Source organism: Idiotropiscis lumnitzeri, chromosome 11 (assembly GCF_059441095.1).
Source record: "Idiotropiscis lumnitzeri isolate Australia: NSW breed Sydney's pygmy pipehorse chromosome 11, RoL_Ilum_1.0, whole genome shotgun sequence".
NCBI lineage: Eukaryota > Metazoa > Chordata > Actinopteri > Syngnathiformes > Syngnathidae > Idiotropiscis > Idiotropiscis lumnitzeri.
This window is the reverse complement of record NC_142401.1, coordinates 729,226-870,753: the sequence shown is the minus strand read 5'-3', so window position 1 is coordinate 870,753 and position 141,528 is coordinate 729,226. Positions and strand designations below refer to the sequence as shown.

Here is a 141,528-nt window from a genome sequence, read left to right as displayed (position 1 = left end):
GGGACTCCAGTTTCCGCCCACATTCCAAAGAGATCCATGCTAGCTTAATCGAACACTGAAAATTGTCCCAAGGTTTGAAGATGAGAGCGGATGGTTGTTGCCCTGCGATTGACTCGCACTTTTATAATCGCAATCAAAACTGAAATTCATTCAATGAAGTGCCTGGAGAGTGTTTGTAGAAGTGAAATTATTCTAGTGACCACGACATTAAACGCTTCAAAGTGCTTGATGGCAATCGCTTGAGGCGTCTAAATATACGATGATGTCATCGCGGAGCATTTGTGCTCGCTCCCCCGGGGCGCAATCGGCCGGAGCTGGAGCTGGGCTATTTTTATGGAGGAGTGCAGATACGTATTATGCCGGTGACGCCTCACTTTGTCAGGAAAACACGTTGATTCATGTCGACAGCTACTTGCGCTGTCCGTGGTGCTGATTCACGAGCGCGGCCAGGAAATTGCCAGCCGGGAGAGGAGAGGGGGGGGGAACTTGATGCTTTACTTATTGTGGCGCCTTTTGGATTTTTGTCAGAAAAACATACAAATCTAAGTTGTAAGAAGATGCTGTAAGCCGAGCTTGCCACTGCGCGTGGCTTTTGCGTTTCATAGAGATTCCAAATAAATTCAAATTTCCAAAAAGGAAGAAAAATTAATCACAAGTAAATTTTACGGACGATGATGCAACATCGATAAGTTAAGCATGAAAGCATGTTACATAAAACTTTAAAGGTTATCCGATTGCCGGACAGGACCCGATTCACGTTACACTTTTACCTACCTTGACAGAATTGAAACAATAAGCGGCAAAATTGAAAAAAAAAAAAAAAGAGAGAAAATCGGTAGCAAGTAAACAATTTTCGGCACTTGCTGCGGGCTGAGACGATTTAACTTCAAACTCAGACGGCATTCTTAAGCAACGCTTCCAACGTCCCGTTTATAAAACGCACAAGACAATTTGTTGCATTTGACAAATGAATTCATAAATCTGAAATTAATATGGACAGTATGCCGTCAACGTCTGGGACGGAAAAAGTATTTTTCCATTTGTGGTTCGCTCACCTGATTTTAGGCGGGCAACCGAGGTTCTGGTGAATGCCAGTGGGAGTGATGTTTGTTCTTTGGGTTTTTTTTCTTTCTGTGCCCATGCTCGAGTCTGCAAAAGCAAAAGAAAACAAATGCATGGGTCAACCAAGTTGTTTCCACTTTCATTTCAAACGATGGACCGAGAAGTCCGGACGCAGAAAATTGGCGCGACGTCAGATGGACGTTTGCGAAATGAAGAACAAATAAATCGCACGAACCAAAAACGCTCTCAGCTGTTTATGACGTTGTTGACGTGACGAGCGAGAATGATGATAAAAATGTTCAAACCCGAAAAGTGAGTTCAGCTGGAATCCTGAAGCGGTTCGCAAGATCCCTTCATTAATATTTTTATTAACCACTCAAATCGACCACAACTGTTCAAAAACGCTTAAAAAAGACTCTCGCACTCCCCACCATGTTGGTCGAATTTTTAATGATTTTTTTATTTTGTGTTGTTTTTGTCGGCGGCCGAGCAGTCCTCCTTCCAGCGTCCAAGCTCCACATTTTCTCTTTTGCTTGTTCGCAGCACCCTGCCGATGGATGTCATCTCCACCGTCATTAAGCCTCGAGTCAGAAAACAACACTTCTTCCGTCCTATTTTGAGCTTGGTCAGAAAAAGAAAATCCAATTTGCGTGTGCGTGTGTTTGTGTCTCTGTCGTGCTGGACTCACAAACCCGGGAAGAGCGACACCTTCACACCTTTTCGAGCTCCAAATTTTGGACGTCTCCACAAAAAAACCATTTTTTTTCTTCACATTCTTCTCCTCCGAAAGATGCGCGTAAACATTTCCAAAGACATTTAAAATAAGGAGTTGGTGCGACAATGTGACGAACAGTAAAGGTTTGCCCATCCGTACTGGTTTGTAGCATAGCAACGGTTGTGTCGAACATGAAGCGCTTTAGGAAAAACTAAACATGCCGCTGCGTCACTAACGATCAAGAATTCGCCGTGCAAATTGCCAATGACATGCAAATTGTCAGACGAGATGAAGAAAGAACAAAACGTGAAGAGTTTCCACTTTGAGAAATTCAATCCATAAGCGACCCAGGTTGAATTTTCAGTTTTGGGTGGCGAAGAAGTGACCCGCTCACCACACCTGCAATGTAATTCAAGCGAAACAAGCTCCATCAATCAGCTGACATGACCCAGAGGAGCGAGCGAGCCAGAGAATGTCAACCAAACGGAGGAGGAGAAAGCTTCTGGCGAAACAACTAAAAGAAAGAAAGAAAGAGCAAAGAGACGACGCCGAATTTGGTCCAACGGTTCTGAAGGAGCCGCCTGGAGACTTTGGTGCTGTTGCCACGGGAAATAAAATGAAACAATCTGCTGAAATCTGGTTCCAAGTGGACGTCGTGATGACCCAAAGTGGACTGGCTCACCCAGAGAGATGTCCTTTTGGGGAGCGGACTTATGATACACCAATACACACACACACACACACACACACACACACACAGGAGCGCGCGCGCACACCAGACAACAACCGCATGTGAGGCCAAATGGCACAGACTTCTGATCCGAAATTCACTTTTTCATCGTCAGGTCAAATTTTGAATTGAAGAATGTGAGCAGTATCCTGGCCTGCCAGCAGTCCAAACTCGTGGAAGCACAAAATGACACGGCCGACTGTTGAGCAAAACTCAAGTCGTACGTCAAGCAAGCATGAGGAAGAAACACCGAAAAAGAATGTTGCGAAAAGGAAAAGGGAGCGTCACGTCGTCGAAAGACTTTTTGGGAAGGCATCAAGTTCTAACTGAGTAAATATTAATTAAAAAAAAAAAAGATCAGTTTGAACATCAAAAATCTTTTTAATGTATTCAATTGAAATAAAAAGATTTGCAAATGATTTTTCTGTTTGGATTGACATTTTCCGCAACGTTCCAACTTCTTTAACTCAGCTAGCCAACAAGTACTGCATCCGGATGACACAGTGCGGCCGGGATTTTTTTTTTTCTTTTTCCTAGGAAAGAGGTTGTTGTTGGACTTCTGACTTGAGGAAGATTGATGCGGCGCAACAACGTTGGCAGACAGTGACGCTCGGCTCTTGGGCCACTGACACTTTGCTGTAATGACCCTCTCGGCGGGGTGACGTTTCGGGTGGGAGCGGGAGCGCCGATGTGGGGGCGAGCGGCGGCGGCGACGACGGGTGACACGGACGAGGGAGGGCGAAGGATGCCGGCCCAAACCGTGGGAGGGGAATGAGCTCCTCGGCAGCCTCCGGGGGACGAACGCTCCGACGACATTACTGTCATATTGGAGTCCATTGTGGCCACACGTTGGCCCGTCAGCGACTTTGACTCCCCGCTGTCCGTTCAGTCAGCCAGTGACAAAAAAAAAAAAAAAAAATCAAAAGATGAGCAAACGCGAGCCCACAAAGTCCGAATCCATGTTGCGATTCATCTGAGCCGAAAATGCCATTTTGGATGATGCTTAGGTGGTTTGGCACCAGGGCACGGTCGAAGAGCGAGGAGAGAAAACGACAAAGACCAAGCAAGTGGGCAAGGAAGAGAAAATGAGCGCAACGGAGGAAAAAAAAAAGGAAGAGGAATCAATGGCGAAGTGGCTGACAAATGCCGTCGGTGGGGGTCGTTATCGGCCAATGGGCGTCTCTGGCACGGGGTAGCAGCAAATGTGACACATAATTAGGAGGAGGTGATTTACAGGCAGCAAGTCGATAGACACAAAAAAAAAAAAGCAATGCCAGCGTGCCGGGTGGACTTACGCAACACTAACTCCAGCACAGCGTGAGCGCTGTCGGATCGCGGGGGGGCTCCGGCGCCGTGCGAGTCGCTTTTGCATATGCATGTGAGACCCAATTGGTAACTCCACCTCTGGGCGTGCGTGCGTGGAAATGCCTGGCATTCATGACAAACAAAGCGTTTCAAGTACTCACAAAGACTGCTTTTGTTTAAAATGGCGCTCTGGTCATTTCAAAAACCATCTTTTTTGGATCGCATCTTCCCGAAGTCTAAAATTCGCAATACTCTTGCGTATGGAGCGCCTGAAGAGAGTCGAGATTTTTGGGAGGTGGTCACGCTTGACTGGCCGTCATTTCAGATCAAGCTCCTCCATATCTTCCCCGCTGCAGGTTTGGGATGTTTCACTCTCGCTCTCGCTCTCTCACTCTGCTTATCTGGCGACGTGACTGTGGGTCAGTTTGCTTATGCGTCCGTCCGTCCGTCCCTCAATCCAGCGCCAGCCTTCTGTCAAGCGATTAGCCAGGAAGCAGGCTCAAATTGATTTGAAGAGGCCTCAGCATCGGCGAGACGGACGCCTCGCATCAACGGCGACCACTTGAATAGGCTCCGCCTTCCCCGCGCTCGCCACCTTCTCGTCATCAACAGCACATCGCAGAAAGTAAATTCATAAAAAGGTGTACGTGTTCATCACGTCTTTCTTCTGTTATCAGCATCCTCATTAAATATATGAATTAAAATTAAAAAAAAAAAATAAAAAGCTTTTCAGCAAATTATTTTGCACCTGGTCGGCACTGTTGACACCATCCATCAAAATAAAGTTGAAAGTTAGAAATTCAATTCTGTATAATTAACGTCAATTAATAACGACTCTTGGAGGCGAAATGTTTGGATAAAACAAGGAGGGTTTTTTTTTTTTTGTCTCAACTCTGCACACACACAAAGTCGTGACAGGATGCAGCTAATCTCATTGTGATTAATGCTAAAGGAGGGAAAAAAAAAAAAAATGGGAGATCGCTGCTTTAGCACGATGCAATCAGTTCCACTCGGAAATGCGATTTGTGCCGAGGCTCCAATCTTTGTATCAATCATCTGGCCGTGAATACGCCAATCAGCGTGCCTTGTTTCAGTGCCAACTAATGCAAGTCAGTCAAATTACCGCCGATGAAATTTGACTTGGAAATGGAAAGCGAGAGGAAAAGAAACAAATGGGCAACAAATGTCACTTCTTCTTGATGAGGACGCTGATTGTGGCAATTTCCCCAACTTAATGCCGCCTGTCAAAAGTCAGATAAGAGGCTGCGAAATGGAACGGCGAGACGCTTTTGGTGGGAGCGTTTGAAGAGCACTTTGCGCTGACACGCCGCACGGTCGCCCCATTAGCCAAAGAAATGCCCTTCACTGAAACTTTGAAGATAATTAAACACATAATGGATATCACTGTCACTCGCCGACTTGTTTGCTCATTTGTCCAAGTGCGGCTGCTGCAATCCACGGCCTATTAAAAGCAAATAAATCGCCGGCTTACTAAGTCATTTTGCCTTCCACAAAATGTGTGCGTGAGCGTTCGTCTTCCTGTCTCATCATGACGACTTGGCCAACTCATCAACACTTGATTCATTTCCTTTCATCAAAAGTCGTTATTTGCAAAAGTTCCAAAATGACAATTAGCAAAACTGACGATGTGGCGCGCTTGACTTTTTTATTTTTCTAAACTCGTCGATTTCAATATTGGAGTACGCAGACAAATATATCGTGGACGCCTCTTGCATCGCAACTGTCATCAAAATGGATGTTGCTGCCTTATTTGTCGCTTTCATTCTTCTTTTTTGGGGCATTCGTTTGAGACGAGGAGTTTCACAAAAACCTTTCAAAGCTGGCTCACTCCAATGGAAAGAAAAAGAAAAAAAAAAGCACGTTTCCACGATCCAAAACGAGCGCAAGAATTGCAAATATCGTCATCAAAATTAGCGTCACATTTAAAAATAGACGCACAACTCGTAAAAAGCACATATGAGAAACAAACTTCCTTTTTTGGGGTTTGAGTTTTAATTTTCCAGACTCGTGTTTGCGTTTTCTTCCTTTCGTGCATTCATGTTGCTGCGCCGCAGTGCCGAGGCCTCGCAACGAGTGTTAGACCGATATGCTTTTTTCAGGAACGATTCAAAGTCATGAACCGATAACCGATATTTGACGCCGATATTCATTTGTTGGTAAAAGGGGAAAAATTGCAAAATGCCAAATATTGAACATGATCATCGGCCCAGTGATAACTCAGCGTCAAGCTCATCTTTCCTCACCTCTCACCTTTTTTGGCAGCGGACCGACTTGGGTCTCGGCCTTCCGCGCGCCTCGGAGCGGCACGAAGCGGCACGAGGCGGCCCGGCCTGCATGCGGCTGACTGATGACTGCAATTCATACACTTTAATTAGCTGCACAAACCATTAGCCACAATTAGTCGATTACAGAACGTCCCGTGGCAGCAGCTAGCAAGGAAATTAGCTTTATCGGCGCGGGGGAAGCGAACGCGACGATGGAGCAAGAGGGCAAAACGCATCACAGCGCCCGTTTGAGTTACAGCGAGTCAATTAAAACTATTTTGAAAGCAGCTAATTGTCGAGGAAGAATAAAGAAAAGTCGACTATGACAATTCCGTCCGTGTTGAAGCTGAACAGACTCGCATTCATTCGTTAAACAGAGACGTTGGCAGCCATCTTCTAAATCTTCAATATTTATTTTTGTTTGATTGACATGATCATGTGACAACACATGCACCGGAACATTTCCTCGTCATGAATCACCGGACCAATTGTGTCACGCTCGTCCCGCGAATGGCAAAGTGAGTTGGAGCAATGCGGCCATGCTTGCCATGTCAGTTGGATATGCAATATCACACCAAGCGTGTGTGTGTGTGTGTCGGAGCTGTGGCGAAGATTCTTCTGGGCTCAATGTTTGTCGCCCCTCAAATGTTTTTGAAAATGCTCAACCTTTTTCCAACTCCCGCGCCGCCCCGCTCCACTTTGAATGTTCCAGTTACGCCACCTTTCTATTGCTGTAAGTGAGGACACAATTGTCGCGGCGACGGCTAATGGCGCTAATGCCTCCAATAAAGTCGGCCATGCGAGGGGGGAAGCGGCCCTTCGGCACCGACGGCACGGCTCGCTGCCGCCACATTGTTTGCAAACGGCTGAATTTGACTCCAAATAAACCTTTTCGCATCCTACGGGAAGATAAAACTTCAAGACTTCAAAATAAAAATGACATTTTCTTTCTACTCTATAACGAGTTCCTCCCTAATGAGAATCAGCACGCCAAGCCATTTTTAACGGCCGAGCAACACGTGGGCGCCTTTATAAATGTTTGTCCGGCGTTTGGCGTGGTGTGTCGCGCTATCACAACTGTTGGCTTGAGTTTTCCAAGAGCCATCAGCAAAAGTCACTCCAACTTGCCCTGTTCTCACTTGGCTACACTGCAATTGCCTGCTCCACTGAAGCCTACGGCAGTGTGGGGAAAGGTCTTCTCTTTCATGGACACACGCGCACACACACACACACTCACTCACTTTTTGCATCTGGCTGATTCACTTTGCCAAAGCCGACAGACTGCATGATTTATCTGAACCAATGAGTTGCACCTTTCAGAATGTTGCAAACTCACCCCAGCACTTCGATCGGATCAGCCATTACTCTCGAAGCAAACAAAAGAGCAAAGTACAACTTTGGGTTGTTTTTTTTCCACCACGTAAAAAAAAAAAGGAAGCCGAGGCTTATGAACGCCGATCGGTCCTTAGTCTTGAAACTAGTGGTGTCAAAATTAAAGCGTTAATTTTTTTTTTTTAATTCTTGCAATTAAAAAATTTTAACTCAGTTTTATGTCCTTAAAAATGTAATTATCATATTTTCAAAGCCAAATTCATGCATAGCACGTCATGTCAGAAGAAGACATCGGGCTCAAGTTGCCTCTTGTCGACGTGTGGCGCTTACAACTAAATGTTCTGCGCAAGTTTGGAGAAATCGTTTCCAAGAAAATTTCCTTTGAAGATGACTCAGTCCATTCCGATCGCATTCAAGGATCAAAGAAAGCCATCAGAACATTGCGTGATTTAAAATACACTTCATATTTGGGGATCATTCCAAGTTACGAGTCAAGTAAATGCCTATTAAAAGCTTCTCAAAAAAAGTACAAGTAAAAAATGTGATTAATCGCAATTAATGGAATTTTGCGATTCATTTGTTTAAAAAAAAAAAAAATCGCTTGACAGCACAAACTTTAAACATGCGAGTTCTTTTCGAAGCCTGATGAGGACTCATTTGCATTTGGTGGATTTTTTTTTTTCCGAAAAGAAACATTTTGGGGCTTTCGTTTAAAGAAAACACGTCGTGGCAACAACCTCATCATACCGTACGGACAGACGTAAGGACGGACGGACGGAAAGAAACTTTCACCTCCTTCACCAGCGAGCTCTTCTCTGCTCCCGTTTTAGTTTTTTTTTTCTGAGCATCCACGTGAGAAGTGAGCCGAGCCGAGAAGAAGTAAGCCAAGAAGGCAGCCGTGCTTCGCAGCTGTCAACGACAATTGACGTCCGTTCCGTATCAGAAAACAAAATGCACGTCGAGTACCGTTTCAGGTCCCTTTTTTAGAAGCGCGCAACCTTCTTCAAGACGAGTCGAATGTTTACTTTGAGCGGAATTCACAGCTGACAGAACGTTTCTTTTCCAAATGGAATCGTCACTTTGATCCTTAGAAGAAACTCGGATGGCGGATCGAACGGGTCAGGATATCTCAACTTTGAAATGGTGCGACACGGTCGATCGTGTTTTTTTGGGGGGGTTCCCAATAATTTCCTTTTCGAAATCGAGCTGTCCATTAAATTCCGTTTTAGTCGTTTTCTGTTCCGGAAACGAGCGTTATTTCAATTCTTGCGCCATATCATAAACAATGCCGCCACCACCAAATTGGTGACCCTTCGCAAAACATTTCCTGAGGCGAGACGTGATTGGTGCTTGGGAAGAAAAAAAATTTGCGCTGCCTTTCATATTTGCATGCCCATGAAAGTGTCGGGCCTTCGACTAAACTTTTGTCTCCCCTTGACTTTGTTCTGGTTGGATATTTGGGGAGCTTAGCACACATTAAGCACAAGTTGTGAAGTCAACGGTGTCTTGCCACACATTAACGTTGCGGTCATTGGAAGGGCACATGCTACTGAAGGGGCGATCATTGGCGGGGAGTTGTCTGAAATGCATAATTACACACGACAAGACACTCCTACTTTTTTTTTTTTTTTCCTGCCGCCGCCGCTCTGCCTGGTTACAGGCTGATCGGAGCGACTCGCAAGCAGCTTTCATCTGCGTTTTTGATGCCATCCATTTGCGTCAACGTGCATCCCTCCGGTGCCGTCTCATCGGGCACACTTTGACCAGCCGCAGCACGTTCCATAGCGTGCCGATCCGCACGTGGGACGGCTGCACGCTCGGGGGGGGTTTCTCTCCCAAGTCAAACCTTTTCGTCATTTCTGAGCCACATCCTTTACGGACTCGTCGTCTTTGCAATACGGCTTCATTAAATCCCGTTTCATGCTATGAAATGAGCGGCAAACACAGAATCTGATCCGTCAAATGGTTCATCGAGCAAAGATTTTATTGGTGTCTAAAAATATGCGCGCGCAAATGATGGCGAGCCCGTTTGGAAAATGCAAATGAGTTGCAAATATGCAAATGGTTCTGCCCATTTATGATTTCTGGCAGCAAGAGGCCCGCGCGGGTTTGATGCAAGTCGTTTAATGTCATCCGATGTGGCCCTCGCACCGTGGCGCCTTGCCATCCGAGCCGCTCGGCGCTCCCGTAACAAGCGGCGGGAGTGCAATGAAGGAGATTTAGGAGAACTCCGGGTCATTTGGTGCGTTACGAGGGGTCTCAACAAGACGGACGGGACGACGCCGCCATAAAAAAGGGGGCTGGGGAAGAACGGCAACTATTTACATTTTCACGCGTTTAGCTAGAAAGGAACATATGAAAGATCGTTTTGTACCGACGCGTTCTCGTTGTCACAGTCAACTTTAAACGCGGCACAAAGTAGCGGCGTGTACAGTGAACGAAGCGCGCAACATACTTGGAAGGCTTTTGGCCAACCTCGGAACAGGGAGCCATTTCGCTCCCTCACCTCCCTTCGCTCTCCTCTCTCCATCTGCTCGAGGGCCGAGGCGGGCGAAGGAGTCTGGGAGGGCCGCGAGCTGGAACAAGTCTAGCGGCGGCAGCGCAGGAGCCGAGCCGAGCCGGCGGCACAATGAGAGCCTTTTTGCAGCGGCGGCGGGCCGAGTCCCGGCTTTGTCCAGTCGACCCTAATTTAAGAGACGATTCACATATTGTTGCTCGAGCTACAAAGACGAACGCTTTCAAAGAGGTCGGGCGAGCCGATCCGAATTGGATACTTTCTTGGTTGGACAAACGGGAAAAATCATTCACCAGAATGTGACATTTGCAACTCTACAGCTGATTGATTTTTTTTTTTAATTTGTTACTCTCATCACAAAGTTTTTATAGCATCAACTTGAAGAGAATTGGCCTGCCATTTAAAAGTCACAAAAATGATCTTGTGGTGAATCATGACTTTATTGTAAAGATGACAACTTCCATGATCCAAAATGTCTTCTTGCTCATCACCACCACTTGCGCAAATGTAAAAGTCCTTAATTGCTCTTCGGAGGCGGCGTGCGTACTGCGTCTCCCCCTAAAGACAATTTCATTCGCCTCGACTCCCCATCCGCGCTCTAATCGAAAATGATTGATGCCGAAAAGATCTTTCAGGTTTCTGCATCACGTGGCCAGCAAACAAAAGGCTCCAAGCGACCGAGGCATCAAGACGTCAACTAAGATCTGCCGGTCGGACTTTGGACATATTCGCCAAACGACACCATCGGAGGAATCATTTGGAACATTTTAGTGACGATTTGTGCTTTTCAATCAAGGGTTGCACTTTTTGGCCGTGGAGTTTATTCAAACAACAAAAATACATGCCTGGCATCATTATGTCATGTCGATCATAACTCTCTGACATTAATAAAGGGGCGGGGGAATCATACAAGAGCAGAAGAAGTGTAGTCTGAAAATAATCAAGTTCATTTGTATGTTTTCCTCCAAAGTTTTATAAAAGTCTGACGCAGCCAACAAGGCGAAGTCGGACGACTTTAAATGTCAAATGCAGTGCGGACGGCAAAGAGAGAGACATTCACTTGCAGTCTGAAGGCGCTCGTGCAGTTTAGAGGCAACAATTTCCTCAACTGCCACCTGCTTACGGAACGTTGCTCCACAATGCCACACACACACGGGAGGCTCAGGACAGGAGTGTCACGACTCCACATCTCTCGCAGCCCAAGTTCATGCTCTGTTGCTCCCACAAGCAAACTATCATCTCCAAACACCTTGCTCGCCGTGAGTGATTTATGGAGGACTCGGATTTTTACCGGCGGGATGTTTTGTTTCTATTTGAACAGTAAGATGGGACGGGCAAACATGGCGATCGGCCCGACGAGAGCAAATTGATCCACGCTCACATCGCATCGCGAGGCGTCAGACACGGAAGATCGCATGAAAATGCGCAAGCGGTCGGCGCCATCTGATGAAGTGAAAATCGTTGGAATCAATCATTTAGAGCGCACTTTTCATTCGTCCGCAACAGACGTGGAGCATTTATTCCATCGCCTTCCTTGCAATGACAAATTGTTTCATTTTTTCCAGCGGTTCGGGCATGAAAACAGCGATTACGCAGCAACAGCGCGAATGAGAAACGAGCGAGGCTGGTGACGAATACGGCAAATACCTTTTGTGTTTCTGTCTCTTGCTCCATCTCTCACCCAGCCGCGGCCTGAACTGCAGTTGAACCGAGTCTCGCGGGATTCTCGCTCGGCCAGATCGTTAGCCGGACGACCCACCGCCAACGAGAAAAGAAGTGAAGACTTAGACGGGTGAAATGCAGAGGAATAAAAGGAGTGGCTCCGTGGCGGGGGACACGAGGGCATTCCTATAGAACAGGACAGAAATCTGGGACCCACTCATGCATGCAGGCTGTGTCGGAATGAAAAAGAAAGAAAAATAACACTCAACTTGCTCACCGCACTTTTTCATGTAGCGGCTGTTCAGAAAAAAAAACATTTGGATCCACTCGACACGCCGGAGGGAAGACTGGCGGACTCCAAAATAAAGTGCATCCAGCAGAGATGTTATGAAGTCTTGTCGTGAAAGGAGAGGCTTTACTTTAGCAAGCTTCCGACAATTAGAAAAAAAAAATGGATTTGACAACGGCACCAATTTGCAGAAACAAAATCACGGACCAAAACCAAAACCCAGGTCTGAGACGCCAGCGGACCTGGTCAACAAGGTGGGATCGACACCAAAAATTCTCTTTCCTTGAGTACCATCCAGGCTTTGATTTTCTCCAGACAGGACAAAAGTGGCCTCATAGGAGTGTTTTGTTTTGGGTTTTTTTGCTTTGTGGGACAAAGCAGTGAAAGGAAATAGCTTCAATCCTTCAGATGGAACTCAGGTGCAGCAAATACATTGAAAACAGCAGGGGGGCCGACATTGAACCCTGTGGAACACCATGTGACAGTGGGACTTCATGTCTATCGAGACCAGTGTCACATTAGGACTCAGCCAGGAAAAAGAAGAAACAAAACGAGGAAGTACAAGTACGAGTACAATGAGGTTACTTTCATTTGAAAAAATAAATAAATAAATCAACTTCATTTGGTAACCAACATTTTTGTTCTCCCTTTTCTTTTTGGAGTGTTTTGACCCCAATCCGCTTCCCCCCTCCCCACGAATCTATTGGCAAAGTGCACAGGGAGCACAGCCTTCTTCTGTCAGGCCTCCACAGCCCTTCTTCCGCTTCACAGGTAATTGAATGGATTTCCTGTCTCGTCGTCGGCAAGAGAACATGACCCCGCACTCTGCCGGAGCGTGTCCAAAGGCACTCCGGGGCCGGCTCCCTCCACCATCTGCATCTCCGTGTCCGGGCGGAGCAGTGGCCCTAAACAAACACACTCCACCCTGGGGACGGCCTGACTGTGCACGCTCCAAAGATACAGTGAGCAGGAATGAACAATGAGGGGAGATGGAGTCGCAAATAGTAAACGGAAAAAAATAAATAAATAAATCAAGCGGTAGCGAAGGTGCTATGTGATCCGACGAAAAGTTATCATCTAAGTACGAAGAAGTGGAAGAGGCATTTTTCTGCATCAAAGCCGAGGATCATCCACTTTTGCAAGTCAAACGGACAGTATCAACTTTCATGAAAAAGCAAAAAGTCAAAGCCAAATGTCGTACGTAAATGCGTGCGCCAAGTTGGCGGATTCTAAGTCGCTAACGTCAATGCCGAGGATGTGTTTGATAAAGTTGACTTCCTTCATGTGAGCGAAATCGAGTCAGTTGGCGGAGGCCGCGATTCCAAAAGATGTTTGTCGTGGGAGAACCTCTTTGGCTCGGTTGCTTCACTTCAGCACATCTCGACGCGCAACTTAAAAAGCAAATTGCGCTTGACGGTCCACTTTCAGGTACGCGAGTGTACAAAAACTTCTGATCAACGTCGACTTGAAATGTTTCATGAGTGACACGAAGAGGACTTCCAACTGTCGTTTTAGAAATCAACGAGGCAAAACCAAATCATGTCAATTGTGGTGTTTAGATTGGTTGGCAGACAGACGGACGGACAGTCTTATGAGGAATCACAAATGGGTCGAAAAAAAAGAATAAACTCAATGAGAGCCTTCGAAAATCAAGAACAAAAGGTGAAAAGATTTCATAAAAAATAAACTAACCAGTTTTAATGAGTCAAGCCAGAAGAACAATTGCAATATTTGTCTTTGGCGTTGGAAAATATCTAAAACTGAAACAAATAAGAAAATTCAAAAATTAAACTTAAAAAAAGTACAAATCCAATGCATTCATCAAACATTTCAAAACAAATAATTGAATAGAGATTTTTCAATTCAAACCCCCAAAAATAAATAGTGAAAATTTGAAGGGATCAACACAAAGTTTGGTCACGGCAAAGCTAGGCTTGGTTTTAGGAATCCCAATGGAAGAGTCCTAAATTGAGCACCCCAAAAAAAAAATCCATCCATTTTCCATCGCAACGCATTTTGGGTGAGAGAGGGAGGACACCTGGGACGAGTCGTCAGCCAATCACAGGACATGTCCGCACGAGCGCACGTACGTAACCTTTGTGGCGCTCGCATCGTCAGTCCGTCGCAAACACTGCAAGTGAAGTTTGCTCTTTCCTGGCCAAGTGACGTGAACCAATAGAAAGCGCCGCCGGCGCTCACAATTCATTAAATGAAAGCGAGTGACGAGTCACAAGATGTGCAGTGAGGTGGCACAGGGCAGCGCCGCTCCACTTTCTTTTTTTTTTCCTCAGCGTGACCGCTGAACATAAATCAGACAACGAGACACCGTCATCAAGAAGGAGCGCGCCTGGAGTCTCGCTACCAGTCAGGAAGGAGTATGCAAATCAGGACCTTGACCCAAATCAAATTCTAGAGCCCGCTCGTTAATTGCAAATTATAGACCCCGGCACCCCAATCAACGGCCTTTTGAGGGAATGATTTCAGGCTCTTTTTTTTTTTTTGCAACTCTCGGGAAAATATTAAAGGGCAAGAAGTGGGTGCGCACGGCCGCATGGAGTGGAGTGGGTCCCTCTGCCAAAAATTGTCTGTCATGTTTGCGTGGGAGCAAAGGGAGTGCTGGACTTTTAATGACGGAACTGGCCATGATGGAAATGAAATAAAAATAAAAATAGCAGTTGTGGAGCTTTTGCAAAAATAAAAGAGCCAAAATCAAACCTCGGCGGATATCGTTATCTTATTAGCACGTTTCAAAACAACAATGACAGGCGAGGAGACACGAGTTTGTTAAATGCAAACCGCCCCTCCCCCCCCACGTGCTCTTCCATGTCTCCATTATTGTTTTGTCAAGTACCCTCCAGGCCCAAAGACGACAAATGAGTCGCAATGCCGACTTTATTTTCTATGTTGTCTTATCACTGCAGCTGTTTTCTAACAAAAATGCATTTACATATTCGCCATTAAAAAAAAAAAAAGGCAATCGGGTTGCGTGTGGTCGCTTAAATGAGGGCATTATTTTGCGAACGATATTGGAGTCTATGAAATCAGCCAGTTAATAACACGACATATGTGGCAAAAAAAAAACTTCCCGTGCGTGCACGCCTGCGTTGAAGCATCACCTTCTCGACAAATGCCTTTGCTTGCTCGCTTGCTTTTCTCATTCCAAAGTCCCAAACGCAAGCAGTCTCGCCCACACTCACGGCACCAAATCAGGCGGTCGTGGAGCTGTGAATGAAGCGATATTGTAACCTCCACCTGGATGGCGCGTCACCACTTTGGGTTCAGCCAACGAATTATCCCCTCCAATAAATCCTGTTTGGAGGATAATCCTTTTCCCATCTTCTGGACAGACACTTCCTGTAATGAAATGGCCCCAGGTCCTTCCATGTAACCTAGTCCCATCCTGGCCCTCTAAGTGCGTCCGTCTCGGGGGGGGGGGGGGGGGGGCTTACAGTTCGCCTCCAACCTCACTCAACCCTTGCTCAGCTCTAGCAACATTGTGACCGCATCGTACACATCCTCACGCCGCCAGCCAAGTGGTTTCCGTGCTCCAAGTGCAACTTCAGTTCCTGTCCAGCAAACACTTTGAGGGGGGGGGGGGGGGGGTCTCGCTAACATTCGGGCAAAGCAAAATGAATAATTAAGGAAAGGAACTATTTCACAGGACATTACGTGGTTCAACAACTTCCGACAATTCTATTAAGCACGCCAGTGACGGGCAAGTGGCGGCATGCTAATTAAGTTTTGAAAAGCAAAATGTTTACTCGAAAAGGAGCAGTTGCAATTACAGTGTTCACCGCTAGATGGCAGACGTTGCTCAAGAGCAACTGCAACTGCAAGACGGCACTTCTCCACTCGAGAAGCCAAAAGCCAATTAGGTCAAGAACCAAAATAAAAGGTAATAAAATTGTTTTGTGTGTGACAGGCCGGAGGCCGAAAGGAACGGTGGTCCCCCCAGCCCCCCCTCCTCGGCCCCGCTTGTCGGCATGGCAGCGCTTTGCACCCACTGATGCTTGCTGGAACGTTAGCTTCTCTGCAGTGCAGCGGCTGCAGATTGCTCTCAGCTCCACCGCTCGCTCCATACTTGCTTTTGTTTTCCCTCCCCCCTCTCTCGATTCATTTCGCCGTCCCTCCTCCTGTTCGGCAAACGACGGAGCCAAGCTCAAGCCATCCCTCCCGCGTCTGATGATCTAAGCCTCGGCAAACACCAGCAGGAAAAAAAAAAAACCTTCCACTGCTGTAATGAGATGTCGTGCTGCGTCACATTCACTGTCTTCATTTTGCAAGAAGACCATTTTGCTGGTGTGACGGGCGAGCGAGCGGGCGGGCGGGCAGCGGGGGGCGGGGGGTCTGTAGCGCACATTAAATAGCAGTAGGAAGCAACCTAAGTCAGGCGGGTTGGTGAAAGACGGTGGAGAGTTGAGGGCGAGCTCTCCGGAGCCCGAGATGGATGCAGGATGCAGTTGCGGGGCTCCGGGAAAATCAAGCCGGGATTTTGCTCCATAATTGGGCCGCTCGGAGCAGCTGGCAAGTCGGGCAACTCAAGACGGTAAACAATGCTGCACATTGCAACCTTGTCAGACTCCAGCGTTCTATATTTTTGTGCACACCGGTTCACAGAACCAATTAAACTTCCCACACGGCACACATTTTGGATCGTTTAAAAAGGGAATTTTGGAGGCTTTGTTTTTCCCAATTGACGAGGAGTGGTGACAATTTCAGGCATTGATTATATGCCTTTGATCATTTCAAGTATGGAGGCAATTGCGTATCATTTCTGTTCTTTCAGTTGTTATATTGTCGTAATTGATCGACGGCAAGGCGACTTCATGAATACCGAACACATTTCATACACGAGCTAAGTCAATGTGCTTCACGCAACCGAAAGCGAAAGTCGTCATGAAAAACGTGTCGGTGTGCGCGAGCCGAGACGAATGAGAGCAGACGTGTTCGTGCGCCACCAAAATGTGGGGCGGTGCGTGCGGCGCATGCGCAGCTGCGTGCTGTCCCGGTGGTGGGCGTGGCCAAACGAAAGATAGGTTGCACTTCATCGCAATGTTTTGAAAGACAGATGACATGTAGAAAAGGAAGGGACGTCCAAAATTAGGACGACGTCGGACAAACAACGACAATTTATGTACGTCACGTCATGTTTTTGTGAAAAAAAGGGGCGTTCACAAAATATTTTCATCACTGTTGACAAAAACAACGCTGGTGCGAAATAAATCAACGCTGTGGAGGGGGCGGTTATAGCCAGGTGTGTAAACTAAATAACATTTTAAATATGGTCAAAAAAAAGAAATTTAAAAATGGACATTTGCCTGCCTTTTTTTTTTAAATTATGCCTCCATATGTGCATAAGTCTGGAGAATAACACAGAAGGTCAATTTATTCGTCGCATAGCATCGTCTTGAATTTATTTGTGGGGAAGGCGCACCATGTCAAGTATCCGTCCGAGCCATTTGTCTCAACTTGTTCCATTCTGGTGTCAAATGGCGCATCCGCACTCATTTCACAGGTGTCATCAACGGAGCGGTTGTTCTGGGTGTCGCCGCAGCCCTCGGGCGATGCAGAGGAGGCTCCGCAGCGAGGAGCAGGAGGAGACGGAAGGAGCGTGACAGTAAATGTGACGTGAAAGCTCATCTCGCAAGGGAAGGGGAGCCATCGCGCTCATTCATGTCGGCATTGCTGCAAAATCCAGCGGAGAACGTGCATCATGCGGGCCAAATTTGCGGACATCTTTAATACGCCGCTCATTTCCCAGGGCAACGCTACCGAGGTCAGGGGTGACAAGTCTATTGCCAAGGGAAGGAGATGAGAAAAAAAAATCCATGCATGGCTCCTTTAAGTGGAGCGTTTGAAGAAGTTGCCAAGGCAATAAGCGGAAGGTTTCCAGTGAGGAGTTGGGAGGCAGCGTTTGAAAAGGTCAACAGAGTAGTCTTTAATGATTAGCCTATTAGCCGTTTTAAGGGCGGGGACGGCGCAACTCATTTATGCGGAAGAAAATGACGGGCCCGAAAAGGCGAAGACGCAACAACAGCAACAAATAATTCAAATGCCTCGCTTGAAACTTTGAGAACTCGACGTCGCTCAGCTCGCACGTTTTATTTTCCGGAAAATATACAAAAGCTTTAAGACGTAACTGTCGAAACTGACGGAAATGTCACGAGGACGGGAATGATACGTCAATGAGTTGAGAATGCACAAAGTCAAATTGGAGAAGTTGCCCGTTGATTTTTGTCCCTCGTGGATGAATTAACAAATTCCTTTAATCTCTTAATAAAAAAAAAATAAAAAAGATCTTTTCGTCCGTTTCATCTCGACGTTTCGACAATTCCCAGCCTGCCTGCGAATATTGACAATCCAGAAAACTTATTTCAGCGCATCACGTATGTAAAATTTCAGCGTTGATTAAACAAACTTGAAAGATTTTTCCGTTTCCAAGAAGATCTATCAGATGCGTGATCAAACATCACCGCGCTTCGCTGAGTCCTGAGTTGTTGCCATTTTTTTTTTATATTCTGTAAATCTAATTGAATAATTTATCATTTTTGGAGCTTCGGTGAAGTGTGCAGGGATGGCTGAGTGATTAGCAAACGACAGATGTTCCTCATCAATTTTTTTTTGCTTCTGCACGATTCAAAGTGGGCCGTTGTTATCGAGTCTGCCGTAATTTGCCATTTTCTCGGCAACGCCCCCGTTGGTCGCCTCACCAACCGCACATGCGTTATGACGACATTTTTGAATGAATCTCGTATCCTCGCCGACTTTTAGCGCTCTCTTGACGCCAATGTTGCTAATGTTCGCAATCTAATGCCGAGCACACTCAGTAATATTATTTGAAGTGTGTCAAGCATGAAGGGGCCAATAAAGCATCAAGAAGAAATTATTTGATCTGAGGTTCTGGATTGCTTTTATTCACTTGTATAAAAAAAGTGTTCTGGCGCCTTCTTAGCTTGGAGAGATATCATTTATTTGGTGTCATTTTTAATATTTAATGTCACTTAACTCTTCAGTTCTCTAATGATGCGCTTTGATTCCCGAGAACACCAACTGTTCCTACTCGTTTGCATTGGGCCCGTTCGTGGAGAAGAAGAATGAAGAAGAAGGAGACAAAGAAGACCATAATAAGGTAAGCAGATTTGGATGGTAAATGAGCCAGTTAATGATGTTTAAATCACGCTTTTTGGGGCACGCAGGGTTTCTCAAAGGTTTGAGTAAAAAAAGCAAAGGTTTTATTTGTGATTTAAACGCATTGACGCTCGGGGTTGACTTCACTTCTTATTCGATTTGCGTGGCGCATCTCGGCTAAATGCCGCTTCACCATGTTTACTTTGAGGGGCTTCACTTCTAAAGTTACCTCGGGGACAGTTTGTCAGGCGATTCGCTCTCTCGAGCTCAACAGTACATTTGAAGTCGGAGACGCTCTCACTTGCTGAAGATGACCGCTTAAGAGAAACTAAAAATCTCCCTCGCCAGATCCATTTCAGAAAGTCAAGAGAAGCAAAAAAGAAAAGCTCGCGAGCAAGGTCATCATTTGTATCAAAGGGGCTCCACTTTGTGAGGGTCGAAGATGGCAACGGATGCGCACACACGGCGCGGATGGCAAAGAGACGCCAAGCGGCAAGAAAGGCAGAAACGCAAGAATGGAGGAGCGAGAATCTCCTCGTCATTTATAACGCGTCTGCTGTGCTCGCTCCATCTCCCGAGGTGTGTGGCTCCTCTGCCGTGTGTATCGCCTCGAGGGCAACGGCAGACAAGGACAGAGCTGGCTTGGCTGCCAGAAGATACATCTTGCGACACAGCACGCTAAATGACAAAACGATATGTCGTCGGCGCACGTGCGGGGAAAGTCCCCAGGCGCCCCAACGTCTACACGCTTTCATGAAGCGCCACGCCGAGCGCAGCGCGAGCTTTCAAAAGCCAGCGCTGCCGAGTCGACGCGCGACGCGACGACTTGTCGGAGTCGCCCAGTCGTCACATCGAGCCAACGGTTTTAGAATTACACGGCACATACGTGTGGAGCCGCACGCAAATCAAGACGCACTTTGTTCATTATTGCTTTCAGAACGTGATTCATTCTGACGTGTGGAAAGCTTTGACTCGACTTGGAAGCGTTGCTCACCATACGGAGAGCGGTTTCGGAAAGTTCAATAAGAAAAGCAGAACATCGGAAGCACGGAATCCCGTCGGGGACAACATGAGCCGGGTTTACGTGGAGTCGTGTATTCCGATTAGAAAAACGATCCGAGTGACCAAACGGAATGAAAATGCCAAGTTGCCTTCCTTCTTGCATGTTCAACTGGGAGAAAGTCAAGAAGTCCGTTTAAAGTGGGGTTGTTGAAAAGTTGGATTGAAAGCGAGCAGAGCCCGTTTCATTGATTTCAATCAGATGCGGTCTTGCCACTTTTTGGGCAACTTGCGGCGACACACGTCGCAATGGAAAGACTCGATTGGTGGAAAAGTGGCTTTTCATGCAAAGTACATCTGTTAACGTGGATTTTGTATCAATCTCCGAATCATCAAAAAAGCCCCCAAAAAAAAGGAAAAAGAACAGCCTTTGCCTTTGAAAGTTGACTCGTGAGCTCATCATAAACCGTCGACTCGCCAGAACTGCAAAGTTTAAGCTGCCATGGTGGCGCTCCCGTTAAGATCCACAGAGCAACCGAGGCGAAGGCACTCAAGGGGCGGACAAAGCCCAAATAAAGCTTTTAATGCGCTAGCTATTGATCCCTTCACTGAAATCAACTCCCGAGTATTGGCAGGACCAGAATCCCACTTTGAAGGGACTCCATAATGAAGCCGCTCAATGCTAAGCTGTACGCAATCAATCGCCCACATAACAGTTAATTACAAAGGAGGCCGCCATCAAGGGGAAAAAAAATGAGGGGGGGGGGGCAGTGAGTGGGTGAGCTGCAATTGGTGGGGGGGGGCTCAAAAGAGGTCATATGAAAATGTTCAAATATATTCGTTGCTTGTATCTCAAGTCGTACGGAAACAACAAAAAGTTACCACTTCATATTTTCATTTCAACGCATAAATCTTGAGGGTTTACTTTCTAATCGCCGGCTTCCATGCGGGATGGAAATCGAAAAGGTCGAACAGAACGAAAAAAAAAGGTACAAAGCAACAAACTAAAACTGGTTCCAACTCATTTTCATTTCGAGAACACTTTGTCAAACCAAACACAGTGCAATCAAAACACAAAAGAATTGACAACGCCATCAGGATTCGAAAAAATGAATGAGATTTTTGAAGGCAAAACAACTGATTGTGTGAGTTCAAATGTCTTCTTGAAATCTGTTGTGCATTTTAAAAAGTCCGGCCGCAGAACTTTGTGGAGTCTGGACTGGACCTTTTTTTTTTTAAATTCAGACTGAATGGCGAACGTCAAACGTTTGTATCCAAGCCGCCTGCTTCGCTTCAGTGGCACGAAAGCGGGGATCCGAACACGCCCATCTTGCGTTTGTCTCGCAGGCTAATGGATTGAGTGGCGATGCTCTTGCGTGTTTATTAGCATGTGTAATTGAATGCAATGATGATCCGCGTTGTGTAATGTGATTTTAATGTGGCAGCAACGCTTACGTACAACGCCTAATGACTTTGCCTCCGAGGGAGAACGGCTCCCAATTTGGGAACAAATCCAAAGAAAAATGAGCAAAATACATCAGATGATGATTTTAATCTCTCTTTCTTCCTCTCGGCTCGTCAGAACACAAATATGAAATTGCACAAAATCGAGGAGGACTTTCTTCGCCCTTTTGAGTTTGACATTTGGCCCACCGTCTCGTTGGATGAGAGACATTTCTCCAGCATGACACGCCACGTCCAAACTCGGCAGCTTCCGCGTTTGATTTGCAATCTTTCCGCCTGCTAATGAGGGAACACTTTGCGTACAATATTTCTCCCTCTCTGGAATTATTTAAAGATTGCAGACTACTTTAAAAAAATCATGGCCTCCCTTTTCTTCTCAATCTCGTTGTTGTTAACGTTGAAGCCCATTCCCGCCAAGATTGATGACGTAACATTTGAGCGTTAACGTTGGTTGCAAGTGAATAAATGAGAGCCAACAGATGGAGACGCACCTGCGGGAGATTTTCTGCATTTCCTGCGGGGACTGCCAACCGAACCTGGCGCTGTATAAATAACGGTCATGTTTATTTGATGGGAGCATGTATATTTAACGGCGGTGGGTTACGTACGTGGCAACGACGAATGAATGCTGACAACAGCCCTTGACATGAGATGCACCGTTACTCATAAATTCTTGTGTGGAGTGTTTGAAACAAAACAAAAAATAAATAAATAAATAATTGAGGGAGTGTGAAGCAAGGTCAGAGCGATTGCATCCTCAAATCATTTGCTTCATACAAAAATTTTTGTGACGGAATATTTCCCGAGGAGACGGCAACTCGCATCGTTGCATTTAACTAAAGATCTTTTTCAAATGCTGGCAAACCATATTTGCTCCGTCTCGCGTTTGAGGACTTCCAGTGGACTGAAATGCGGCGGCCGTCGGCTCTGGTTGGGCGCCAGGACGACGGGCTTTTGGAGAAGAGTTCCCTGCCAGCTGCACAACAACGCTAATGGCGACTCTCCTCGCGTGTATTCAGCTCAGCTCTTGGCCGTTAAAACTTTACGGCAGCACGGTCATGGATGCAAACATGAACTGCGTTTATTCCCAACGAGGTCCCGATGGGCCAACCTTAAAGTCGCTCGCTGACTTCCACGGCAATCACTTTGCCGGCACTGGATGCCTTTTATAACACTCATAATCCCGTTGTTGCCAGCAAGCGAATTTTCTTCCTTATTTGGGGACAATCAAGCTCCTTTTTCCTTGCCGCTTCCGGCTCGCACTTTCTTCCAATTCCTTCTTGGTGGCGTTTCATACCGTGAAGATTAGAAGAGGCAGCTCGAGAAGCGCACGGGACCGGGCAGGATGGTGGAAGTGAGGACGGGCATTTATCTTGGGTTTGGTTTGTGCTTGTTGAGCGGTGGCGACCTCTGCTTTTCACTTTTGGTGGAGAAGACTATTCAAAGGCAAGAAAGACGTTTTCACGTGCACGCACGTTGACTCGGCATGTTCTCGTTTACCATCTGAACAGGAGACCATGAAATGGTCAATCATAAACGGAGTTTTATGAACTGTGAGATTTTCTGGGAATCCCAAAACACCTCAATTAAGTTGTTGTTTTGTTTTGGTTTTTTTCATTTTTCGTTGTTGTTAATGGTTCTGCTGTGGCTACCCGAGGCACTGAAATCACGGCCAATTAGGCACAAGTATCACAAAGCAAATGGCGCATTGTTTAGTCATGCTCACATCACGTGGTACAACTACAAAGCGTCGTAAAAAAAAAAACATCCCCTGCAATGAAAGGAGGACCAACTCCCAACAAATGTCCAAGAAGGAGCTTGATTGGGAGCCAAACGCGGGGCGGATTCACGTCGTGACCTTGGCGACGCTTCGGCTGTCTCGCACTGGCTCATTGACATTCCTCGAGCACCTCCAACAGCATACATATCAAATGTGATGAGAATGGAGAAATACACAATATCGATAGCCGCCACGCATCCATTTGTATGCGCAGCTCTCACTTTATTGGGTGGAGACTGAATTAATGGCGCTCGACTGCCGTAGCCGCGATAAACAACTCGTAATATTATGGGATACACTTCCTAAAAAAGACCTTGCAATAAAGCGGCAAGAAACTACATTTAATGTAGTCAAATATGCTCTCTTGCACTTCAAAGAGGATCGACTTTTGGAGTCGAGCAGCGTGACGTCGATTGATATTTTCAAATTTGATACTAATCTGTCATTTCAAATTTGAGATGAAAGGTCCGATCATGTCAAGTCGATGTGACGAAAACATGCCCAAAGTCTGCGGCAGCCAAAAGTTGCAAGGCTTCAAAACGAGATGGCCGTCGAGGCTCGCTCAAGTACGATAACTTGAGTTGCGACATTTTGCGACTCAAACGTTCCAAAGATTTTTGGCGTCGGGCAAAGCGGCGGCGGCTCTTGCAGATGAAGCCAGTGTCATTAACGCTCGTCGGATGGGCCACACGGTGAATCTTCCCCCGAGGAAATTGAACATTGTCATGGCCGGATTAGCTCGGTAATAGTGAGACACGTAGCTTGAATAGAGGTGGGCAGCGAAAATGTCAACGGAACGAGGAAAGGCCAAGCAAATGAAAGCAAATTCATTTCACAGTTCTTCTATGCAAAGTGAAGCCAAAACCCAAGCGACTTTGAAAGCACAAACGTGGTCACGTGACACCAACTCTCGTCAAGATTGAATTGAAACTTCACTGGATGGACTCGGCCAGCTGAGATGGCTTCAAGTGAGTCAGGAAAAGGAAGCGTTTCACTCGCGAGTAGTTCAGGTTGCCGACCGTCCGCTGGTCAAAGAAATTCATTTTGCGGAGCTAGTCAGAAGCATTAATCCCCGCAAAAATGGTGCAATAGTTTTAAAGTCCAGTTTGAGGCTCCACCCAACTCACGTTGCTGTAATTTACTTGAGCAACTTTTGTCGTATTATTTTGGCGTAGCTTCAGTGGTGCTAAGCAACATTTGATGTACAAGAAGCTTGAATTTAAGATGGATAGATTTTCCAAGCGACTCATTCATTTGCATACGTGCACCGACTACGGCAAGACGTGACTGACTTTCCTGAGTCTGTATAAAATGTGGCATTAAATTCAAATTGCAATTGACATTTAATGTGCAATCATGTGTAACATTGAACACGTTTTGCAGCTTTAGACACGAACGGCAGCGTCAATGTCAGACGTCGCTCGCAAGCCATTTAGTGGTCGCAAAAAGTTGACAGGTGAGCAACGGTAAATCTGCGCCAAAGTCCGTGCAAACGCATTCCACGTCCTTGAGTACGGTGCACCTTGAAAAGTAGTCATGCTTTTTATTAGGAAATATCAAATTGTCTGTGACAGCTTTGCCTTTCTCCAGCTGACCTTTATAAATTCAAATGATGGGAGGTAATATGAAAGCACACACAGCGTCATCGGGGATGATGAAAAGCCGTCGGCTTACAGTAAGAAGAAAAAAATAAAAAGGCTAAAATTCCCTTGATTTAGAAAAACACAACATTGCGTCGCTGCGTTGAATTGATTTTCATTTTTGTCAACCGCCCAAAAAAGACGTCATTTCTTGTTGATTGCTCAATATCGGTTTAATAGGGAACAATTGCGGATCTTTTGACACCTTTTGCCCCAGATTTACAAGACACAATTTATAGACGTTATACAATCAGTCAGTATTGCCACCTACCGACGAAAAATTACATTTTCTACTACGATATTCCATGAACGATTGATTCCTCGCAACGGAAAGGCCGATATCCTGAATTCGGAAGCCAAAAGGGCCTGCCGGTGTGTGCTTTCAATAATGTGCTGATAAATCACCGAGAAAAAAAAAAGGTGTTTTTTTTGAGGAGGCTACGGTACGGCATCCAAACGTTATGAAAATGAGCAGACAGTCGGTGGGAAACGCAAAAGCATTTGCGTCCATTCATTTACTGGCGAGTGCGATTTTCTGGCATGGTGGTCCGAGATAATGTTCATCTGCGTCAACGGCGCAACGGATCGGCATGATAACCGAAAAATAGTCGGAGGCGGACACCGTGGATTTATCTGTGCTGAGAAAAGTTTGCGAGTGGCAACGCGTGAAAGAACATTTCTCGTCTGCAACGCCGATTGTGTCGAATGGCAAATCTGACACAGAAAGCCGCGGACGCTTTATGGGACAACGCGTCAAGATCATTTGCCTTGAATCGTTCCTCCTCCTCGTCATTAACGGCTTCCTGGCGCGAATCAAGGACAAACGCGCATTTGTGAGCACGAACACGATGACAAGTGATGCGTCAAAGACGGGCCGCGATCAATAAAGGCCCCTCGGAGGCGTCCTCTTTTTTTTTTTGGTCTGTTCAGGACAGGAATCATTCAAGTTTCTAATTGACAACTCATCAGACCCCCTGCGACGATGACTTCATTATAAGCGCTCAGATAAAAAGGCATGAGGAGCGGACACGCCGGAGCGATGTGGCAAACTTGCCGTTCATTTACATTAAAGACGGAAACTCGCGTGGCCAGTCACGACTTTCATCTGCAACAACTTCTAATTTGTTGCTACTATTTTTTATGACCCGGTGTCTTTATTTATGACTTTAAGCTTCCCAAAATGTGCTTGATGAGCATTTATGTTTTCTCAATCTATGATTTGCTCCTTCCTGGACCAGGTAAGCAACGTCGCGTTCCAAACTCATCACTCCGCGACTTCCTTCTCCTTTGACAGGTCGACTTTTCATTACTGGAGTCAATCTGGACCCGGTGGACAGCTCCTTTGCAGCACAGTGCACCTCAATATAATCCCTTTAATTAAAGGCCTGCCCCCCCCCCTCTCACCACCCGCTGCCGCCTCTGCCCTTTCTCTCACATGGAGGCAGCCTTTTGTTCACCCAGGCACTCACCCGCTCGCTTCATGTCAAGCGACGCTCTCGCCATTTGAAAAGAGGAGACGTCACCTTTGTCTCTAACCTTTCATGTGGCTTTAATCTCTGGTGCAATATTGCAGACAGTGCGCGCGCGTGTGTGGGTGTGTGCGCGCGCATTTATGAGGTTCATCCAGTTTCGGGCTCATCAGGGTTAAATCAGTGTTGAAAAGCGCTTGATTGCCGATGATTGGGTGCTGATAAGAGGCCAAAGGGCGGGGTGACATTTAGGCTGATTCTTGTTATTGATTTGCCATTATCAAAGACCTTCCCACCTCTTATTCTTCTTGGGTGTTCTTTGAATAGACGACATCATTTCCAATCAACTTGATTCAGGTCACTTCTCACACTTTGCGCAATTCGTCTTTCGGCTGTCCTGCAAAAGAACAGAAAATACAGCAGGATTATTGTCGAGGTCGACAAACACCTTTGCATTGAAATAAAATGATGGATTCTTGTTGTCATAATGAAACACGCAAAACCAGTTCGAAGCGAGCAATATGCAACGTTTTCGTTTGCGGATTTTTGTTTTTTGTGCTGTCACTTCCTTTGTGCGGAGGAATTCAGTTGTTCGCGTGTGCACGCAGTGTTTCGCTTTTGTTCACTGAATGTCATCACAATGGCACGACAACAACAAAGAGTGACTTAAAAGTTCTGGTCTCAGCAGCGTTTAGGTTATCCGATCAGTTCAACCTAGAAAGCAAGTTGTTCAACTTTTCTTTTTTATTTTTATTCCGAACCACATTGTCAGACAATACAACAAAATCTTCGTGTGAATAATCGAAATAAGTCAACAAGCGCTGCTGCCATGGATGCATTCAAAAGGGAAAACGTGATCATTGTCACGAAATAATAAAAATATTATTTTATTCTCAATTGATGAGAGCAAAATAAATTTATAGATAAGATGTCACAGTCATGTAGAAAATCAAATTCATGTAAACATGCAGAAAACATTTTCCTCCGCCATTCATGTCATTTATTTCCTGACAGTAGCGCAGCCACGAGACGGTGGCCTTCGCGAGTCGCCAGTCCACTGAAATCAAGCCAATCTTGGTATACGGCGACGGAACTGGCCCGTGTCGGGATGCAGCCACTAAATTGGAAATTGGCACCTAAATCAGCCGTTTAAGTGGCGCCTTTTACGCCGCTCGTGTGCCGCTAACTAACAAACACTTTACTTTTTCTTTGTCCACTTTTGTAAAACCAAGTGCAAAGTGCTGCACAATATGAAAAGGGAAAACATATTTTAAACGCTATTTCATCCTTTTAAAGAGCGTTTTAATGGCACCGCGTCGGTTTTCGGCATATCGTTGCTAATCGTTGTCGTACGAGGTATATGGTTTTTGCAAAATGTAGCTTGTACCACCACAAAAGTGATATTTTAAAATGCCTTCTTCATATGCGACGGCTTGAAAAGGTAGTGCCGTGACGCCTTCCCGATAGGATACCCCTGAAGTAATCCTCGACCCGCACGTCATGTTCCTGCCGCCTCTCACCCGTTGGTCTTTATGCCGCGCTCGTCATTTGTTTCAAACGTTCCCGGCGCGGTTGTCGTCTTCTCGCATTCTTCTCATGACTCCGTGATTGATATGAAAACCTCCGCCGCCCACCCTTCGCCCAGCTTGCCCTTGACCCATCCGCAGCCACAATTCATCTGGCTTCTTAAAAGTCACACGGGCCGGCTTGGATGGGCCGCCGTTTTCAAGCAGGGGGCGTTATCAATCTCTCGGCAGGAAATCGCTCGGCTCCTCGGCCCCCCTCGACCCCGACCGAGCATTTTATGCATGCGTGCCGGCTTTCCAGAGTGAGTGCGCCCCGTCCCAAGTAGACAGGGCACTTATTCACTCAAGTCTCAAAGTGCGTCGCCAGTTGGAGACCATGGCTTTCAGAGTCTCGGCCTCTGTCCGTCTTCCGCCGCCATCGTTGACATTTTGCCAAGTTTGCAGGCGCAACGAGCAGCCCACGCTTTGGCCCTTTGACGGGACGGGACGGGACGGGCAGTCTGTGGGGAGTAAGATGAGCGAGAACGCAAGATGAGCAAGTCAAAGCGGCGTCCTTGAAGGGTCAAGTGGGTTTCCGGCACCGCCTCCCCGGGAATTGCGCTCTTGCGCCTCATGACCATGAACGGCTAAGAGGTGATGCAGCTGAGAGGACGTCGTCAGCCCGCCGCGCAAAATCAAAGACAAAATGACTGATATGGCGAGGGAGGGATCACGGCGACGTGCACGTGTTTTAAACACGCGTGACATTCACAAATCATGACGCACTCCCTCGCTTCCTTCCTTGTTGGGTCTCATTGTGCTGTGATCGATTGAAGGCGACAACCGGTTATTCACGAGCAACCAACACGGGTCAATATGATTCTCCCCGTCTGCCTTGGATGGAAGTCGGTTTTATGCTCTCATTAAATGGGATTCGCCGCCGCCGCCACCCTGTCGCCATTTAGTTTGCATCTCTCCATGACAACCAACGAATGTTCAGTACCCCCCCAAAGAAAAAAACAAAACGCTGGATTTGCCACGCGAAGGGTTAACTTCCTGTGGCCACATTTTCATTTCCTGTCGTGAGCCGTTCATATTGGTTGGAGGTGTTGATGTGCAACTCTTTTTCTGCGTTTATTACACTGCCAATGACAGATCGGGCGCCGCGACCCCTCTGGCTAGCTTTAAATAAAAGGAGTTGATTCCGATGCACGCGCGGTGCTCACCGTCGACCGCCGACATGAGTGCCAGGGAGGCAAAAGGCCAGTTAAAGGGAAATTATATTCCAAACAAGATTTGACAATAAACGCATGAGTGGGACAGATAAACAAAAGGTACGGAAGCTCCTCTTCTTGCTTTTCGGCAGTGCGGTGTCAGAAAAGATTCTGAGGGGATTCTGCATGTACTTCTGATTTCTGGTCCCGCAAAATATGATAACTCTCGATCGGCATATCTTTTTCACGACACGCATAACGGATGACCGACATGATAAACGTCCTTTGAGCTTTTTTGTAACTTTCTTCAACCGGGAATGAACGAGCATGCATGATTTTGGGCTAGCAAAGTGAACGTTCCGTTAGCAGCGGCGTCATGCAAGGAGGTTTTTTTTTTTTTATTTATGAATAAGGCCGCAGGGTCGAGGCCACAAGGCTACCTAGATCGCAGCCGGAGGGCCGGAGGGCGGGGGACTGACTGGCAAGAACGGAATCAAGTGCCCAGCTTTGTAGTTACGCGCACATACAACAGATATTTTGATGCCGCTAAAATAAACCACAGCCCAAAAAAGCGACTATTAGACTTTGGATAAGACAGAAAAAGGGACTCAAAGAAGGACGGGAAAGTTGGTTCCCCGTCAGGCACTTGTGATCATCCTCCACGCAGGCCAGCAGTCCATCGGGGGGCGTTGTTATCGCCACGCAAAGCCGTTTCACTCCCCCCCCCCAAAGAGGCAATGTTGCGTGCATGGGAAAGCGCCCTCGCCTCATTAAGCCATCGATCTTCTGCGATGCAGGCGCCCTGCCGAACGCCACACAGGGACAATCGTGCCAGCACAACACCAAACACAGAAAATGCTCCTCATACTTTGGGGGGGGGGCGACCCGTGTCCTACATGCCGACGGGTACTTTCTGATTGCTCTGGCGTGATTAGCGTGCTCCAAAGTGGACGCACTTGAAGGCGGGACTTGGCATGCGAGTCGCAACCTTGGGCGACGCCTCCGTTAGAAATACGCCGTTCTCATGGTGACTTTAGGATGTTGCCGGTGTGAGACGATCGCCCCCCTGGGAACACTTCCCCACAGCCCGTCTTCCTCCTCTACCTTCGCCTTCGCCCCAACTATAGTCTCCCATTTGCCCTCATTGAGAATTTACAGGCTGACTGTAGAAGTCGGGAGCTGTAAATTATTCTCCTCTCTCCTGAATTATTTATACGGTGGGCCTGTGACACAAGCAGTAGATGAGGACCCGGTTAAGGAGATAAAAGGCGGGGCTTAATTGCCCCTGTTGGCACGGTAATGGAGAAATATTTGGCCAATGTTTGGGTGGGTGGGCCACATGCAGGCCATTTTACAAGACGCACGAGTGCGTCAAGTATGTTTTTATTGTCTGGAATGGAGACTTACGACCGCGTTTGCGGGCACACATTTGCACATGCGGCACAGTTTTCGCGAGTGTCACGGGGCGACAGGTGAGTCAGCAGCATTGCCCATGAATCATTTGGCTCGTTTTACACGCCTCCAAACTAAGTTAAGCGCACAACGTCATAAAAAAATATGGAATTCAATTACGGAATTAATCAGCAACATCTCGCCGGGCGACATCTCTGTCTTATCAGCGATCTCTCGACGAATGTCACCACTTCCGACATATTGCACGCGTTGAAAGATAAACGGCGATAAGAGCGTCATTATACACTGCACTGGAAAAGGTCAAAGGGCACGGACAGACAACTCCATAGGCGTTTGATGATCGCCCGCTTTTTTTTGTCCTGCCGTCCTAATAGGTCGGCGGCTTCCATCAGGACGACAATATTTCTAAACTGTACGCACACTTTATTAACCTGTGACACGCCTTGATTGCGTCGACCCCAGGATGTGACCTTTCCCCTTCTGATGACCTCCAAGTTTCCTTACACCGAGCGCTCCCCGCTCACGACCAGGAGCCGCTTTAGGGGCAAGGGTGAGCTGCAGGGAGAGAGGAGTAAAGAGGAGGATATCCGCAACACTAATAGATGGTTATCTCGCCCCCCCCCCCCACCGTCGCCCTGGAAGAACACCGGGAGCAGCATGTCCACCGAGATAAATAAAAGAAGCCTCCAGATCGATCCGTCCACCCCTCTGGTTTTCAAGAGGCCTTACTGTGACCTTTCCACAAGATAAGGTATCTGCGAAGGTCACCCCCCCCCCGCGCTCCCCTCCCTGGTCCAACCCTCTAAGACGAGCAATCGGTGGAGGTGGTGAAGAATCCGAATGTTGGAATTTGTTCTAAGCGCATTCCACACAGCGGCCCGCCTCTGGAGGGTCCCGGTGGAAGACGGAGAAAATCACAAGAGCGGATTGATGAAACCTCGTCTGTCACGTTGACCTTTTCGGAAATGCATCAGGGGGTCAAAAAGATGGCATATTCGCCCACACGCCGGCGAGCCAAGTGACGCCGCATCCCAAGCGTCAGCGTCTTATTTGTGGCAAGTGACAGCAAGGGAGTAATGGAAGGGCGGCGCTGCCGCCGTGACGTCTCGGTTATTCCTCAGTTGAGAAAGGTTAGCGAAACAATCGGCGGCAATTTCCGAGCAACGTTCTGCCAGCACCAAACAAGTCCGTTTGTCCGAAGGAGAAAAGATGGAAGAGAGAAGAGTTGAGAGTAGTTGATACCTGATGGTTGGGCTGAACGATTTGAGGGGGGGGGGGGGAATTATCGCGATTTTTCGGACAGGGATTGCGATTTTGATTTCATTTTCAATCTTTCTTCTTTTTGGGCCGGTAGTTGAGAACCACTTCTCGAAAGGCTCAATATACACTTTTAAAGTATCATGCAGTCAAACATTACAAGAAACAACCACAATATATGGATTGCGATTTTGTCATACAAAGTATTAGAAAAAAAAATGTTGATTGACATTTTCGCCACGTTTCCGTTTTCCACAAAGTTGGCCCTTTTCATCGCAATGCTATCAATTGAATTTCCACTTCTGAGGAAATCCCAAAATTTCTGAGCTCCAGCTTGGCAGCCAAATGTCACATCAACATCAAGTGGACGTTTTGGAAAACATTAAAAGAAATTTCACAAAAATTGTTTGTAAAGCTTTGACGTAAAATAGAAATCCTCCCAAATTTTTATTTGCTTGTTTTTGTTTTTTTATCTCAATGTGGCCAAGTGTGATTGAAGGAGGACAGGATGTCCTGTGCCAGGCGAGCTTCTAACCTTGACTCAAATGAAGAAAGATAGAAGCAAGTCCCGATTAGGTCTTATCTTGAGTAAAGGTGCTGCGTGGTGTCAGGTGCAGGGAGTTGTTTTGTTGTTTTTTTTGAGACGGGAGAGGACACCTTTAATTCCTCGTGTGCCCCTGTGAAGAGCGCATCCCTCCAAAGTCTTATCTGGCCATCATCTCTTTTTTTTTTTTTTTTGCGGGTGCAAAGAGCCTCGACATAACTGCGAGATAGCTCTGCAGCTACACATCACGAGCTTGCAATTCTCATCAAATCAGCCCACTGGGATGACAAATTCAAAGAAAACGCTTTCCATTTTATTCTGCAATTGTGTGTGTGCGTGTGTATAACCGAGTATGCGTAACATTTAAGCTGCTCTCCAGGTTGCCCTTGATTAAAATCAAAGACGGCAACGTTGGCCACTCAAGACGGACTGCGGTGGACACAAACATGGTCGACATATCGCCGCTGTTCGCATTAGCTTCCTTCGAGCAACATGTGCAACCCGCAACTACTCAAACAACTCGTCAATAGAGGGCGCTCTGGCACCACCAGCTGAGTCACCATGAAAATTGAAAAAATTGTCATCAAATAATATAGAAGTACAGAAATAGATACTTCCAAATATTTCCATACGTAGATCACTTTTTTTTAGATGAGCGGTATAAATAGCTCGCTAGCCAATAGCGCTGAAAGGTTAACATTTAAGGTGCCGTTAAATGGTCGCAGTCGACGCCAAACATTTTTGGGTGAGGTGAAAATGTGTTGCCGCCGAGCATTCGCCTTCATTTTTGCTTTGATTTTTCACGCCGTTCATTCGCCGTCACCAAGTTGTCGTCGTTTGCATGTCTCGTCCGGTGGTGACTCTTCATATTGAAAATGCTCGGGAGCAAACTCGCCAGTTGTTTTGCACTTCTGTGACAACATTTTGCAATTTCCACTTGGAAGCAATTTTGTCCATCTAAAGAAAGGCGCTTGGCAAAAGTAAAAAAAAAAAGGCGAAAGGCGCTTGGCAGCAAGTGCAACTCGAGACGGGAGGGCATCAACTGTTACTTTTACAAGTTTGCAAATGTGATTTTCATTCGGCGCTTACTTTTGGCTTTTCAAAAATATTGAAATGCTCGACGGTGTATGAAATGATGACATGAAATCGTAATGTTTTGCTCCTCTTTGTGATTGGTGAGATGTCAGAGGCAATATAGGAGCGCTGGTATCTTCGGAACGGGTCATTTTTTGTTTCCTGCTGATGTGCACAAATTAGCGACAATGCTAACGTCCGCCTCCGCATGGTCATCCTGCCACGAAGCGTCAAACCAAGTTTTTGGGGAATTTGGGGTTTAGTTTTGATATTTTCCACTCACTTTACTTCTCGCCTCTCATTTTGTTTGAAAAGAAGTTTTGCTTGTTCCTACGTGGTCTGAGTGAGGTGATGAGCACAAGACGTGGAATTCAACAATGGTCATACATCGCATGAACTGGAACGTGTTTTCATCTGCACAAGGCATCAAATAAATGCCCCGACATTTCCACTTTATCTCCCACTTGTCAGCTGCTCGACTAGTTTAGAGGTTAAGACGGCAACTTAATTCCGCAATGAGACAAGCAACCTTTTTTTTGCCGTCAGTTGTCTTCGGGCGCAAAGTAATGGGATTCCCCCCTCGGTGCCCCCTGTCATGATTCATTGTGGATGTCAAGACGCGAGAGTTCAGGCTCTTCGGGAAGAGCTGTAAAATGTGTCCTTTTTCATCAATTTCAAGAAATGCCATGCCAAGGGTGCACTTTGTCGCCACAAAGTCAACTTCCTGTCCTTGGGAGCCCCCCCTCGAGACAAACAAACGCGATGCATGCCTGAGTTGCAAAAAACTTGCTATTGTTGAGCAACTTCCTGCGGTCCAACTCACGTTGCATTTTTTTTTTTTCATGTCGTTTGTCAACATTGCATCCCTACATCATACATTCCTTGTTGAACATCCCGTTAATTTACAGAGCTGGGTACTTGAGCCTTTCTTGCCGGGCAGTCCCGTGCCCTCTGGCCGCGATCTCGGGACGGTTCCGGCCTCGACCCTCCGGCCTTATTCCGAAAAATTGTCGGCACTTTTGACGCGCTCGGAGACCATTTTTGTAATTTGCCCATTTCGCCAGTAGTTTCATCACACAGACTAAAATCCACCTCCGGAATTTTTTCATCGAAATCTTTTTTTAAAATATGTCACAAGCCGCCCCGCCCCAACATTGGGCCTCCGTTCCACCCCGGGTACGGACTGCCCAGATCTGTCATTTTATTGGATACCGTATCTACTGGAAGAGTAACTCAGATATTATTCTGAAATCACGAGTTTTTGCCAACTGCCATTCAAGACCCGAAAACAACAATACCAGGAGAACATCACATGACCTTTAATTATAAAATGCGAACATTGGAATTGCCTCAAGGAAGATCATGAAATGCAACGATACAATAACGTGACTACGGTGATCATTTGAGCCCAAATCTGATTTTGTCCGGCGTGACGTGCAGGCGATGATTGTGTCTCAAGAACCGTTGCCTTCATTTCAGAAAAGCGAGGTCAGCCTTTTGCGTTCAAGTCACCTCCAACAGTGAAACGAGTCATCCAAAGATTGACATCAAGCGTTGCCAGACAATTTGAGAAATAAAAAAAAAAAGAGATGCAGATTGCAGTTGCTTTTGAGTCCACCGGCAGCCCGAGACGGCACACCGGCAGCGAGGTGGCATTTTGAAGAAGATGGAAGCGCGAGGTGAGAAATCAATATTTGGGAGCCATGCGGCCGCCGATGACAGCAAACATCATGAAAAGATACGGCGGCAGGGAAAGGGACGAAATGAAAAAGATAAGCCCAGAACAGTTAAGTCAATGACATTTCAAGCTATTTCCTCCAGCGTCCCGTCGCGCCTCGTGCAGAGACGCCGGGACTCAGTCCGGTTCGATTTCTATTAGCTCGGAAAGGAAATTTAAGAGGAAGACTTGAGCGGAGGCGCACACTTGCCCGATTGTCCGGTGAGTGAAGACGACAACCTAGAACAAGTCCGAAGGTTCACCCAAAATAGTTTGCGGCAACCTGCTTGAAAACATTTTGGAATAATTCATCGAGGAAAGATCAACTTTGCAGTAGTTTTGGCTTCACCGGTTCATCGTTTCACGTTTGTCTTTAGCTTGACGTGATCGTGCGCCATAAACGGGATTTTCTTAACTATTCCACCGCACGTCAAATGGTCTCCTTAAAAAGTTTGGATTTATGTGTGAGGTCGTTCATAAAGTCTGAAATGGTCAAGGTCATAAAAGCAGAGCATTATTCGATTGTGGAAACGAAAATGTCAATGAATCAAAATGTCATCTGAGTAGTTGCAATTGCTTTGTATTGTTTGGCATCGTTTCAATTTGGACGATTACGATTTGATTCCAATTCAAAATGAATCGCAATTTTCATTCTTAAACAAACAAAGAATTTTTAATCAAAAAACGCAGTTGGGTTATTTTGGTGAAGAAATTGTTGGGTTTTTTTTTTTTGCAATCATTTTTTTTTTCTTTTGGAGAACGTCAAGAAAATGCAATCCTGCGACAAGCATGCAACTGACCACCACATTTGTTTTCCTTGAAAAAGAATAAGAGTGAAAATGTGGCCAAGTTTGAGCGTTAACGTGCATAAAAGAAGAAGATTTGGATTGTTTACATTTCGCAACAGGAAATTCAATTCACATTTCCCCGCTAAAGAAAGCTGCCGCAACCCCCCGAAAACTTTCAATCAATCACACTTTCTGTGAAGATCAGTGGTTTATTTCACGCTGACATCATCCTTCCTTCCTTCCTCGCTTGCCCGTGCAAGCTCACAAGCAGCCACTTAGCGTCATCACAGGCCTCCGCTCGCTGACCCCAACTCAGCGGATGAGTAATAGTTCACCCTTTCGTCAACAGCGGTGCCGAGGGGATGCAAAAAAAAAAGAGGAGGAGCCTAAATCAACATCAACAGCAAAGCCCAATTATGGCCAATCAGATTTTTTTATTCACAGCTCAACTGCTCAACAAATTGAGGCTCACGTCGTTTGCCGCGGGTCACTCCGAAAGTCCTGACACGGTGACACACGCTTAAGCGCACGCACACACGTGACCTCACACCACGACTTCTCACCAGCAACGCCCCCCCTCCCTCCGCCCCCCACCTCGCGCTCTTAAACAAGACGGCGAGTTCGTCCGTGTCGCGTCGCGGCGCTCGTCATTTTATGGAACAAAATGGATACACCGGCAGCGATCTCGAGAGTGACTTGAGTGTGAGAGAAGGCCAATAAATATGGAATGGAAAAACGACTGAAAAGGTTACGCAATATTCCGTCCGAGTGTTTTCATCATGTTTGTACGTTGTTTAATTGACCTTTTGCGAATGAGGACGCGAAGGAAATGGCGTCAAAGAAAATGTTTTGCACATTTCACTTCATCTTTTATGCTTATTTGGTTGCCAAAAAATCTCACAAATGTTGCCCTTTTTGGCGACAATCGCTTTGGTTGCACTCGATCGCTTCACAAGCAATCCAAGAAAATCATTATTAGATCAGAAAATTGCAGGTAGCCGAAAATGATCATTTCAGCAAATTAAAGGAGCTGAAATTTAGCCCGAGGGCAAGTTTCTTTTTTTTTTTTTTTTTTAAGAATCTTCAGCATCCACATAATCTATTGCAATTTAGCGCAAGGTAGGAGTGAGGCCAATTGATCGGATTCATGTATATTTGTGCAAATCAACCACATGTGCCTTTGGGGCACTTTTTCTGCACAGCCTCGCCTCGCCTTACGTTGCCATCAAAAACTTTATCCTCTGCCGCCATGTGCAATAACATCAGTCACTGTCTGAAGAAAATGTCAGGCCCGCCGTATTCACAACATCAAAACCAAGAAGAAACGTGAGCTTGGCACGTCAATAATGGCACGTAGAGTCAAAAATTAAAAAAAAAAAAAAAAAAAGTGTAAATAACTTGATGAATATTAGCAGTGCACGCAAACGAAGGCTGTTTTTTTTTTTTTTTCTGAGCGTTGTGCTCAAAACGGTCGTTGAAGGAGAACTTCAGCAAAAATGGAGGCAACTGTAGAGGCAGTTGACAACTCCTCGCTGGTGTTCTTTCAAATTTCTCGGCATTAGCACGTCTCACGTGATGCGGTTGCTGCACGCTCGAACGACCACCAAGAAAATTGAGGGAAAAAAAAAAAAAAAAACACGTTGCCGGGGGAAACCAGCCACTGAGCCGCTTTTTAAACGGGACGACATAAAAGACAATTTAGGAGCTAAAACTCTGTCACATCATTGACATTAGTAAGTGAATATCTTTACCACGACACCAAGGCCTTTTTGTCGGAGCCAGGTGTTTGTTTGCTACTGAAAATTCAAAATAGGATGCAGTGCAGGAAGCTCAAAAAACTAAATGATGAAACTCGCCAGGCTGAGCCCGATGGCGAGCATAAACGCCACCGCGTCGGGAAGATGGCGTCCGCAGTCGACGAGCGGCGATGTGACGATGCAGCTTCCGAGCCCAAAGCAATCGAGCTCAACACATAGCGAGCTGCAGGCCCGTGCGGGAAACATTCCTTCCTTCCTTTTGGCTACTCTACCCACCTCTCATTCTGGGTTTGAGCATTTGTTCAAATTTGAAAACAAATCAAAATGTCTCCACATGCTCAGTGTGGTATAACATGAGCTTTCCCGATGACAATTCCTAACAAACTGTTGACCAGCGTCATTAGAAAGCAGATCCTCTTGTGCCGATGGTTCATCTTATGAGCCGACATGCAACGCAAGTGTGGCCGCACTCGCGCATCTCGCTAACTGCCGCCTGCGTTTGGTTAAATAATACTTTTCGGCTCATGAAAATGACTTGAGGGAACCTGAGCGCGCAGGACCGAGGTCATGTTTTTGATTGCATTTTATCAGCCGCAAAATAAATGAAGCAGAACAGTTTCGAGCTCCTCTTTCTCTTCTGCACATAAAAGACATTTTCCAGTAAATGCTTCCAAAGCGGACTCCACATCGGCTCGCGGATTTCCAATGTGACCAATAAAGTGAAAATGAAATTCCTTATTACTTGAACGATGCACACACACACACACACTGGAAAAGCACACCAGGAGTCGTTGTTGAGGTCAGTTTTGCATCAATTATTTTGCATTTTTCCGGTCACTTTGGGATTCTGATTCAATAATTAATTTTGCTGCTTTAAAGCGTCTCTTCACGTGAGCTTGCAGCCAGTACAAGGCTTCTTGTTGTCAGGGGGCAGGTGAGCCGTCTCGTAGCACACCGCCATCCGTGTGGAGGTAACTTTCATGCTCCGCTGGGCAAACATTTTCCAGGTCACATTTTTCAATTACACTGAGAGGCAGGTCCCACCGGCAAGCAACCCCCCCCAGCAAAAGCCACACGTGCACGTGCACGCGCACGCTCATAAACAGACTAACCTTGTCACCCTTCCCCCATCTTCATGCTGTTCCCACGCGCAATCCCATATTTAGCAGCACAGCATCTTCTCTTCAAGGAAATATCAAAAGCAGAACTTTGTCAAGTGCGGGCATGTGAAGACCTTGGCGACTTTTCTGGGATGAAGAAATAAATTGGGCTTGACTTGAATTGTTGTCTTTTCACTCAGGATGGACAAAGATATTCCGATTATCTGGAAACTAAAATGACAATTGGGTTGATGGAGTGAAAGGAAGATGGAAGCTCTTGATTTTGGGAAAGAGTCCACAACATGTTGTGAGTTTTGCATCTTTCTGTGCAGCGTTGGAGGTGGTCTGACGTGAAAAAATGCACACGGAGCGATGCAGCAAGTAGCAGACGTGGGAGACGTGTCATAAAAGCGCTACTTTGCTGAAGTGTAAAGCTTTTACGCTCATCTCCGCCTTACCTCGCAGGACAACAACATCTTGAGGGAGGACCAATAAATGTTAAGATCCAAAATGGGAAAAAAATAAATAAATAAATTCTATAAATGTGAGAGACAAAATGCAGCTCGGCAGCACTAAATGTTGCTAAAAGGTATTGCACAAACAATTTGTGAGCAAAATGCGGCGTATAAATTAAACATAACAGTCAGAACTGGGCGTTTTTCTTAGAATCTACAGACAAAAAAAAAAAGCATGCCTGAACTGCCTTTAAGACACGAACAGAACTCAAGAGAGCGAGAAAGTGGCGTGTGTGCGTGGGAATTTCAAAAATGGTGGCTGTGTTTCGTGAGAGCACGCGAGCTCAGAAGATGGAAGTGGAGGCGTGTTGGACGGCATCCAGGGACTCGGGGTCAGACGGGTCAGATCAGGCTGATTGACTGCTAAAAGCCGCTTTAACACTCCAGAAGGCGTATTTGCGATGCGGACTCTTTCACGGATGTCGTTTGGGTTGCCGTAATGTTACATCACAAATCTTTTGCTCAACTTGAATTAGCAGACAGGAGGCCTTGAGGTTTTTTTTCCGCATATTGTCTTGATAAGTTTGAAAATTCTTCTTTTTCTTGTAGACAGAAATGCGTCCAGGCCAGAAGTAGCAAAGCACTCCCAAAGCATGATGCACACCGGCCGTCATCCAAAAGCAACTTCAATCATGTTTTTGTGCGCTGTGCCTTTGACGTCGTGCGTTTTGTCCAGACGACTCGCTCGGCCTTTGTTTAATCTGCACACCGAATGATTTGCCAGGAGTGTTAAAGATTTTTTTTTTAATAGTTAATGTTTCCGCTTTAACACCTCCATTCTCGCATCATTGATTGGACTGGAGCTCGTCCGACTTCTGACTACGATTAGCATTTGGAGAAGCACTTAACCGACAGCTGACATCCATTTTGCACCCTGCGCTATAAATATTTGCACGGTGAAATTCCAATGGTGTGTTTTTAGTTTACGTTGACGGCTTTTATAGTATTGTTGTGAGCGAGATGATCGCAACACATTTGACGCGCGATTTTTGCCCCCAAAAAAAAAAAAAAAAGTAAATCCCCTCTTGCAACTCTGAATGAAATCCCAAACATTTTGTCATCCAGCAGACGTGATCATATACTTCCCGTCTGGCAGCGTGCTTCATTATGCATGCGGGCCCATCGACACCAGCGGCACCACTGTATCATACGGTCCTAAAACACCTGCTCCAACTCATCTTTACATGACAAGAAGAAGTGCTGAGTGTCTGGCTTTCGGAGCGATGCGTCAAACGTTGAGCGCGGGCTCTGCCCGTCCGAGGTTTGTGACGGGCCAGGTGTCTCCGCACAACCACGGCGGCATAAAGCGACACCAAGGAGTGTTAATTCCCGTCCGATGAATTTGTTGTGAGACGATCACGGCGAACGACTAAAACAGAAATTCCCAACAAAGTAAGCTTACTCTCGTCATCATTTTTTTCTGCTGTTGACACATGATGACAAATGATCTCGTCCCGCCAGATAATAATGTTTCAAAGTGATGGACTGATTTATTCTTCATCATGGTGGAGGTGGAATACTCTGGGGAGCAACGCGAGGACGTACTCGCTCATACTTTGCCTTGACAAGCAAGAAGTGCATGCTGCAAAACCTTCTATGGCAACCCAAAAGGCGTGAAAAGTAAAAAATCCAAATGCCAGCAATGCACTGGCGTCATTCCTTTATCAGGAGGGGGGGGGCTACTTATTGGAATGAAGAGGCTGGAGCAGGCCGCTTTGCAATGATCTCTAGCCCATATGTGATGGCTTTTCAAATTCCTCTTGGCCATCAAATTGAATCTATCAAGTCTTCAGCTCACCCTTTGCCCCTTCATTTCTCACTCCGAAACGCTCCTCCCTCCACTTTTATCATTTTGCACAATCTGAGTGCTCCTGTTCAGCTGGAGGATGGATAGATTATCCGAGGGAGAGATTTAGATCAAGAAAAAAAAAATGAAATCGGGCTTTACCTGAAATCACCTCAGCTCTTACCGGTTGACTTTTCCATCGAAAACAAGTGCAAGTGCTCAGATGATGTGCTGCCGGAGACCGGAGCTAGAAATGCCCTGTCTCGACATATCTGCTTTAGATCGCGCCGCAATCCATACCGGCTAATCCCTATTCATGCCCGAAGGTCAGTGCAAGGCTAAAAGCGCCTTTCGCGCGCACTACGGCCGAGGGGAAGAAAAAAAAAGAAAAAAAAAGTCCACCGTGCCGCATTTTTGCAAAACACCCTTTTCAGATGCTTCTTTGAAACAAATGTTTTGAAAGAGACGTGACCCCGTGACCCCGCGCGGGGAAGAGAGAGAGCTGAGACAGATAAAGAAGAGGCTTTGGATGGCATCTGCTCGCCAACGTCAGCACGCAAGTCAAATGTCATCGGCGAGTGCTTTTCTCGCAATAAACGCTAATTCATTTGATTGCGCTCCTTCTCACTCTTGTGCAGCAATTTGTCTTTGGAAAAAGCCATAAAGTGGGACTTTTTCTGCTAAGTCTTTATGATGAAAAGCGACCAGCAGTAACGTGAGAATCGGGAACTTGCAGAGAAGATTGTCGTTGAAAATGCGAAATTGGCAGGAGAACAATTTGGGAAATTGTTTGTCGCGGTCACAGCTCAAGTAGAAACTTTCTATCAACAAAGCTCAATGTCAACTTATCAACCAAGCACAAAAAGATCTCTCGATGGACCATTCAATCCATTCTATTGGTCGAAAAAAAAAATCTAATAAAAAAATAATCTTACAGTCAATAAATGAACTTGATGTCTTCAAGCACCAGAAATGTGTGAAGGATTTTCAAAGTTAAACGAGAGAACTGACCTCAACACGTCACTGCTGAGCCAATCGGAGCGCATGACAATAAAAGGAGTGGCCAAGCCTACTTCGCCATTAGTCAACATCACCGTCAAAGCATCATGACTTGCGCCGCCGATGGCACGGAGGGGTACTACATCTCACGCATTCGAAGAACGTCCGGACTCGGCGGCGTCTCCGTCGTCCTTTCTTCCGTCATTTTCCAGTCCGATGTGTCGACTTCGAGGCCGACGCGACACTTGGCAACGACGGCCGATTGCCAATCGGTGTGCAGAGGCCACGAGTTCGATGAGAAAGGACCTTCCCTAAAATTGTCCCAGCAGTCTTGCAATCATGAGCAACAAAAGGGCCCACATCGAAAACACTGACGAAAATTGCGCACGTCATCATTTTTGGTCCTCTCGACTCACAAGATAACGATTTACATTTGACGGCAAAGTGAACGATAATTCCTAGCGAGGCTGCAAATCATTCTAATTAGAAGGCGAGATGCTAATGTGCCAATGTTTGGAGGATTTGCCAGCTGTTGTCACGCAATCTACACGTGTGACAAGGTACATGTCGTCTTGGATGTTGAGGTGTGCCGGAAGTGGCGCCGAGGAGATTACGATCAGGAAGGATGGCAAACTGTCTCTCTCTCGCAATCTTCTATCCTGTCAACACTTGAAAAAGCCATGAAGAAGGTTTGCCACTTCGGCACCCACAAGCGCGTGTCGGCGGGCAAACGGTGACTGGGTTGGCGGCAGAAAACACGTTAGCAAAATCAGACGAGCAAGCGGATGATCAAATTAAGAGGACAAAAGTCCCAAAAATGTGGTCGTCTGGAGATGAAACGGACGAAAGGTGTCCCAGCAGGACACGCCTCGACTCGTCGCAGTCTCGTTCGTCAAAACGCTTCGCAACATAATTATCTCATCAAACACATTTCTCGTATCATTTGGCAGCTGTCTTGAGAGGCTCGTGGAAAGTTTCAAACAATCTTTGGTGCACGGCGTCGAGATGCGTTATGGATTCAACATATTGCATTATTGAGCTACTAAGCGCTAATATTTCCCTCAGGAGTAAGCGGAGACAAAAAGAAAAGCAAGAGGCTAAATTAAACTTACATTCGCAAGACGGCCATAAACCATTTTTGTCTCCCTGAAAGCAAAGTAAAAAAAAAAAGGAAAATGCTTTCAAAGGCATCTTTAGTTTGGGGCCGGATTTTGTACAAATGAGACAATAGAAATTTGCAAGCGAGAGCAAAATTCCGATTTGTGTTCTTGCAAAGGATCACAACAAACCTTCAAGGCTTCCAATGCCAGCAACTCAAGAAGAGAAATTAGCCACCTGCTTTAATCGAAATGTCGTTTCCCTTTCAGACGACGTTTGCAAAAATACATTTTCACATGGCCACTTCACTTCCTTCCAGAATTCCGGGATGATTTCAATTGCGCTTTTTTAATGGAAAAGGAAAATCTCTCTTTGAATGTTTTGGATTCTTCTTTCAATGTCAGTGTCGAGATCAAAAAACATTTCAGATTGAATAATCGGCACTCAGCAGATTCCTGACACAATTCATCAACAACACAAATTGCGCAAGAGCGCTCATCAAGAGCCACAATTCCAACACACTTGATTCAAATAAAGTTCGCCAAATCTTCATAAACATCCTGATGATTTGAGTCAAGCGGGATTGCAGCTAAAAACAGGTTGGACGCGCCATCTCCACGACCGCACTCGGTCACGCCGGCCCAAGAGAATCCTTTTTTTTTTTTTCTCTCTCATTCCCACTAAACTTCAGCGATTCCACACGCAAAGATTGGCCCAAAGCGACCGTCTTGGTCGACATTTTCAAATCAATAATTCACATTCAATGAGCGGTGTTGTTGCTCATGCATGTGCGCACGCAGATCCATATCGTCCCCATAGAACGCGCGGCTTTCCAACGATTTGCGCTATTAAGGACCCGTGAAGTTATTGCTTAAAAGCAGACAAAACTGGAAAAGGACGCCGGCGATAAAAGAAAGATGAACGGGATAAAGAGCATGTAGGCAAAGACATGAATCTTGTCAATACACAAGCAGGTGAGCCACTCATGTCATTACCCGAGCAAATAAGTGACGGGCCGTTTCCAAAACGGGCCTCGGCGCAGTGCTGCAGATAATCGCATCGTTTGCAAACTTAATTGCAAGTCGAAATCCAAGCGCACACACCGCCACATATGCACAACTTGCCAATTAATGCGGGATGACGACACGCACATGAGGAGGGTCAACCACGTCCATTTGAAATATCAAGCCAGCCGGCACATTTCGAGCCGTCGCTGCAAACCGCTCGAGCAAATTAACTCATCAAATGTTTCTTGCCTGCTACACGTCGTGAGAGCGTCACGTTTTCGGTTTTCGTTTTTGGACGCATGCAAAGAGCAACCGCTACGTCGACGTTTCACCCTGAGGCAATAGAATTCCGTGAGCATTTTGTCATTTGAGGCAAAAGGCTGGAGGAGCTCCCAGAACGTCTTCATGCAGAACGTAATGCGTTATCAATAAAGCGTTTTTCAAAATGGACCTTTGAAAGCAGGCTTACCGCTCGGAATTTCAGAAATAAACACAGCTCGGCGGCAAGAAAGTGGGAGGGGCATTGGAACTCAAACCCACTAAAAAGGCTTCATCCTAAATCTGCAGCGGTTAGAATTCAAATCACACGGATGCCGTATTGAGGTTGAAAAAGTTTCAAGATGAAGCAAATTTGGGAAAGGATGCGACACGGATCGGCTCACTCACGCTTTCATTCACAACTTGGCCGTTCGGGGAAGAAAATTCACCGTCGACTTCAACGGAAAGGTTCAAGAAAATCACAGCACAAAGTACAGAAATGCGGCATCGGGCTAAATTGCGAGCCAAAATCACATTTAGCGGATATTTTTATGACGGGCTGAACGTCGTAAATGAAAATCTGCAGACATCACCACCATTCGGAGCGCATTTTCAAATCATGTGGCACAATCGTGAGGCGCTATTAATTTGGAATGTGAATGATCACACAAAAAAAAAGAAAAATCAAAATTGAGCTTTACGGCCTGCAGTCTGAAGTAGCCTCAGAAACATCGGTAGAAATGACGTCACAACTAATGCGTTGAACTTCAGCAAATGTCAGTTTCATCTTCATAAGCACCATCGAACCTCGGAGTTGGGAGACGACCGCTCTACCACTGAGCCGCGCCGCCCCAGTGCAGTGGAGGCTGGTCAATAGATGGCGCTAGAGCGCTGCCTAGTCACGAGTATTACTTTCCTTGACAACAAAATAAGATTGAAAATGTAATTTTCATCAAATACAAATATTCGGAAATGTATTGATGCCATTTTTGAGGTGAGCATCATTTAGTTAATGATGAGTAAAGTTGCGTCGTCTGAAATCATGACACATTTCCGGTTGTGGCGTGCCGAAATATGTCCCGAGTTTACAAGTCGGGAAGCGAGTGCGCCGCGAATAACTTCAAATAGTTGCTTGTTGACACCTCAACAAACGCCTCGTGCACGTTCTGGGAATGCCGAACTCTGGCACGGTGAAAGAAACCACCGCCACCGCCATCGCCATCGCCACTCCAATGCTCAGTCGTGGGATGAGAGCACATCCGGCGAATTTCAAATGAAATCGTTCATTTCGATTAAAAAGGGAATTCGGTTAGATCCAAAAGTGGACAAACTGACTGTGGGGGTTCAGTCGCACAGCCCCAAGTTGGACATTTAAATGTGCATTGGTGTAAAAATCAATAAGACTGTAAAGAGGCCAGCCACAACACAAATGAAAGGTTTTCTTTATTGATTTACGAGGGCGCTTGCACGGAGAAAAAAAACCGAAAAGGCACTCGGTGTTTTTAACAAGAGGTGGTTTGCGCAGACGGGACTTGGAGTGGAATTCATGCTTTGAATTAAACAAGCGTACTTTTGTCCAAGACACACACCTCCAGCAAGCTCCACCTCTAACATTTGCCTCCCTCGTCGCTCGCAGCACAAAGCTTTGTGCAAATGTCATCTAAGAAAAGGAAAGAAGCGCCTGCCACACTTTGGGCACATTCTTTGCATTTGGAAGCGCACTCTGTCAAACATTCGAATTCTTATTTTATTTTTCATGCTGTTGCAAAAGACGGACAGCTGATGACGCCGGACCGCGGCGTCGGTCTCGACCCCGGCCGGTGGTCAGCTCTAATGACGACTGACAACAACCTGAGCCGACTGACAACAACCTGAGCCGGTTTCAACCTAATGCACTCTTGGAGAGAAAAAAAAAAAAATCAAAAAATAATGGAAAGCTTCCCAAATGAGCCACCCAAGCGTGCATGCGTGCAGCAATTTCACCTGAAATGCATTTGCTGCTTGTATTTGAGCTTCTTCTTTGGTTTCGCTCGCTCAATAGTTTGCATCTTCGCCATTTCAAACAATCTTCAAAGAGACACGCCGGTGCTTCTTTAAAGGCCTCGGCACTCAAGTGAATATGGACATTGTGTTAAGAGCTTATCGATCCAAACGGCGCTAATGACAGCACTTTGCCGCGGAACAACACGAAAAAGTTCCGCACACCTCCAAACGACGGCGTTGCATCAAACCGCTACACAATAAGCAACAAACGCTGAAAGCACCATCTCTCATTACCGGCAGCAAATTACAGCCGCAGGCCTTTCAAAAAAAAAAAACACCTAAAGATGCTTTTAATCACATGAACGCATGAAAATAAAGAGTTGTTAAAGGCTTCAATGTCTCGAAGGGACGCGAGGAAAAGGAAACCAATCAAGTCCCCATTAACTCCCCCAAACAAAACGCCTGACACAATTAATGTGCCATTTTCCGTCTTTCTTTTGGAACGACACCTCGGCAAATGGGGAAGGACGCCGACGCGGCTGCTTTGAATCATGAGGCCGACGCAGCGTCACGACGTTGGCCTGACTGCGTGGAAGCAGCAGCAGCTGGCGGCCATGGCACCGACAACATCTGAGGAACTCCTTTCTCGACACGAGAGATCAGACTTTGGCCTTTTCCGTGGCAAAGGGAAGTGAAGCCTTTCGGAGCGACATCATTAAAGCGGCGTCAGCCGGAGCACAAAGTTTGCCGTCTTTCTTTGCTCTCTGAAGTTGATCGCTTTTGGGCAAACTCGGGCTTGGTAAAGCACGCCCCCTTTTATCCTAATGATCAGAAGCCATAGCTAATAGAGCACCAAACGGTGCTGAAAATGACTCAAAAAGACGGCAGGAATATTTTGAGGAGCGGCGTCCCAAAGGCAGCGGTGACTTTCTGAGCGCTAATTATCACGATCACCATCGTTCTTAATGATCTCGGGGGACGGAAGGACACATGAGGATCACATACAAATTGGCTAATTATTGGCAAATAGTTTCAAATCTATGTACATCCTAATGGAAAAGTACGGCCGTCACTCTTTAAAATGGCCGCGTGGCTTTGAACAAGGTCGTACGAGAAGGACAAATGATTCGGTCGAACCTCCTCCATTTTTTTTTTTTTATGTCAATTAAATACACATGAAAAAAACGAGTGGAATTTTCACACTACAAGTTGAACTTTATTTCATAGTTTGGCTGCGATTGGCTGGCAACCAGTCCAGGTTTAACAGCGTTATATATTTTTATTTATTTAATGGCATCGTATTTTGGGATTGTTGTCACTGAAATAAAATTAGAAGATTACGCAAACGTGAGCTTGATTACAATCTTTGGTTTCCGTACACGCTTTGTCAAGCGAACACACTGACGAGGTGGGAGGAGAGTTATTGTTTCCGATTTTTCATTTCCCCGTTGCCTGGGACGGAAGTGATCCAGATGCAAATATTCTTTCATGAGTATTAATCTAATCAGCGCGTGATCAAAACAAGATCGTCGCCGCCCGCCGCCATCGCTACCGATCTGCGGCTATCTGCGGCATTTGCAAGCGTGGCATTTGCGCGCCAACATCGAAGCGCATTTTTGGAATCGGCTTTCCATTTTCCTTCATGAAGTCACCGTGCAACCAAACGTGTGAGTTTTGCGGCAAGCATTTAGCATTTTGTCCTTGACAAACCGCTTGGCTCTTGATGAGGTTTGCGCACAAAATCAAATGCGATTCAAAAGACGGCATTGTTTTCCTACACGAGAACAACGTCACTGCGAGACCAGCGAGCAAATGCGGCTTCTTGTTCACTCGCCTTTTTTCCGTCGACAAGCGTGAAAAATGACTCAGGTGTCTTGTTTACCTCGTTAGATTGAGAGGGTTACCTCCAAGGGCAAGAAGACATGAGTAATGCCTTCCACCTGCACCTGCGCCGCGCCTTTAATTACCTCAATTAGCATTAGGGAGATTGTTCGTAAGGATGCGTATCTCCAGTGATGGAGCATACGCTGGCAGGGGATGCGAAGGAATCGGAAAACACAAGCAAATTGTCTTCCCAAATAACCTTGTTGTGACTTCCAATCTACTTGGAATGAGTTCTGGCTTGTTGAGAGGAACGGCGCGATAAAGGCTCGGCACATGATCGAATGCCGTCCAACGGCACTTTTTCAGGCGGGCAGACGCGACGGCAACGTGAAGAAGAGCGTGCGAAGCGAGGAAAAGACGACGAAACATTGCGACACAAATGAAAGGCTTGAAATTCCAAGATGAGCGGATTGCGAGTCGGGTACGAGCCCTCCAAAATTTGCTTCCTTCTTTACGTCGTGATCTGCATCGCGTGATTTGTCCGCTTTCATTTCTATAATGGCTTTCCGTGCGCCCGCCTGAAAACGTATGGACAGCCTTCTCACTGGATAGGATTTGACTTGCGCTAATGGAGCCCAGATTGGATTGTGGCACTTCCGTGTGCCGAGGTGATTCCTCCTTTTTAGTTTTGGTCTCTTTTCGCCTCATCGTGTTAAAGCCGCATTGCGTTGCTGAGATCGCATTGATGAACACGAAAGTCAACGTTTGCCCCTCAAGAAGCACTTGCAAGATTCATCAATCGGTACGATCGGGATTTAATGACATGAATTGGGATTCATGGCGTTGTAATCTGATTACTGTCGCCATGAAGCGGCTTCATGGTCACTGCACCAAAAACGGCATGACCCATCAAGGCAACGTCGGAAATGCTCGCGGCGACGGTGTTGTTCCACCCCCCAAAAATGTGCACACACCGGAAGCGCTACGGTATCAAACAAACAACAAGAAACATAAACGGGAGCTCTTAACGGCATGCAATCAAATCCATGAAACAACTTGAGCCGTACGTGAGAAAATAAAGTTACAACAACAAAAAGACACTATTGTAAGAGTGACAGCAGTTACTTATGACGTGAAACGATCACGGCAACCGAAATAACGAGCAAACAAAACAACAATTCAAAATCCTGTCCCCGTTCCGGACAGCTGCTCGCAGCCGGAGAAAGACTCCGTTAGATTTCGTAACCCAAATTCTTGATCAGCAATGTTTTTCCTTTTCCTTTCACCCGTTTCCTCTGGAAACGCCTCCTTAAATTACGTAATGCGATGATTGCGGATCTACACTTCCTGAACGGACCGGAAAAGCACCAAAATAAAAGCGCATGGCATACAAATGACAACTTTGGATTTTGACAAGGGAAAACAAATGCACGGCAAAAGTCACAAACAACATTTGTGAGTTTGTTCCACTGTAGTTGAACTTATACTTGGCCTGAAAAAGTGCCACCGGTGCACCCTTCTCTTTAAATGCTGCTCAAAGTTCGACAGCTCGTTAACTTGCTCTCAATCGTGGTTTGGAAAGCGAGCGTCTCAAGTCCACAGAGCGCCTCGATGCCTTTTTTCAAACGAGTGCATGCCAACTGGATGACGGAGTGTTCCCACACGTTTCTGCCCTCGCCGGTTCTGACTCCATACTGCTTTGATTTGAGCGCGGTGATCCAGCTAAGACTCGGAGCAAATACACGGATTAGGCCGCAGCGGTGCAGATAACACTCTGATCAAAGTGGCCTTGCTTTTTTCGACAGGCACAGAGAAGAAAATATGTTAAAAGGGGAGGAACGGCACACACAGCCTGAGTCGTGGTTTTTTTTTTTTTTTTTATCTCCTCCAACAGACAGACAGGGTGAGATTGTCCTTCCTTATTTTCTCGTTTCCTTCCAAGCTCGCTGTCAATAGCCTGACAGAGAACTCACTCCAATCAGTCCGAGCTCGGCCACTCTCGAGGCTCACCCAGCAAAATAAATAAATGCTTTGACGCTTACACTCGCACGCACATTTTCGTCGGAAAAGACTTGATTTGGCAGTCGTAGCAAATACTAATTTATTTGTTGAAATATTAAAGTATAACAAATGTATTATCGGTAATATGACTACAATATTGATATGAGAAATAAAACAAACGTTTATTTTGTGATTTGAATGTTTTCATGCTTAGCACACTTGTGCCGCCGTCAATCTGGGATCTCCTCGAGTTAGTCATCAAACAATCGGAGATCGATTATTTATGTCTGGATGCCGTTGGAGCGTTTCCTCATTCTAGTTAAGTCTGCTGAGCAAACAACACACAACACTGTTGTGATTGTTTGGATTATTTCTCCCAAAAGGAAATTAAATCTTTTGTGCACTAAAACTGAAAAAATATCACGATGCTCTCGCAAAATTTAATTGCTATAAAAATCTTGTTTTTGTCTTGGATTTCATTTAAAAAGAGTCCCAAATTCTGTCACAAAGCGCCGATCCCTTTTGTAACATCCAATAAGAAAGTTGCTTTCACGCCTGCAAAGGTGAGGAAATGAAAGCTTGAAATTCGCTCCTTCCATCAGCGGCAACAGGAGCAGCGCATTACTTATCCACGAAGGACTGTTAAGCACACCGAGATGGAATCAGATCTTTTGACGACAATGCTTTTAATTACGAGTTAGGACACGTGTGCACGTGTTGGTCAGACAGACAGAGGGAAGACTGGATTACAGAAATTCGAAATAAAATGGGACAAAAAAAGACGACTAATTCCGTAATGTGTTTCATTACTGGTGTGACCCAAAACTAAAAAAAAAAAAGAAGACGAAGATTCATCCTCTATGCACGCACGCACAAAGTTGATGTAATTAACACCCGAATGGCCCACGTTCTTGAGATGTGCCTGTGCTGAGGTGGAAAATGAGAGGGGATTAACGGCCCCCCTCTCTTAACTCCACGGCCTGGTCCGACACGAGAGGACGACCACATCGGCAGTCAATCCGATGTATTTAATGGCGTGATTAATTCTTAAGTCTTCTTACCGCTCAAACCTCGCGGCCGGGGATTTGACAACAAATCTGCTCTTAACCCGCCAATTAAAAACACTCCTAATCTACTTGCATGTTTGGCGTCTTACGGTAAACGTTGTTTGGAACGAAGCTTTGCACATTTTTCCTTGTCATTATTTCACTGCAACGGTCAACAAAGAGCCGTAAACGTTGAAGATGCTGTACATGAATATCTTTGTCGTATTTTAGAGCCTGCATGGCCAAAATTGCACATGTCAAGAAGTCAAATTCTTGCTGCTCATTGAGGGAGCATCAAAATGGTCGAGTGGAGGGTTAAGAACAAGAAAGGTTTTGGGACTGGAGAGAACGAGAGAAAATGTGATTTCCTGTGCGACAGAGCCCCGCAGCAGACGGTCAGGGAACAGCAAGTAACGAGTCCACGAGGGGCTTGTGCAAAATGACACAATTGGACCGAATGATGTCATCTGATCCAAAAGTCAAAGTTGTGTTTTATTTTGTTTTTTTAATTACTATTATTTAAATAGACGCCAGGGAAGAAACTTGGGAGGCTGGGTTCCGACCCACTCTGCTGGGACCGGTGGAAGCCAAACTGATAAAAAAAATCAATTGGGAATGTCTTTGGGAATGCAGTTGTTAAAAACAGAAATATCTTTTTCAACAACTTTACCCTTTTCAGGATTTCCGCATTTGTGAAACAGTAGACGTGTATTTCTCTTTTGCTTTCATTGCGACTCTTTTCATATTGTGACAATTGCAAATGGATTTAAGTGAGGTCTTGGTGGTTGTCAAGTCCACAACACATTTCTGTGAGTGCGTCTTATTGGGACTGCCACCGATCGCAAAGGTTTTGGAAGCACAAATGCATTTTTTTTTTTCCAAACTTGGTCTCAGCTCAGAGTGAACATTTTTCAAAATGCTGCCCTTGCGTGTACGATAACATTCTTGGTGACTTCCTGAAGCAGCACTTCAGGCCTGGCATATCTACGACAGCGTTTCAGCATTTTTGCGCTGAAATGATTCTGTAATCACTAGAAAATTGCAAAATAAAAAAAAAATAAAAAAGTTGCCTTTAAACCTCTTGAATAGAACTATTTCAAGGGAACAAGTGAGCCACCTCCAAACTGTCCTCTGAAAATCAATCAATCACTGTCTAAAAGAGGAATTAAAATGGTGGTTTAATAATCGAATTAAGATATCTAATACGTATGTTGGAATGTCAAAAATGTCAACTTGAATTCTTGCCGCTGTGATTAAAGTGCAACGTCAATGCAAAAGCTTCAACGCTAATCAATGAAGCCGAAGAGCGGCGGGTGACGGCAGCAGGCCAGAACATAATGATCGACTTTTCATGGCTGGCGGCAAGCGGATGACCGTCTCTTCTCTTGCGAGTCTCCGGAAAATGTTCGCCCGCAGCGTACGGGTGGCAAAAACATTTCCCTTCGTACCTCCAAAAAAGAAAAGAACGAAAGCAGAATGTAAGAGGAAGACGACGTATGGTGTGGGTGCGTGTTCCGACTACGGCCGGAGGGTCGAGGACGGAACCGTGCCGACATCGCGGCTGGAGGGCGAGGGACTGACCGGCCGTCTCCGATCATCAGTATGTCAATTGTCAACAGAATTTAACGGCAAATTATCTCAAATAAGCCGTTGTCAAAAAACTTGCTTCTTGTCGTCATTGAGTTACCGTTCGGATTCAGTCACCGCATCCAAATCGCCATAAAAGTCAACAATGACAATTATATCGCTGAGTAAAATGTGCGATTTCGAGCTCCGAATTGACAGAACGAATGAGCATTTCAAGCCCAAAATTCAGATAGACGACGTATGCACGGAAGATGCGTGCAAAGCGCGACTGCTGTCGAGAAAGTGCTCGCAACGAAATGCGATGACGACACATTCCGTCAGTGGCATTGCTGGATCTGAATAATCAGCTGAATGAATGCAACTCTCAGGAAGCATTATTCGGATGCGGCCAAGCGCACAACAAACGCGCTCCTCAACAAACGAAAAAAAAAAAAAGTTTCTTTCAGGATGCTGGCGTGATAAGAGCGTGCGTATTTGCGCTCCCTTTATCACTTCCCAACGCAGACAATGGCTTGAATTTCAAAAGGCAATAAACAAGGGAGCTGTCCATTCTGCATGGCACTTATCACAAGTCGGCGTCCCACTCGCATTTGCCGCGCCCCCGCCTTCTCTTCCTTCCTTTTTCTCCAAAATGAGCGGGAACCGGGAGATGAAAATTAAAAGCGGGGGGAGAGTTGAGCGAGAAGAAAAGAAGCAGAGGCGATGAGACGCCTTCATGCTCCGTCTCTCCTTTCATACGACTGATAAAGGCGAGCATCAAGGCCAGGGGTGGATGTGGTTTTTTTTTTGCTTCTGTGAACTGAATAAGGCTTTCGAGGGTGATAGTGAGGAGCGGCTCCCCCGAGAGATGTTTGGAGGAACGGGGAGTGGCGAGCCAACATAATAAATATTCTTATCTGTTATTGTCATTGTAAGGAGGGGGAAGGGGGGGGGGGGCGTAGTGGATAGCGATGTCACTACCAAGGGACCCGACTGTGTTGACATGCAGACGAGAGAAAATGAAAGGCAAGATGGAAAGTGAGAAGGTGGGGGAGAGCCAGACAGATTTGAAGCCAGAGGGATTTTGCGTGTAATTATTGACGGGTCGTCGTGGAGCGAACGAGGATCAAAACAAGAAAAGGTAACAATGAGGCTTTTCTCCTGCAGCCTTTTGCTTTGCTCTATCACTCGCTGCAAGGTGTTCTCATCGCTGTTCACTTCACAGACCAATCACAAACGGCCACATTTTTTCACATGCGTGATGAACCTACTCACCAAAACTGCCTCCGAACACGACTTTTGCGCCACTACCAAGTGGCGGGGTGTAAAAATTGAAAACGAAAAGGTGAACATTCTTTAAATTTTCAGACTAGACTGATCTTGTTGCAGCAAAACCTTCGACAATCACAACGCTTTGCTTCTGACGGACGTCCAATGATGGCGTCATTTCCAAAATGGCTGACAGGAAATGGATACATTCAAACGGAATTTTTTTCCAGTTGATATTTCAACGAGCCGAGTTCCGAGCATTTCTCCATGCGCCCGTGCTAACCAATATGGATCAATTCCTCCTGCTGGAAAAGATCCCGTGATGGCCACCTAATGGAGAGTCACTCTGAACATTGCTATATTATAATCCAATATATTGATCCCGCGTCCATTGACAGCACGCTCCAAGACTCCCTTCTGCCCCCCCGATCCAGTTTAATGGCCAGCTGTGGCCATTGAAGGCTTCCACCTATTGGCTCGGCTCACTCTGATCTCCAATACTCAGCCGACAATTACATTGTCCACTTTTCAGCAATGTATTTTGCGCAAAATGGACCTATTGTAACAAATGGCTTGAGCCCTGGGACTTATCTATACGTTCTCTGAAACAAGTTCTTGTATATTCCATTTAAAGCACGCCCTAACTCTCGACTTTATAGACAAAGCGTCACTCGGCGGTTTTAAAACATGAAATAGTCTGTTTGCTGAATTTTCTTGTTAAAAGACGGATGCAAATTCCCACAATCCTAATAACACCAATTTTGCAGACTTGCTTGCATTGGGCACGTTCATGGCGAAGAGGAAGAAGGCGACAAATAAGACCGTCACGTGCACAGCTTTGTTAATTTCACAAAGGTATAACTCTGTTTAAAATAAAAAAAAACTTTAGGGAGGGGATAACGTGGTCACAGCTGAATTTTTTTAGAATAGAAATCCCTTTATTGTCATTGTACTCAAGTGTGCAACGAGATTAGAGAGATTCTAACGTGTCTGCGTGTGAGTGGTTTTGCGTTTCAGTAAAGAAGCGTCGTGTTGCATGCTGCGATGTGCTTCTTCTTTCTGGACATGAGAAGCATTCTCCCAAATTATTGGTTGTGATGCAAAGACAAACAAATCAGCAACACGTGCGAACAGGCGCACACGATAGCGTAGCGACTTGTAGACGCTAACGTCTTGTGTCTCACGCTTCTCCGTATATTTGGCTGCCAGGGTGAATGCTCCTTCTTATCAATTATTTAGACCACCACCGGCTCGCTGGCTCTTGGAAGGATTTATTGGGTCCAGTCGCTGAAAGTTTGGCACAATGAAAAACACGCACGGGAGAGAGTCGTCAGCCACGCGGCGCGCGCTGCCAAGTCGAGATCATTAGAAGTGTAACATCTGATTATAGCGGCAGCAAATGGGATGATATATGATATATCGTCTTCTCCAAAAAGGACAACATGCCGCTGGGAGAAACTTTGGCAAGTTGCGTGAAGGCTTTGAAATGGGCATGGGATTGAAAATGACATGACTAATCTCGGAAGCTGAGATGTATTCCTCTTAACGGCAAAGGCGAGAACAAAATGGTTTGCTGGAGCATTGCAGCCATTGGCATGGATGTACATTTGGCTCGGTATTTGCGTGTTTACATTTGTGTGTGTGTGCTCAGTGGCAGCCTGCAGCTGTAATGAACGGGGCCTGGGGATGGCTGAGAGGATGGGAGGTGGCAGATCATAAATAATCATTTATCCCAGCGTTTCCCCAGCTTCGCTGCCTGACACACCGCTGGGTCTCGCCAGCAGCGCGAGACGCAGCTGCACCGGCCGCAATGCACATGTCGCCTCAAAGCATGGAGGGGGCGGGGGGGATATTGTCTTCGCAGCGGGCTTATTTCGCTGATGTACCAGTGGGGGTAAAAAATGGGGAAGATGCATGATGATCCGGGAAAAAAAAAAAAAAAGGCCAAAGAACAGTGCGGCTAGAAAAGATGCGAAAACTCAAAAGCTGGCTTATGTGTTTTATTCGGCTGAAATCAATTGCAAGCTCGCTCGTTCGTTTTTAACGCGCACCTCTAATCGGAGCCGGAAATTAAACAGCGCTGAAGGAAATCAGCAGCTGCTAATAGCGCAGACTCAGGGGAGAAATTCACTCCTAAACACAAGTTGTCCATTCCTGCAGGAGGCAGCGTATTAGCTCGTCTGTGGCAAGAAAAAAAATGAAAATAAATAAATAAATCTGTGATAAACTGAAGATCTATGATGCACGTAAGACTATTGTGGAAAAGCTTAGTGCGATTAGTCAGGCAACATGAAGCAGTCGCCGTTGCTTTGAGTCGTTTGGCCGACGGAAGCGACGGCCGCCGCATGATTCCGATGAAAGAAGATATCGAACATCGCATTTGCAGCTTTTTAAATGAGGCGAAACGCCGGCAGACGAGCCGCTCGACGTGCTCTTTTGGCGGCTGCGATTGGAAGTCATTCCACTTCAGTTATGTAAGCTCGCCATATTCTTCAGGTCGCGAACCTCGCCTTTCAAAACAACAAACTTGATAGCAAAGCAGCCGGTTTGTTTCGAATGATGAGGTTTTTGACTTCTTAAGCTCAAAAAAAAAAAAAAAAATACACGTTTAAGATTTCGGAAGTACTTTGACTGCAAGTTTACAATTGTTCAAATAATTTCCGTTTGCGATGCGGAACGGGTCAGCAAGAAACTCCACAAATGAGACGACGCACTCGCTCCTGTGGTCGCAATCGTCAAATGGAAGGAGTAGGGATTGAAAAACACATTTTGCTTCTTAAACTTTTTTTTTCCGAGACAATCTTTCAACGCACGTTCGACTCGCCGAGTGAATAACGCAGATTTGATTGGCACATCCGTGTGACGTTAACGATTCCCAAGTTTGATTTTTAATTAGCAGAGGTTAGTATGCCAATACGCTCAATACCCGAGGAAGGATACGAAAGCCTCAAAAGTCATGGGCTCCGATCAGCGTGTTAGCGCCGTCATTCAGAGCGCCCCGTCGTTGTCATTAATTCCACGTCACAGCTTTATCTATTGTCCCTTATCTGGTGAGCACATTCGCAATGCGTCACTGGCAAAATAATTTGGCAAAATGTCCACGCTGCCAGAGTTGAAGAAGTGCTCCTCATAAAACTTCAGCGTTTCACAGCCAACGGTGGTTGGCCTCCTTTTTTTTTTTTTTTTTTTTTTTTGTGGTTCTATCACAGCAAAAGGTTTTGGAGCCATTCATTTCACATCGGACTCGGCCAACGGCGAAGCTCTCAGCGACGAGACATCTGCATCCATCACTTTTGTTTACTGTACGTCGTGCTTAAGCACTTGAAAGAAGGAGCGGGCATAATCACGCCTTCCAAAGTCGCCAGTTTACCATGAGCGCAACCTTCCTCTCATATGTCGCGCTGACACTGACAAACGGCTTGCGTTTGCTGCAAAGTGTGACAGCGGCGCCCTAACATAATAAACATTGTTGCCTTCACTTGCCTGCAGGAAATAACAGAGATTAAAGAGACGGGCTCGAAGACGAGGACAACGCAAGATCACAATGGCCAGTTAAACATTTCAAGATGGCGGATGGCGAGGAATGCCACTGAAATTTGGGGGAATGAACACGGTGGCCCAATTACGGGGAACAACATTTTCAAGACTTTCATGAAGTGTGAAAATGTGCGGTGTCAGACGTTGTGTTGGGATGACACACCAGGGAAAGCTTTTTTAGGCAATACCAAAAACAATATAATTAGATTAGATCATCATATAATCCCTCATATCTACGTACGATTACAGCAACATTCACAGTTTGTTCAGATTGGCAGATTAACAAAAAAAAAAAATAGCCAACAAGAGTGATTTCAAGATAGGTGAAGAAAGATGGGGGTGGGGGGGTGGGGGGGGTATATAGATGCGTGTGTTTATATGTACAAAGGAAAATATGAACTCTCAGAAATGAGCATGAATATGTCATCAGAAGGAACACATGACGATCATTTAATGAGTATTGTTTTGTTTGTCTAAAGTTCCGGTCCAAATTTCAATCCGTTGACCTCTAAATTGTATTCCGGCAAATTGGCAACAACATCCCTTGGTCGGGTCTGAGGCTGTTTGAGCGGACATTGAACATTTTATACACAACATATCGTAGCTGGGACCAGAAGCTCGAATCTCCATCCAAAGATTCTCCCTGAAGCCATTCGCTGTGAATGATGACTTCATGTCGAGTCTCCCACCTGCTCACACCTGCTCGCGCCTTCCATTGTGGCGCCCCCCCCCCCTCTCGTGGATTTACCTACACTCATCTTGTGGCTGCTTTTCTAAAAAAGGAGCTTTTTTTTTTTTTTTTTTAAACAACAAATCTGCTGAAAAACTTCTCAACACACACACACAGCACAGGCAAGTGATGAGAGAAGAAGGTGATGGCGCTCGGTTGTTGCTGACGTTCCGCAGCTCACAGGACTCGCCCGTAAATGAACTCATTTTTCATCCTGCCTCCCTCACGCCTCCCCCCTCGTCCCCCGCCCGTTAATGACTGGCACTTTCCTCATACAGAGCGCCGGCCCTCTGAAGAGCCTGGCGACTGACAGCACACTATTCATCTACTTGCGATGGTGGAAGGTGGTGTTTGGTCGAAGCAGGAGCAAGAGCAAGAATATGAAGGTAGCAGGTAAAAATGAAAAAAAATAAAAAGTAGCATGTGTACCATCATGTGGCACGAATGAAGAACGCGGCGACTCTGAAAGAGTTGCAGCGTGCCAAACACACCGAGTGACAGATGTTCAGTCTTAGAGATTTTCATTTTTGTTGGATCGAATGTTGACGGATAAAAAGACGCCGCTCGGTCCTGTGAGCTTGGCTGCGTACATTTTCATGAGTCACGTGACATCCGGAGTGCTACATGAGGATTGGCTGAAAATCGTCACGGTATATCGTACAGGTGTGCGATTGGTCCGAGGATGCCATAATGACATGATTGACAGACACGCAAACAAATGACCCAATAATGTGAATCTAATGCCCCCTGGAGCCATTTTGGTGTACTGCAGCGGCAAGTGAATTTCAACGAGTGGCACAATAATATGAAACTATATCAATTCCGATAGGCCCTGGACTTCCTTAGGCCCCCGGGCACAAAGCCACATAAGCCCGTTCACAAAGGCCGCCTTGTCTAGAGACTGTCGGCACGAATATGTTTTGCAAAGTGTGTCAAAGTTTCAGAAAAGGAACAACATTTCACCAGTCCAACATGGTGGTGGTAGTTTTCCAAGCTGGGGCTGCTTTGCTAATTCAGAACCTGGATGACTTTCTGTGATTGAATGTCCATCCGTCCGTCCGTTCGTGATCTCAAGATGATTCTGCAGCAGGACAACGATCCAAAACACACCAGCAAGTGAACTTCTGAATGACTTAAAAAAAAAAAAAAAAAAAAAAAAAAGGAAAATGGCGATTCTGGCCTTTTGAAATTCTCGCTTGAATCTTCCTCGTTGCACATTGAGTGGAATGACAATAAAGGGCTTTCTGATTCTGTTTGAAATGTTGTAGCATGACCTTAAAAGGTCGTCCATCCTCAGAAATCGGTCAGTGTTGTGGAATTAAATCAACTCTGCAAGGAACCGTGGCTCCAAATATCTCTACAGAGATTAATATTTTTGGAGAAGGACCAACATGTTTGCTTCCATTTTCATCTCCAAATTACCGTACACAATTTTGGGTGCATTCAACTTTGCTGGTGCCAGTGTAATCTCTGTGCAAGTTTCAAGAATTTTCCAGCAAAGCACACAAACTACTGCATCATTTGCATTTCCTGTCGACAAGCTTGGAAGCGATGTGTCACGGCGAGATGAAGGCGTCCTCTCAGCGTTACATAAAGTCAAATAAAGTATCAAGATTTATGAACGGATGATTAGTCTTGTGATGTTTTCGGCTCGACCTTTCGCACCGACGCAGACTGAGGAAGTTCAAAAGCAGGCTGGTGTTTTGCTTCCGAAATAGAACTGTGATTAAATATCCAAGCATGCGGTGAAGAAAAACACGCCCCACTGTTCAACAGCAATCTAATTGCGCCGCCTGTTTGCTCGGCGATCATATTACCTGTTGGTGGGATGACGGATCGCAAAGTCCAAAGAATGCTATTAGGATAGGAAGGCCGCTATTCTGATTCCAATTTTGGCCTCGCAGGTAAACAACATTACAGCTCTTCACAATGATTAATTGTGATTAGAGTCGAATGAGCATAAAACAACAATGCGATTAAAACATTTCGGAGAGCACACTTGCGTTGACGCATCGCTCTCCTCCAGAATGATGAACGAACGGGACGTATTTAACTTGTTTCAACTAAAAGCAGAGCAGTATAAAATACAATAAAAATACAAAATGTGTTGTCGCACATGGAACTCAAAACGATGTGTTAAATTGGAACGCTCCAATGAGTCAATGCATTTAAGTTGTTTTCATAAGTGGCCGACACAGCACATGTGCGACACGGACTACAGCCGCCGTATTTTTTGACATGACCGTGCTTGAAGAGAGGAGGAAACAGTTTTGGATTTTTTTTTTTTTTCACCCGCCGGCTGAGTGTGGCAGATGGAGTCAGGCTCAAAGTGACACGGCTATAAAGCAACACCTGGTGGAGATGAGCTGGTCGAGGCTACATCTGTAGCCATGAGGACCGTGTGCACGTGTGTGTGTGTGTGTGTGTGTGTGTGTGGGTGTGTCCTTCGGTCAGCAGTAGCAGAAATGTTGGCACAGTGTGGCGAGTGTGGCTTTGGGTGCCAACTTGAATTCTCTGTGAGCTGCGCCAAAAATGCTGCAAAACACATCAGCTTGAGGATGAAAAAGAAGGCGATCGACAGCGGTGGAAATATTTGCTGTCTAGCATGTCAAACTTCAAGTTCATATTGACTCCAAATGACGTCAACGCAACAGCTCAGAATGAAATAAGAGAGTGCAGCAACATTTTTCGTTTTTCTGATTTGGTTATTTGTACGTACACGAGGAAAACAAACATTGTGAGTTTGTTCTACAAGCAATCGATTTACACAAATGGGAACACCCACATCTCAAACACCAGAGCTGGGCGCTTGACCCTTTTTTGACGCTCAGTCAATCTCAAAACTCGATACAGTGGCCTTATTCCTAAAAATTGCTGGCCCCCGTTTTGGCTTCATGCTGCACGCCACAGTCATTGGAAGCCTGAAACCCGCCCACAAACGGCGATCGCGTCCGTTTTGACACACAAAAAAGCTGCTGTCAAAACAATACAACAATCTTAGCCAACTGTCTTGGGCTTTGCGTCGCGACATTCCTTTCTCGTTTCTGATCCATTTCAAGTGACAACTTTGCAACTAATGTTGGCTCATTTTACTGAAGTGGAAGGCAATCTCCGTCCGCCCCCCCCCCCCCAACGTGTCCTTTGCTCACATTGCCCCAAAGTTAACCATTGGCGAGGCCGATCGTGTTCCCGCAGCCCACAACCTCGCCAGTCAGAAGTCATTACACCCGCTATTAACTCCTGCTCAGCTTCATTAGGCATGCAAATTGAGGAGGGACAAAGACCTGAAAAACTTTACTCAGTCTGACGCACTCCACGTCCCCCACACTGCACCCCCACACACACACACACCCTCTCACGCTCCCTTTGAGACAAAAGTCCAATCTGTGCTCAATTATGCCTGAATTTGTATTGAGCGGGCTAATGTTGAAACTCGGCTAAGCGATCACCTCACAAACCATTCAGACCTTAAAAATAGAAAAGAAAAATAAATAGAAAAAAGAATCTAGCTTGGTAATGACTGCATTGGCCAACAATGTCCGGTAACAACAACGTGCACACGTACACTCACAATCCAAATTTGAGTGGGCACCCGCCGCCTCATTAGTTGAGCTATGTCAACATTTGCTACACCACCACTTGGTAGGCGATGAAACTTTGTTGAAAAGGCAAACCAGCAGCAACTTCATCACACATTCATAAAGATCAGCGAGGTAACGCAAAGTGTTCAAATTAAATTTCATTGGGTCATTATGTCGACTCGTGCAGGTGTGAAAATGAACATGGACATTGAAGGCTGTCATCATTTTAAATGGAGGGGTTTTTTTTTTTTTCTCGCCTAACTCTGCGACCTCCATCTCTGTCTTTAGTCACCCTCTGCTTTTCCCTGCTGTCCAAAGCCACTAACATCAGAAGTGCGGCCAACATGGGTCAGAGCCAATCCTTTGCTCTGACGGAGCGCAAATGTATCACTGGCATGCATCGCTACCAAAGGATAAGGTGGCGTGTCACGCCGTGCCATTGTGCAAGGCACAACGGGTTCAAACTGCTGGAAAATGTATTCAGAGAAGAATTGGAAAAAAAAAAGCAGCGTTTGAACAAGGTACATTCTCCGGATACAACAATTGGACGCATGGAGATCCAATTTTTACCATTATGCAAACAAGAACGCCCGGCGAATCGTACGACGTTGAAGACTGTCAGTGTCGTGGTGCTTCTCATCTTGTCACGTTAATGTATTTCCAGCTGTTGCTCGACAGTCCACGACCGCGGCCGACACATTTGGAATGCGTTAAGACGGCTGATATTGTCATCGACTCCGGTCATTTGAGAGCGGCGCCGCAGTCAGCAAAGCTGCAAAGCCATTCGGTAGTAAACAGTGCCTTCCGCTGATTTCGACAAGAACTACAATGGCATCGCCACGCTCCAAGTCAGAGTTTGCCAAGACACACACTTGACATCCAACAAAGAAAAAAAAAACGGCTCAAAAAGAGGAGACGCAGCTTCGTGAGGTCCCTTTGCTTTGGAGCAGAAAAGTCTTGCAGAATTTTGCCTGTCACACTTTACAAAATCAATCATTCTCCGCGTGCTGAGATAAAAAGAAATGCTTGATGAGCAAAGCGTGAGTACGTACGACAATTGGTAAAGAACCACCGAAAGAAATACAAAATCAAACCTATTAAAAACAACTTTTTTCATTCAATTTATATATTAGTGCTGTCAGGCGAGCACATTTTTAAGCTAATTACTCCCCCAAAATTATTAATTATAAACATTTTCCAACTCTTTTTGTGAAGCTTGGAACAGGTTTTTACTTGAATAATATCTCATAATTAATTTCAAATCATCATTCTTTGATCCTTGATTGCGATCTTGTGTGATTGTTGCGTCATGAGGCCACGCAATGAAGAACCACACCTCACTCCTTTCGTCTTTGGGGAGACACTTCAGACAGTGGCGATCTTCAGCCAGGTGAAGATGGTCCTGTTCTTATGTGGTAAATAACTTCTTGAACCGCAAAACATGGATTGGATCATCATCTGAAGGCTCCATAAGTGAACAAGTGACATGAGACCGGCAATACTACTTTAAAGGAGACAAACTGCTCCCCTCCCAGCAGTTCTGTCACACAGCTGCAATATGAACCACGTGATTTTGTCTTGATTACGTCCGTTTTAATTTCTACAGAACACAGAAAAAAACACTCGTGTCACCACTTTCCTGTTTTTGTCCGCACACTCGAAGCTTAGTGGAGCAAAAATGCACAAACACAAAAGTCAAGTCGTCAAAGTAACGAGACAAAAAGAAAAAAAATGCTACGCATGACACGCACGCGGAAAATGAAACAAAAAGGAAAGAACTTACTTGCAGGGTTCAGGTGGTTCTTGTAGCGTTTGCAATTTGGACCGCTCCTGCAACCTTTTACGCTTCTGCTGTGCCAGTTTAGTTTGTCGAGGCGATTTGTTTCTCCGGATCCGCTTTACCATCTCGAAGGTGGACTTCTATCTTGTTGGAACGTCCTGCGCCAGCGTCCGTGCGCAACTTGCTGTTCGTTTTACTCCTGGGCATTTGATGGATTGTGCTTGACGTGGCCGGCAATCTTGTGACACTTGGCCAAAACACTTTCAAATCCGCTGTCGTTCAGGCAAACCGTCACAGTTCGTTGCAGACTGTGCAGGACAGGTGTTGAAATGGGAAAAGTCTCGTGGCTGCAACCAAGTTACGGGCACGAGCAGCGCAAAGAGTGCTTAACTTCTCCTTTAGGTCCCATTTGTATGCAATATCCACAAAATGGTCAGCGCATGCCTCAGCGTAGTTCTGATATTTAAATTCAGCTTTACGCAGTGAGCAAACTACTGTAGATTTCAACAACGAGCCTTCGAGCAACTTTTTAAAGTAAAACTTTCCACCTAAAAGTCCGTCTTTGTCCATCTTGGCGTCAGGGAATCGCTTCAAAGTTTGGCTGCACCACGTGAACAGAGGTAAAAGGTCAGCCCCCACCGGAAGTATTTTTTTAACGCGTTGTATTTTTTATTAATCTCAAGCGTTAACGCGATAATTTTTGACAGCACTTATACACACACAATATGTCTTACAATAATACACAAAATGTTTGATTTTCAAATAAATTCACTTTTTCTGGCACATTGGTGACCTCTCAAGGCAGGAAATGACTGGTCTAAGTAAATAGTCCTGTCTAACCAAAATGTCGCCTGATCATCTTTTTGTTGAGGTTTCCCAAATAATTGCTTTTCTCTCAAGTTTTCCACCATGAACAAACAAATATAATGCGTTCCACAGTGATGAAGCACATCTCAGCGAAAACGCGACTGTGACGTGAATGACCCGGAGGCCAAGGGCCAGTCGGGGGACAGGTGGCAAGCTAATCATGTGGAAAATGAGAGCTTGGAAGGCAAGTGTCGGGGTGGGCAACGGGGGCTCTTGATTTTGCTCACAGGTCCCGGCTCAGCTGGGAACAAGAGCGGCGCCGTGTTCCGCCATGTTGTGCCAGCAAGACCCCTCCCCCGAAAGCTCACAACTCTCTTCCGTATTTTGTCACACCCACTGGGGAAGGCCGGCCAAGCGGAGTCTCCACAACCTCATTTAGCACTTTCTCAAGACACTAATTCATGAAGTCATTACGGCGATATAAAGAGGATAAATGATATTCTGACCTACCTGTCTGGTCAACGTAATCTCGTATTCCCCATTTGTCAATTATGTAACGCGCTTGGAATTCTACTGTACAAAGGCAAGGCGGCAGCCTACAAAGGTGGCAGAGTGATCAACGGCACGGAGCTTTCAACGTCACATTGCAGCTAATTACTTCCAAACTTGCAGCTTTGTCACTGTCACATAAAAAGCAGATATGATCGAGTGATTTATTGCAACGACATGCAAAGTGTGGCTACACTAGAGGCAATGGCGGGCTAATATGAAGTCACACATTCCAAAGTTTGCGCTCCAAAATCAGTTTCATTTGGTCGGTCGTTGCCGCCAACAACCGACGATGAAACATTTCGCGCTTCAAAGATGCATCTTCACAAAGGAGCTCAAATCCAAGAAAATCATCCTTGTGATTTCTGCAACCATCTCCGATTCAAAACGTGTCGCAAAAGTGCAAGCGGCCTTTGATGCCGTGGTAACCGAGTCGCTGTTTGGAGCCATAAAAGCCGGCTCGCCCGTCTTTGGGAAAATAAGAAGCGCCGCAGGGCGAGGAAAACACGTCAATACGGCAGCGTTCTTCAGGCACGACTTTTGCTGTCCGTTTGTTTGAATGAAACTCCAAGAGGACTTATTGATCAACATTTCAGCATGAAAGAAAAAAGGCCCTCGCTGACCCGAAAGGGTCCCTCAATTTCAATTTCAGCTCCCAATGGCGTCTTATCATTTCGAGAGAGAAAGCTGCGAAGGTGAACGCGATCATTTCTTCTTCATTTGCACTTGACGACGTTTTCATGAAATGGAAGTGGATACAAGTTGGGATTGAGAAGAATTAACCTCAAATAAATAAATAATAAATAGCCCTCATTTGTGTCCTAATCTTGGTCCTCATTCAAGTCGGATCATTTGCATGATCAATACCAGACATTTTGTTCAAATTGATGCGGGAGGCGGCATCATTGACTCCGTCTCATCTGCTGACAAAAATTATTATTTGAGGTGACCCTGACTTGAGAAAGCGGAACAAAATGAAATCTGTAAAATACCAGCGGGTTTTTTTTTCTTTTATTAATGCAGGGCCCAAATTAGAAATTTAGTCTCTCATCCTGGGATAGTGACTCATTAATATTTATTGGTACTTTTACTTTGTAGGAGCACACTAAAAGCGGAGCCGTGACCCAATTTGGGGATCTGAAACACAGTTTAAGAATACATATGCACATTCTCAGATCAGAGAGAAACATCAGACGCCTCGCCCAAAATTAAACGTGAAAATAATTAAGTAGCCCGCTAATGTCTCTCTGAGGATGTGAAAAGAGGCACAGCGCAGATGAGCATCAAAAGTGAAGCTCAGAGACAGCGATGTGGTTAACTTATCAAGACGCCAGAAGGGAAATCAGCACGCAGGCCGGCCCGGCCACATGTTCCGAAGGTGATGTTGCATGATTGGCTGCCGCTAAAAAAAAGATAGATCGTGAGACAGATGTGAACATCGTTTGTGCTCTCCAAAGAATATTGGGTGTCATTTGTGCAAGTCGATTTGGAATGACTGGCGTGTGAGCCGCTCCTCGTCTGTCAAACAACAATCAGCGGGCAAAAGCAGAGGCAGAAAAAGAAAAAAGCCATTTTGTCCCCGTGGCCCGATTAATTTGAAGAGAACTAGGAAATGCCGGCAGGATTAAATGTGTTCCTCCCCCCCACCCCCCTTTTCTTTTTCCTTTCTCTCTCCAAGTTCAAATGAAAGGACGGGGTGGAGCGCCGAGGTGGGCGCAGCGATGATGCTGGAAGAGGAGAAGAAAGGTGTTAATTGCTTGCCAATCGATAATTCTATAATTACTTTGTGACAAATGGCTGTCTTGTGCTGCTCGGGTAGCTCGGGAGGAGGGTGCGAAGGGGCGACGGTGTTAAAAGGGAATGGCCGTGATCAGAAACAGAAATATTTGCTTTTGTGCCTGCAGGCCTGGTTGCCCCGGGGATTTGTGACAGGGAATTTACGTCAGGTTTAAACACGAGGGCCGGCCTCCCGGCGGCTACTTTGCCGGTTGGGAGGAAGGGCAAGTGCACGTAGGAAGAGCCACGTGCACATCATGACAGTCGTAACGCACGCTTTGCCTGATATTTGTTCTCAGTGACTTAGAGCAGGGGTGGGCAAACCTTTCGATGCGTGGGCCACAGTGGGTACTAAAACTTGATAGAGGGGCCGGACCGGGAGCCGATGGATGGGGTGTTTTGGTAACGTCACCTCATTGGAGGAAAAAATACATTCAGTATATTGCAAAAATATTTTTCATATTTATCATTTCAAATGAAAATCAACAAAAGCATTACTTAGAGTGCGCCTCCTAGTGGGCACACATCAGAATTACAGAAAAAAATAAAACATTAACAAGGTTTATTCATTGAATTTTTTTCCAGATTAAAACGTTTAATGGGCCGCGTGTGGCCCCCGGGCCGTAGTTTGCCCACGGCTGACTTTGAGGATTCCGTACAGTAGAACAGTCGCGACGTGTTTTAGAGCTCGGCTGGCAGATCGTCCTTTGCGCACCATTAAATTGTCAGGCCATTTCAAAAGCCCAAAAAAAAAAAAAAAAGCTGCTGTGTGATTTTGGCAGAGCGAATTTGGGTCTAGTGGCGCCTGTCACAGTTCACTATCTTCCAATCACAGTTTGATGACGGCAGCCGAGCATGAAGCGATGGCGTCTCCTCTCCTTTGGCCATCGGCGACGCTTTGGGCTGTCTGGAGCGCGGTCCAGGTCAGGGCACTGTGACACACGTTCCCCCCCCCCCCCCGCCCCCCCCTCTCGAGCTGCTACGGATGGGCGGGGGGGGAGGGTCAGACAGGCCAACGTGAGATGGATGGAGCGCCAATCACCTGTCAGCACACCCCTGGCACCGAATCCATTTTGTTCCAAGCCACCATTAACCTTGGACCACTTGGATTCGTTTCCTTCCTCTCCGGACGAGGCCTTTGCCGCCTTTGTCGACTTCAGCTGCCGAGCTAGTTAGTTACCCGCCTCAACTTTTGTTGTGTTTGGTGAACTTCGGGCCGCACAGGCGACTTTTAAGAACTCAATGAGGAAACGGTCGCGTCATCTTTGGTGCGCTTTCAGGGAGCAAAAACGAGATTTTAAAGCTGGACAAACAAAATGCAAATGAAGTCCTCTTCAAGCCTAATTCCGTTGAGAATTGAGTGACATCATGAATCCAGTTGAAGTGATGCAGAAAACTAAAGTGCAACCAAACGACACAAAATGAAAACGAAAGAGCGATCGCTGCGTTTTATGTGCAGTAATAGATGAAGTGAATTTGGAATTTTCAAATTTTCTCTTCACTGCCCCACAAATTCCACTTTTGCTGAGCAGCGAGCATCCATTTTCTCACGCTTTCTTGCATTCATCAATCGACGTAGCGAGTCCTTCCTTTTTAGAGAATGCATGTAAAATAAAAAATAAACAAATAAATAAATAAAATGCAACCTCAAACGGCGCTGCAGTAGCTTCCGCTTTGGGACTTTTACAAGTCCGTTGTTGATCAGCGTAATGAATATGACCTGTCGAACGGGCCGTCGTAAACAACGGCGGCGGCGGCGGCGGCGTCGGCGTCTCACTTCAAACTTTGAGCTGAACACGCTTTTGTCATTTATCCCAAATGATGTATGAAGTATATGTTTCAAACATGTATACATGCGGCCCGGTTCTGAGCAGATGTTTGATCATTTCACAAGCCCATAAAAGGACGATTGGCCTGCCAGTGGCTGCTGTAATCGTGATTGATGTCGGGCGGGTGGGGGCCGCCGCGCTGCCCTCAGACACACTCGGTTTATTTATACAGTCTGCCGTCTGCCCACCGTACCACCACTGGGCTACTTTGACTGAATTTACAGTCGGCAGGCGAGGGACGCCAAAAAAAAAAAATGCTAATAATGCAGCACATCTCAGAGGAGAAGCAAAAGCCTTTTTGGATCCAAACTTTCCACGGTCATTTCAGTTTTTTTTATCAGGCAGAATCTTTGTCGCATTCACTGGCGGCAATTTTGCTCTCCTTGGTCGTTGCTGCTCTGCCTCCTGGGGCGTCCGCAAATTGGAGATGCCGCAATGATTGTCTTTGCATATTTTGGTCCTGATTTTCAAAAATGTATTTTTGTTGTGCCCACTTAAATGGCGCCGTCAAGGAACAAAGAAAACATGCAAAGGGAGTGCCGGGTTGTTACGAAGCAATGTTGCGCTTTAAATGCAATGATGGCCTGAAAGTTGCAAATACACGAACGCGATTTACACCGTTCATTTCTGGTCAATTTGGATCCACTTTTCATGGAAAGTAGTTGAAAAGAACTCCGATTGTGCCACGACTTCGGCACTGTGAGGCCGTCCTGCTCACCTGTCGGCCATTGTTTTTATTCATTGATTTATAATTTACAATTCCGTTTGTCAACAAACTCGACATTTCAAAAATGTCCATTGGTTGTTTTTGGGATAAAAGCACACAAGCAAAAAGGCCAACATGTAAAATAGCGACAAAGCGTTGCCGCACCATCCTATTTGTTTGATCCAGACGCGAATTTAAAATGCAAGTGCAGTTCACGTTCACATTTTGCAGTGCAGGCAGAAGAAGAAAAAAGTCAACTCACCGTTGAGGTGCTGAATAGTGAAGGCCATGAAGTTATGTTCCAATTTTGGATGCTTTGAAGCGGTCAATTGTTGGATGGGGCAGGTGGGGGGGGTCGGCCTTGCAGAGCATGCAGTCTGTTCCAAGGGATCGGCTCATGTCGCTGACAGGAATGTGTCAGCGAGTGTTGGCCTGTCCACCGAAGAGAGCCGCGAGCGTCAGATCTATTCTTTATGGCCGTGTCGCTGAGTGGCCGGCTCTCCGCTGCGCAGCCCTCCAGATGGATGCTCGCACAGCGGAGGCCACCGGGCTGAAAATCCCATCAAGGACCAGTTCCAGGCCCTTGCACTGAGAAGATGAAGCACACCGCCATGCCAGGGGACACAGGCCAAACCTTGCTGCAACCCCGTCGTCCTCCCTCACAAGCCTTTTTCCTTACTTGGACAGAAAACCACAACGAGCTCAACCAGCCAGAAGATGGCGGGGGACCTTTGGGGTCGCGTGCTCCTCGCTTGTTAAATAAAGGAGCCGAGCGGCCGCTTGACTGACCCTCGCCGGTGCCTGCACCTCACATGTTCCCAATGTGCTGTGTGCTTTTCTTTTGGGGGGGGGGATTCAGCCCTTGTTGAGCAGACCCGCGTTAGCGTCTCTGAAATGCAGTGTTTGATGGATGACACCAATTTTCTGTGGAAAGCAGATGAGAAACCCCGCGCGCATCCGCCCCCTCCCATGGCTTCTCCTCAGGTGAGCACTGCAAGCGTCAAGGAACAAGAGTTAGCCAAAATGGCATCAATCAAAAATGGAGTGTTTCCGATGTGACATCTTGCCCCCCCCCCCTCAAAAAGGGTCTTTCTACTTTAGTCTTCGCATTACAGTGTCAGGACCTCAGAGCCGACCATCCATTAGCTAGTTAAAAAGAAATGGAAAAAAATCGAACCAATCTGATGAGAAGACGGGCCAATCGAGTCGATCAGTTTCAACAACTTTGTTTCCTGTACAGTGGCCCTCCGCTATTCGCAGCCTGGCCCACAAAACTCCCATATAATTAAAAAAAAAAAACATCTTTCTGTGTTGCTACATGTTAACAACAATTTCAAATTCTTCTTTTATTGCCATTCAGTGATATGTGACAGAAAAAGGATATTTGAAAGTACTACCGAGACAGCGGCTCAAGTGCGGCACTCTTTCGCAGATGGACACACAGGTGGGGAAAGAAGGGGGGGCATGGGGGGCTTCGAGTGCCCTGCCAGTTTTGTTTGCTCATGCATTACTTGTGTAGCGTGTAGTGTGTGAGTCATCTCGCAACATCTCCACAAACAAGTCGGAGAAGGAGCTCATCGATGAAGCTACACTGCCCCCTTGTGGATGTTTGCAGCACCACATGGAGGAAAAAAGAACAAAAGACGAAAATAAACTGTACGGTTTCCCTATTTGAGAAGATTCAGACACAACTTCAAAATTGTTTTGTTCTCTTCTCCCAAATACACAAATGAGGGGCCTCACAGACTTTGAAGCCCAGACGGAATTCTTGCCCAACAGCGCTCGCATAAATTCTCTCCGCACTCAGAAGGAAACAATGTGATTGCAGAAAGCAAAGCAACAAATATTATTGATTCCTGCTAGACAACTAATCAATAGATGCATATCCTCCCCACACTGAGCTTTGTGACCAGATCAATTTGAAGAACGACGAGGCAAGTCAAATAGTTGAGGATCAAATCTCCATGTTGCGTCATCAAAAACATTTTAAAAACAAATCAAATTCTCAAGGTAGCCGGAAGAAATTTAACGTGCGTCCGAAAGGTGAAAGGTCACTTGTGACATTTTTTTTTCTCATCTCACTTTTTACTCTGTGGCCTCACACAATGGACCATCAGATGATTTATTGATCTGAACCATTTTCAAGAAGGTGGATAATTGTTTCATCGCATCGCCATTATCACTCCGCGATGAGTGGAGAATCAGAAAGTTTCAAAAGTCCCTCAAGGGCAAATTTTTCAACACGATATCGAAAGAAATTATTTTTCATTCATTGCTCACTTTTAAAAGTATTTTGATTGACCTGAATTTTTTTTCTTTTCAGTCTGTTAAAAATACCAACCGTGGAGGGAAATGACTTCATGAAATTGCATGTGAAGATGCGCAGTAATTAATGACAAACTTTGCGCGACAGAGGACAGTTCAAAACTGTTTTATTGCATTCAACAAATTGCAAGGACTCACGAGCGGTCGCCACGCGTTCAAAATGCAAACAAGACAAGCAAACGTTGAATCCGAGGCACTTTTGTCAGAAGGCAGGAGAGTCTGTGGCAGAAATTGCAACTGAGTGACAACTGCTATTTATAGGCAGCAGCGTAAGCATGCACACGCATGCACGCCACAGAGGTTAATGTGTAAGCGACATGTTAAAGTTCACATTCTGCGTGTGACCAAGGCAGACATTGTCAAAATAAAAACAAGAATAACAGGAAGAATGCAAGACGCATTTGTGGAGGTAGCCTTGTGCAACTTCACTTCTAAAGTTTAAAGGAAAAAACAATTCCTTTGAAGGAAGCGAAACATCACAACTGAAGTTCAACATCACTGCATGCAGTACACAACATGAATATTCATAAATTACGAAATAGAAGTTTTAAAGAGGTGAATGTTTAGACATTGTGTGGAAAATATTAGCTTCGTCTTTTGAGCCGAGCAACACAAAATGAAAAACAGTTCAAATTAGGACACGCCACTTCAAGAGATCGCCGCTTCAATTTTGCAATCCCACAAATTAAAAACTTTATATGCAAATACTAACTTACTTTATTTTTTTATATTGTTTCTTCAGCCCGATCTTAAAATGAAATCAATTACAAGATATACTTTCACTCAGAGAAATAAAACCATTCCCTCCCTCAAAAAAAAAAAAGAATTCAGAAAAAAAACCCACATCAATCGCTTGAAACTAAGCCTGAGCAAAGACTTACCTGAGAAAACGTATCACAAGCTTAGTACCACAAAAGTAACTTTGGAGACTTGCATCGTTTTACTTTATGCATCGTACGGGTAACGATTTGGAAACTATTAAGAAGATCAAAGCAACACAAAAACTTTCACTTCCATTTACAGTCAAATGATTTGTCGCCAGTTTGAAAATACATTTTTCAAACGGAGAAATATTCAATTGCGACACATTTCTTGAAATTTGTGGCTGCACATTTTTAAACCATACTAATAAATCAAATGTGCTGTTGGGTTAATCATGTTCTGGTCAACAAGTAACAAAAAGAGGAATATGACACAATCTTCAAATGCATCGTCGCAGAGTTTCGCTTGGCTTCACAGTTTTATCATTTTTCTTTTTGAAGACAAGTCGGCTGAGCATGCATACTCGTTTCTTGCCGTCTTTCACGAGAAAAAGTGAAAATCTCCTTCAAAGAATTTTGGCTCTTGGGTGAGATTTTGGAGGCTCCCTGGGAGACGATTTCAATTTCAATTTCAATTGAGACCCGTTTTCCCACAAACCTGAAGACGTGACGTCTCGACGATCGGAAGCAAGCTCTTAAATCTACACCCAAAGAAAATAAGCAATTTCGTCCAGATCGACCGGATAATCCGTCAGGTGCAGCGGCTCTTTGATATCGAACCTCTCGCCTTTATAGCTTTTCCAGCGTCCAGCCGGGAGGTAAATATCTCGCTCTTGCTTCCCAGGCTCTAAAACCGGCGCCACCATGAGATCATCGCCAATCAGAAACTGGGAGTCGATTTTGTAGGCGGTCTCGTCGCCCGTGGCGATCCACCAAAGCGGCCGTATAATCGGGTCTCCGGTGTCCAGCACCTCTCCGGCCAGCTCCAAGACCCGCGGCGCCACGATACTCTGGTGGAGGGCGGTGTACTTGCGAGCGATTTCCACAACCTCGCTGTCGTACGCCCAAGGCGGGATGGAAAACTGCATGGAGGGCATGAACGCCGACAGCTCCAGCCAGCGGATGTAGAGCTCTCGGTCCGGTAACGGCCGATGGCCATCGGTGCGATTGAGGTAGGCGTTCCCGCCGATCATGTCAGGGAGGATGAACTGATAGCCGAGAATGCTGATGGTGAGCACGGTGGGGATTAGGGATTTGAGCCCCAACTCGTAGCCCCAGACGGAGTCCCGATCGATGGGCCGGAAGAAACAGGAAATGTTCTGCGATTGGTAGCCACTGCGCAGTTCTGCTCGGTCGTTGTAAGGAATGGCCATCTCGGTGTAGCGCCGCGTGAAAAAACTGGGATCCCGAATGGGAGTTCTGGTGCTAAACTTCCACGGCAGGTAGTTGGTCTCGCCGGCGTCAAACTTGAACGAAGACACCCCGTAGCGGGAGCGAAGGGAACGGAGCTGCGAGGCAAACCAATCGCGAGCTTCCGGGTTTGTGAAGTCCACAATTCCGCCGATGCCGTTCCACCAGCGCACCAACGCCGGCAGCCGGCCGGTGGGCTCGCGCACAAACAGGCCCCGCTCCACGCACGTGCGGAAGTTCTCCGAGTCGTAGTTGACGAAAGGGTGGATCCACAGCGACACCAGGAAGCCATCGGACTTGAGCTTGTGGAACATGCTTGAGGCATTGGGGAACTTTCTCGGGTCAAACTCAAATTCTCCGTAGCGGGGCGTGTAGCGATCGTCCAGCTCCAGGTGGCTGCAGTTAAAGTTGTGCTTGCGGATGTTGGCGGCGTACGTCAGAAGTTTCTCCTGATTGATGTCCGTCTTGTGCAGGGCCCACGTGGACCAGACGGGATGCTGAAACATGGCTTGGGCGGGAACTTTGTTGGGTTTGTTGAAGTAGCGACGAACCATGTACTTGTGGATGGACGTCACGTCCGAGCCCACGCACACTCGGTAGCTAAGCTCGGCACGCGGCGCCTCTCCGGGGTCGGGCTTGAAGGGACTGTCGTCGTAGCGCGCTTGGAAGTACATGGTCTTCTCCGTGTCATTCCAGCCCAAGTGGAACGGCACCGAATTATTTATTTTGATGGCCGTGGCATTGGACGAAAGCCAATAGCTCTCCAAGATTCCGCCAAACTCGTTGCGATTGGAGTAGATGTCGCTCGTGACGAAAGGTTTGGGCGACTGTTGTCCCGAGATGGAAACGGGCCAGTGCTGAATGGCCGACACCGCACCGCCGTACCAATGCGCAAACTTGTACGTCATGGCGTGGGCCACAGAAATGTCGGGAACCAGCTCCTCCCAGCGCACGCGGTAGCACTGCACCGTGTCTTTGGGACGCACCGTCTCGATGAAGAAGTTGAGGCGTCGATCGGTCGTGCGTCCGCAGCTCAGAAGCTCTCCTTCTTTGGTGCAAGAGTCCAAATCCAAAGTCCCCGACCTGCCAACATGGAAACCAATTTGACCTGTAAGCCTCACGCAAGAAGGTTGGAGCCGGAATGGAACCCACGACCTCTGAACTGTGAGGCGGACGTGCTAAGCAGTCATCCGCCGTGCCGCCAATGTCGCATGCATTCCGTTATATTCGTTTGAAAATTGAGAAGTGGCAACTTTGCGTCGACCATCAATGGACAGCAACGGGTTTATTTCATTTCATCATTCAAGCAAATGTAAAAGGTCCTTGGAAAAAAATATTGGATGTTGATGAACGTCACCTATTACAGTAGAAATGCAAAAAAATAAATAAATATGTACATACACATATACATATATATATTTATATATTTTAATAAAAAAAATTTCATTAAAATTATTATATTAAATTATTCTTTCCACACTGACGCTGGTTTTCACTACCTTTGCTTATTCTGTTTTGTTGTTCTTTTTTTCAATTAAGACGGTTTTGAAGTTCCATCCTGATGTTCATAAAATTCCCTTGAACTCAAACGGCGGCTCGAATCCAAAGTCAGCCAGAAGCCACTCACCTAAAATCCATTCTGAACACGATGGCTCCTCCCTGGTTGCGGATAATGTAACCATCTTTATTTAGATCCAGCAGCTGAGTCTTGAGCAGCTCGGCTTTTCGTAGCGAAGCGATGTAATAAGACCACGCCGTCACCGCCGCAATGACGAGCACCAGGCCGAGCACGCCGGCTCCGACTAAAGGTCGGGTGTCCCGGCTGTGTTTCTGCTTGGGGATAGCGTCTGTTATTGTGCCGCCAGCCCCCCCGGGTACAACCTGGTACATGACTTGTGCGGGCCACTCAATAGATGATGGAATTGTTCTCGCTTTGTCGCTCTCCGGTCGTGCGGTCTGTCTGTCATAAGAAATTCAAAACATTCAGCTCACTCAATTCACCTTGGGAACAATTTGAAACTAAATTTCACTTTGGCCAAAAATTCAACCCGCCCCCCCCCCTAAAAAAAAAAAAAAAAAAATCCCACCCAAAGTCAAGAAAACAGATTCATATGCCGTTCTTGTTTGTAGTGCAAACATTAAGCACATTTATGCCAACACCCCTCAATTTTTAAAAAAATCTCCATTCATTCATCATGATTCCACGACATGCGCATCCCAATTTTGTCACTCAGCATTCAGATGGAGTTTCTTCCGAAATGTCAAATTATTAAATGCATTCAACATTAAGTGTCATTTTATTTTTTTTTTGCGACCCGTTTCTTTATTTAGTGTGTGTACTCCATTTGTCAGCACAAAGCCTCTGTTCCATTGCCAACACCGTCTCGCATCATTTTTATTGATACTGCAACTTATTTGACGGCACAGCAACAACGTCAACTTAAAAGGAACCTTTGAGATTTCAACAACAAATCGACTCCGGATGACCCACAAGAGGATCAAGGTAGACTTTCCCTGCTGAATTTTAAACAAACAACTTCAACTTAAGTCATTTGTATGTGAAGAAGTAGAGGCAGAAGGGGGGGGGGTTGTTGGCCTTAAGAACCGTTTCAGTCGAAGGAGGCAGAGCAAAGCATACTAAACCTTTTGCTTCATCAAGCACAACAAATCCAAGCTGCAAGTAAACAAACTGCTTTTGGCCAATTTAAAACCTTGGAAAAAAATAAATAAAAATACAGAAGAAAAGGCAGACAGAGAGAGACACGTGTGCATTTTGCATGCCTATTTCCTAACACCGACACAGAAAGTATTAACGGCGGATTAGAATGCACATCAGATAAAAGCTAAGCCAGTGCTCTCGAATTCCCTTTACTGGTAATTACCAATTCAATTGACCGATTCTGTGTTCAAGCGCCCTCCGGATGGATTTTCCCCAAGCAACACGACTGATAAGATAAAACCATCATTAATTAACCCAACCTCGTGCAGAAAGCTGGTTCCTCTCCGGATGCCAAATAAAATGGGACAAACCGTTTTTTTGCAGGTGTCAGGAGTTTCGATTGGTGCTCAGATCACATTTCCCACCTGTGTCTCTTTTAAACGTTTACGTGTTGTGCTCACCTGCACCGCCCGCATGGCAACATGCAAAAAACGCAGATGCCAACATTGAGCAGCGGCAACACACAAGTACAATAAAAATTCAATCGGAAAAACACAATTTTGGATTCATATTACAGTCAGACATCGCCGGAGAGGAAAAGTCACATCATGCGGATACCCGAGTGACGCCGCATATGAGAAATATTAAAACAAAAAAAAGAAGAAGCGACGGTCACTGAAATCATTTGAAACTGACTTCTGCGAGAATGTCGAAAATAAAAAATCAAATACACAATGTCAACTGTGAAACACAAACGAGGCTTGCTTAAGTTCACGGGCTGTTTTGCTAAATTTACCCCACGACTTCTTGAATCTGTGCAGGGGATAATGAAATCTCAAAACGTTCAAGACATTCTGGAGCAAAATAAGCCGTCGAGTGTCAGAAAGCTCGTCTTGGTTGCTGGCCTACCACGAGATGACGACCGCTAAACAAAACGTCAAACGTTTCTGAAATCGCATGAAATGACTCCGATTGTCGCTGATATGTGAAATCTTCAAACCTGAGATAGGTCCAGTTTACTCAACGCGTCAGCCAAAAAGTGCACCAGGTTCAATGACGTTGAATTGTCTCAAAAGGTTGATGTTGCACAACCTTTCGCCTGTTTAAGTTATTTCGGTGACGATTGCGTTGTTGTTCTTTTTCTAACAGGAGCAAAGCAACGATTTGGAATATGTCATTTGGTCATTAAGACACATGACACATGACACTCTAAAAATGCTTTTGATAAGACCCGGCAGGACAAGTAGTTTGGACGCATGAGTGGAGCGTTCAGGTGTCTAAAATGTCATTGGCAATTACAGTCGTGGCATGCATGCATCAGAATATTTGACGATGTGGATTGTGGAACGGTTTGGTAAACATTTTAGTTGTTGCATCATTGCACACACAGTTGGCATTTTAGGCTTTCATTGATTATGCATTGTTCACTATAATACAATTTTCTCAACACTATCTATCATTGCTCAGCCGGCGAACATCCCAAAATGATTCAATCGCTCAAACGTAGTCACGTGTCAAAATTTGCTTTGAGGCCTCTGAAATGAAATGAAATGAAATGAACGTACATATCAACGTCATCTTTGCGTGAGCCGTTTTTATTTTGCACAGAAAACACTCGAATTCTTCATTTTGTTGTTGCTTTATTTGCTGGCGCTCTGTTAAGTCGTTGACATTGATTTGTCCTCTGTTTTGTAAGTTTGGCGACGTGAGAAAGATCAACATCTCGATTCCCATCGATTGTGTCAGTGACAAACAAAAACATGCTGATGGAGCCACAACGCAAAGAACTGGACGTGCACGATAACGTTACGTCATCGCCATAATGAATTTAAAAAACACTAAAAGACACAGATAATGAGCAACGCGATAAATTGCATTCGGGACTTTATCACAAAAATGTTCTTCGAGTGTGCGTAATTTGACGGCAACGTGCCAAACTTAACGGAGGCATGAAAATCGTTTTCAAACTGGTCTAAGTAGTTAGCGACAATTTGCAGCGTATTCACGAGCTTTTAAAAAAGATACAATTAAAATGTTTTCTTACCGAACTATGCAGAAAAGAACCGCGGTTGACTTGTTGTGCCAAACAACTCCAAGTCACGGAGAGAAAGAAGAAAAGAAAACAGAAAAGTTTCAAGACATGTTGCGAATCCGCCTTGTCGACGCGCCTTGTCGACGCGCACTGAATCATGGGAGATGGAGTCCAACATATTATTGCCCTAGATACTAGAGGGGAAAAAAATACATTTTGGGGGAAATTAAACTATTGCTTCATTTAAATAATAGCTTACTTAATTCAAGCAAATAGTTTCAAGTATTGTGGCATTTGTTTTGGTAATAAGAATCCAATATAAAGCTGAATTCTTTTTAAATAATAAAAATGCCTGATTGAATAAAAAATGAAAATAATAAAAGACTCCTTTCGGATGCAAATTTAGAACACAAGTATAAACTTAGAATCATCGGGCACAGTAAAACGAGTCAATATAACAGCTGAACATGCTCATTTGGATAAAAAATTCAATTAGATTCAGCTTGTGCACCAAACATGGCCACCCAGATAGCAAAATATGGGTGACTCAACGTTAAAATATGATTCGGCTTAAATGTGGAATCTATGTTTAAACTAAAAATTGAGCTTTCAAATGTTTTATTTCAACCCAAATATAATGTAGATTCAACAGCATATTTAAATCACAAACTTCAATGTTGACAAAATGTTGTTTGACCATCAGTCTTCAACTAAAACCAAAAACAAAATTCAACATTGATTTAACATCTTTTGCGATCCAGGCAGCGAGTGGAGCATTCACCTACTTCTACATTTTGCTTTTAAGAATGGGAAGCCTTCGAACCTAAAGTGCAAATTGAGCTCCCATTTTGCCGGAGAGCGTCTTTCTGCCTTCATAGAGTTGCTTTCACGCCCCGTTTACAGTCGTTTGGAGTCGTAGCACCAAGCCAATTCCTCTTCTCACTTGTCAGCATCATCAATAATCACCAAGGAGCCTGCTCCACATCCAGGCCTTGTGAAAAATCACTTTGGTCCTCACCACTTGAAGGCTGCAAATGAAATATCGTATTTTCTCGAGCTCCTGTTCGTTGCAGTCAGTGAGAATGTTTGATGAAAGTCCTCTTGTAGGAATTTCCATTCTTCAAAGGCACTTCTTGATTGAAAATTTCAACCTTACCTTTTTTTCTTGTCTTCTGCTTGGACTGTGAAGCGCTCTTTTTTTTTTTCGTCCAAGAAAACTTTTGCCGTCCTTCACTTGATTTCTGTTTCCTCTCGTGATAGATTTGTGCTTTTTGTTTTTTTTTCAGCCACATTCTGGCTTCAACATTACATTTGGAGCTCGTTTCTTGCTAACCTCATACAGGTCACGCCAGTCCAGGAATAGCCCGCAAATACCAACGTTTGCTGTCCATCCCAGACTTTGATCTGCCGTCAACTTTTGCAATCCAAATGTCAACTGATCAATTGACCAAATAATTGTGTTCAAAGCAGATATTTGGTGAAAATTCTCCTCAGAATATTTATTTTCTGTGCTGCTTAACCATAAATCTATGAAGCTTCCTTTAAAAAAGAAAAGAAAAGAAAAAAAAACGCGATATCATCACAAGCATGACCTAACGACCATTAAACACAAACCCAAAATTTCACATGAAATTTGGTCCGCACAAGCAAAATGCGCTCTTCTGGAATCTTCACTCCATCCGTGGTCATTTTTGTCTTCTGTCAGCATGCATCAATCTTCTGCAAAGCCTCCAAGTGGATTCATGTCGACACTCCTGCTGAGTTATGCGTGACAGGAAGTAGTTCCTCAAAATCTCTACAATGTCCGAGCGTTCGTTTGACACGCGTCCTCATCTTAGTCAAACGCACATCAACGGAAGCAGATGAGGATTTTTCCACTTTGAATGGCATGAAATATAAGGCTTGCCCTTCATTTACCTGCGGCATTGATCCGTACAGCAGACCATAAAACAGTTCAAACAATTTTCCAAAAATGACGGAAACATTTCAGCAAATTCAAGTCGAAAACCGATCGCCAAACATTTTTAGTGGTGCTTGGGTTTTGCCGCTGCCTTTAGTTTTGTGTAGATGTAGTCAAAGTTCTGCAAGAAAAAGACAAAGAAAAATACCAGGCTACGCGAGACGTATACCTTCACATCTGCACAAACATTGAACCGTATCGAAAATTCAATGACTTTGAAGTTATCAATATTCACATTTCATTGGAATTGTCAAACAGCAAGCAATGAAAAGAAATACGCTTGGCACTTGGAATGGCAAAAGCCGTAGTACAGGTCAAGAATCTCGTGAAATCGTGGACAGTGAGTGTATTACGCAATGTTTTTGCATCCACATCACATGACTGCGGAACAAAAACGTCAACCTACCTGTATTGCATAGTACACAATGCCCAAATACGCCGTGATGCAGCCACCCAGGAACAGATCGAAAGCAGCGGGTTTCACCCTGCGACAAACAAGTAACACATTCTTTCGTTGGTTTTTCATTAAAAAATAAATACAATAAAATCCACATGTACCTGTACATCACAACTGACTGGCTCATTTGATCAAAAAAGGTCACATCAGGGTCCCTGTGTGGAAAAAAAGAAAAAAAGGAGGGGGGCGGGGTCACTTTTCAGTGCAGCTTAGCCCTCAAGAGTTTGTTTTGACACTCATGTCACCTCTTGTCCTGTCTGAAAGTGTGCCTGTGGACTTGCTGCAAGTATTGCTTGAATTGATGCTCCAGCGAGTTGACGAGCAGGATGTGAGCCGGCTCTTTATCCATCAGCTGCGTGGCACGCGGGACCGAAGTCAGGAAGGACATGAGGCTGGATATTCGACTGTCGTGGAAGTCCTGCAGTCACAAAATCAATTAAAATAGTAAAAAAAAAAAAAATCATGTCATGGCGGTACTTGAACACCAGAGGGGAGCAATGTATTCATATTTTCAATGAGCTTGCTTACCAACAGGCCTTTGAAGAGCTGAACATCTTGCGGCGAACTCTTCAGAGAAGACAAATACGATATGACATCAGGGGATTATTTGTTTTGGTGGTGTGTTTTTTTTTCATGGCCACTGGATAATGAGTGCAAAGTAAACCTGTTGTTTACTTGATAACCAATTTAAGTTGCTTGTACGAGTACACGCTCAAGAATACAATTCACACGGAAATGATTGTGTGTTAGTCGTAGCTTATTTTTCCACGAAAACCAATTTTGGTCGATTAGAAAATCACGCATGAAACTAAAGCTTCCAAATAAACGACTGTGCAGCACAAGTTCGGCTCAATAAGTGGCCAAATACTACACACTCATAGCACCACAATGCACGTTTGTACTTTTGTACTATGCCAGTTGCCCGACTAGTGTCCAGAAACTGGTATTAATAAATTCATGAAGCTCAAGCTGGATATCAAATAAACACTCAAACAGTTCTTTTGTGCTCACCTTGTCAGACAAATGGTACATGAATCGTGCCAGCGCTTCTGCTACGATGACACCATTGCGCTTCATTTTCCGGAAGTCCACTTGGGAACTGTTGGCAAAAACACAAATAGAATGTGAGACACTTGATGAGAATTTTTTAGAATAACATGTGACAGGTGAGCTGATTTGGGGCAGGAGGCGGAGCAAGAGCTGAACTGCTCGCCGCCCAATTGCAGGGCACATCGAAACAAAAACACGCGTTCGCGTTCACGTTCACACCAACGGAGAGAAGACGATCTTCAATTAACTTTTGGAGAGAACATTTAAATTCCACATGGGAAGTTTGGAACTCAGATTAGAAACCAGAACCTCGGAACGGTGAGGCAGAATTCATTCGTGTGCACCACGTACTGCTTTTTAAAATCTGTTTTTAAAGGGGAAATCAAGTCCAAAAAATGTTCTAAAGACCCCCTTGCGTGAAAACACAATCTTCTGATCGTCGAATATGAATTAAACAAAACAATGCAATCTCAGGCGGCGGCGGCCATTTTGCCAACTGCTGTCAACTGAAAATGACGTCAGCATGCCGAAGGGCTCAGTTTGCCAACATCACGTGACCAAGCCCAGAAAACATATCAGCCATGATGCTCGTAACCTGAGCCCTGAAGCATTGGGACAAAATGGCCGCCGCCTGAGCTTGATAAAAACGGGTGGATGTTTCATCTTCATTCATTTGCAAAAATCAAAATGCTGTCTTTAGACGAGCGGTACAAACATTTTTGACTTAACTTTTACACTCACAGGAGTCTTCTGCTGCCATGATTTAAAAATGTTGCCTTCAACACGTTGAACGTTAGCTTAGCAGGTTTAAAGGGCGAAATTTGACGTTTTTTCTTTGCTGGGCCTCGTCTGACGTACGTCTTATAATAATAATAATGCCTTTATTAGTCCCACAATGGGGAAATTCGAGATTCGAACCCAGGCCTCCTGGGGAGACTGGGTCCTGAACGCGGCGCCTTAGACCACTCGGCCATCCTGGCAGCTTCTGACGAACGCAAATGGACTCCATCGGTCCAATTGTCGATGGCGCAATGTGTGAGCTGCTCAAAATGAAGACCAAGAGAAGTGCGAACGTACAGCGTGTCGAGCAAGGAGCCCCGGAGCTCACTTTTGGGATCTTCCAGGTGAGACAGCGTGAATGCGGGAATCCTGCGCAGGCTGTAGCGCTCGTGCTCCCAGGCCACCGTTGACTCCACGAGGTTGATCTTCTTGTGGACCACTTCGGTCTTCATCTGCGGGAATCTGGAGGAAACCACCTGGGAAAACGCAAACATTGTTATATCATTTTACATTTTGGAAAAGAAATCATCTTTGGTTGAGCGCCAACCACTTAAATTCCTTCCACCTCCTTCAGCCAAAAATCTATTTTAAAAGAGCAACACGACGAATGCTCGTCTTTCTTTTTTTTTTTTTGGTTACCTCATTTAAACTTTGCATGAACGCAAACATGGGCGTGTCCGATTTCGGCGGACGGGACACGTGCATGAAGAGCGCATCGCCGGCGGCCAGCGTGTCCAAACACAGCACGAAGGCCACGTTGTCGTGAAGGAGGCTCGATTCTGCTCAGGAACAAAAATTGCAAAGCAAACGAATGACGTTTGTGGAGCGGAGACGGCTTTCGTGGCTTCAAAGTTCACCACAACTCACCAGCGTGGTCCAAATTCTCTTCAATCCACTTCTTGGTGCCCAGGAAATTTTGTTTTCCTCCTCCGGTCAGGGAGAACATTAAATGATATCTAAATGACAAGCATGCGTCGTCAAGGTTGCGTTCCACCTTTTTGAAGTGTGACTTCTCACCGTGGCCTCGTTCTTGGACTGCGATAAAGCATCTGGAAGAGGCGCGCCAACTCCAGCAAGATGGCGACGCCGCTTCCGTTGGAGTCGGCTCCAAAAGACAACCACTGCGTTGTACAAACACACGGCGGCATTGCGTCATTTTCTTGACGCAAGTGTCGTCTTCACACATTCGACAACGTCGCCGCCTAATTTTGCTGCACTTTCTTCACGTTTAGCCCGACATGTAAAAGAATGCGAGGCAGACAATGTGACCTGGACTCAATTTGTTACAAATTTTGTTCATTTCAACTGCGTATGTAAAAGAAATTCTTTGTGCTGCTGACTATTTTTGCCGTTGCTTTTATTTCGCTTACATTATGAAAAATAACAACAAAAAAAAGGATTTCGTTCCCGTCTGCATTTATAATTCTTACGACATATTTTTGCTGCTGTTCATTGCTTGATTTTGTCCATATTTGCGTTCGATAACTCACTGGCGCCAGTCCATATGAATCGTAGTGGGCCGTGATCACAACGGTGGGGATGTCCTCGCCGGCTCCAGGAAGCACGCCCTGAACACGCAAATGCCGAAATGTTAGTCTTTTACCATCTATGCGATGAAGAGAGAGATAAAAAGTAAATCAATGTGCACTCACTTCCAGTGTAACCAGTGCCGTGTCTGGAATGGCCTTAATTGGGACGTTGTTGCTCAGCAAGATCTGAAAGGCCGTCGCTGTCACCATACTTCGAAAGACTGTCGCCGAGGAAAAGGAAACCGTTGAAAATAGGACGGCCGACGGTTTTATTGTCGGTATGTTGCGCTTTGTCCGCCACCTCGAATGAATATCGACGAGCTCCGCGCACACGCCGCCTTCTTCACCTCGTCGTACATGTGGAGAAGCCGTTCATCCTCGGGCGCCACATAAACCGGCAGGAGCGTCTCCGTCATCAAGGCGTGACTCTCGCTCATCATGAACGACTGCAAGACGCAAAATGAGAACGCTCGACTCAACGAGGAGGCAAAGAGAACAAATATCGTCCACGTTCCGCTGTCGGGTCAAAGGTCGGCTGAACTTCAAATGCATCGCAACCTCTACAGGTCAACTTAATTGAACCTTTTTGAAATCTCGGAATATTCGTGTCCAACCGTTGGGCGTCGAAGAGCACCGAGGCGTCCGCTTCTCTACCTTTCTGTGACTCTTCTCGTCTCGCTGTTGCGACCCGCTCGTGACGTGCAAAAGTCGAAGCTCAGAGAACATTTTGCACTTTTTTTTTTTCCGGTCTCAACTCAACTCAGCTGTGATGTCGTTCTAAACGGCCACTTCCCGTGTTCGCGACCGGTTCGGGTTGTCGTTTGCCTTTCGCCTGACGTCGGCGGGGAAAAGCGGAGAGAAGCTCAAATGTATTTTTCCTGTAAAAGTTGCAGTCCATTTGAAATGCGTCCAGAATTTTGACCCGCAAGTCAATCCTTCCAAATTGCCGTGAGCCGTCAAAGCGCTACCTGAATTTCTTGGGGCGAAATGGTCGACATGTTTCCGGGCAGAAGAATGAGAACGGCGGCGGCATTTTGTCTCTGCGCCTCCGTGAATGTTTTGGCGGTGAAGTCCACAACCTTCATGACGACACAACGGCGGGTCAGCACCGGCTCATCGGCGGCTCGGGCCTCGGCCACCACCGCGGCGCCTCGGCAACCTAAACATCCACCGAGGTTAATGGCCATCAATGAACTCTCCGGCATTCCACTTTCTATGCGGCTGATCCTTTTTCGCTTTGCGGGTGAGCCGGAGCCTGAATTGGGCGAGAGGCGGGACACATCCTCATCGCCAGCTAATTGCAGGACACACACACACACACGCACAAGCTCGCGTTCACACTTTTGCACAATTCATTCTCAATGAAATGAAATTTGGAGTGCAAAACCTTCAGACATCATCACAGTCGATGAAAGAAAATGTGACTTGTAGTCCCAAAAATATGAAAGTTGACGTCAATAGCGGAAAGACAGTCGTTGTCATGCCCAAATCATTCTACTCGCGTGCTGAATTGTCTGACAAGTCAATACAAAGAAAATGCAAGGACCACATGGAGCGCCGCCGATCCACAATAAATGCCATCTTTCCAAATGGAAAGTTTTTCATCTGAATGAAGAGCTGAGGCGACAAGCAAGAGTGGCGTGACATCATCATCATCATCATCATCATGATGACCTTACCATGATTCCGTTTCGCCAGGTTGTAATGTTGCATCCGGTAGGCCGTGAACTCGTAGGAGGACGCGGCAAAGAGAACGGAGCCATGCAGTTGACAGGTGACACAGAGAAGGAGCGTCACAACGGCAAAGCGCCAATCGGCCAGGTGCATGACGCCTCGTGTCGTGCAGGTGCGCTACAAAAAAGATACACACGCATACTCGAAACTTTCTTGGCCTGCTGGGATTACAGTATGTGGCAAATGAATTTGGAATCTTAAAAAAAAAAAAAAGAAACGACAATACAATGGACAGCATCACAAAATATCTTTGTGTCATAACTCGACATTAAGCATGCCTTGCTCTCATTTCAAGATGCAACAAAAAAAAACATCACTCACCTCGCTCATGAAATTGTTCAACTCTTCCGCGTCGTCCCGCTCGCGACAAACTATGCGCTCGGAGTCGTCCACAAGTGGAGGTAAGCCACAGTTGGCCATCTGCTCGCAAGGGATGAGCTGCAGGCTAATCACAAAACGCTTCCCAACATGGACACGCACTTTTCATCCATGGCGGGAGGGCCAAGCCCAACAAGATTGTTGGATGGATGCACAAAAAAATGACAAAATGGGCCGAAATTGGTTGAAACAAAGACAAAAGACCTCCAAAGTGCCCTATTTCAAATTTTGCCTTCACGGAGAGGGGGGGGGCGTCTCGAACTCGGCTGCATGCAAACTCAAGGATGTTTTGACCTTTTTGAAGGAAAACATGTAGAAAGTGACAAAACGCTGTCGCGGGCATTTTCATCATGACACCAATCCATGTTTCCGATTATTTATTTTTCAGGAGATATTTTGCACCTTACACACAACTTGAACACGCTTTAGTCTAAATTTTACAGTCATCATAATAAGCGTCCGACAAATAAAACAAAACTTTTGGTGAATGAAAAGAATGGATTACACATGAGTGGAAAATCATTTTTGCAAATAAATGTGTTAGAATGCATCGCTACGGACAAAACAGAAAGTTTCACGTTCGAGACGTGTGCCATCTTCGGCACAGTCGCAATGTTGGCTGACGACAGAAGTTTGAAGTAACAAAAGTGACTTTAACTTAACGTCAATATTGGCACCTTGCCAGGGAGATTTTCGTCAAATTTTATTCCAGAATGGACTGACAGGATCGTGTCAGCTTTGCTTCGGTCCATTCCCTCAGTACAATAAGTCCAATTTGTCGAAATACAATCGGACCTCCCGCGCACGACTTGAACGGCAAAAAACATTTTGTTAGACCGCATGTCTCAACGTGACACATTTTGAAGCGAATGTGTGAACGTACAACATGAGAACCGAGTTACGGAAAAGGAACACAATTATTGTTTGGTGTGAAAAGAACAATTACCTTCAAGTGGAACAATTTGGCGTACATGAAGTGTTGTGTATGCACGCAAGTGCACGTGCACGTGCACGTGCACGTGCCATCCATTTGTGAGTTCAGCTAACTGGTCACTGTTGGCACACAGCAAGTGGAACAAAAACTAAATTGAGATTGGAAGCGTTGCTCTTTCTGGGTCAGAACAAGTTCAGACAACGATGCGAGCACAGACGACCTCAACTGAGTGCAGGAAGTGAAATAAAAAGAAAGCGAGCGAGCAGGTGGGGGGAAAAAAGGTCATTGGCAGTGAGAACACATAACTGTCGCAAGTGTGACGGATGTTTCTTTGTCCAAAATATACAGTCAAACTCGTTGGATATGTACAAAAACAACAAAATCACACTTGAAATAAAATGGAGTATTTCACACTTTCTTTAAAAAGGAAGCTGAAATAAAAAAAAGACATAAAAATGTGGCCACTCAAGTCCCGTTTTTAAATTAGAAGTCAAAATTCACAACAAATTGCACGTAGAACACGTTCGCGAGAAATGAGAAGGATTTGGTACAAAAAGTCATGCGCGGCAAACCAGGAAGAATTGGATGCTCAGATTCGCCAGCGAAAATAAAAAGTCATCATCCATCTCGGCTTTCGAATTGTAACATTCTTTGAGCAGAAAATGTGGCGCGTCTTTTGTGAGCGTTATTGCGTGCATGCATGTTTCGGAGATGAACATTTTGTACCATTTCCTGCAAACAAAACGTATGCATGGCTAGTCATTAGCTGCTGTCCTTTCTCAAGAAGAGCTCCTAAAAAAAAAATAAAAAATGACAGTGAATTACACGTGGCAGTATGACAACAGGATCAATAAAAGTGAGCAATAATCTGCACAAGTTGGCTGTTTGGCAGTTTAAGCAGGCAAACATGCAAAACGTCACTTTAGTTTGTTTAATTGCAATGTTGAAACGGACAAAGATTTCAACTACTTGAAGTGTTTTATGGTGACAAGTTGAATGCGGGAGCGCTACTTCTCTGGCTATATTGTACATACTCACACCGTCTTTATGTTGGACACGAACGGACATGAAAACAAAGCAGACGGGCGGAGTGAAACTGTACAAATTACATTTTTTTTTTTTTTTTACCAGACGAAGAAATATTTCCGATGACTCCTTATCTCCAGAAGAGGCGTTTCTTTCCTCTTTCGTCCAATCGACAGGCCTGAACAGTCCGTGCGAGCAAAAACCAAAGAATCGCCGTGACGATCAAGTCAAACGTTTTCCTCCAAGCTGACGTTTGTGTCATCGTTGCCGTGCGAGTTCAGCATCCGAGGCCGAAGGTGCACACATCCAACCATAGGAGGAACGTGCACAAGATGTTCCCGCCCTCCGTTGCTGACATTGACTTTGTGTGGGGGTGCGCAAACTGTTGAAGCCTCCGTCTGTTTTTTTCTTTCTTTGTTGTTGTTGTGATGTCAAGAGGAGGGCGGCGCTACTGGATCTGACACGCCGTGGAGGGAGCGGCCTGACAGCACATGCAGGTGGGGTTGACCGCTTTGGGCGGGATCAGATCCAGATCCTCGTCATCCGGAATCTCATCCAGCCGGTAGCCGTCCTTCAGGAGCTGGATGTTGAGGTCCTGGTTGATTTGCTGCAGGGGACACAAGTCGGCCTTGAAGCGCGCTTAGCAAAGAGCTCGAAAGCAAGTTGGTGCGTGAACACGGAAAAGCGCCGCGTGAACGTCACGACGTGCGGTCAGAGGGATCGAAACTCGAAAAGGAACGGCGATCGGGACGCAACGGGTCGGGTCGGCTCGGCGAATCTGATCAAGGGCTGAAGAGATGATGGCATTGGATGACCGGGTGGGGATGTTTGTCGTTTGGCTAACAGGGTGACACTACGTGAACGTCAATAAAACGTGCGGATAGATACCTGGTCCCTCAGACATCTCACCTCGGCTGAGGAGTATCCTGATGACGAGTACCGGGACATGTCAAAGTCGTCGTCACTGCAAAGCGCAGACAAACACAATTTAGAACACGACGCTTTCCACGAGGTCATTCCGACGCGCGCTTGCGCTTGGCCAATAAAAATTTCCCATTTGGATCTTAATTTGTCATTTCGTCGTCCAGATAAAAAATATTTCAATGAGGTTCTGTATCCCACGGCAGATAGTAAATGCTTTACGTTACGATTTAACTTGAGTTAAGGTCAAATCCAGATCGTCTCAATCCTGTTCCTGGAAGGCCGCCGTCCGCTGGCGGTTTTCCATCACAACACACCTGATTGAAATGATCACCATCGTTCTCTAGCTTCGGCAGAACTTTCTGATTATCGGATCATTTGAGCGTTCCAGGACTGCGGCCCCCGAGGAACAGGATTGAAGACCCCTCCATCACCCAGGCGGATATTGGTGTCGTAAAAATGCATTTCATTTCATTTCATCAAATAAAAGATGATGCAAATTTTAAGATTCAGAAGATAAAATTAAAAACTGCTCTCAATATAACCACTTTGAAGTTACAGCTAAATATCGGTTTGTTTCGGTTTTGGTTTTTTTTTTTGGCAAATGGAGAGCATTCTCAGCCGATGGACGGATTTATGATCATATATGGCCGGAACGGCATTGAAGACAGCAAAGATCGCCAACATGGCATAAATTGCATCACACAGTGTTGTGTTTTTGGTCATCAGTTGAGCTCCAGATGGTCACCAAAATGTTTCCTGCCCATTTTGCCATGGTAAAATCTCTGTCAATTTTTCTTTTCTTGTCCCGACTACTTCTGTGAACACGATCAATAAAGCAACCAAAGCTGGTTGGCTCAAGCGGGCCATCGAGGTTGAATGGTTCTGAAAACGTGTCCAACCCAAAGCAGTGCGGTCCAGAGCGGAAGCCGGCGCAGGCTCCCTCTGAGCTGCTTTTCCGTCGTCTCTAATCCTCAGCCCACCATTGGCTAATCCTGCACCCTCGGAGGGCCTTTGCCCCATTTTGGCATCCCGACCGTCTCTCAAGTGGCTTCTTGGATTAATGCAACATGGTGAGACCGGCAACACTCTAAATCCGCCACTCCCCTCTTAGGTCAGCCATTTTGTAAGTGGAAGTGCAAAATGAAGTCAAAGAAGGTGACAAGAGTAAATAATGGGCACATACCTGTCGGTGTCCAGCGCTACAAGAGGCTTCTCGTCTGGGCTCTGGTCTAAAGAGGAGTAGCCTTTATTTGGCACAACCAACCTGCACACAAGCAAAGAACACATTCAGGACATTCAAGGCCACTTTTAACAATACAACGCAACTTTATTTCTCGAGCGCATTTCACAACAGCTGGAGCTGGAACGAGGCGCTTTCCAAATGGTGTCAACGAAATTAGAAGACATGAAGACACACGCAGAATAGATACCAGAAGAACAGCAGAACAGTGACGGTCGAAAGCTCAAGAATAAAAATGTGTCTTCAAAGGAGCTTTAAAAATGGACAGACAGGGGGCGGGGCTTGCCAAACATTTAGTGGGAGCTCATTCTAGAGGGAAGGACCGGCAACAGAAAAAGGCACGACCCCCCCCCCTGAGGCTGCGCTTCGTCCTCGGCACCTCCGGCAGCAAAAGGTGGAGGAGCTCAGAGAGGTACGCTGGGGCGAGGCCAATTTAAGATTTGGAGACGGACAGAAGTATCTTAAAGCAAACTCGAAAGTGCACTGGCAGCCAGTGAAGAGAGGCCAAGATTGAGGTGATGAGATCCGTCTTCCGAGCGCCAGTTAAAAGGCGAGCGGCAGCCTTTTGCACCAGTTGGAGAGAATTGCGGGAGGACTGGCTGACTCCAAAGTCAAATGCATGATGTAACCAAGGCATGGATTACCGTTTCGAAATGGCGCTAGGAAAGAAAGGGCTTCGCTTGAGCCGGCTGCCTAAAATGAAAGAACGACAGCACTCAATTTTGAATCACGGTCCAGACTGTTGGCTTTCGATAAGATGTCAGGTGGCCAAGGTCAACAAGGTTGAAAGTAGAAGGCCATTTATGCATGGATCCTGTGGTTGCGCAATAGATGAGGAATTGAGCAAACGTCTGGATGTTCAAAACGTTTGCTTTTCAATGCCACGGTGGATAATGCAACGCAAAGACGACATGCTCAGAAAGTCAGAGAGCCATCCTAAATACAATTTGCATGCCATAAAGGAGAGGAAGACAACAAAAGATGACACGGCATCTTGTATTTCCTAACAGGTGTGCAAGAATGTTCATTTTGCTTGAGATCCACAAAAGAAGGGAAGCGTGAGGTCCATCTGAGCGCAATCCTCACAATGCACGACGTGAAGATGATCAGTCGGCCTCGGAGCCACTCGCTCGCCTTTCGTATATTCCCACTAATCCACCGGCGAGCGGGATTAGACGGAGCCACTTGCCGATAGGGCGGGTTACAGCAGCTTTACGCGCCGACTCGGAGCTCGCCATTTACTCGCACACAACACAAACAAAGCCGCGTCTTTGTCGGAAGGAGCATTACCAAGTCTGACGGCATCCCTCAAACGGCTGCATGCAAATCTATTTTGCGTTTGTGCGCTTTCGGTCCTGAAGCGAGCTCAACACGGCGATGGAAAGGAACTCGTTACCTTGTCCGAGCATTCTTCTTAGGTTGTTGATTGACAGGACTAGCCACGGTGCCGTTCTTCGCCGATCCCTTTCTGGCAAGGTCCCTCTGTTTCTCTGGGCAACCGCACAATGTGAGCTCATCAGTAAACGTGACAATTAACGACAACAACATCACTTGCAATTCATGACTTCATGCTTAGTTTTTTTCCGGCATGACAAGGAAAACACTTTTGGCAGCTTTTTAATCCAATTAAATTGGCTTTTTATTCTTTTCAAAAAACAAATAATTAAAAAAATGTCATGAATGGCCCCAACCGATTAATCAATCGAGATCAGGACTTTTCAAAATAAGAATTTTGCCGATTCAACGGCGATGTAAACTTACTTAATCATGAAACAGTAAAAGCTGTTCAGTGGGTCGTAAAGGACAAGCATGGCTGACAAAATGATATTTAGTATTGTGAATTACATCCCACATCTGCTCATGAAGACGCAATGTCGCAAAGTACAGCAGTACTTCAAGATAAAATCCGAAATTGTAACACAAAAAGTTTGTACATTGAGGTAACATTTCCCATTGAAATGAATGGAAATGCCACTAATCCGTTCCAGCCCCCAAATGATGTTATATTGACATTTTATAAGATGCAGACGGTATATTTTCTCAAATTTTAATTAGAGTGTGGTTGAAACTGGCAACACAATACAAAGCAAATTATTAAAAAAATAAATGAAAATAATGATGAAGAAATGGGCTAAAACAATCAATTGATATTTCTATCGTAGAAGCGTTAAGGGCAACCGTCGTGACAAAAAGATGTTCACATAATGAATGGATTGAAAGATTTATTTTTTTTTAAAAAACCTGTTAATTAATCTGTGAATTTTTTGCCAAATATTATAATAAAAAAAATCTGTATAGGTCGGGCCCTAGTAATGATTTGACGTTGTGATTTGCACGGCGTAGTTGGTGATACCTATTTGGACTTGCAGCGGTGACGGCTTGTAGTTTATAGCCACCGTCTCTCCTTTGGCATCAGCGTCAGCTTCCGAGTTGGAGGAGGCTGCCGGATCCTAGAAAAGGAGGCGAGAGTCAAGTATTCGGCTTTACTGCATCAGCACACACAATTTCGTATCAAGTACATTCTGATGGACCTTTCCGCGAACACAAACACTGACAGAATGACGTCAAGCTTGCAAAATCAGCTCCCTTTAGACGCGATTCGTGTTCAACGCCCCAGCACTAATTGCCCGGGGACATCTATGGCCGCGTGGTGTGCACCATCAACCGCAGCGTATTCACTCCGGGCTCGCATGGTTCTTTCTGTGTCGAGCGCCGACGGCATGGAGAGGAGGCCGTGGGAGAACAGAGGGGGCTCCTGTTGCGGCAACACATTGAGAGAGGGGAAGCGGGTCATGCTTGGCCTGCCCTGCTCACAGACGTGCACATTATGCTCATTCTAAAGCGCGCCACTGTTGCAACGAGGAGGAGCGCCGCAGAGCACACGGGTGAGGTCGACCAACAGGCGCTTGGCAAGAAGTAGCCAACATTGACCATGATGATCGATGGATGCGCCGAGGAATGAAATTGCGTGACTTTAATGTGGACCAAATGAACAAAATGTTGGGAGATTCCGATCATGGCCGACCAGTTAGGGATGCAGTCTTTCATTGAGTACATCTGCATAATCCCTTAAGATCCGATAAAAACGCAAAGGAGTGGAACAACAACAAATGTATCAGTGCTGTGGTTCATTAAAAGTACTTTGTAGTGGCATCACACACGTGCGCAACAAAATAACGGAAAGCATTTGAATGGCACCAATAAAAATGTATTTAAGACCAATGACATTCAAGACAAGACAGTGCTTTTTTACATACATTGATGGTATCAAAAATAAAACAGGCCTGCTCCCACGCCTCTCTCATAAATTATAGTTCATATATTGACGCCTCGCACTTGGAAACCGAAATGACATAATCTCCCAATGAATCCGTTTCATTAGCCTGATCTTCCCTGATGATGCCAGGCTGCTGACACAGCACCAAGTGCTCAGAGATTGAAGGAGGATTACACGTCACGGCTTCATCCACCGGCAGCCAATAGCAGCGCGGCCTGACGGATCACGTGACCACGAATGACAATAGCAACTGTTCTACATGATGCCGCAACAGTCAACGCAGCTCTCTGTCATCATTGGAATGCAAGTCAAGCAATGTGGTTATTCCCATCCATGCACTCTCGCTGACTTTGGAAAATGCACATTTCTTTTTAATATGCTTTTCTTTAAAAAACATTTGTTTGAATTTGATCTTATTTGAAAGGTAGTGGCAATCATAGTTAAAAATGCTTTAGTTCATGCAGAAATAAAAGTGTCCTCTGTAGCACTTCATTGATTTCATAAATGCAACACAAAATAGTTATTGGATACATATAGGCAAAAAAATAAATAAATACCACAGATATATGCGGTGTCAAAAGGATTTTGTGGCTCCCAGTGTTTTTTTTCCTCATGTTGCCAACCCCTGTGCTAGAGCATGGTCGCCCCACAAACAAGCTTAAAACCCAAGAGAATAGACTAGGCGGGTGTGTGTGTGTGTGTGTGTGTGAGTGTGTCGAGCGTGTGCGTGCACGTGCGTGCACGCAGCAGATGGGAAGCTGATTCATTCGGAATGACAATGAAGTGTTTAGCATTACAAAGGCCTTGCCATATGTACAACTAACACCATCAGATAGCGCTGAAATGTAAAGTGAACGACTGCACCAATAAACTGATCAAAAAATAAACAAAACCTTGATGAGCTACAGCTAACGTGAAATTATCCAATATTCCAAGATTGCCACAATCGATGTTAATGGCCCGTCACAAACAGGGAAAATGTGCAACCCGACAACTGGCAAAAAGGGTTGCCACAAGATGGTGGCAAAGGACTACTTTTGTCTTAGCTCACTTCAAATTGTTACCAAAATAGTGAATATGTGACGTATACAGCTAATATCAGAGAATAGGTTTCAAAAATGTACACAAAATAGTCAAATGCCAAACCACAAGTAGTCTATGCAAGTGTTCACAATATTATTAAACTGCAGCTTGTGTTTGTACACAACACGTGTGTGTTAAATGCAGTGCTCTATTCCGTTTCACTAAATTGGTCATTTCCATTTACTCAAAATGAAATAAAATATATTTGTCGATCTATCTAGTGACGTACACTGGCAGACAGAAGAAGGAACAGAAGTGATCAATATCTGCAACATTTTGTGGAGTTATTTTGACTTGGAAAAAAATACTTTGCTACAAAAGATTCTTGTGACTTCTTGTTAGTAAGTGAGATATTTCAGACGACATGTTTAAAATAAAAAATGGAACCGTGAAGAAACAGCTCCTCTTCATCATCATCATGTGGGGTTGCACCCAAATAACACGTCACCAAATGACGAAATGTGCTGCGCTAAATGTCAACACTGATATCGTGGCGTTGTTTTAAAAGATGTCATTTGTGGCACGTTTGAGAATGAGCAAGGATGGCTTGTTTACGAGCTCGTTTTTCCTCCTCCTCCGAGGGGCGATGCTCTTATTCGTTTAGCAATCTGACGTGATCGCTTCTCCCATCCCGAATGCAAGCAGAGATTTGATGCAATCACGTTCGCGGTCGCATCGAAAGTGGAAGGTGGAAATAGACGTAAGAAGGCACAAAGTGGACGAGATGTTTTCGAAGCGCGTTCAGTGGGCCGATTAGCATAAAGATGAGCGCTTGCTTGCTTACCAAAGGTTGCGTCTCTCCGTTGACTGGAGGCACTTGGAACCTGTCGATTTCTTCCATCATTTTTGCCAAAGCCTTCTTGTTACGGTTCGATATTAACGATAAACTATAGTTTGTGTCGAAGTGTCCCGATTTGAGATGCTCCGTTGCGGCATTATAGCGGCTCGTTTTCCTCCATCGCGACAGAGGTGACTCGACAGCAAAACAGCAGCACCGCCTCACTTCCGGGTTGATAACATATTCATGAGCTGGCCATCCAATCAGGGACAACATTAACTGCAAGGGCGCGGTCAAGCCTCGCTTCATATTTACATGTCTAATTGGTTTGCATTATACGATTTATTTTCGATAATATTCACATCCACGCAAAGTGGGACACTCGTGGAAGACGAACATTAAAAAATGTAAATAGAGATTTGCATAAGATAATTAAACAACATTGCTATAACAGATTAGATGAAATAGAAACCCATTTTCTTAGACCTCAAAACTTCGTGTTGAATAAAAATACTTTGTGTCAGATACTTGTGTGAAATACCGTTTTAGATTGTTTCAATGTTGATGCATATATTATTGTACAAGCACTTAGAAATTTATTGTACCTTATTTTTGGGTCGGTTATTGTTACATTAATTCGTATATGTCCATTTATACTGACCAGTTTGCGAAAGATTTTTTTTTCAATTTAATTCATATCCATATTCAATGAGGGCAACTGTCCTTCTATTTATATGGTACCATATGAAAAGCGCTTTGTCACAGCTCCAGCTGTTGTGAAATGCGCTATTTAATTACAATTGTATTGTATTGTATAAGTGAAGTCTTTCGATTAGTTTTGGTCGCGTGTGTACATGTACGGAAGCGTATTGCTGCAACACCAGTAAAAAAAAATGTAACTTATCATCTTTGATTTTTTTTCCTGGTGTGGCAGCAATACGCTTACGAATACATGTATGCTCGGTGTGTTTGCAACTGAGATAATTGAGCTAATGTGGTGCATTAATCCATGCACGATGGAAGCATGTTTATTTTGAGGATAACTTAAAAGTGGGTCAAGCAGATGTTTTGCCACGCGTGGCAGTAATGCACACCGAGAGTTGTTTGCGAGCTGAAAGAAGAACAATCGAGGAAGCGCCATTGAGACTTGCGGTTGTCATGGCAACTGATACACAACAGGGCAGCCAAGCCCGCTATCGTCTGCTGGAACTTTCCTTTGTAGTTGTGTGCAAAGTTAAATCTTTTGAGGATGCCGGCCAATCATATTGCAGGACCAGGAAAAAAGGTAAAAGTGAGCTGCGCACTTGACATACAATTAGGTTGACAAATAATTGTGCTTGAGTAAATGAGCACACTGTAATATTGTTTGGGATTCTATCGAAATATACATGTGCGTATTTTGACTGCAAATGTAAGATTTGCAATCGTATTGTTGTTTTTCATGTGACACATTTGACCAGAAAGTGACCGGTGCAAAGTCACAAAAGGCTACCAATAAGAGAAAGGTGAGTCACAGTTCTTGGAATAATTCTTATACAAAAGAAAAGGATGGGGGAAAAAAACAATGCAACTGCATGCAACATTGCAGGATGAAGAAGATGACTGTGCTGATTATGTCTGGGAAGAAAAAACTCATGGCAGACTTCTGAAACCTGCTGATCAACTGGACCTCACTGATGTTGTAAGAGAGAGATGACACCAAAATAAAATGTGAACATGAGTCACCCTGATCGTTGTATTACTCGGTGTGGCACGATGTTCTCTCTCTTTATTTCTCTCTTAATTCAAATAGGAGCTGAAAGAGGAAGTCACAAGGATTCTGACAGCAAAAAATCCACACGCGCCGCAAAACATCATCCGATACAGCTTCAAGGTAAGAACATGACAGCACTCTTGGAAATATCTATAGCAAATTATTATTTTTAGTTTATACCCAAATGAATGCCAAAAAAAGAAATGTTTAACACCGAAACTTAATGTCAGAATTGGAAAGAATTTTTTCATCAAATGCTATATACCAAAGTGGCTTATTGTGTCACATCATAAAAATACAAATAAAGAAAATCACCTGAAGCCCTAGAGCACATCGAAGCCGATCGAATCCCAATTTGCAATCCTTTCCAGGACGCTGCGTTCAAGCTGACCAGTGCTGTCGATCAATTGGCTGTCCACTTTGTCCTTGATGGTTTTCTCATACATCAGGACTCGGATGAGGCTCGCCGGCTGGCTGCCAGCGAAGAGTTGCCCGAAGGTCCTCATTAACACCTGCAACATGTTCTTACATGAAGAAGACAAAAAAGGAGTGATTTGGATGTAACTTCGGTTGACAGAATTCTTGTTTAGTTCATACTTGGAGCCAGCAGGTGTCGCTCTTAACGTGTTATGATGTGTCAAGAAAAACAGATTTGGTTGATTGTGTTTAGAGAAAGCAACAGTTGATGCTGGAGCAGAAGTTGACGAGGAGAAACGAGAAACATTGGTAAATTGGGCTTGTTGAAATATATGTATTTATATTGTATTGCTTATTTTTAACTTCTGTAAATAATTTGTCTCAAAGTTGAACCATAACATTTCAGTTCTGTTCATTTTAGAATCCATAAGCCATGCCTTTTTTTTTTTTTTTTAGGATGCAGGCGGGGACGGAGGTGAGGAGGAAGATGCCGGAGAAGACGACAGACCAGACAGCGTTGCCTCCAAAACGAATGATCAGGACCCCAAATGTACCAACCAGTTCAATTTCATCGAAAGAGCCTCCCAAACACTCAATAATGCACCGCGGGTCGGAATAAAAACATTTCTGTCCTCCCTTCCGATGTCTACGGCAATTTGTCAAGACTTCAAGTTGTGTTTCCGTGCAGGAGAGAAGCTGCCAGACTGTCCCGCCTCCACGCTGCAACTATTCGGCCACTGCGAATCAGGTCGTGAATTGTCTGACTTCAATACTGTTTACAAATGCTTTACTGTTTTTTGTTTTTTTGTGTGTGTGCGTGTGTGTGTATGTTCAGTGGGAGATATATGATGCGTACACGGAGGAGCTACAGAAACAAGAAATGAAAAAAGACAAGCAGAGATCCTTCCAACCAAAGAAAGATGGTGACCAAAACAAAAAGAAGATCCGAAATGACCCTCCGGTAACGTTCAATCATGAATATGAAAGAGGAGACAGACTTTTTCTTTTTCTGTTTGTGCATCGGTCGGGCTTCTTTTGTCTGCAGAGCGACGACATCGCCCAAATGGCCACGGCAGTCACGCTGATGGAACGAATGGCCAATCAGAATTCTTGTCATGACGTAGCACAAGGTGACGATTCTTCTTTTCCCGTCAGGTGACATTCCAAATGAGGAGACGTGGCAGTCTGTCACACGTCTTCTGACCTCGTTTCCGCTTTCCTTGTCCGCCCTTCCAGATTTCAAATACTTTGAGGATGCGGCAGACGAATTTCGGGAGCAAGAAGGTACTCTTCTCCCCTTGTGGAAGTTCCAGTACGACAAAGCCAAAATGATGTGTGTGACGGCGCTCTGCTGGTTGGTTTGCTCACCAAAACACGTCCGGCGCAAACGGAAACGACAAGATGGATAATGAAAGCATCTCATTGGGCAGGAATGAGAAATATCCCGATCTTTTTGGAGTGGGATTGGGATCTTGTAAGTCGTCGGCGTCAACGATTCAATTGTTGGACTAGAGTCGGAGTGTCGAAACGTCGGGTCTCTCCTCGCCCACCTGGCAGATGACTTCAGCAAGCAGGGCCGCGGGATGCTTCTCTTCTACACGTTGAAGAACGCCACCTTCCCCGAGTACATCTTTCCCACAAGTTCTGGCGTCATGAGCCTCGACGTGCATAAGCGCCGTTCCTATCTGGTGGCGGTCGGTTTCTACGACGGCTGCGTGTGCGTGTACGACTTGAAGTCCAAGCGACCGGAACCCGAATACAAGAGCAACGCCAAAACCGGCAAGCACACTGACCCGGTCTGGCAGGTGGGCGCTCGGGTGTGACCTGCGACCTCGTGGAGCCGATTGAAATATTTTCATTGGCACGAAATGCTTGATGACTTTTTCAATTCAGGTACGATGGCAGAATGACGACATGGACGACAACCGCAGTTTTGTTTCCGTTTCTTCGGATGGCCGTGTTGTTTCTTGGACACTCGTTAAGGTTGGAGAATTTTACATTATGTTTAGATAGTTCAAGCCAAGGTTTCTTGTCGTTTCAATCGATCGGAATGAGTAAAATGGCTTCGATATCTGAAGATAAACGGAAACATTTGACTTGCTCCTTTTCTGCGCTTTACAATTTTCAACGAGTTTTTGGGGGTTTTCTCACAACAGCGTATATGCTGAACAGTGTACAAAGGATCTAAAATAAATCATTTGAATATCTATTTTTTTCACCACACTAAATTATAATTACCGTTTCTATTAATTAATTGAATCATGAATTCTCTTACGGGAAACTGTAAAAAAAACAAAACAAATACAAGCACATTATTAGTTCTTGATTGAGATTGTGTCGAATTCCAGATTGTAATTCTTTAAAGAAAAAAAGTTGTCAATGTCGCCGAGTGTGCCGCTCCAAATTCAATCGGTCCAAAATGCCAAAATGTGGTCGAAATGGAGCGAGTTGGCTTTGAAGCAGTTGATGACAAGTGATCTCATCAACGCGTTTGCATGTGAGCAGAACGAGCTGCTCTTCACCGACACCATCAAACTTGGAGTGGCAGAGACGGAGAATCGTCCCGAGGGCCTTCACGGGCGAAGCGCTGGTGACCTTTCACTTTTTTGATGCCGCGTCACAAACTGAACTCCAAATTGTGCAGAAGACTTTTTTTTTGTTGTCTTCAGTGGGAGCGACATCTTTTGACTTCCACAAACAGACGGAGTGTCTTTTCGTGGTTGGCACCGAGGAGGGCAAAATACACAAGGTATGTTGAACAAATTCCTTCCCCCCTCCCAAATTTGGCTGTCAACGAAATGTCAGCGGCTTGAAATACAGCAGCTATGCCCACAGGCCATCAAGTTGATTTCGTCTGAGACGGGCCACTTTTTTTGTCAGCGTACTCAGACCTGAAATCCAAACTGGGAAGTTGAGCAAATGAGCCTTTCCAAAACTTCCACCACAACAGATTGCATTTTTATTCTTAAAAAGTTTGATCATTGGGTTTTGCGCAAGAGTAAGACTAACACGTTCCATCTTTGGTTTCATTGTATTCTTTTTACCGCTTTCAATATTTGACAATTTCAGTCGAGAATATTTGAACTGTTGAGAGCGCTTTGGTTTGCGCTCCGTTTTGTCATCGTCGTCGTTCCTTTTAGTGCTCCAAGAATTACTCAAGTCGGTTTCTGGAGACTTACGTCGCTCACAGCATGGCCGTGGACGCGGTCAAGTGGAATCCGTCCCACCCCAAGGTTTTCATCTCTTGCAGCTCGGACTGGACCGTCAAGATGTGGGACCATACTGTCAAGTAAGGCCAATCAAAGATTGAAAAAAAAAAAAAATCACTTCTCCATGCGTGCTTTTGCCAGCCGGTACTTTTTGTCACTGACCTCACTCATGCAAATCGTACAACGCAAGAAATTGTCACTCACGTATTCCGATTCCACTTCTCATGGTTGCTTGAGCACATTTCCACCACAAAGACAGATTATGTTGACATTGCTCGCGTCAAATGTTTTCCCAGCACGCCCATGCTGACGTTTGAGCTGAACGCGCCAGTTGCCGACGTGGCCTGGGCGCCGTACTCCTCCACCGTCTTTGCCGCCGTCACCACCGAAGGTTTGGTAAGAATCAATTTGGGAGGAGCGCGACTCTTGACCATTTATTTGCCGGACATTTCCAAAAGTAGCCAAAGCAAACACTTGGCACGGAATGACGAAAAAGGCGGCTCAGCTTGCCAACGTCACAAGATCAAACTCACAAAAGAGCTTTTGCTAAAGACGGCATTTCAACTTTTCAATTGGACCTCATTAGGTTGTGCTCCGCTCAGCAAGCGTCCTGCTCCAAATTTTCCAGGTGCATGTTTTTGACCTGAGCGTCAACAAGTATCAGGCCATCTGCCGGCAAGCGGTGGCGGCAAAAAACAAGACCAAAGTGACTCACATCCAGTTCAATCCTGTGCATCCCATCGTCATCGTGGGAGATGAGCGAGGCTCGGTTATCAGCCTCAAACTGTCGCCGAACCTCCGCAAGAAGCCCAAGGTGAGCGTCTTCTTTGCATTTTTGGCCCGACGCGTTTCGACGCTCACCTGTTTTGCATTTACGGTTTTCCTTCCAACAGCTGCTCCTCTGCTCACAATCGGCCCCACCAATCCATTGGCTCCTTCTTGCCTTTTTTACTTTTTCAGGCCAGCCAGCAAAAATATCCACCCTGAATGCTTTGAAGAAATTATCTTGTCTTGAGATATCACCAGAGGCAAAAGTGACGACCTAACTCGTCTTACGTCAAAAATGACAACAGCTATCCTACGACTCGTTCGTTCTACTCGCCTTCGGACCTCCCGACGGTTCCGACCTTCAATGAATTGAATGTAATAAAGCGAAGACTGCCGAAGATTTAAATATTTAAATGATTTACGATTTTCATTAAGGACGTCAAACATTTTAAATATGCATCGGAATACAACTTATGTTGGCAACAAAAAATAAATCATGCAAAAGGGAAGAAGAATATGTATGTCCATTCGAATCTAAAGTAGATGTGGACTCACTTCTAGAGGACACGTACGACTGAAAACTAAAAGCAATCCAATTGAATTTGTCATTGTTAGTCGCCGTTAAGGCCTTCATCAACTTCCATCTCGATGGGGCATCTTTATGAAAGGTTCAAATGGAATGATTGGAATGTGTTAGACGTTTTTTTTCTTCCGATACTCATCCCTTAAACACCAAGAATAAACACACACAAAAGACGAAAGTCCTTGAGAGTACATTTGGGACATAATTATAAAGTTCAGCAGCGCAAAGACTGGCAAATAGTCATCAGACACAAGCACCCACTGTCAATATTTTCAACAATATGCAAAAAACATTGACAGAGGCACTCCCAAAATGAGCACCAACACAAAACGGCAAATCGAGCTGCACACAAGCAAATTTCAGCATCTCATGGGAAATGTCCAATACACAAAGTGTGTAATTCACACGCTATTATTTGAGTTTTACAAGGAGAGGCCATCAATGAAAAGTTTGCAATGTCTCATTTATTGATCTGAGCTGGAGGGCTGCGCTCGTTGCAGCTCAACGTGTACACAATTTAGTCATGTTGTTCACATTCAAGCGTGCTGGCGACTGGCGTGCTCGCAATAATAAGAGTGTGCGTGCGTGCGCGCGTGTGTGTGTGTGTGTGTGTACATGTTTGTTTTGATGAAGGCAAGCCAGACAAATAAGTATTAATCAATATTTCACAAAGTGGTTGTGGTTAAGCGGCCATCGCCAACTGTGCAAGTAATCTTGTTTACTCAGCAAAGGTCAAGTAAATCCTGTGCGTGTGCGTGTGTGTGTGCGTGCGCATGGTGTTTGTAGGGCAAGAAAGGTCAAGAGCTGCCCGAAGGTCCTGAAGTGGAAATGGCCAAGATGGAGAAGCTTCTCAATTTCCTGAGGGACTCTGAGCCAAATCGTAGGAAGTGACACTCCTGGTTTCCTCGTCGAGGTTTATTCAGCGAGTGCAAAAAAAGAAAACGACGGATGTCAAATTGTTTGGAAAACAATTTGTGTGTCAAAGTCAACTATGCTAGAAATGTTTTGAAGACAAACTAAGATGAGCCATTGTAAGTAGATTTTCTTTTGTAATTTACAGTGAGTTTTTGGCATTTTTCTGCTTGGAATCATTTGTAATAATGATGCTGCTCATATTCTATCACGTTCCCATTAAGATCATGAAAGCAAACATCCAAAAATGCAGATATGAAATTGATCTTATTTCCCGTTGCGGTGAGATTATTCCCACTCTTAGTTCGTTTAAACGCCTTTTTTTTTAATTACACGCTGCACTCCTTCCTCGCCACCCTGCTTGCTTGCGCTTGGCTCATCCACGTCAACCACCACCTCACAAATTCAACCGTGACAAATGCAAATGACAGAGAAAGAAATAGATTGGAGGACGTTCCTGACTATTCTTATCAAAGAAATCACTCCCATTCAATTATAAAATGCATTTATTTCGGAATTGCAGCACTCAAACGGGGCAACATTAAGACTGCCGTGCACTTGAGCACTAATTCACAAATTTTGTGTGAACCAAGTGGAGTGTAGGAGAAGATTTTTCTCAATGACCAGCAAAAACAAAAGCCAATTAGTCTGATTGATGAGACATCTTCAGAGCACAAGCAGACAAACGATCTTTAGTGACTTGCACGAGCAGTCCTGGGCAGCATTCCAGCGACGAGCCACGAGTCTTCGGACTTTGGGGCATCGCACATGCAGGAAAAGCTCTGCTGTGAGCCACGACGCCTGCGATGTGATGTTCTTGTTCGGTCAAGTGCCACTCAACGTCCGCCTGACATGCCGCATTCTTTGAGATTTGTGAGTTTGCTCAGCTCGTCACTTTAGTTGGAGTGGGCGGCTCGTCTGACACGGTGCCGTCTGTCATGTTTTGTTTGTTTGACCGCGGCCTCATTGCCACACGTGGCCATTACACTTTCAGCGAGGAAAAGGAATCAGCCAAATGTCCTCCACGTGAGTCAGTGGGACGTCGTGCACGGAAGGAGCAGATGTCAGGGCTCGGCTTAAATGAGTGCAGCCCAACTCATTTCTTACATTTCACTTTGTATTCTAAATTTTAAAATATATTTTTCCAGAGCGGGGTCAGGGGCCGACAATTTTTATGAATAAGGCCAGAGGCTTGAAGCCGGATGGGTATCGAGACGACCGGAGGGCGAGGGACTGCCCAGCAAAAAAAGCTCAAGTGTCCAAAAAAATGTTAACGTGTACCAAAAACAAAATCAGATAAATGAGTCTATCATTAGCTAAAAAAAAGGAATAAAGCTCCCAGTAATGAGATTTTGAAAATAGTTTTTGTACTCACTGAAATCCCATTTTTACACGGCGGCATTCTAATTTATGTTGAACAGTGTACATTGAAGTGGACGGCGATATATATACCGAGGCCTCTTACGTAACAGCGCCTGTAAAGAGTTGTGGCGCACCGATGGCTGCGATTTCGGAGTGACGTTGACACGCACACACGCTCCGTCGCTGTTGAGATGAAATGAAATTTAGAAACCGCCCACAGGAATCATTTTCCGCACTTTGTGTGCATTAAACGTCCACGTCCATACGGAGCCACTAACGGTTGTGAGTTGACAAAAAAAAAGAAAAAAAGGGGCATGCCTGATTAGCGCTCTTTGTGAGTTGCCGGCACTTTTTCCTCTTTGCGACATCGGACTGCGCCCGCTGCAGTCAGGAAGTCAGGAGGTACTTCTCATTTGGAGGCCTGCCGTCTCCGTCAGCGGGAGACGGCACCATCAGTCTGTCTGGGCCGGAAGGGACCCTGCACGCTCGATAAAGGACAAGACACAGAAGGAGGAGGAAGACGGCAGCAAACGCGTTACACACGATGGCCACCAGGGCTGCTGTGGAAAGCGCTTGCACGTTTTCTTCCGATTCCATGGCGGGGTTTCGCCGCCCAGTGTCGGCTTCAACTCGAGGCACAATCCATCCTCAAGTCTTCATAAAGCGCTCGAGTGCCAATCTTGGTCCGCAGGGTCCATTGTCTAAAAAACAAAATGAGAATCGAGTCATTGTTCTTCCATTTGGTGCATTTTCCCTCTCGCGGAAAAAATTCAAATGAGATCAAAGAGCAAACACGGATTTTGGCGTGCGGGTGTCACATCAATTCTCACCTGAGCGTCGCTGCAGATGAGACTTAAAATGTTGGCTTGGATGTCGTTGAGAATTGCAATGCCTGAAAAGAGATTTGTGGGGGTGTCAAGCGGGTATATAGAAACACACAACTTTCAACTTTCTATTTTCATCCATCCATCCGTTATCGGGGCCGCAAGCGAGTTGGCGCATTCGTTCATGTTCAAATAACACCACCGGCAAGCCGCTTGTTGACGTCTTTACATGCGTGGAAAAGGCACACTTTGCAGTGTCCCACGTCTTACACATTGACCTCAAGGTTCAAAGGTCATGAGCTACAATCAACCTTCCTGGGTGGCGTGCACCTGTGTTGGTTTTCTCAAATTCCAAAAACGTGCGTGCTAACTTCATTGAAGACTCCAACTTTTCAATAGAAATAAACGATCCTCCCATTAATAAATGAAGTTTATCACAACTGAGAAAATTAAAACTCAATAATTGAGGTCAACATAATAAACAAAGTTGAGCCAACACACATGGAAAGAGCGCCTTTCGCCCGTAGTCAGCTGGGATAGGCTCCAGCACCCTCCGGCGACCGTGTACACGATAAGCGGTGTGGATAATGACTGAAAGAGACCAAGAGAATTGTTCCAAATCAACATTTTTTCCGAGTTCTTTCTCAGTGTGACTGCTCAGCACATGCTCACAATCTTGACAAGTGCACTAATTATAGCAACGGCAGCAGCTGAGTCAATCTCTGATTGGCAACCACACGTCACTTGTGTTTATGATCATCGCAGGGAGGTGATGATCTCTTCCCATAGCAGAACTTCAAATTTGGGCCGTTGGAAATGACTTCAATGAGACCGAATTGTACATCTGCCATACTCCAACTTGATATTGAAGCGCAAACGATTCTATGAAAGGAGGAAGCTAAGCAAAATGACAGGAAAAAAATGAAATTGATTTTGGAAACTTGATCTTGAATCTCATGACATTTTTTCTTGGCGTTCTCAGCAGAGCGATTTGTTGGAAATCATCAAAGTCATTCAAATTAAATCCAATGAAAAACACATGGAGGCGAATTCTACGAGGTCATCGTTTGACAGTGACGAAGCAAGTTAACGTTGACTGTCCCAACAAAAAAGTTGGCGCTCCATTGATTCAGGCTCCTCGGTCGAAGAAAACACGACGTGAAAAACATTTTCAGACGGACACATCCCCAAAGGGGCCATTAAATACACGTCATGTTTTTTCATTCTCCAGATCATGCAGCTTTCTTTGTCGACAAGATCCTAAAACTTAACCGCATGGAAGCAAAGCAATAGAAGAGTCGCTGACTTACCGGCAGGCGCTTGCGAATGAACGTGCAGCTTTGCTTTTTGTTGCGCCGTCCGCTGTGTTCACATGAAAGTGCTCTTCAGCAGCCTCTTTGCACGTTTGTGTGCTGCCTCCCCCCCTCTCCATCTGTTCATCAAACACAATCAAAGATGAGGCAGCATTGCTCGAGGAGTTGTGTGACAGCAGAAACGGAGAAGAGAGCGAGAGGATGGGGCTGACTTGGACTTGGTGGGTGTCAGCAGTGATATCAAGCGCAAAAGAGAAGGGGAACAGTTTGGATGCAATTACATCAGGAGGCTGCTGCAGCAGCACAGGGAGGGGGGGGATGGGGTGGGGTGTTGTTATGGCCAACAAGCACATTGCAGTGCAGAGGACTGACAAAACAAGTTGCGCACAGCATCCAGCAGAGCATGTCTTCGGGGAACTGCGCAATCACTGATGAGTTGCCTCCCTATTTAAGACACACAAACACAGAACAGGGGCGCACATAGCCACTTTTCTGTGGGGGAGGGGGCGGCAGGGTGAAACAACGCCTCAGTGAGGGGTGGGCAGAGGTGGACAATCATCGCATCCACCGGCAGCCTTTCAAGAGCAGAAGAACAAATCTGAAGGCAATGTTTTGCTGATCTTAATTTGCTTCACAAGGACATTTTCTTTGCCGTTCTCGTCGACTTTGGTCTCACGCACTGATTTGCGAGTTAACAGCCAATCAGAGCCATCAATTGTCTTCACCGGCGATGCCATTTTGCCTACTGACATCAGCGACTCCTTCTTTCCAATTATATTGAAAAAGCACAAAAGGCAAAAATCTCGTCATTTGCCACAATTTGAAATGTTTTGATTTTACTCAAGTTGGTTCCTGCTTGTTTTGGGAGTGGACGTGCAGGACCAAAATAGGCTTTTTTAGTTCACAAGACTGCGTCGATGGTACCATAAAAACACTTGTCAGCCATGTTTGCTAACTTTGGTGTAAAAGAATGTGAGAATGCAATGCTCTACACCTCAAACTGATTATTTTAGAGTTGGCAATCAGCTCAATTGTATGTTCTTCAACGATCAAGTTCATATAAAAAAAAAAAAAAAACCCCGACTACATCCATGAAAAAAACGGCATAAAAATCAGCTATCTACATTTTCTCAGTGTTGTGGGTGTGACCAGAGCGCCACGGGCCACCAAACGACAAAACAAAAACGACAAGAATCCGTGTCACCAGCTCATCTCAAGACAAAACGAAGGAATCCAGATTGTTTCATTGCAAGCTGGCCACCCAAGTCACCATCGGCCATTTTGTAAGAGCATTCAATCTTTTTCGGGAGGTTGGAACTGATCCCAACTGACTTTTCGGAAGGGAAGGCAGCCAGCCTACACCAGTCAATCACTGGGCACATACACACGCACGGACGGACGGACAGACAAGCATTCACACTCACTCATTCTGTCACTGAATAGAAGCTGAACCCACGCTGTCAGACAAGTTCTCCACCATGAGTGGCCCCTGAGTCATTCGTTCCTAATCACTAACCTGACACATCAGATGGTTTTTGAAAAGCAACAAGTCTGGAAAAGATCATGTACTTGATGTGTTCCAGGAGACTGACAGTAAGTCCAACTGAAGCCGCTTTGAATTTTTTTTGCCCTTTAGGTTTCCTTTTCCACTGGGGGCCAGATTGGTGTGGATCATTTCCCTCCATAAATAAAATGTCTATGCAGAACATATTAAAAAACATACAAGTTCATCAATAAAGAACTCATCAATGGGGCAATATTTTTCATGGCGCTGTATAAAATTCTGCTGTTTGCAATAAACTAAACTGACATGGAAGGCAGGCAGGAGTATGTCGGCATTTACAGGCAGAGAAGTCAAGTATGGGTCAAACATTCATATTTTGCAGTAGTAAATAAGGATAGTCACAGTGAAATGATAAAATAAAATATGGCACAACACACAGTGTGGCAGGACAATAAAAAAAAAAAGGCTTTTCTTGTATTTTCCAGCTCCATTTTGGGGGGCCTACACTTTGATGCTGAGCGACATCGCCCTCTAGCGGTCGGTTGGAGAACTCCATCGCTCTAAAATCCTTCCATGCTGCAACACACCTGATTCAATGATCAGGATCGATATGAGGCTCCTGCCGAGCTTGCTGATGAGCTAATCATTTGAATCGGGTGTGTTGCAACAAGAAAGCGGCCCTCTAGAACCGACAATTTGCAATCCATGCACAAAAACATATTTTATATAAAAGCATTGATGACCGACTGTTACTCCTTTCGAGTTCAATCAAGGTTCAACTTCGGTCTTCGGTTTTAACAGACATTTAATGTTGTCAACATGTCTTTATATGTGAAATCACCCCAACAATGCCTTCAGAACTAGCACACAAAATAGAGATGGGGCACAAAAACAATAAAGTAAATAGCACAATATTCACCTCATTGGCCACATTCCCTCAAAAGGAATAAAAGTTGACAAATCTTCGCACAAAACGCGACTTGTCGTCCAGGCCAAACTCTTGCCTTCTCTTCGGGGTCCATCGCCTCTTGTGGTCATCGTGTGTGTCTTTGCCCACGTCCCTAAACTCCAGTTTATACGTGTGGGGCAAAAAAATAAGTTCCCCCTCTTGACTACGATTTCAAACCAAAAAGATCTGAAAATCATACATTACTAGACATTTTATACATGAAATGATATCTTTATTCAGTGTACTTTTGAATCATATTAAAACAATGAAATAAAAGAATGAAATAAATGAGATTTGCCTTTGACAGCAGCGACACCCACTCAATAAAAAGAAATGCGATTGTGTTCCTTTCAAAAATGTGGCAATGGTGGCAACCAGTCAATAGAGGGCGCTCATTTGTTTTGCTGCTTCTTTCCCTCTTGATTGTACCGACTGCCAGATTGTCGCACATTTATTTGGATGGCTGCCATTTAAAAATTAAATTGGAAAGTGAAATGCCGTAGCTAACGGCGAAGCACAATCGCGGTGAGGCTGTCGATGTTTACTTCCTTCAAAACTCTCATCTGAGCTTGCTTCGTGTTTGGAGCTCATACTTGCGTATCGATTCCGATTGAAGAGTCCGTTGTTCAATTTTTCAGTTTGACTCCATCCGGTATGTTGTAGCTGCCGTCAAGCACGGTTGGTGCCATCGCAAAGTCTTGCTTGACCGTGTCCGCTGCGGAAGGAAAGGTTTGGCCGCCACCATTGCCGGTTACGGTTGAAGTCATGTCGTCATGACGACCGAAGAGCTTCGGATCCTCTTCGGAGCCGCGGAATCTAGGCTTTGAAAGTGGGCAGAATGTTCCCCAGACATCATCGCGTCTTTGAGACGGAGAAGGCTGAGCTACGATGGTGTGACGATTGCGACGAGTGGTGGCCCTTTATTTCTGCGCTTTTCTTCCGCCTTCGTGGCCATCTCTGTTGCCGTCAAGCGGAATTTGTCATCAAAATTCAGTGAGCAAAGAAGGGAAAATGGCGAAAAGGACATCATCAACGGTGGCAACACGGAGACAACGGATGGCCGACAACCAATTTGAACTCGGACCGCTCCGTTCAGTTTCCGATCTTCATACGGGGCCTGTCTACTCGACAAAGTTCAACAGAAGCGATACAGTCGAAAATAAAAAAAAAAAAAAGTACAAATGGCACTCGTGTGAAACGCTTTGTTGTACTTTCCAGTGCTGCTGAGAGGCCAACGTGGCTACTTCAAAACAACGCTTTGCTCAAGGTCTCTCAGCAGACTGAGGAGCTTCTCCATCTTGGCAACTTCCGCCTCAGGACCTTCAACCAAATCCCGACCCTTCTTCCCCTGCACGCACACGCGCACACACACACGCACACGTGCACACCCCAGGCAAGATGGAACAAACGCAATCATGACACGAAAGCCCGTTTGGATTTGAATTTGCTCCCGTTCTTGGAAGTTTACCTTTGGTTTCTTGCGGAGGTTCGGAGACAGTTTGAGGCTGATCACGATGCCTCGGTCGTCACCCACCACCACCACGGGGTTGACGGGGTTGAACTCAATGTGAGTCAGTTTGGTCTTCTTTTTGTTGACGACGGGCTGCTGGCAGATGGCCTGATACTTGTTGATGGCGAGGTCAAAAACATGAACCTGAAATATCAGATGGGAGCACTCGGCGTGCTCCACAAACATGCAAATTGTGCGACGATGCCAACCTTTACAATCGGCAGCTCATTTCTGTACCACACTCGCGTGCGGTTTCGAGTTATTCGACGAGCATGCACGCTTGTGTGCACGCTCACGTACGCCATGCGTGGGCGTGTCAGATGCCCGCGTGCAATCAATTGGACCCGAGTCACGACGGTAACTCAAGAGCGCGCAGGAAGGGAACACAGCACCAAGCGCCAGTTGAAAATGAGTCTTACCAAACCTTCAGTGGTGACGGCAGCAAAAACCGTTGAGGAGTACGGCGCCCAGCCCACATCGCCAACGGATGCATTCAGCTCAAACGTGAACATGGGCGTGCTGCAAAAGCAAAAAAAGCCAAGCGGTGAAGTCAAGGCAGAAAATGTCAGTTTTGGTGGTCTCGGACGATTCACCTCACCTGAAATCCTGATCCCAGATCTTGACGGTCCAGTCCGAGCTGCAAGAGATGAAAACCTTTTCGTGGTACGGATTCCACTTGACCGCGTCCACGGCCATGTTGTGGGCCTCATACGTCTTCAGGTACTGACTTGAGTAATTCTTCGAGCACTGCAGGAGGACAAAAGTTGAATTCGGCTTCATTCTTTCCAGTACGACGCGATTGACATCCATCAGGAAAGAGAAGCCGCACAAGACGGAAAGCGCATTTCCAAAGTGAAATCCCACCCATTTTGATGCCGTTTGCTGATTTTATTTTCACCAACCGACTTCTCGGCTCCGTCTAAAGAAAACAGAACTTGAAATCGGACAAGAAACGCGGCCCAAATTGTTCGCTTTCGACGCCAATTGAAAGTTGAGCATTTGTTTCTTTTTGTTTTTTTTCATTGTCGGACGGCAGCTCCGGTTGCAGTGACAAAGCGCAACCTCGCCAGACTCAATCAACGTTACGGCTCGTGGGCACAGCTGCTCAATTTCAAGCTTTTGAAAGGTCACCGGCGGACGGAAATCTTCCGGCATACCTTGTGTATTTTTCCTTCCTCCGTGCCAACGATGAAGAGATCGTCAATCCGAGGGTGGAAGTCAAAGGACGTGCCGCTGGCTGCGGACAACGAGAACACGAGACTTAAACGAGCACTGGCAGAAAACGGGCCTGGCCAACAAATGCAAAGTAAAAGATTGAGATGAGGTGTCCCACCAATCGGGCGACAACTGACCATTGGTGAGATCCTGAATCCCTTCCGGCCCATCGGACACCGAATAATCCAACGCAAGTTTGATGGCATCTGAGAAGACCAGCTCGTTCTGCCCGCACGCAAAAGACATCGTCAGGCACGTTTCTGGATTTCATTTTTCAAATGCAGTTCCGCTACGGTGTATTTCTCAACGCAAACCTTCATGAGCGTCCATGACACCACTCGGCCGTCAGAAGACACGGAATAAAAATTGAGGCTCTTGTCATTCTGCCAGCAAACCTGAATGGAAAACAGACGAAATGGCGACAGAAGCAATACACAACTTTTTGTGAGCTTTGTATTTTGTTGCCATGACGAAAAAAAAAAAAACTGCTGCTAAAATAAAATCGATTCCAATCCACTTCCTGACCTGCCAGACCGGGTCAGTGTGCTTGCCATTGTTAACAGTGCTCTTGAAGTCGGGCTCGTGTGCTTTATTTTTCAAGTTGTACACACACACGCAGCCGTCGTAGAAACCGACCGCCACCAGGTACGAGTGTCGCTTATGGATGTCGAGGCACATCACTCCAGAACCCGTCGGAAAGATGTACTCGGGGAAGGTGGAGTTCTTCAACGTGTAGAAGAGAAGCATCCCGCGGCCCTGTTTGCTGAAGTCATCTGCCATTGGATAGGATGGAAGCAAAATATGATTTCATTTGTTTATCAAAGCTGGTCGACACATTTTCAAATGCATTTTTTGTGCCGGAATTTGCCCTCTTAAGCAGATCAGGTTTTCATCATACTAATAGATTAGAATTAGAATTAGAAATCCCTTTATTGTCATTGTACTCAAGTGATAGTGATATATTTGACAGAGCTGGGGGACTTGAGTTGCCATTTTAGGACTTCCTTGCTAAAAACATGGGAATGACTTGACTTGGGACTTGGTGTCTAAGTGGCTCCACTGACTTAAACTTGGACTATATGACTTGAAATTCATTTTGTTTATAGCTGAAAATTTGCATTTTAACATAGTTTGCCTTTATAGGATGGAAAGCAAGAAAGAAAGAAAAAAAAATGCCAATCTGGCAACCCCATCAGTACCGCTCATTTGTGTGAAGCAACATTTCATTTAATAGATTAATTTGTGGGGCAACAATCCATATTGTGCAAGATTTTATAGGTCCAACTTTAAAAACAAAAAACCATCAGTGGCAAAAATATGTTCCGGGACACCGTACAATGTGCTAATTAATATTTGCTGTTGACCAGTGTCATTTATTCATCTAAAATTTTCTTACAGACTTACATGATCCCAGTCCCACACCAAAAAAATCAGGATACATGAAATTCCTATGAAATAAGATGCATTCATTAGTCTTGTTGCATTGCGGCGGCGAGTGAGCGCTGGAGGTGTTAGTGCGCAACCTTACCAGCAGAGGGCAGTAACACACATCATTTTGGCTTTGTCATACTGGAACTTCCACAGGGGGAGGACAGTACCCTCCTGCTCCCGAAATTCATCAGCCGCATCCTCAAAGTATTTGAAATCTGAAAGGAAATACAAGACGAGCGGAAAATGTCATATCTGTGTGACATATTACAGATGACTCGACGAAGCAATGACATCCATTGACAAAGAATAAACATTCAACACCTTGTGCTACTTCATTATACGTGTTCTGATTGACCATCCTCTCCAGAAGCTTGGCTGATTTGGATACTTGGGTGATGTCATCACTCTGGAGATATAAAAGAAGTTGGTGGGGAAAAAAAAAAAAGTATCACGACAGCTGGCCACACTCGCTTGACAAATTGCTTTTGGGGACAACGCATTGTGTGACTCACCGGCGTCTCAATGAGCATCATCTTCTTTTTGTTTGTGTCACAATCCTTATCTGTCTGTTTCTCTTTTTTCATCTCTTCTTTCTGCAGCTCCGCCATGTAAACATCGTAGATGTTCCACTGCAAAGGCAACACGGGAGTCATGACAGCATTCCCAAGTGAGCATTTAGAAGCCACTCAGCTGGATGGAAACATTTAGAAATTAATTGTCGACCTGACAAGCAGTTGCGTAGTAGTTGCAGCGCGGAGGGGGAACAGTTTGGCAACTTCGACCCTGCACGAAATATCGGCCATTAGATTACATTTATCGGCAAAGATCTTATTTAACTTTGAGAGTTTGACAAGTTCTATTACTGTCATAATGTGGGAAAATTGAGCGTCAAGTGTCAAGAAAATGAGTTGTGCTTCCTACCTGCAGTGGATTGTTGAGGGTTTGAGAGGCTCTTTCGATGAAGTTGAACTGATTTGTACATTTTGGCTCTGGGATTGGTGCGTCGTCTTCTGCGGGCTCCTCTTCCTCGCCTCCATCGACAGATAACTCCTGTATGGAAAAAAAAAATAAATCAACATATGAGCAAAGAAGCAGCTTACTGAAGGATGGAATGTGAATTTAATATACTTCAAATTCAAAAAATCACATCACACTTTACCTCATCGGATTCTTCCCCCTCCTCTCCGGTTGCTGCAAAAAAATCCAAATCAAATAATTTCGTAACATAACATGATGTTTGACTTTTGAAATGTCATGACTACACGAATAACGAAGAACAGTGCCCTCAGCCACGAAAACACACAAATATTGGAGTTGACAATTTCCTGTCAATGGAAAAGGTTTGATAGTTTGAGCGACCATCTTCCGTGATCTCCTCAGTGGGCGTCACACTTTGACTATCGTCAATGTCTTGATGTTCGAGGCAACCCTCCAAGACAAAATGAACTGCCATGTGATTTACAAACGTGGTCAGCTTGTAAGCACCATCCTGGAAAAAAAAAACGCCCATGAGACGAAAAGCCACGACCACGACGACGAAAGCTCCATTTGGCAAAGAATAGAAAATTCACGCGCGCTTGGCTGCGATTGTCTTACATGAAATTTGTAGTGGGCAATATTGTGCGGGGCATGTGGATTTCTTGCCGTCAGAGTCCTCGTTATTTCCTCTTTCAGCTCCTGTCAGTCGAGAAAGAAGCCACCAATGTACACAACGCGCTCGACCGGCCTGGACTTTTGACAAAATGACCATTTGTGTCAAGGCTCACAGCTTCCGAGAGTTCCAGTTGGTCGGCCGGCTTAATAAGTTTGCCGGGATCGTCATCCTCCTGAAATGAGTTTCATGCCATCAAATTGTCATTGGATACATTTTTCATCATTCCGAATAGGAGTTGTGTTCACAACATCCTTTCTGTCAGCAATTATCGCCATCTGCAACTTACCTTTTTCTTGTTTGTAGGTTTGTAAGACTTGGCAGGGGCCTTTCATCAAGACGGCCCATTTTGAAGGGGAAAAAAAACAAAGACGGTTGGAATTAATATTTGGAGAAATACTTTTGCCTGCATGGACATCTGAACATTGCACGCGGTACTGGAATTGAAAATGTAAACCAAAAACAAAAAAAGTGCAGGCCTCAATGAAAAGTTTCCACACCAAACTCAACTGACAATTGGACGACACGTCCGTGCCGTTCGGGACGTCACGCGAGCACAGAAAAGTCACGATTTGGGAAAATAGCCCAGAATAATTTGTGACAATGACTGCTTTGCAGGTGTGTTTGCAACTTAAACAAGATGGTTACCACGGTAACGAGGTTCTAGAACGCATCCGACGTGAAGGCAATTGTTTTACTTTCTGGAAGGCTCTCGTCAAGTTTTGACTTACTTTGTCAACCGGACGAATGAGAATCCGGATATTGGCGCGGAATGTTGGAAGTGGATCTACTTACTTGATCTTTGCTCATCTTTTCCGCAAAGGTCCAGTGCCTGGTGAACGGAAAGCAAACCTCACATTTCTGCGCAGTTCTCCCTTCGTGATGACATCATAAAGCTTTTCGATGACACGGTAAATGCAAAGACGACGTGACGTGAATGTTTGATCAACATGTGACACTTTGGAAGGAACACAAAAGACATCCCAGCACTTTATGAATACAAAAATAAAATCATTCGAATTAGACACGATAAGACTATCTAAACTTAAAAGATATTACGCAAAGAACTCTCCTCATGACAGCATTGGCCTTTTCCCACTGAATGATAAAAAATGTTTCAACACAAGAATTTAAAGGAAAAAAAAAATGGAAGTGGACTCTGGTGAAAAGCTTGAAGTGGTTTGGACGGTTTGCATTCTCTTGCAACTTTGTAAACTATTCCAAATGGTTTTCGCATTTGCAGAAAGAGTTTGTTTCTTCGCAGATACCAAGCCATAGCGTCATTTTCCGGGGTCTGCTCAAACTTTCAGTCGTATCACTTCCACTTTTCAGTCTTCACGTCGCAGCGGCTCGTTTGCAGCGTTTCATTTCCGAGAACATGTGCGTTGCGATTCCACTTTGTCGTCAATTTGTTTTGTCTTTGCCGTCGGGGCGTCTTATCACCTCCGAACCGAACTAGACAGATGACTCTTGACAAGTTTCCTGGCATGGGTGATTCCGGAGTTTGACACTGAAGTTGAAGTTTGCCAAAACAAAACGAGTTGTTTGGGATGTTGGGGCGGCGGTGTCGCCGTTCTGTTTGGACTTCACGTCAAATTGGTGATCTTCATTTCCACTGGCGCAAGAAAGAAAATGTGGAAATCGGAGAGTTGCTGGCTTGCACCTTGCAGACTGTCAAGTCGCATCACGCGAGCAAGGTGGAGATTGACGAGCTCCAAACGGGAGAATTCCTCCACTTTGAGTTTGAGGTTGGAATTTTCAAAATCAGCAGCCTTGTGCGAATGTAAACGGTCAAATTATTTGTTGTCATGATAATGCAGAAATAAATAAAATATCTAGCACACTGTAAATGATAGATGGACTAATTGTGCAATGTGGGAACTTTTTCCATTTTTATGTAACAGGATCGGTGCCGAACATGAAATCCAGTAGTCCACGTGGAATTCTTTTCAGAGCTTAAAATCGAGTTCCAAACTACTGGATTGACGATAACTCCGATTGAAAGCCAATCAGCAATCATGAATTGCCTCGCAACAAAAAGCGTTCCATAAGTCAACATCAGCTCGATATCCTTCAACGCTCAAGTAGCTTAATTATTTTGTTTGCCACCTTCCCACGGTTATCGCAGTTGATGTTTTGGACCCGGATGAAAGCGTTGCTTACTGGCCAGAATGCGTTGGGGGCAACGTTTGCAAGGAGGCGCTCTCCATCTTGTGCTAATGGAAGCAGCTGCCTTGACTGACCTATTTCAGTGAGTCACGGAGCGCTCTTCCAGCACACTGCCTATTGTGCAACAGCAATGCTTCAGGTGACTTGAGGCGCGCACGCACGCACACACACACGCACGCACACACACACACACACAACACAGCACAACTTTCACATTCACGACGCTAGTTGAGAGCAAGAACCTCTCACCACATTTCTTGAACACTTGTGCAGTTGACAACTAAAAAGGAACTTCAATTCTTTTTTTCCTCGTGTGAACAATTTACAACAATTGAATTTCATTTTATCAGAGTGAAATCAGACTCCTGTCAGAAAGACGACCTTAATCCCTTGATTAGGAAAAATGCTTTCAAGTCACCTAATCCTTGCACTCTTTTCATTTTTCTCCAATTTTGCCTTCAAAGAGATGGCGCTCCAAACACACGGACGTATTTCATCTTCCACTGGTGGCAGCGAAATGTTGACCATTTCAAGACGGCATTTGCACGCGGCGCAAAGTGTGACTCTGGCAAACGCGCATCATCTATTTGTGTGTGTGCGTTCAAAAAACATGTGACATAATTGAGATGCAATGAAAATGCAGAATCAGGCCAAAGTGAAAGAATCTGTTGCGGCACATCAGCAGGTTTGATTTGCTGCACATTGAATCGATGCAGATACAGACGAACGAGCCAAACGCCAGCTGGCCGTCGCGCTTTGGAGCCGGAGTGCCTCACTTCAAGTCACGCTGCTGACAAGAAAAAAAAAAAAAACTCATTCTTGAAGGGATGATAATTTTGCTTGCAGCGGACTGTGGAGGTCTCTGTGAGCGAGTCACTATTTTCTTTTTGTGCCACATCGTCTGCACTTCTAAATGACACTTTAAAAAAAAAAAAGATTGACATTGATGAATTTTTTCCTCTCAATGTCAATGCTTTGAAAAAAAAAACAATTATTTCTCCCTTCCCTAAATCAGGACTCACACTGAATGGCACTTTTTGAATGCCGTCGTCTTCACCCTGAGACAGTCCGGACTACCAGCAGGAAATCGGTTATATTTAGTGGAGGATATACGATGACATATCAGGCGGCGGGAACATTTCTCGGCTAAGTTTGCAAGTTTGGCCCTGAAGCCATTCTAGTCTGCCAGAATACGTGACGTCTAACAAATGGCAAGACTGGAATCCGTTTTCTTTCTCAAGGGATTGCTGGAAAACGTCCTTGAGAACCTGATAAATGCAACATAATTGAGGAAGTTCGTTTTAATTGGAGAGCAATTCCTAAATGATCATCTCGATTTACAGCTGGACAAAAAAAATACACAAAACAATCTCATTTAGCATTCAGATTCATATTACGTTCCTTCCCCTTATCGTTTTTTTTAAAATATTTTTTTAAATCCGCTGACAAACATTGTCACAAGATAGTGCATGTACATTTTTAAAACATAAGTTACAATACAGTTAATAATGTCAGAATTCGTGGTGACGTGGAGGCTGACGAGGACCCAAACGCGAGGAAGCGAGGATTGGGTGTTTAGTTGAAAAATAAAAAGGCAAGCAAGGCACTGAGAGCAACAAAAAATTAAATAAACTAAAAAAGCAAAATAGCAAGGATCAACAAAACAAGGACAAGAAAAGAACGAAATACTACGACTAGGACTGAGAAAAGGGAAAAACTCTAAGAACCGGACGACAGACAATTAATAGGAGACAGAACACCTTGACATGAAAAGCAAGTGACCGGGACAACAACAAGGACAGCGACAGGAAACAAGGACATGACTTAACTAAACTTGACGAGACGGGCAGGAAGGCCGCGGGCAGGAAGGCCGCGGACCGGATCACTGGACAGGATCACTGGACAGGATCACTGGACAGGATCACTGGACAGGATCACTGGACAGGATCACTGGACAGGATCACTGGACAGGATCACTGGACCGGATCACTGGACCGGATCACTGACCAGGACAACCGACCCAGACAATGGAGCAATAAAAAGTGAAAGCAAGCAGGGAACTAAATACAAAGAAATTGACGAGACAACGAGGAGCACCTGGACGAGACGCGGAGGGTTGGAAGGAGCCGATTGGTTAACACGAGGCCTTGGGTAAACCAACACAGGTGGACGCAATCGACTTGACGAGACAGAAGACACACAAACGCAAGGCCAAGACATGAAACCAAATACTAAACCAGAAACAACAAATACAGATCATGACAAATAAAAGATCTTTTAGGCAATGTCTTCACAATATTTGGCCTGAATAAAGAGCAGAAGGCGTGAAACACATTTGTGGAATCGCCTGCAAGCTTCCAAGTATACTCAGTGTTTATCATCAGATAGCAGAATTCATTCAAAAATAAAAAATAATTCCATCCTCTACATGGCGGGGGGGGGGAGGGATGTTTGCTCAACAGGATGAGATATGACACATCACAGCTATACATGAATGGAGCCCCCCCGCCCCTCGGTTCTTTTCAACGATTGCCGAGGCCATCCTCCAATCAGCAGCTTAGTTTGTCCCGCTCAAGCGTTCCAAAAAAGTTCGTCTCCTTCATTCCCTCAGACCAAATGATTCATCTGGAACACAAACCCAAAGAAAAAAAATCTTCTGGAAAACAATATCTTTGCGTGCAGTTTATGTCAGCTCACTCAAACTTCTTACGGCGGTGAAATGCACAGTGGAGATGATGGTGATGACGAGGAGGCCGATGATGATGGAAGCGATGGCGACGTGGAGCGCGTTCTTGCCCAGACGCCTTGAGCCGTCGTAGTCACCGTTGGAATGGCTGTTCCTAGACTGAGGACATTCAAAAAAAAAAATTAATATTTCCGGGTCATTGTTTGAGACGCCATAAAAAAAAAATTAAATGAACTTTCAAGCATCATCGAAGGTTTTGCATTCATGGGAGCTGTAGAAATCATTTTTTCATTTCTCTCAGCAGTCACATTTGGCTAAGTTGGTGTCAATTTTCATATTCACATTCTCGTTATGAGCTGATAAACCTCGGTTCACCGACGGTAAAACAAAGAAATTTAAAACCCAATTTAAGGTTTTATTTGAGGTAATATTTTTAGTTTATGTTAATAATGCCAGGATGGCCGAGTGGTCTAAGGCGCCGCGTTCAGGACCCAGTCTCCCCAGGAGGCCTGGGTTCGAATCTCGAATTTCCCCATTGTGGGACTAATAAAGGCAATATTATTATTATTATTATTATTAACAATGAAGCTAGCTTACACTTAGCGCACTTAATGATCAAATGTTTTTAACCTCCACAGACAATAAATGTTTTATGATGGTTGAATCGTGTAACAAGATTCATTATATTTCTGTTCTGGTTTTGGATTTATAAATCTTTTTAACTCAGCAGAATTTTGAACTTCAACTGTTCAGATTTTCCAGAACTAAACGACTGACACGATGTGCTCAAAACACTTTCAATTGAAACTTAGATCAAGTCAAAGTTTCAAATCTATCTTTCACAAGATTTTTTTCCACAATTTCATTTGCGAGAATATTCTCGTCTACCGAAAAGCAAAACAGGCGTTTGGAATCATGACACAATAAAATACTTGAAATGCATACGTACCATGATCGAGAAAACCAGAGCAACAACATTGACAGGATATGCAGGACAAAAACAGGTAAGCATCGTTAAAAGAAGGTAACTTCGAAGTGGAGGTTCCTTTTCGTCTGTTGAACTCTTCTCACTAACCAGTGAACTTTTCACCTGCTGGTTTAGCACTCCCAGAGCCATTTAGAAAAGGTCAAAGGAAGAAAAACGTCAACTAAAAGAGGAAATTGGCAATGAGCAAATCCCAAAGTCGAGCGATCCTGACACCAAAAGGCTGTCGACACACCTGTAAAAGTTTTGTGTCGACGACTCGAGTCCTCTCGTAACATAAAACGTGCAAAGAGAGGAGCGAGGAAGGGTGAGGAGCACAAACCCGACTGGCCTCCATCCAGCTGAGAAATCCAACTCTTGACTTGCAAATAGCAGTGCAATGCAATGTAGTACAAACTGCACTGCACATTTGTTGTCCTACACATTTCCTCCGCCACTACCAAAAACTACAAAAACTAAACGGCCTCCTCACAGTTTGCACCTCACACAAACAGCACAGCCAAGGAAATATGCGTCATTTCCTGCCTCTGCATGTCAGTTGTGTCTGGAAAACAAATGAAATTACACCGACTTACACTTAGGAAGAATTTATTAAGGTTTTAAAATTGAATTTATTAACTGGGTAGTCCGTCCCGGGGGCAGAGCGACGCCCATTTATTTTTGGGGTGGTTAGGAGGGGTGACAAATTTTCAAAAAAGGCCGGTGGTACATTTTTCCGGGCCAAGAATCGTTCCTTGTGCATGTGACGAGCCTACTCGCGAAAATTAATCATCGACGAAAATTGCCTCAGGACGCGTCTTCAGGGTCACGACCAACTGTTTGTGTGCGAAAAGACGCGAGACAACAGTGTGCGTTCAAACTTGCCAGTATTTCCTTATTCTGACAACCAGCTATTGGGGCATACCATTAAAAAAAAGAGGGGGGGGCATTGCCACAGAAGAGAACAGAGGGGAAGTCAAACCACTTCAATTAAATTAGCCAGCTAATTTAGGGATTGCGGAATTTCCCCCCTCTTGTAATGGTATGCCCCAGTAACAGGTGGGAAGTGCAGTTACGTGTTGTCAGAATAAGGAAATACTGGCAGGCTTGAACGCCCGCTGCTGTCTCACGTCTCTTCATACACAAACAATGATCGTTAGCTCCCCCGCAGCGGCGTCATTCACGAACGTTTTATTTTTTATTTTTGTTGGGGCCCAACAGTTATTATGATTAAGACCAGATCGGTACAAAGATCGCTGAGGGCGGGGGACTGACCGACAAAAAAAGGGCCAAATGCCCAGCTCTGCTGTAACCGTAATCTTTGTAACCTCGTGTGAAGCATTGGCTCGTTTCTTGACATAAATACCAGACAGATCGTCAATATGCAAAGGGAACACGATCCCAACACAATCACTTTTTTTTTTAATTCTGAGAATAAAGTCTTGGTGCCGCAAGATTATCCACACGCAGTGTGCTTGGACCAATAATAGCACAATTTTCATTTGTAAGGTACAAAATAACTTATTGCTTTATTGTAAGTTCAAAAGTTACAGTGTTGGTGTCCAGCAGTAGTTTTGTGTCACGTCCCAGATGGTCTGACAGGAATGACTGGCTGGAGGAGGAAGTGGCTTCAAGTGTCTTGCTCTGCTCAACATGAAACAAGGCTGAACAAACAGGTCACTTGTTTTGTTTTTTTGCACATCTTGAATTTGTTCCAGCGTTTGCCTTTGCCTTCCAGCCAGCGTTTGCCTCCATCGAGACCCTTTATCAGAGCCGACTGGGACCAGACCCTGTTACATTTCATGTTCCCTGCCCAAACCCCCTCCACCCAAGATTACATGGAGCAGCAACTGTATATAATCAACAATTATGCGGAGGAGCACAAAGCCATGAATACAAAATAAGTGATGTGAGGGAAGCGGTGGAGAGCAGTGAAACAAAATGGAACAGGGAGATCGTATCAGTACCAAAAACAGGCAACTGGAAAGCTCCATTCGTGGCTTGCCAAAAGGAATTCCATATCATCCTTTGATGGAAGCTCGCTCACACTCACTTGAGACGCATTCACATGCACTTTCAATTGTGACAAGAGAACAGAACATTTTTGGGAAGCTTTCTACATTTTGATTCTCAGAGAATGTCCTTCATTTATTTCCACGGCGCCTCACCGTGTAAATGCATAAAAAGAAAGGAAAAAATCATCCATAAGTCAAGTCAAGTCAATCCCCTCCAAACAAACAAAGCCCTGATTTTTCCGGGTTAAGTTTAAAATGACCCCATCAACATTGTCCGTTAAGTAGTTTTTATGCAGATGCACGAAATCGGTTTCATCACCGCTTAAAAAAAAAAAAAAAAAAGGATGACTTTGAAAAACAACGTAAATGCCAGACAAATGATTTGCCTCGTCATGGACAGTGTCACACTGCGTCGACGCTGGAGAGGAATGGCCAATAACGAACACAAGAACCTCGTTTCTTCTTGTGTAATAAGTAGTGAGATGACCACATTTCATTTTGCAGATGACTTCCAGTGAAACAGAAGTTGACCCTCTCCAAAGCAACCAATGACATGCCCGCTGGTTCAGTAGTCCCTCAGCCGCCCTTCCCCTTCATCCCAAAGTCTATGTACAATATCTTACAGGAAGACATAAAAACATTGCTTTCAAACCAATAACAGAATAAAATAGCTCACAGATTATCATATTATGTCAATATTAATAACAATATTACAAAGGTTTGTTTTTAAAGACTATCAAAATATACTTTTTTTTTTTCCGTATTTCCATGATGCTTAGAAAAATGACTTGTCGTTGATTTGTTCTTTGTATGTTAAAAAGGATTTGGGGAGGAAAATGCTTCGTGCCGGCTGAGTTTTTATCAGTAACAGCTCAAATGATTTCATGATGCAACGGAACAGTGAGTCAAAATAAGAAAAACAATTGTCCTCTGTGGCTTTGTCAAAAATGACAAAGATTTCACCAGAGCCTTTTTTTTTTTTTTTCCACTTTTAAAAGAATATCGGTGGGGTCTAAAGAAGATCCAGATGAGGACACACGGGAAGATTGTGTTCGTGTGAGATTAGTACAGCAAAAAACAGAGCTCAGGTTTTTAAAAAGATATTCAGTCGGTGGGTTTAGCCACAGGTCAGCCAAGCGGAGCTGCAGCCAGCCAATCAGGTTGTGCCGCCAAAGGGCACTCAGCATTTGATTGGCTCGTCAGCAGAAGAGAAGCCCCCCAAGTCAGCTATGACCCGAGTCGTCTCAGTGGTAGCCATTAGTGAAGGCAGTCGCAATCAGAGGACCCTGAGAAGGCACACGAATGCGTACCTGCGGTTAGAGTCACAAACAAACACCAACATTCTTGCAAGGAGAAAATGTCGACGCGCCCCTGTCCAAATGTCAGCGTACAAAATCAAAATTTACCACCTGACCCCCCCAAAAAAAATGTGACAATAAACATGACATTTGAACTGTGGCGTGGAGGCAGAATTAGCGCCATACCCCGAGACCATGGCCGAACCCTGTGCTGGGGGCGGGGCTAGCCGCACTGATGTAGCTGCTTATTCCTGAGTCCTGATTGGCTGCAGCGTACAAGTCAGCCATTGGTCCCGGGCTGCTGGTACTCAGAAATCCAGCTGTGCGAGAAGGGGTGGCGCCTAGGTGGCAGACAAGATAAGTCGAGCTTGAACATTAGCAACTCCAAAGACACATTCTTTGTGATATTCACGCACCTCGAACAACTGCCGCTGCAGCCGCTGCCATTGGTCCATATGCAGTCAAGGGAATAGCTAAAGATGACCCCCAAAAAAAAACAACTCATTAACGGAACAAGTTCCAGTTCTGGGTCGCTCAAACATGAATCCATCAGCAGATGGAAAACTGAAACCAACTCAAGAATGGCTTACTTAAAACAACAACGTTGAGGAGGATTTGGTTTCTGAGCTAAACGCGCAAGTACCAGCCATGCTCACTAGGGGGCAGTATGAAGACAGCTCCTGTCGTCCACTCCACTTACTGGTTCTTTCAATTTTTGGGGAGCTGGACCCCAACATAATTTGGGTGACCCACTACTCGACACCCGCGGGTTAGGGGTACAATCTGATAGGAACAGCATTTGAAGGCTCATAATTTGAAACGAATGCAGATTGTCAAATGTATCTTGCATCAATTTAGTCCCTCAAAATTGAATAAAGAACTTTGCATTGTAAATCGTGACGCAATTTGACCACACGATAGATTTTTTGGACCAATCACATTATCCCAGAATGTCAGGAACTTTCTTTAATGCACTCGACAAATGTAAAAGCACCCGGAGAAGCTTGTTGATGATTGCTCTGAGTCAGCATTCAGTCAAACGTTGGGATTTGACGTTTGGCTGTTAAATACATTCGGTACCTACTGACCTGTCAGCTCGGGGGGGTGGGAAGATGTCAGGAGGGGGGTCCTCTCTAAATGGAATTCTAGAAACAGAGAAGGTCAAGAGAGAGCGCTCTGTAAATACAGTCACCATCCACAAGCCGCACTACAGAGCCACAGCGGGACACGAACATGAAGGCGAGAGCACACGTTTCACGTGAAAACATCTATTGTGGGAGCAGAGGAAGAGGACACGCCATTCAGCCAAAGGACACAAGGTTACATAAGGCGGTCAAATAAACGGAGCAAAAAATTGGAGCAGACTTCACTGAAACTGAACACGTGACCGCGAGCAACCACAGACTCCATGGGAGCCACGTTTGTATTAAACTGGAGCAAGTGTATCTGTGTGTGTGTGTGTGTGCGTGCGCGCGGCTTTTGTTGTTCCAACACATTTCAGGAGCTCAGTGCTCCTTGCAGCTGAATCAACTACATGCCACAACCCGCATCCTTTGGCTTTTCTTCTCGGCGACTCGCCTGTGCAAAGAGAAAAAGGGTGCGCGCACACACGCTCACCTGGGAATTGGTAGGCGTAGCCGGGCGCAATTCCAGAGTAACTACGGCTGGTGTAGGTGGTGGTCTGGAAACCTGGGTAGCCTGTCAGCAATTAAAAGAAAACACACGCACTGAATAACGATCTGAGGACAATCTGCTACGGGCAACTGGCATGTGCAAATTTACATCTACGATACAGTTCGAAATACTGTATGACGTGTGTCAATATTGTACCGCTGGTTCAAACACAACTTGAACTGTCCACTAGAGGGAACCAAACTACCGTTAATCATTTTAGTGAGCATCATGTTCCTTTCCTGTGTGACCTCGAGGTGCATTTTGTTTTTCTTTTGTAGCGACATTAAACAAAGCGGACCGAGAAGGATGATTTTTATTAATATCAGTTATTATGACTGAATTTTTAAAACAAAAATGTAACAAAATGAGTGCATCACACCCTTGTGTGCGTCCACTTAGTGTAGAAGTGCAAAAGAGCTCGAAGGTAATTCAAGTCGTTGGTCGTACCGAGCATGCCGATGCCCAGCATGAAGGCGTCCATCCCGTAAGGCATCACTCTGGATCGACCTCTGGCTGAACTCGTTGGCGTCATCACCTCCTTTGGCTGCGCTTTCTTGCACTCGACCTACAACACACGGGAAATATCGCCTCGGTCATGCTAAAATACAACGACAAAAGCCACCGAGTGAAGAAAATCCGCATGCGTGAATATGTCGAATATTTTCACAATCCAACCAATTATTTGGTTAACTGAGACAGAAAATATTCACAGAATTCCAGTGGACTCTGCATGTAGAATTGTAGCGTAAACATATTGTCAAATTAGTCGCTTCTTGACAGTGTGCATCAAAATGTATGAAAAAAAACAAGAAAGATCGTCATCAAGGCAGAATTAGATATAAAGCTCAATAATATTGTCTGCCCTTCAAGTTTTGTCGTGGGTTGTTTGTAAATGTGTTTTCTGCCTGTTAGTTCTCTGCTCGCCTACCATTTTATTGTTGATCTCGTGGAAATGAATCTCACACACTTTCTCGACCACATCTTCATTCTCAAAGGTGACAAAACCAAAGCCTGGAAGACACAAAAACACTCTTGTAATGTCTTGTCTGTTTTGAAAAAAAAAAAAAAGCTTCCCCAGAATGTAAAAATCAATCCATTTTAAAGATCACAGGTCAGATGAGCAATATGAATAAATTTGTAGGGGAAATAGGTTCCAATGTGGCTCGCAAGGAAGAACGAGACTATTGCGGGCTGCCGACATGCAGACAGGAATAGCGCGGCCGGGAGTGACGGCCGTCTGTTAAAGCTGTCCTCAGCCTTCATCACGGCGCTTTTCCAAGGCAGCAACATGAAACCGTCACATTGCTCCCCCGTGGTGCTTCTTCCACACCTGAATTAACCTCCAGCGGCCACGCCCCTTTCTTCCACTCGCCGCTGTTGCTTTCCTTTCCTTCCTCACTCATCTCATTAAGTTCCATCCTCTCCTGGAAGCGTTCTGACCCTTTATTGCGACCCTCAGCGGGCGCGAGAGGACGCAGATAAATGAAGCAGGGAGGAGTAGAGGGTGGAAAGGCACATGAATATGCCCGCAGAGTTTTTTATTTCTCCTTCCTATTCTCCCACGAGGACACCTCATAATGTCCTGCACGCCAACGACTTGAATTTGCGCACGTGCACGAGTGTGATACTTTATACGCACCTCTGTGTCTGTTGGTTGTTTTGTCGAACATAAGCATGGCATCGTCGACCTGTGAGAACAAAGCAAAGATTTGGATGGTCTTCACGCGCACGCACACACACACACACACACACACACACACACATTACACCGCATGGGGTGCCATTGTCCCGCTTTAGCGTCGCAGCACGAGGGGAAAACAGATGGAGAGGGCGGAGGGGCAGGGGAGGGGTGACAGGTGACAAAGGAGAACAAGACAAAATGAGGTCCAAAAAAGTGATGACCGCGGCGTGCGTGTGCGTGGAACTTGAAATCGGCACTTTGAATCAGGAAGAAGCACAAATAAGCACACCATTCCGCTCTTCTTTTATTCTCTCATTCCTGCATTTTCTGCTCGTCTTTCTCCATAAAGTTTGGAGACGTAAAGAATTTCAATTAGAAGAACACGGCCTCGTTTCAATGAGGGTGAGGGGGGGGGCGGAGAAAAAACGGTAGTGCTGAATCACGCGGGGATCAAAAGAGGAGAAAGTTTTGAGTGAACGTGAAATTTGCTGACAAACATTTTGCATCCGAAAACGAGTCAACGACGTGAACAAGAGGCTTTGTCAACGCGCACGCACGCCTTTTCGTCTCCTACTCTCGATTCTTTGCTATTTGCACTCATTCCACTGGCCTATTCATATTCCTTCTCCTCCCCTTTTTCAACACCAAACTCCCAAGCCGCCACCCCCCCCACCCACCAGCACCAAAACCACCCCGCCTGCCCTTTGCTGGCAGCAAAGTTCGGAAGCTTCTGACGACGGCTCGTGTCGTCTCGTCTCAAGGGCGCCTTACAAACGGCTTCCACTAAAATGGAATCGGTTGCTTGTTTTCACAAAAGGCGGCGTGCCAAAAGGCAGACATTTTGTTGTCGTCTCCTCGTCACAAAAGTCATGGCAGAGGACAGCCCGCTCGTAGCATTTGCGCTTCCGAGGCATCGGCAGCCGAGTGTGCGGTTTTTTCACGCGTGCTTCCCGAGTGGATAGCAACAAAAAGGACCAACCAAAAGACGCCAGTTGACAAGAATCATTTTGCCAACAATGTCATGTGTAGGTGAGAAAGCAAAGACGCGGGCCGAGTGCGTGGGGAATGACGACGTGTCTATTTTCATGAAACTCAAACCCGCGTAACGTGAGCGGCGCGGACCTCGGGATGGCGAAGCCAGAAGATGAACACGCTCGCCACCTGAGCGCTTGTCCCATCACATTTGAAAAAGTTTGCGGGCCAGATGATGGAAATGGCGAGAGAGGACCAAGGTTGCTTCTGCAGTCGCCGTGACCCTTTTGACTCTCATCTATCTCAATATATGGCAGCCCCCCCACTAACACACGCAGCCCCCGCACCTCCTCCTGAGTTTATTCTGCACTGGTCCAAACTCAATGACGCAGCAGAGAACAGGACAGCTGCGAGCCAACATGTTATCATAAGACGAGATTTACGTGAGCGGTTTGCGACCCGGTTAACGGCACAACCATTTATGCTAGCTTAGCATGATGTGCTGCTTTTTAGGCAGAACAACGGCGAGAAGGAAGCAAAAATGACGTTGAGGACGTAACCATGGCAAAGCACTGAATGAATCAATTTGGCGAACGGGACCGGTCACGTGTGTGATCTTGCGCTGCGGTCGCACATTGGCCCCTTGCCCTTGCCCAACCCAATAAAAAGACGCTCTCCGGTGTCCACGACCCAGGGTGCCGGAAGACAATCTGATTGGATAGCGGTGGGAGGACCGACATCGGTTGAGCAGCAGCTCAGCGTTGCGCCTGCGTCATTACTTGCAAGATGGAAATCCGAAAAACGATTCTGGTTTTTTTAGCTGCAGATATTTGTGTGAAGAACGAGCAAGAATTCAACATGGTAGATTATGAAAAGGGTGGCGTTCGCCCCCCCCACACCCGCCTCCTGCTCTCTCCTCACTTCTCCCTCTTTCATCCTTGCATTCTCTCTCCGGACAGCTCTCTAAACAGGCCAGCAGACAAAGTGTTCAGTCAAGCCTCCTAATTGCTGGCTCATATGGGTGAGTGGAGTCGCAACTTTTCCCGTCTGCCCTGTCCATGCGGCATTTTTTTTCGTTTATCTAGCCCACTCTGTTCTCCATCGACAACTAATGTGTGTCCAAGGTTGTTTTTGTTTGTTTTCTTCCTACTCAAGGATTTTGCTTTCTATAGTTCAGAGAGGAATGATGAAAATCCCGAAACAGGGATTTCCTTTGGACCACGACAAACATGTCAAATGTCAAGAATCACATCACTTGTGAATTTCAGTTCAAAACAAATCAAAGATCAAACGGAAGTGATGTGGTCTCAACTCTCGATTGGGTCGAGGCGAATTCGCATTTACGTCCCGTCGATCCAAATACAAACACGGGCGCTACAAGATATTAGCATACAGCCGCTAACATTTGTTCAGTATGGATAGCGCAAATAAGCTGACGTGGGACACATTAGATAAACAGCCATTTGCCTCCACTCCGATGAAGCAGAGTCGTCGAGACGTGCGCTTCGAGAAACAAACTTCAGTATGCGTCAAAGCGCGGCACAAAATGCAGCGCATTCTGTGTTATGAAAATAAACAGGACACCGAGTCCTACTTCATCCCAACCTGCACCTTGTAAGCAGGCTCGGATAATAAACACGAAATACCTCCCGCTCAGCAGGAATGCACGGTGGGATTGGCGCTACGCATGATACCGCTTCGGTCTCAAGTGTCCAAACATTCTCTCATTGAGTGGAGTGAGGCTGTGCTGCCTTTTCATATGAAAGTGTGTGACCACCAGGGAAAAGGGATTCGTCTCAGCGCTGCAGACATTTTTGGGGAACATTTAACAAACCGTGACACGCAAAATAAGCGCCTGCAAAATTGTGTCACGTATAATCCGGGCTGACTGAAACGCACAACATGACGAAAGGGATATTTTCAACACAACAATCTAGGTTAAAAAAAAACAAAAACTGAACTATTTAGGATTTTTTTAAAGCTGCAAAACCAATTGAAAACTGTCATGTGTATGCCAGACCAGTAGGAGGCAACTTCAGATTGCAAAGAAACGCTTTCGAGCATGCGCACTGGCTGCTGGTCCTGTCGGGTTTTCCAAAGCGGTCTTCGACAATTCTCTTTGTTAACTCGGCACGCTTTCATGATAACAATTTGCTCAAAATGAAGCCAATACACTCACCAAAAATGGTGATGATAGTTCGTCATGTCACTTTAGAAACAATAACCACGTGCTGCTACAAGATAGCTATGCAAACAATTTGATAGTTTGCGAGCAATTAATTTATATTAAAAAAAACATATTTCTAACCTTTTTCTTCCTAAATGAGCCTTTTTGTTTTCTTTCAATTAAACTAACATGACAGTTTTATTTGAAATGTGTACCCTCCGGGACTCAACAGAACTGCTTGGTGGTAAAAAGGCTTTTGATGACATTATTTGAGTGAAATCAGCTCCGACTTGTAGGCCAAGCGAGACAAACAACATATTGGGCAAAGTTCCATTTTTGATTCTTTAGCAGACTTTTTGACGACAGAACCTCGTAAGATTTATTGAATCAACGGCTGTGAGTTCTGTCCTCTTTTGTCGTCACAAATGTCTGTGAGCTCACCTCTGCTCAAAGCCCAAACGGTGCCACTGTCACACACGCCTCTTTGCATTCATGCAAATACAGACTAAAATAAAAAAAAAATTTTAAAAAACACTTGGATTATTGAGGGACAATGGGCAAAAGCAGGTCACCACAGCAACAAACGTGCGTGCGTGCGTGCGTGCGTGTGTGTGTGTGGGGGGGGGGGGGGGGGGGGGGGCGACTGATTTTGGGGTAAAATGCAATGTGTTTCGTTTCGTGTAGTGTGTGTGTGCAAGGGGGGGTTAAAGGAGCAGCTGTTGCATTTGTTAGTTAATAGAAAAAAAGCCTGAAGTCCTTAAAGAGCCCCCCCCCCCTCCCTCCTCCCCGCATCCAAAATACAGTCAGCTAAAAAAGTCAAAGGTAAGCCCACATTGCATGCAGGGTTTAGACTTTGGTGCATTTGTGGCCCATCAGATTTTTGCCCCCCCTCCCAATTCAAACTCACATTTCTTCCACACCATCCCAGCATTCCTCCTTTTCTCTGCCCTTCAACCCTTCAGAGTGCCCCCCCCACCCCCCGCTCTATAGGGGGTTGCTTCTTCCCTTTCAGTCCCCCACCATCACCCTCACCCTCCTCCCACATGCCCCCCCCCCTTCCTCCCTCTCCCTAGCCACGCATCTGTCTCCACAGCATGTGTTTGTCTTGCACCAAATTTCATTCAGAGAAGCCGTACACAAAGTAAGATGCTTCAAAGTTCAGGCAAATCATTCATTGGATCTAACCAACTTTCCGCTACACATTCATCTTCTGCCCTCCCTTCTTGCTGATCATTTGACCAAGTCAAGCAAGCAAACAAATTCAATGTCAATTTTGGTGGAGGGAAAAAGTCAAACATATGAACAGCATCCTAAGGAGCAGGTGTGCAGGTGGACAATTTGAAAGCGTTTACCTTCCCAAATTGGTCAAAATATTGCTTGACGTCTTCAACGGTGGTGTTGACCGACAGTCCTCCGACAAAGATCTTCTTTGTCCGGGTCACCAACTAGAAGCACAGAAAAGGAGCAGAGCGTTGATGATGCTTCTATTATATTGTTGCTTTATTCTCTGATCTAATTTCAATTTCTGAACGCTTTAATTAACGGTAATTAATTTTAGGTGTGTGTGTGTGTGTGTTTGTGTACACAGGTGAAGACCTGCTGTGTGTGTGTCCATTCATATAAGTTTACAAATATGTCAGTGTGTGTGTGTTGGGGTGGGGGAGGCGGGGTCAGGGTGGCAGGGTCACAGTGTCAAGGCTGGTCAAGTGGATTGGCGCCCCTCCTCCATCATGTGACCGACGCTAATCCTAACCAACCAGAGCTGAGCGATTATGGCGGACACGTGACATCACTTTGTGCACTCACCTTCGGCTGAGCGCGGCGAGGAAAAGCCACTTTTGGGTCGATCTGTGCGGGAGACATGAGGGGAGACGGTTTGTGTTTAGTCAGACACACATTGCACTCTCTTATTTATCTAATTTATATATTTGTCTGTATTATTGTTGTCTTGCACTGGAGAGGGGAGCTCTCTAATCTCGTTGCACTCTTGAGTACAATGACAATAAAGGGATTTCTAATTCTAAAAAAAAAAGATAGACTTTCTCACATTCTGAATTTCCAAACTTATGAGTTAACCGTGATGGCCGAGTTCTACTGAAGCAGCATACGAGTGTCGGGGATGCTTTTGAGAGGGGGAGGTTTTTCACACGGTCATTTTTTGAGGAACCATTTCGTCATTTGTGAAACACGTGACAAGTTTCTGGAAGTCTTCTTTAGCTCTCCCTGACATTAAAATTGTGAATTTAAGTGAGACCACAGGCCAAAAAACACAAATCACTTGAAGACGTTAAAACAAGCCGGGAAGCACGGGCTCATTTTGGAGGTAAAACATTTTATTGACAAAAACTATCCGCTCCGAACAGCGATAATCATTTAATTCGGTGGCACGGTGGCTTTTCTCCGGGTACTCCAGTTTCCTCCCACATTTCCAAAATCTCATGTGCGCGTGAATGGTTGATCATCTCCGTGTGCCCTGCGATTGGCTGGCAACCCGTTGAGGGCGTGCCCCGCCTACTGCCCGAAGACAGCTGGGAGCGGCTCCGGCGCGCCCGCGACCTTCGTGAGGAGAAGCGGCTTGGAGAATGGATGGATGGATGGTAATTTAATTATTTGGGATTTGGAAAGTGCCGTGGCAGCAGTTCAAATAGAGAAAAGGTCAATGTTAAATATTAAGCCCAAATTCCGACTCCTCCCCTGGCCAAATTTGAGTCCAAGTGAGGTGTATTTGTTGAAAGGATATCACACGAGAAAGTGGCAAAAGGTGAAAAAAAATATCGTGCATTTGCATTATTTTACATTCTGATTCATAAAGGTGACAATATTGGGGAAATGCAATTTTTGAGACCATTCTTCATCCTCCAAAAGTGATCATTTCGCCAAGAAAAATGTTGTACTTTAGTCACTGAACGCATATGAAGGGCAACACATCCCAAAATAGGACGTATGCAAATGCTGCAGTATGTATAGTAGAGGCTTGTTGATGCGAAAACCGCCCCCCCCCTCCCCCATACTCGCCCCCCGCTCCCCGACCACCGAACAACCAAACACATGGGTGTGGTGAACAAGATACACATTCGGGTGTTTACTCATCGCCTTTAAGTCTTTGCATTATTCTTACTCGTGTATGACTAAACAAATGCATCTCCGCCCTAAACGAGACAAGAAAATGTCACATTTTCAGAAGGATGGTTCACACTGACACATCCACACAACCTCCATTTAGGATTAACAAGATTTGATGCATCCATATTTCGCCCCTCTGGAATGTCTGAGCAGTGGTCAAGGTTAGCGATAAAATGAGAAGCAAATGAGTTTTGAATGAGCTGGCCTGCCCGTAATAATGCAAAATATGCAAAGCCTGCCCTGGCATTTGAAATTTGCGTTATTCTCACTCAAGCCAACAAGATTTGTGATTTTTAGGTCACACAACCTTGTAGTGTATTAAGGTCTTAGGCTTCCATCTTTGTTTGAATAATTGGATGCGTGAAGAGAAAGCCCTCGTGTCTCACACAGGCGTTGAATTGAGATTGGCAGCCAATCAAACGGGCAGACACGACACGCACTCCAAAAGTGAGCAATGCCGACGAGCTTTGCTTCAATATTCACACAATGGAGTCATCGCTCCCCTGTGATCATCTCAGGCTTCCGATGCCAACCCCTCACACCAAAATCTCCTCGGAGGACCTTCAAGTGTCTTTGCGGCCACTTGGAGAGCACAAGGCTGGCTAACGACGTGCGGCGGCGGCGACGTTGCCGCTTCAAGTAAGACAAAGACGAGAAGCGGTGCGTCACCTCCGGCTGGTCCGAGCGTGGAGACGGCGTACGGCAAGGCGACAAGGACGCGCACTTTTGGCGACAGGAAGTGAGCGCATGACAACCCTTTCGGGATTTCAGTCTCATATTGGACATGGGCTTAGCGCTTTAAGATTGGAGGTGGCAAACAACTCCTCAGCTTGCTCAAGACCTTCTCGCTAAATATACCCGTCCATACGAGCGGATTGACCCAAATTCAATATGTAACTACGACTTGGAGCAAAGGTCACGCGGACCTCCGAGGTGGAACGCGATAAAAAAATAAGTAAGCGGCGTTTATGTGAGTTTAAAACACGAGGACCCAATTGGAATGCAAATGGCAGCAAAAAAAGTCAAGAATTAAGAAATAAGACCTCATTATTTTTGTCATTGTCTCAGGTAAAATTCCATTTATTTGTTCAATATCTTTTTCATGTAAAGATATGAATGTCATCTAAAATGAAAATTAAATCAATCGATTGGATTGCTTGTTATTTTTAATGGGATGGGAACATTTCTCCAGTGTTGTATGGCGAATGCAACTGAAATCTTACAGTAAAAACAACCTAGAATAAGGTACAGATGGTTGCCAACTATGACTAGGTTAGGCCTAATGCATCTCATTGTAGTGCCGCTATGGCTACGAGTCATGCCATGCTGTTAAAAAAAATAAATCATTCCACTTCAGCGAGAAAACAGAATGCATCTAACATGTCATTTCTACAAGTGGCTGTCCTCAGAGGAAGACGACGACAAATGAAAACTAAAGCATCTATTAAGACCGCCGACCCATTTGGCCTTCAGGAAGGCCGCAAAAGCAAAAAGTAAAACGGCTTAGCCAGGTCACCGTTTGCAACACTCAGACATAGCTCTTCACGTCTTGACATTTGACAAGTGGCTCCACCACGTAACAGCCAACGAGCCAAAATGTGTCTCATCGGGTACAAGAAAGCAATTCTTCTTCAAAAGAGTTATAACTGAGTGTTCTCGTAATGCTCTGACTAACACCGGCTTCGTAACACCCGACTTGTGCTCCAGCTAGGCAGCAAAGTGACGGCAAGATGACGCGTTTTGTTTTAGTAGCTTAGCTTTTAGGACTAATCTACGACCAATAGTCACCTCACATGGCCCAGCGTGTTCACCAGCGTAACCGACTGAAAAACAACAACAACAAAAAAAAAACATTTTTTTTTTTTAAATAGAACCTCAAACTAACACACAAAAAAATAATGTGTAAAATAAAGAGAGTGCAGTGAATCTAGAAGAAAACGCAGATGGAGAAAGAGCAAGCATTCATTTGGAAAAGAGAGTGGGCTCATGAGAAAGTGGGCCTGTCCAGTTAGGCCGTCCCAGCAGGCAGCCCCTCTCATTTCATTAATTAACAGGACAAAGAGTACAAAACAGATGGGCCCGTAGAGGAACGACCGCTCCCGTGCTACCCCCAACACACACACACACACACAAGCGTCCTCATAACGCAGCAGCAACGTACACGCACGTGTTTTGCTGCACCTACGCAAGGATCGCGGGAGCAACTTGCTGAGATCTTTTTGTCAAAAAAACAAACAAACAAAAAAAACCACAGCAGCACCACTGACTACCGTGCGATCGCTCACATTCCGTCGGGACAACAAGCGGCGACGGGCAAAATCAGACTTGCAGGGTCAGTCTGCACAACTCAACAATGGCCCCAGAAATGAGTTCACGACGCTTCCTAATGAGGACCCCCGCCCAACTCTTCCAAAGCAAACCCCGGGATGGCAACAGGAGCAATCGAACGTGTGTGCTAACGGTGGCGTGCACATGTCGCGCCTGGATCCACCTCCAGAGCCCGTCCAGGCTTTGGCCGCCCATCGGAGGCCGCGCGTGCGCCTCACAAGCCCAATCCGGTTTCTTTCCTTCAATCCGATTAGTTGCTTTTCAGATCTATACTAATTACAGCAATCCTCCCACCCTCCTCTTCGCTTCCACCTTCTCCACCCCCCCCCGTGCTGAAGTCTTGACCACGTCAGCATTAACCGCTAATCTCCAGTCGCGCTCGGGCTAACCAGGTGTTGGAGCGCCGGAGCAGCGCGCAGCCATCGGTGCACAGCAGCTGCTTCAAGCGTACGCACTGTCAGTGCGGCTGCACATGAAAGCCGTCGTGCCATACGGCCAGGAGCGGGAAAAAAAAAAAAATCAACAAGACTGCACCAAAGTTGATTTAAAGGTCCAAAAAGTCATTTGACTTCTGCCTTAAATCAATTTGGAGCGCCGATCCAGGAATATTTTTTTTTTCCGTCAAGATAGCAAGCATAATTATTTTCAATCCTGTTGTATCTTAAGAGTGTCCCACACATTTTGCATCTCCAATAAAAATATTTGGCTTCAGGAGTCAAATGAGTGAGCGCGCAGTACCTCCATAAAGTCAACGGCATCATATATCAAAATCCCACAAAATCGATTCCAAAAAGCAGAAATGAGCTTTTTCATCCTCCACACAGAAGACAAGTGTTTGTAATAACGCAGTGGAATCGACAATCATTTTGACTCAAACCATGTTGAGGGGGGAAAAAACAGAACCGCGGATCTCACTCAGTCGCTTTGTCCTAACTGCTTCCAGTCAAGTATTTCTCCCGAGAAAACAAATCGCAGTTGCGCCCTTCTCCTGTGTCCAGAAAACAGCACAGCGCTGCCCTAAGGCCCTTTTCTGCCCTGGCAGGAAATCTAAGCAGCAACAAGCTCACTCCAAAAACAATACATGACCTCTTATCGGTTGTCACTTTACAGACCAGTTCCAGAGCGCAAATCACAATTCAACCTGCCCAACATCTTCGGCATGTTTAATGCCACACGGAAGCGCTTGTGTCGGCGCTTTTGCGGACCTTGCACCTGAGAAGACACTTGACTTACAAAAAAAGCAGAAGCACTCTTTTTTTTTTTTTTCCTCACACGGCAAAGATTTGGCTTCATTTGGAGACGGTCCCGATTCAGATCATTTTGGCCCGGTCCACTCAGGAATGTTTGTCTTTCCCATCAAGCCGCAGAGAGATGTCTGCTCTTGAAGTGGCAAACCGAGCAAATAATAGAAGCAGATGAATTGTCGGTTATATTGTCCGTCTAGAGATTTTATTCCTTCCGCTTAAAGGAATTCATTAATTGATAGTAAAGAACGTCCTTTGCCAATTTGAGATGTTCATAAAACACCCCCCCACCCCAAAAATAAAAAAACAATTCAAACTTGAATGAAAACAAAACAGTGAGCTCATTTCTTTGTTCCGGGTGTGTCCTCCCAACCAATTTAAGGCCGCGTATATCACACACTAATTGCTTAAAAAAAAATATATCTATATATATATTTCAGTTTGAAAGCTCTGCAAGACTGCGCGTTCATTCGAAAGTTTCCTCTCCTAACAAGCGTTCACGTCTCACACGTGGACGAGTTCGCAAACACCAGTTGGACATTTTCAAATGAACACTTTCCAATTGCTTGGAAACTCTTTCCGCATTAAAATGCAAAATATTATGAGGATGAAAATTGTTTTGGCAAAGGAACTCCCAGCAGAGCCCTCCCGCAGAGATATGCGACTTTGCGATTTCATTGAAATACATCCAGACTTTTTTCCATAATACTACAAAGTAACATGACGCGCAACAATCGCGTGTTTGTCCATCCACGGCCCTGCCACACGCGCAAACTTGGCCTCAAATGAAGGCAAAATAGCTGACAAGTTGTTATGGCGACAGAAACCCCAACAGGCTGTGTACTTACAGCACCGTCTCCAGCGGCTGGCGTCACCCCCGGCAACAGGCTTGCTCCAACAACTAAGCGACGCTACCTTTCTCCACCCTTGGGCCCATGCTGGGCCCCTCAAAATCATCCTATTGTTATGCGCGTCCAATCATGTGCGCAGGAAAGGCCACAAGCTGACAACAGCCAATCTACATGACCAAGACAGCAACATTCGCACCTTCATAGACATTGAAATGGAAGTGTCACAGCATCACGCATGTAGCTTGCGTGCGTGACACATTTCGGAGCACTGGTGAGTGCCCACATGTTACACGAGTAGGAGGGGAATTAAAAGTCAACTCAAAGGCATTCGTGAGCGTCACTCCGGCCTTCGCAACAGTCGCACTACAACACTTTCTTTTCTTCACATTTTCCGTCATCGAGGACCACAAGAACATGTTTTCGACCAACAAAAAACTCCCTGCGTCAACACGCTGAAGGTTTTGCAGGGGGCTCCGACCCCATTCAGGTCCCCCAGGTAACCATGGCAATGAAGACCAAGAAAGAACGCTTTCATGTTGGCACCGTGAACCAGGATTTGGAGGGGGAAATGAGCACAGAGAAGTGATGAGGAGGGAGGGAGGGGAGAGAGAGCGGGGGTGCTGCTCCAAAACGTACTCCTCAACTTTACAAGCCATACGGTGGGTGGTTAGATGCACCGAGGGGGAAAACACGCAACACACGTTTGGAAAAGTTACAACAGTGAGTGGCAGCAGGCGGAAAAAAAAAGACAAAGAAAAAAACAGAGGTGGGACTCACTGTTTTGGAGTCCAGCTCATGTCTGTTTTGGGCCAGCACCTTTTCCACGCCGGCCTGGTCTGCGTAAGTGACGAACCCGAACCCTCTGGGAGGGACAAAAAAAAATTTGAAAAAAACTTCAACTTAAATCTTCCCCAAGTGAGCGAGCATGCAGGTGCACGCGCACTCCTTCTTACCTCGACCTTTTGGTGACGGGATCACGCATCACCATACACTCCTTCACCTCTCCGAATTTGCAGAAGTAGTCCTTCAAGCCCTCTGGAACATAACAATCATTTTTGCTCGAGAGATGATGGCATGGGCAAGTTATACTTTATGACCATTAAGCTTATAGCAGTTCTTTAAGGACTCACACAACCTGCGTTACACTTGATGGCAATTGTTTCGACCCCATTGCAGTCAGTATGATAATAAAATGTGTGGTTGTGGGGGGGGGGGCGTTCATAGTGGCGGGAATAAACAGTGTGCTGCAGTAAGCAAAACAACACGCCAGCGTGGTCATCAATGTGCAAACTTGTGAAGCCACCATCGATCGTTACATATTAGAGGTTGTGTTTTCCATCGAACACACAAGTCGCTGAGTGTGTTTTGCAGCGTTAATCTCCTCGCGTCGCGGCAAGACTAAATCCGAAGAGCTGATCCTCATTGAACAGAAATGAGGCATGCATTCAACTATTTACACTTGGTTTGCGACCATGCGAGCGTAAACACGCACGCATTCGACCGGCGTGTGTGCGTGCGCGTGTAAAGTAGCGTGCGGGACATCTCTCACCTTGTGTCGTCTGCCAACTCAGACCGCCGATGAACATTTTGCTGAATGGGAGAAAACAAGCAGCAAGTTACATAGGGAAACACGCGTGTTTTACAAAGCACAACACAGCAGCGATATGACGAGTGAAAAGTGAGATCGGTGCGTGCGATATAGCAACGATAAAGTAAGACGAAAGCATCGGCCATGTTGCGAAGTCGCCAATGGGCCAGTGGGGGCCGTTATAATCCCCAAGAGGACGAGAAGGGGGGCTGAAAACGGAGCGTTTTCCCCGTTGATGGTGCACAAGTTGGAGCAAAATGTGGCCTGCCGGAGGAAGACGGATGTGAAAATAAAAAAGAGAGAGCGAGAGAGAGAGAGCATCCCCTCCGCTTGGTGGATCCATCCCACACACACACACAGAAACGCGCACACACGGCGTGCTTGTCTTTTGTCTCGGCTTCGCTCCCGCACTCAACTCCACTTAAAAGTCCAAGGTGAACTCGAACCGAGCCGGATAGGCCCGGTGAAGGCGGAGGCTTTTTACCAGGGGTCGTGCGGGGAGTTGTCCGTGACGGACGACAGGCTGCTCGGGCTCCCTTCCGTGTCCATGCCGCTCGCCGCTGCTGTGTTCCCGCACTGAGAGGAGGCGAGGAGAGCCAGTGAAGCTCCGACGCTTGCAGCTCCAGACTCAGGGGCGGGCAGAAGCGAGGAGTGGGGGAGGGGGGAGGGGGGCGCTGTGGGGTAGTTCGAGGGGGTGCTTAGGAGGAGGAGGGGTGAGAGTCACACACTTGCACACTTGCACACCACGTAGACACACGCTGGAGGGGCGGGTGGTGGTGGGAGGAGGGGTAGTCGAGGCCCCGCCCCCCGCCCGGCCTGTCTTTTATTCACTCTGCCATTGGCGCGCTCTCACCAGCGTTTCCCTCCGCTCACGTCATTGGCCCATCACAACGTGACGGCCCATGAAGGCGCGTTTGAATATTTCCTCTCTATCGCTTAGCCAGCCTCTCTTTTTCTTTTTCCCTCTCTGTGCAACATTAGCATCAAGAGGAGGCCATCATTCTCTGCATTATGCGCGAATAATCTAGAGGCTGTGACGTGCAACAATATACTGGTGTGGACTATATTTAATGCGGTTTTCCTTTTGTTTTGATGCATCACTGAGGGAAAGTCACCGTTTGCTGTATTTCAAGGTCAAATGCACGGCGGACCGAGGCTTCCCTCGTGTGGAGTTTGCGCCCAAAGACAACATGACTCTAAAGGAAAACATCTCGTTGAGGCATGAAGTCTGCCTTTATATGTCTCGGGGAGTGAAAAGAGTGCTTCTTTTTACATTTGGCAGCAGATCCGGGCCGTTTGTTTGTGGACATTTTCACTAGTTTCTTGCCTGGCTTTACATTCACTTTTCGTTCAAAATCAGGGACACTTGTGAGCAGCACGGTGGTCTGCTCACAACGGTCAGGTTTGGATCTTGCCTTGAAGGGGAAGTCAACCCAAAATGTTCTATGCTGCCCCTTTTAGTCGAAACACGGCGTTCTGATAAATATTGTGCTTGCGAAATATGCGTTAAGCACTAAAATGCACCGTTTTTCTTAAAGATCTCAGGGGCGGCCATTATGTCCATTTCGTTGACTGAAAATGACATCACGGTTGCTCAGGGCTCAGCTATCAACCAATCATGGCTCAGCTTAAAAAAACA

At 45.4% G+C, this 141,528-nt stretch overlaps 7 protein-coding genes and 1 long non-coding RNA gene across 12 annotated transcripts; 1 reads left to right on the top strand and 7 right to left on the bottom strand.

Annotated features, from left to right (window-relative positions):
* Positions 1-72,002: 72,002 nt before the first annotated feature.
* Positions 72,003-78,739, bottom strand: myorg (myogenesis regulating glycosidase). Its single transcript, XM_088310078.1, has 3 exons — positions 78,591-78,739; positions 75,515-75,847; positions 72,003-74,970 (listed from the first exon to the last, which is right to left on the bottom strand). Exons 2-3 carry the CDS (start codon positions 75,775-75,777, stop codon positions 73,179-73,181), a joined length of 2,055 nt encoding a protein of 684 aa, XP_088166204.1. The 5' UTR covers positions 75,778-75,847; positions 78,591-78,739; the 3' UTR covers positions 72,003-73,178.
* Positions 78,740-80,051: 1,312 nt separating this feature from the next.
* On the bottom strand, positions 80,052-86,521 carry LOC148326653 (BOS complex subunit ncln). Of its 2 annotated transcripts, none has more exons than XM_088309178.1 (16): positions 86,410-86,521; positions 86,034-86,205; positions 85,323-85,513; positions 84,656-84,800; positions 84,478-84,575; positions 84,316-84,393; positions 83,843-83,946; positions 83,693-83,781; positions 83,465-83,604; positions 83,123-83,301; positions 82,007-82,094; positions 81,524-81,562; positions 81,241-81,413; positions 81,097-81,150; positions 80,945-81,023; positions 80,052-80,659 (listed from the first exon to the last, which is right to left on the bottom strand). In XM_088309178.1, exons 1-16 carry the CDS (start codon positions 86,506-86,508, stop codon positions 80,603-80,605), a joined length of 1,785 nt encoding a protein of 594 aa, XP_088165304.1. In that variant the 5' UTR covers positions 86,509-86,521; the 3' UTR covers positions 80,052-80,602. The 2 variants fall into 2 exon arrangements, with proteins under 2 accessions (XP_088165304.1, XP_088165305.1); XM_088309179.1 differs by having other exon boundaries at positions 86,034-86,249; positions 86,410-86,490.
* A 307-nt stretch (positions 86,522-86,828) lies between these two features.
* On the bottom strand, positions 86,829-95,941 carry fam219aa (family with sequence similarity 219 member Aa). Of its 2 annotated transcripts, none has more exons than XM_088309842.1 (6): positions 95,735-95,941; positions 92,944-93,040; positions 91,987-92,080; positions 90,534-90,614; positions 89,315-89,390; positions 86,829-89,033 (listed from the first exon to the last, which is right to left on the bottom strand). In XM_088309842.1, exons 1-6 carry the CDS (start codon positions 95,792-95,794, stop codon positions 88,875-88,877), a joined length of 567 nt encoding a protein of 188 aa, XP_088165968.1. In that variant the 5' UTR covers positions 95,795-95,941; the 3' UTR covers positions 86,829-88,874. The 2 variants fall into 2 exon arrangements, with proteins under 2 accessions (XP_088165968.1, XP_088165969.1); XM_088309843.1 differs by having other exon boundaries at positions 89,336-89,390.
* A 966-nt stretch (positions 95,942-96,907) lies between these two features.
* On the top strand, positions 96,908-103,470 carry LOC148326651 (dynein axonemal intermediate chain 1-like). Its single transcript, XM_088309439.1, has 20 exons — positions 96,908-97,013; positions 97,189-97,233; positions 97,317-97,409; positions 97,521-97,601; positions 97,853-97,979; positions 98,152-98,207; positions 98,355-98,507; positions 98,587-98,646; positions 98,734-98,859; positions 98,944-99,028; positions 99,135-99,252; positions 99,329-99,372; positions 99,456-99,703; positions 99,792-99,881; positions 100,404-100,488; positions 100,568-100,647; positions 101,039-101,187; positions 101,404-101,503; positions 101,736-101,921; positions 103,245-103,470. Exons 1-20 carry the CDS (start codon positions 96,978-96,980, stop codon positions 103,347-103,349), a joined length of 2,067 nt encoding a protein of 688 aa, XP_088165565.1. The 5' UTR covers positions 96,908-96,977; the 3' UTR covers positions 103,350-103,470.
* A 1,871-nt stretch (positions 103,471-105,341) lies between these two features.
* On the bottom strand, positions 105,342-107,095 carry LOC148326650 (uncharacterized). Its single transcript, XR_015845839.1, has 3 exons — positions 106,867-107,095; positions 105,563-105,624; positions 105,342-105,433 (listed from the first exon to the last, which is right to left on the bottom strand). It is a non-coding gene; the product is annotated as an uncharacterized LOC148326650 (long non-coding RNA).
* A 2,463-nt stretch (positions 107,096-109,558) lies between these two features.
* Positions 109,559-115,955, bottom strand: LOC148326649 (dynein axonemal intermediate chain 1-like). The gene is made up of 20 exons (XM_088309280.1): positions 115,925-115,955; positions 115,419-115,457; positions 115,245-115,304; positions 115,075-115,155; positions 114,838-114,967; positions 114,638-114,669; positions 114,400-114,528; positions 114,202-114,261; positions 113,991-114,107; positions 113,800-113,884; positions 113,576-113,693; positions 113,452-113,495; positions 112,573-112,820; positions 112,362-112,442; positions 112,185-112,272; positions 111,990-112,069; positions 111,431-111,579; positions 111,252-111,351; positions 110,791-110,976; positions 109,559-110,670 (listed from the first exon to the last, which is right to left on the bottom strand). The coding sequence occupies exons 1-20, from the start codon at positions 115,937-115,939 to the stop codon at positions 110,563-110,565; spliced, it is 1,950 nt and encodes a 649-aa protein (XP_088165406.1). The 5' UTR covers positions 115,940-115,955; the 3' UTR covers positions 109,559-110,562.
* A 3,262-nt stretch (positions 115,956-119,217) lies between these two features.
* On the bottom strand, positions 119,218-121,830 carry LOC148326648 (transmembrane protein 233-like). Of its 2 annotated transcripts, none has more exons than XM_088309317.1 (4): positions 121,205-121,830; positions 120,934-121,132; positions 120,009-120,143; positions 119,218-119,923 (listed from the first exon to the last, which is right to left on the bottom strand). In XM_088309317.1, the coding sequence occupies exons 2-4, from the start codon at positions 121,099-121,101 to the stop codon at positions 119,906-119,908; spliced, it is 321 nt and encodes a 106-aa protein (XP_088165443.1). In that variant the 5' UTR covers positions 121,102-121,132; positions 121,205-121,830; the 3' UTR covers positions 119,218-119,905. The 2 variants fall into 2 exon arrangements, with proteins under 2 accessions (XP_088165443.1, XP_088165442.1); XM_088309316.1 differs by having other exon boundaries at positions 120,934-121,077.
* Positions 121,831-123,898: 2,068 nt separating this feature from the next.
* On the bottom strand, positions 123,899-140,538 carry LOC148326647 (RNA-binding protein Musashi homolog 1-like). 2 transcript variants are annotated; one of them, XM_088309437.1, is made up of 15 exons: positions 140,374-140,538; positions 139,851-139,891; positions 139,255-139,336; positions 139,079-139,163; positions 135,672-135,701; positions 132,562-132,603; positions 132,108-132,200; positions 127,575-127,623; positions 126,864-126,946; positions 126,383-126,500; positions 125,879-125,959; positions 125,350-125,406; positions 124,678-124,734; positions 124,448-124,602; positions 123,899-124,249 (listed from the first exon to the last, which is right to left on the bottom strand). In XM_088309437.1, the coding sequence occupies exons 1-15, from the start codon at positions 140,436-140,438 to the stop codon at positions 124,208-124,210; spliced, it is 1,080 nt and encodes a 359-aa protein (XP_088165563.1). In that variant the 5' UTR covers positions 140,439-140,538; the 3' UTR covers positions 123,899-124,207. The 2 variants fall into 2 exon arrangements, with proteins under 2 accessions (XP_088165563.1, XP_088165561.1); XM_088309435.1 differs by lacking the exon at positions 135,672-135,701.
* Positions 140,539-141,528: the final 990 nt, after the last annotated feature.

Excerpts from the sequence above, each read along its gene's own strand:
- myorg (XM_088310078.1), bottom strand. The coding sequence starts at position 75,777 with ATGTACCAGGTTGTACCCGGGGGGGCTGGCGGCACAATAACAGACGCT. Across the intron at positions 74,971-75,514 it reads GTGTTCAGAATGGATTTTAG|GTCGGGGACTTTGGATTTGG; the intron begins GTGAGTGGCTTC and ends CCATGTTGGCAG.
- LOC148326653 (XM_088309178.1), bottom strand. The coding sequence starts at position 86,508 with ATGGCCAACTGTGGCTTACCTCCACTTGTGGACGACTCCGAGCGCATA. Across the intron at positions 81,414-81,523 it reads AGCTCTTCAAAGGCCTGTTG|GACTTCCACGACAGTCGAAT; the intron begins GTAAGCAAGCTC and ends TTGTGACTGCAG. Across the intron at positions 80,660-80,944 it reads TTGTGTACTATGCAATACAG|AACTTTGACTACATCTACAC; the intron begins GTAGGTTGACGT and ends TTTTTCTTGCAG.
- fam219aa (XM_088309842.1), bottom strand. The coding sequence starts at position 95,794 with ATGATGGAAGAAATCGACAGGTTCCAAGTGCCTCCAGTCAACGGAGAG. Across the intron at positions 92,081-92,943 it reads ACCGCTGCAAGTCCAAATAG|AGAAACAGAGGGACCTTGCC; the intron begins GTATCACCAACT and ends GCGGTTGCCCAG. Across the intron at positions 89,391-90,533 it reads GTAGCGCTGGACACCGACAG|TGACGACGACTTTGACATGT; the intron begins GTATGTGCCCAT and ends TGCGCTTTGCAG.
- LOC148326651 (XM_088309439.1), top strand. The coding sequence starts at position 96,978 with ATGCCGGCCAATCATATTGCAGGACCAGGAAAAAAG. Across the intron at positions 97,980-98,151 it reads CAGCGAAGAGTTGCCCGAAG|AGAAAGCAACAGTTGATGCT; the intron begins GTCCTCATTAAC and ends GATTGTGTTTAG. Across the intron at positions 99,373-99,455 it reads TGGAGTGGGATTGGGATCTT|ATGACTTCAGCAAGCAGGGC; the intron begins GTAAGTCGTCGG and ends CCCACCTGGCAG.
- LOC148326649 (XM_088309280.1), bottom strand. Across the intron at positions 115,305-115,418 it reads AACCTACAAACAAGAAAAAG|GAGGATGACGATCCCGGCAA; the intron begins GTAAGTTGCAGA and ends AACTCATTTCAG. Across the intron at positions 110,977-111,251 it reads CCGTCACCACTGAAGGTTTG|GTTCATGTTTTTGACCTCGC; the intron begins GTAAGACTCATT and ends CTGATATTTCAG.
- LOC148326648 (XM_088309316.1), bottom strand. The coding sequence starts at position 121,378 with ATGTGCAGTGCAGTTTGTACTACATTGCATTGCACTGCTATTTGCAAG. Across the intron at positions 121,078-121,204 it reads TCGACACAAAACTTTTACAG|CAGGTGAAAAGTTCACTGGT; the intron begins GTGTGTCGACAG and ends GTGCTAAACCAG. Across the intron at positions 120,144-120,933 it reads CTCTGGTTTTCTCGATCATG|TCTAGGAACAGCCATTCCAA; the intron begins GTACGTATGCAT and ends GAATGTCCTCAG.
- LOC148326647 (XM_088309437.1), bottom strand. The coding sequence starts at position 140,438 with ATGGACACGGAAGGGAGCCCGAGCAGCCTGTCGTCCGTCACGGACAAC. Across the intron at positions 126,501-126,863 it reads ACGAGATCAACAATAAAATG|GTCGAGTGCAAGAAAGCGCA; the intron begins GTAGGCGAGCAG and ends CGTGTGTTGTAG. Across the intron at positions 124,603-124,677 it reads TGCAGCGGCAGTTGTTCGAG|GCGCCACCCCTTCTCGCACA; the intron begins GTGCGTGAATAT and ends TCTGCCACCTAG.